The 109,042-nt window shown below is 48.9% G+C and overlaps 3 protein-coding genes, 1 long non-coding RNA gene and 1 pseudogene across 7 annotated transcripts; 2 read left to right on the forward strand and 3 right to left on the reverse strand.

Moving 5' to 3' along the window:
• Positions 1 to 2,475: 2,475 nt before the first annotated feature.
• Positions 2,476 to 20,072, reverse strand: BSND (barttin CLCNK type accessory subunit beta). Of its 2 annotated transcripts, none has more exons than XM_010951734.3 (4): positions 13,032 to 20,072; positions 7,692 to 7,783; positions 5,395 to 5,598; positions 2,476 to 4,508 (listed from the first exon to the last, which is right to left on the reverse strand). In XM_010951734.3, the coding sequence occupies exons 1-4, from the start codon at positions 13,206 to 13,208 to the stop codon at positions 4,094 to 4,096; spliced, it is 888 nt and encodes a 295-aa protein (XP_010950036.2). In that variant the 5' UTR covers positions 13,209 to 20,072; the 3' UTR covers positions 2,476 to 4,093. The 2 variants fall into 2 exon arrangements, with proteins under 2 accessions (XP_010950036.2, XP_010950035.2); XM_010951733.3 differs by having other exon boundaries at positions 5,395 to 5,664.
• Positions 20,073 to 20,216: 144 nt separating this feature from the next.
• TMEM61 (transmembrane protein 61) lies at positions 20,217 to 31,069 on the reverse strand. 2 transcript variants are annotated; one of them, XM_074376406.1, is made up of 4 exons: positions 30,412 to 31,069; positions 29,494 to 29,570; positions 26,052 to 26,401; positions 20,217 to 20,650 (listed from the first exon to the last, which is right to left on the reverse strand). In XM_074376406.1, the coding sequence occupies exons 3-4, from the start codon at positions 26,399 to 26,401 to the stop codon at positions 20,392 to 20,394; spliced, it is 609 nt and encodes a 202-aa protein (XP_074232507.1). In that variant the 5' UTR covers positions 29,494 to 29,570; positions 30,412 to 31,069; the 3' UTR covers positions 20,217 to 20,391. The 2 variants fall into 2 exon arrangements, with proteins under 2 accessions (XP_074232507.1, XP_010950038.2); XM_010951736.3 differs by lacking the exon at positions 29,494 to 29,570 and having other exon boundaries at positions 30,412 to 31,060.
• A 17,888-nt stretch (positions 31,070 to 48,957) lies between these two features.
• Positions 48,958 to 53,534, forward strand: LOC141579700 (uncharacterized). Of its 2 annotated transcripts, XR_012511555.1 has the most exons (3): positions 48,958 to 49,192; positions 49,450 to 50,013; positions 52,112 to 53,534. It is a non-coding gene; the product is annotated as an uncharacterized LOC141579700 (long non-coding RNA). The 2 variants fall into 2 exon arrangements; XR_012511554.1 differs by having other exon boundaries at positions 48,958 to 50,013.
• Positions 53,535 to 71,399: 17,865 nt separating this feature from the next.
• DHCR24 (24-dehydrocholesterol reductase) lies at positions 71,400 to 103,661 on the forward strand. The gene is made up of 9 exons (XM_010951737.3): positions 71,400 to 71,766; positions 75,001 to 75,156; positions 80,887 to 80,992; positions 81,849 to 81,967; positions 83,777 to 84,040; positions 88,659 to 88,802; positions 98,447 to 98,644; positions 98,814 to 98,992; positions 100,072 to 103,661. The coding sequence occupies exons 1-9, from the start codon at positions 71,536 to 71,538 to the stop codon at positions 100,223 to 100,225; spliced, it is 1,551 nt and encodes a 516-aa protein (XP_010950039.1). The 5' UTR covers positions 71,400 to 71,535; the 3' UTR covers positions 100,226 to 103,661.
• On the reverse strand, positions 75,189 to 80,851 carry LOC141579585 (large ribosomal subunit protein eL34-like; annotated as a pseudogene).
• Positions 103,662 to 109,042: the final 5,381 nt, after the last annotated feature.

Genomic DNA, 109,042 nt, shown 5'->3' on the forward strand with positions numbered 1-109,042 from the left:
TGCGGACCGGCAGCACTGCAGAATGAGCGCGGGCTCGAGGCCCCACGCCAGAATCCCATCCCCGGAGCCTGGAACGCGCACCTCTCAGTGCTGGTGCGAGGGGTGGGTTCAGGGAGTTGATACCGGCAGAGCACCTGATACTTTGCAGATGCTCAGTAACTTTGCTCCTTGTCTGGCTAGGTGCAAGCAGTCCTGCTCCTCCTGTTCCTCCTGTTTGCTCCTGGGACGCTGCCACTCAGCACATTGCTCCCCTGCCCGTCCCTTAGGAAGGATTTTAGACTTGCCTTAGCTCCCTGTCACTTGCTGTCAGCTCCCCTGCCCCTCAGGGCCTGGCACATGGTAGATGTTCTGTACCCTTTGCAGCAAGCTCTCACATGCATCTTCTCCCCGGTGAATCCACTCACCTACTGTGCCATTTATAAGCGGGACAGAGTTAATCCCCACTGTGCAGATGAGGAACCAGGACCCCGAGCGGGAAGGAAGCATACTGACACTGTTCAATCACCTACGATGTGTCTGAAGCATCATACCCATTAGTTCTTCATGACATCCTGAGAGGCAGGTATCCTCCCCACTGCATAAATGTGGCTGTGGAGGCTCAGAGAGGGACAGTGCCTTGTCTAAGGTTACACAGCAAGGAACTGGAAGATGCTGAGTACAAACCCAAGTTTTCCTGACTCCAGGGTCTGGGATTTAGAGTGGATATTTGCAATGTGGAGTCAACAGGTCTGTCCTCTAGGGCTGTTGCAAGGACCAGTGAGGTACTCTGTGAGGGAACCTGGCACTGTGCTTAAGGACCAGGAGTAGAAGTGGAATCTTGTTCATCTAATCATACAGAGAACAAGGACAGAAGTTCAGGGAGGGTCGCCACATGCCAAGGTCACAGCAAGCAATCACAGAGCTGGCGCTCACTGCCCCCAGGATCACTCTTTCCCAGTAAAGGGCAGGGGCCATCCCTCCCCAGAGAGTGGAAACTTCCAAAAGCCCCTCTGGCCTGATGGGAGGGTAGACAGAGCAGGTATTTCCGCCATGGTACACCAGTCTGGAGCCTGGGGCGGAGAGCTGGAGTCCCAGGGTTTGCCAAGGCCATTCCACCAGGTCCTTTCAGCACGGCATCCATCCCCTGGGGACCTTCCCAGTTAATCAGCCAACAAGACGCCATCTCAGAGGTCAAGGGAACAGAGCACAACGGTGGTGGTAAATCTCAGAGCTCGGGATGGTCAGAGCTAAACAGAAGAGCCCCTTGCTCCTCTGTGCTTCAAACTTTTACAAAGTGGCAGACTCTTCAGATGAAATCCACAGCACATTCTGCTCCCACCCCAACCTCCCCACAGTCACCAGCAGCCTCCAGAGGAGCAGCCTGATGGCCGGGAGCTAGCCCGGCCCTCACAGCTGGGCCCTGGCGTTCTTCTGATGGATATGAACAGTTTCATAGGATGTCAGCTTCAGACAAGGCACCCTGTGACCGTGATGGGTCAAGACCAATCCAGACAACTCTATCGCCATGGCTGAGCAAACATGACCATTGTCCTAATGACATCAGTGACCAAATAACCCTCTCCTGGCTAGAGCATGACTGCTGCTTCTTTGCCAATTGCATCCTTAGCTTGGTCTCCTATATAGGATTGATTAAGATGTGCCATCATGGAATTAGCCCTGCTTCTTGACAGCATCTAATTTGCAGCTGAGCCCCGCTCCCACAGACCCTCCCCCAATCACATTATACAAGCCTAAATCCCATAATAGTCCTTTCTCCGCCCTCTTACAGAGACACCAATCCCATGGGGTTTCTCCCTCACTGCGATGAGTAACAAACCCAACTAGTCACTACAGGTGAGCTCCTGGTGGTCCTCATGGGCAGGGCACCAGCAGATGGATTCCATCAAATCCCACCCCTGCCCCCCACCTAACCCTGTGAGAGGCAAAGACCGGAATCCACCATCTCCCTCTAAGGGGAGAGGAAACTGAGGTACGTGCCCAAGGTCACAGAGTAGAGTGAACATGTAATTTGTCATCCAGATGGAACACTTTTGAGGGTAAAAGGACACACTACTAACTAGGTGGGGACAGTGGCATAAACCAGGACTGTCCTGGACAGGCTATGCGTGTGGTCTCGCAACCAAGCAGAAAGATTGTGGAGGAGCCGGATGGGAGCCAAAGCCTGGCCTGGCCAACACTGTCCCTGCCCCAGCCACCAGAGCCCTCCCTGGGACAGGGTTAGCATCTCTTAGGGCTGGCGGGCCTGGCAGCTAGAGGCTCCTGGCTTTCTGCTGAGGTCTGAGGGTGCCCTACAGGGTGACTCAGGGTGAGGACCCCTCCTGAGGCTCCATCCACACAGCTGTCCCACACGGCCACACAGCTGTGTTCACATGCACGTTCCAGAGAGTGCCCACAGTGAAGCCTCATTTATCCTGCCCGGAAGGGGACGGGTGGCTTTACATAAAAGAATTTGCAGGTGAGTGAAGGTGACCGCTCTGAGCATTGAAAACGTTTTATTTGCGCCTTTCCCACTGGTGCTCGTTCTGATGCAGGTCACCCCTCCCATGTGCGAGGGAGCAGAGCCCAGGACCAAGCTGCACCTCACCCTGTCCATGACTCCACGACTCAGGCCTGGAGCAGGAACACCTGTTACAGCAGAGGCTTTCCTACGGGAGCTAGCAATAACCCAGAAAGAAGGGGGAGGGGGTGCCAGGGGCTTGCCCTTCCCTTGGCTGCAACTCCAACCCCGACCCAGAGGCCCAGCCCAGGTGAAGGTCAGCCCTTCCAGAGGGCCCAGGGTTCAAGCTCTGAGTGTGGGGACCTGGGGTGAGGTAGTGCTACCGTGCCTGTGCTGGGGCCCAGAGGGGCTGTGCAGAGATCAGCCTGAGAAAAGCGTTCCTCTGTGATGCTGCCACATGGTGATACCTTCAGGGGCTGCTCAGGCAGCCAGAGCTATGCGTCCCTGTGCTCGATGGCCCCAGACAGTTGTGTAGGGGTCACTCCACTGCCTCTGGTGTGTCAGCTTTTAACTCCTCTGCCCCCTCCTAGGCTTCTGCTCTGCACTCTGTGCCTAACTTACAAGACACTAGGCTTAGTGGATTGTGAGCCCTTTGAGGGCAAGAACTGTCATGAGTTCACATTTCTTTCCCCTAAAGTTCCCGGCTTAGTGTCTGGCGCACAGTAGATGCTCAGTAAATGCCACTGAACCAAATTAGGTGTCAGGAGTTTGAGAGTCAGGGGAGCGGGTATTCTCTGCAAAAGGCTCCTGGGTTCTGGTCACTTCTGTACACCCTCAGTGACCACTGACCGAGCACGGGAGATACAGGGGTGAGCAAAGCAAAGGAGCAGGCCTTGAGCAGACCACCACGCTCCACAATAAACGTGCAGGACCAGACCCACAGGTGGCACACAGGAGCCAGGACCAGAGGCGGTGACATCAGGAAAAGCTTTCAGAGGAGGGATGTCTATGCAGGGGTTTGAAGGATGAGCCTGAATTTGCCAGGCAGACAGGGGACCAAGGGCATCCTGGTGGAGGAGACAGCTTGGCAAGGGCAGGGCAGCAGGGTAGAGTTGGGTGGGGCTGACCAGGGAGAAAGTTGGGAGGTCAGCAATGGTCAGTCATAGAAGGTTTGGGATCCCAGAGCAGCAGGAGCCACAGGAAGGATGCGGGCCAGAGATGCTAGCTGAGTGAAGATGGATCATGCCATCCACTGGGTGGACTAAAAGACTCTCCAGGAACGGGAACCCTAAGAGGCCTTCACAGAGAGTCAGGGACCCAGGGGGCAGCACCAAGGTGGGTTCCTGTTCAGAGGGCAGCTTTCGAGAAAGGCAGAAAAGGCTCTTGAGGGCCCTGGCTGCTGCAAATCTTCTCAATGAATCCTATTTTACCTTCAAAGCTTTACAAAAAAAAAAAAAAAAAATCCGAACAGCAATGGCCCATTGATATAACCATCCCCTCCCTGTGCATTTCTGTGCAGTTCTCAAAATGCTCTCAGGTCCGCTGTCTCCTATGAACCTCCACCTAAACCCATTTTGCAGATAGGGAAATCAAGGCCCCGTGAGATTACACGGGGTTAGCAGTGGTGCCAGGCTAGCACCCAGGGAGCATTCCATCTCAGCCCTGGGTGTCGGGCTCAAAGCCCAGTTCCTTGTCTGGGAGGGGATCCCCGGGGCTGTCCGGAAGCCCGTAGTACAAGTCTTCCTCTTCCTGCTCCCACTCCTCGGCACCTCTGTTCGAAGCCTCCTCCTCCTGCTTCTTTGTCCTTGGAGACCGCTGCCAGGAGCTGGGCGCGGCTGCCTCCTGCTGCTGCTTCTCTGGCGGCACGTCCTCCGATGTGGGGGCATCAATCAGGGCAAAGTCATGGAAGTGGTCCAGCTGGTGCCTGCAGGTCCCGGGCTCCGGGGGCAGGGGCTGAGGCTCTGCCTCCTCTGGTGGAACCAGGTTGGGGCTGCTGCCCTCACTGGAACCCACATCCAGGTCATCTTGGAAGGAAGCAAGGGGTGCAGGGCCCTGGGGACAGGTCGGGGGGCTGCAGGGGCAAAGGTGGAAAGGGCGAGGGAAGCCCTGAGTCAGACTGCCTAGATCCAAATCCCATCGCTGCAAGGCCCAGGGTAGGTGAGTTCACCTGTCTGGGCCTCACTTTCCTCCCCTGTAAAATGGGGGAAATAAAAGTATTCACTCCCATGGTTGTCGCTGAGGTTCAGAGCAGACAATGAGTGCAAAACACATTGTGCAATGCCTGGCACACAGTAGGTGCTCAAGAAATGGGCCATTACTATGTTACTATCCAAACCAGGTCACTCCTCTGTCTCTCCAATCACTAAGGGGTCTCTTCTGGGCCCACAACCCCTGTCACACTGAGTGTCACCTTCTGTTCCCTGGTTTGTCTCCCCTGCTGGATGTGGAAGCTCCTGCAGGGTGGGGGGCCATGAAGGCCTGGCAGGGAGTAGGTGCCCACTACAGTAATGTTGGTGGTTGAGTGACCACATGGATGAATGAGGAACCAGTCTATGAACATCTGGGGACAGGGTGGGGTGGGGAGCCACCTGCCCAAGGTCACAGAGCACGTAAGCAGCAGAGCCTGGACTGGGGCTCTGGTCCTCTGGCTCCTCGTCCTCTGGCTCCCCATCCTGGCTCATCCTGGCTCCTCGTGGTGAGCATTCAGAGAACTCTGAAGTGGGAGTGAGCATTCCTACGGGCGGAAACTGAGGCTCAGGAAGGTAAAAAAACTTTCAAATGTTACCCCGGAGAGGATCTGGGATTTGAACCCAGGCGTCTGCTACACCTGCTGCTTCTCTGGGTGTCCCAAACATCCTATCCAAATTCCACCCCACCCCCGACCCTACAGTGGCCCACAGCCCTCCTCCTTCACCCCAGTCCTGGGCAGCAGCCCCACTGCTGCTCAGAACACTTGCCTGGGACTGTCTTGTCTCAGGTTTCCTTCTGCCCCGTCCTGGTCCGAGCCCCTGTGGATGACCACAGCGGCTTCCAACCAGGCCTGAGGGTTGTGAGGGCCACCTTCTCTTCCATCACTGGCTCCCAGCTGTGGCTGTCCCTGCTCAGGGGCCAGTAGCGGGCGGGGGTCCTCACTGTAGCCCATGACCTTCATCTGGATGTGGCTGAAGTCAGGCAGGCTCTGGTCATAGGCGGCTTCCTCCCACAGCCTGACATAAGGGGGCTGGGGGCTGGGGGAATGGTGCACAGCAGACAGCAGGAGAGAGAACAGGCAGGTGGGCAAAGATTCGCTCAGCAGACAGCAGTGTTGTCCCCTGGCCCAGCTGCTCTGGGCATCCCGCTGGGGGTCGTTACTGTACCCAGTTCATGGATGAGGAGGCTGAGACCCAGTAAGGTAAAGTAAGTGGCAAAGTCAGACCCTCAATCCCATGTTCCTTTCACCCAAAATCTCCAAAGTTAGCCCCAGGGGTGCGGCTGCAAAATGAAGACCAGTTCACATTGACTGCGAGTTTGCTGGTCCAGACGCGAGCCTGAGGCTTTATGCTTATCATCCCATTTTTTCTGAACAACCTTGAAGCAGAACGGTTGTTCCCACTTTTTAGCAGTAACAGCCCAGCCACTGAGTGCTCCTTGCTGGCCAGGCTGTGTCAGTGAGCTCCTCTAACCCTCACCGTAGCTCTGGGGGACAACTGAGGCACAGACACTTGAGCTGGCTTGCCCAAGTGACTCAGACCTAGGCGGTGGTACTGGTGCTCCGAGTGCCACATTCCTCTACCACTCTCTATGGTCCAGAGCTGGGGAGTGACAGGGAGGAGCACAGACTCGGGGCAGCCTGAGCCCCAGCCCTGGTGCAGCAGCTCGTCCCGTGTGACCAGTCCTGAGGCTGATCCCACGCCCAGCCATCCATAGTCTATCTGCCTCATTCCCCCGGGACATCTGGTCACCTGTGTACCAGAAACAGAAAATACCATCACCACCTCCTTCCCCAAGCAAAGCAGAGTCCCAGAGCCCCGGCCACGGACCCTGGACCTGCAACCTGGCCCTCTGAGCACAGAGTCACAGCTTCCAGGGCCAGAGTGCTCTCTGCCGGGTCCTGGGCAGACAGTGCTTGGCACCTCTAGGGACCAAGGAAGGTCTGGTCTGGTGTTAACTGACTCCCCGTGAGGTTTGGGGCTTGTGATTGCACATCTTGGGCCTCAGTTTCTGCATCTGTATAAAGGGCCCGACATGCCCCACTTCTCAGGATTTCTATGAGAACTGAAGGAAGTGGTAGGTGCAAAATGCCTGACTTGGTCTCTGGTGCTTTGGAAGCACCTCCTACCAATGATGACAAGCTTACTTGTCACCAGAGGGCCTACTGTGCTCCGGGTTCTGTTCTGAGCATTTGGCTTATACAGTCAGCCATCTGTATTGCGAGTTCTGCATTTTCAGATTCAACCAACCATGGATTAAAAATATATTTTTTTAAAGTTCCAGAAAGTTCCAAAAAGCAAAACTTGAATTTACTATACACTGGCAACTATTTACATAGCATTTACATTGTATTTATAACTACTGACGTAGCATTTATGTTGTATTAGGTATTAGAAGTAATCTAGAGATGATTTAAAGTATATAGGAGATTATGCATAAATTATAAGCAAATATTATACCATTTTATATCAGGGACTTGAGCATCTGTGGATTTAGGTATCGGAGGGGAGTTCTGGAATCATCCCCCACAGGTACCAAGGGATGACTGTATTATCTCACTGAAGCCTCACTGAAGCCTAGGAGGAAAGAACTATCAATATCTCTGTTTCACAGATGGGGCAAAGAGAGGCAGGTCGCTTTCCCAAAGTCACCCAGCCCCAAAGTGGCAGAGCCCCAGGTCTGTGCCTTGGCCATCATCATGCCTCTTGTTTTTTGCTATAGAGTAGTAGTCACAGGTGTTTGGGACTTAGGGTCACACCTATCTTTGATTTCTGGCCTGCTGCTAATTCACTGTAAGACAGGACAAAGTCCCTGAGCCTCAGTTTCCTCATCTGTAAAATGGGGACAACAATGCCTAACTCAGGATTGAAAGTTCTAAACAATCCATGATTTCTAGTAGTGTGTTCTCATTACATGGGAATGCAAAGCCAGAGTCTGGAGCAAGGGGGTGAGATACCACCCCCCTCCCACCCCCTCTCACTCTCCTCTGCAGGGAGAGAGCGGCCTGAGGGGCTCACTGCCCTCCTCTCCCCTCCATGCCCTTGCTGGAGGGCCCGGCACCCACCTCTTCTCAGCGGCGAGCCCGTTCTCCAGCAGGCCCAGCGCCTTCGGGGACAGGATGCCGTGGAAGTCAGAGTCGGCAGGTATGAAGGTGATCTGCAGGACAAAGCGGAGAAGGCATCTCTGCAGATGCCCACACACACGCTCCCCCACAGCATGGGCCTAACCTCTCCACATACCCTGGGAGAGAGGCCTAGCCAGGGAGGCCCCCGACCCCGTTCGACAGGAGGGGACCTGCTCAGGGCCCAGCACCAGTGGGTGGCTGGATCTCTGGGCTCCAGCTCTCACCAGGCTCTCTCTTCACCCAACAAATTCTTACTGAGCGTCTGCTTTGTGCCAGGCACACTTCCAGGCACTAGGGGGCAGCAGTGAGTAAATGAGACAAACACCCCTTGGGGGGGGGCGGGAGATCAAATCTTATCATTTCTTGAGGTTCTCCTCCAGTGCCCAGCAGGTGCCTGACATGGAGTAGACACTTTATCCATATCTGGTGAACAAGTGGGAAGCAGGTCATGTCGTGTTTCTTCACACAGAGGTTGCGACGGGGAACAGAGAAGTGGATGGCTAAGGCTATGCCCACCACCAGTCCTGATCCCTGAACTTTCAGGGATCAAGAGGTCTCTGCAAGTGCAGTACCATGGGTGGGCACCAGGCGGCAGAGGGGAGGCAGGTCATAAAGGAGGCAGTGGATGGGGCAGAAGGAGCCCTGCCTTTGGGGTCTCCGAGTTTGGGTGAGAGTCCCTCCTTAGGAAGGTCACCTGTGCTCCTCTGTACAGTGGGGCTCGCCTTGAAGAGATATTTGCAGCACTGGTCACAGTAGCCAAAAGGTGGAAGCACCCCCAAGTACTCATCAATGGATGAGGAGATAAACAAAATGTGGTATACACACACAAAGGAACATTATTCATCCTTAAAAAAAAAATGAAGTTCTGACACATGCTACAGCATGGATGAACCTTGAGGAAATAAGCCATCACAAAAAGATAAATTCCACAGGATTCCTCTTATATGAAGTACCTGGAATAGCCCAATTCATAGAGACAGAGATGGTGGTTGCCGCAGACTGGAGGGAGAGGGGATAAGGAGTTATTGTTTAAGGGTATAGAGTTTCCATTTTACAAGATGAAAAGTGTTCTGGAAATTGGCAGCACAACAATGCAAGTGTAATTAATGCTACTGAACTATGCACTTAAAAATGGTTAAGATGGGAAATTCTATGTTATGTGTATTTTACAATGAAAAAAACAGGGCTAGTCATGCTTGATCCTGGCATTGCTGTGAGGATTCCATGAGATAATCTGTAAGGAGTTCCTAGCATGGTGCCTGGCACATAGTAAACAGTAAACAGTAGTTTGATGCTACTGAAGATGAAGTTATCTGACTTCTCTGAGTCTTCTTCTCCTCAATTGAAAATTTGTTCAACAAATACTTGAAAAGACCCTACTGTATTATAACATGTTAATAAATAGCAGTTCCTTTTCCCCTTTCCCACAGGGTGAAGTGAGTAAAAGACACTTGCCTGCCTGAGAAAAGGGGAGGGGCTTCCCCTAAAAGTCTGGAAACAAGGCAAGGAGGGGTCTGGGTATCTTCCACACCTGCTAAGTATACTCTGTACTTGCCAGCTGGCTCTGTATTTCCTAGAAGCTGCCCCTTCCTCTGCCTCATTACCTCGTGGCCCAGTCGTCGTCCTCCTCCTCCTCATCAACATCATCACCACCACCATCATCTCCATCAGCATCATCACCACCACCATCATCTCCATCAGCATCATCACCACCACCATCATCTCCATCAACATCATCACTATCACCATCATCATCACTATACAGCATCGTTATCAATGTCACTGTGTAAAGCCTGGAGGAAAGAAAAGGCCTGAACATCTTAGAACACAAGTTCGTTTAAGAGAAAGGGGACAGGTAGAGCTGAAGCTGGGGAGGGGCAATCAGACCATGAAGACCCCAGAACATCAGTCTAAGAAGTTCAGACTTTACCCAGAAGCAGTGGGAGTTAACAGCAGGAGAGTGCACAGCCAGATTTGTGTTGAGGCAAAGATGTGAGCAGTCCCCAAATGGAGGGAACAGAAGGATGGAAGGAGGCTCACAGAGAACAAATCCATCATTAGGGGCCTGGTCCTGGGTTCCAGCAGAGCAGGCAGGAGTGGGGAGTGGTGGACCTGCAGGCAGAGGCAGAGGCAGAGGCAGAGGCAGAAGCCAGACAGGGAGAGGCTCTGCCTTCCTAGACAATGTTTCCCCTTCTCCCAGCCCCCTGCCCCATCTCCGCTAATGAGCACCGCATCCCTGACTGTCCAACCTACCAGATTTGCCTGGCTTCTTCCTCCTCTCTTAAGCCCGAGGCCCAGCTGACCACCAAATCTGACTGAGTCTACTTCAGAAATTCATTTGCATATTTGTTTCCATTAATACATATATGTATATGCATGACTGGGACATTGTGCTGTCCACCAGAGATTGACATATTGTAATTGACTGTACTTCAATAAAAAGTAAATAAATAAAATGATCTAAAAAAAAAAGAAATTCAGTAAAATAAGCCAGATGGCAGTGCCCGTGCCACCCCAGCCGCAGCAAGTACTGCACATTTGATGACCCGGAAATGTCTTCTCAGCTCCTACAGCCTTGGGGTCAAATTCTGCCTTAGTCTAGGAGACCATCATCTCTCACCTGGAGCAGAGAAGGAGCCTCCCCACTGGCCTGGTCACTCTTGAACTTCCCCCTCCCTTACGTCAGCCTGATCACTTTCTTGAACTGCAAAGCTGCTCATGTCCCTCTCTTGTCCCACCAACTAAAAGGAAAGGTCCAGATTCCCCAGCATGGCATCCCAGGCCCCAGGCCCCAAGCCCCACTCCCCCCCCCCACCTCACCTTCCTCCCCACACCCTCCAGCAGCCGGGCTGACCCTCTGGTCTTGCTCTTTCACCTGATGCCTTCGATCATGCTATTCCTTCTGCCTGGAATGCTTTCCCCCATCTTTTCTGCTCGGTGAACTTCTACTTAACCTACAAAACCCAGCTCATCATCTCTGTGAAGCCCACTCCCTCCCCATCAGGCAGAAAACTGTCTCCTCCGCGAGACCCCCAGCCCCCCAAAGACAGGGACAGCTTAATTCAGGCTGGTATTGGCTACCCCTTACCTCCATACATTAATTGGCTAATTCTATTCCTTTATATTTCTTTCAATCCAGAAAATTCCCATTTGTCAGGCACTGAGGCAGGGGAGGACCTGGAGGGGAGCTCGGGCACCAGCACTTGCTGGGGGCTCAGCCGAGACAATGTGGAGGATGGGGAGCCCTCGCCTGGCATACCTCCCTGGCTGATGACACACCTTCCTCCCCTGACTTAGTGTGCCGGCCCTAACAGCCTGCGTCCCAGAAATACACACCCGCATCAGCGCACACACCCCTGCACACACACACAGACCCGCCCAAAGCCATGAATACAGATCCTGAGAGCAGTGCCTCTGAATCGGCTCCAGGCCAGGCGTGATGCCAGGTCCCCTACATACAAGACCCCACTGGTTCCTCCCATTTGACTGTGCAGGCCTCAGGGTGGTGGGGACTCCCTCCGCCAAGGTCATAGGAGTGGGGCACAGGAGGAGGGATTTAAATCTGGGCCTGGTAGACACTGAAACATATGCCGTTTCTACCCTGCCATGTGGCCTCCATGGCACAGGAACACGTGAATCCATCAACAGTTACTCATTAATACCCAGCAATATTCCGTCTCCCCTCCCTCTCCCTCATCCCCACTGCCACCCGCTCACTCTGCTCACCACCCCAGCCACCTCTGTAAAGGGGGCGAGGGCAGGAGGGACTTTCCCCTCCACAGCTCCCACTGGCTGTCGCCCTGCTGTCCCCCAGGGTCCAGCCTCCTCACTGGGAGGAGGATGGCGATGGAAGTGGTGGTGATGTGGGTGGCTCGGGCCTCAAGGTCCTCTTCTTCTGGTGACCTCTGCTCAGGGCATTGCACAGGCAGAGGCCAGTTGACTGTAAACTGCTCAGTAAATGACTGCAAACCAGCCCAGACCGCCCTGGTGCCGAATGCACATGCTGACTGCCCAGGGCTGCCCATGGAGGGAGCAGGGCTGGGGACAGCTGGACCTGGGCCCCTGGAGCCCCCTCCCTCCTCCCCGAGCCCCCAGCACAGCCTCCCGGGCAGGAGGTGAGGAGGGAGCCACAGGTGGTGGGGGCTGCCTGGGGCCTGGGCCCCTAGATGTCAGGACCAGCAGGGCCCTTAGGATGCACCTCCTTTCCCACCCCCTCTTTCTCACCCACACATTGTACACATGAGGAAACTGAGGCTCAGAGAGGGAAGGGGCTTGACAAAAGTCTCCCAGGCAGTTACAGGCAGAGCCCAAGTTAGAATCCATGCTTGTTTCCTTGTTTCCATGGGTCTGTCTGACCAGCTGTGTGACCTTGGAAAAGTCACTCAATCTCTCTGGGCACTGAAGGATTACAACTCCTGACATGCCCATTCCACAGGGTTGTTGGGAAGATTAATAACAGTAAGGGTGGCAGCCCTTCGCCTAAATATAGCACTCTACAGTTTACATTTCTACATCCCATCTCTCCTCTGTTCTTCAGTATAACTCCGGAGGCTGGGAGAAATAGAAGCTCCGGGCCTCATCTTGCAGATGAAAGAAACAGGCTCAGAAAGACAAAGGGCACACAGAGAGTTTGGGACAGAACTCGGGACTCCCAAACAAGTTCTGTTCTCATCACAGAGTCACTCAAAAGGCTAGGAGTCCGTTAATACTCTGCCCAGCCCATGCCATCAAGGTGACAGCTGACCCACCCAGAACTCCCAGCTGCCTTGGGACACAGGGAAAGCCTTCCGAGGTGGAGGATTATGCTTTAGATGACATATATCTGAGCTCTGATCCCAACTCGGACACTTCAGAGCTGTGGGACCTCACTTTTCTGAGCCTTGGGCTTCTCCACTATAAAACAGAACCTCAGAGGTACCAAAAAGCTCAAGATGAGGACTGAACTGCACCAGAGATGCAGGTGTGCCTGGCAGGTGGCAAGAACCCATGAACTCTGGTTTCAGGCACCTGGACTGTGTGTTGGGTTTCACTGTGCCTAGTTCAGGGCTCCAGGTCCAGGGGGCTTCTGATCAATCTTTATGATAAGGGATGGATGGATGATGGATGGATGGATGGGTGGGTGGGTGGATGGATGCCCAGGAGAATGGAGATAAGAAAAGGTGTAACGGAGGAGGATGGAAAGATGATTGAAAGATGGGGGACTGATGCCTGGAATAGAGGCACAGCTCCAGGCCCTCCTGGGCTCTGGCCCTCAACCCGCCTGTCCCCACGGCCACCTACCTTGGGGTAGCACTGGCACATGTTCCAGATGACGCCCCCAATCACCATGATGCTGCCCATGGCGTAGAAGGTGCCGTAGACCTGGGGCCGGTCATGGCTCATGAGGAACGTGCCAAGGGCCAGCAGGAAGAACCCCAGCACGATGAAGCCGATGCGGAAGGTCTTCTCATCAGCCATGGCTGCCGGGCCAGGCCTGGCTGGGGCACCACCGCAGAGGGGCACCAGGTGAACCAGCCAGACACCGACACACACTCACTCACACTGCAGGAATGACGCTCCAGGATCACTGCAAATCGGGGCCTGAGGCGAGAGGGAGGAGACGGAGGGCAGGCTCCCTTCAGGTCCAGCTGCAACCCCTGGGCACCCGCTCACCAGGCTGAAGGAGCTACGCCTGGATGGCCGCGTGCCCCCACCTTCACTCCCTCTCACCTTCTCTCTGGGAGCTTGTGAGAGTCTGAGTGAGGGAGACATGAGGGAGGGAGGGAGGGGGAGGTTCCAGGGGCTGGGCCCCAGCCAAGGCTTTGACATCACCTCATTTGCCTGTGTGGGGCCGAGCTGAGTGGACAGGCGGCCCCGCACCTTCCAGCCAGGGGAAGCAAGGTACAGGGCTGCAGCCCAAAGACATCAGGATGCCGCTGGAGGGTTCCAGGATCCCGCGGGCTGGCATTTGAGAATCCTGAAGAAGTTTAGACTCTTCAAGGTCATGTGTCCATCTGGGGTTCAGGAAGAACAGCTCCTATTGACTGGATGGTGGCTGCACACATGTAGTTCTAAATACGTGACAGGTTTTAACTCATTAAAGGAAACCCAGGAAGTAGGTACTATCCCCACTTTACAAATGAAGACACAGACAAGTAAGTTGCCCAAGGTCACACAGCTAGAAATGGCAGAGCAGCTGGGATTTGAACCCAGAAGCTGTCCATGGGTCTACAGTATCACCAGTCGGTGATACTGCCTAACTGTAGCGCAAGGGTTAAAAGTGCGGGCTCTGGTGGCCAGACAGCCTGGGCTTGGGTTCTGGCTCCTCTACTATGGGGCAGTGTGATCTTGACCAAGTTACCTCCCTGTGCCTCAGTTTTCCTCTTCTGTACAATGGGAATAATACCAGCAACTCAGAGAACAAGGGCCTCCCCAGGCCTGGCCTCCCTGGGTCTCTCTCCCTTCTCATACTCTGTGTCCCACCCGGGCCTGCTGGCCACAAGATGGCCGTGAAACTCTGGTGCGGTTATGTCGCTGTAGGGTGTGAGTGGTTGTCAGCAATTTCCTTGCCTCCTAACCCAGGAAAATGCCTTAATCCTAAGGATGACACTTTAAAGATGGAATTTCAGTCCTAGGGACAGGCTGATAGGAAAAACCAGATTCCCTTACAGGATTATAGGAAAATGAGGGACAACAATATGTCTAAAAGAAAACGTTAACTTGTCATCTGTACAGGGTTGAATTGTTACTGTGGATTAAAAGGCTTCGTTTCACATCCTGACTCCGTAGGTTTGGGGATTTTCCTGTTTGTCATTGTCACCCTCTCCCTCCTCCCCAACACAAGCTGTGCTGGTTCCCAACACCACACCTGTGCTCACACCCTTTGCCTGGTGTTGCTGCATACAGTGCTTTGGGGTTTTGTCATGAAGGACTTCTCCTTCACCAGCCCTCTGGTGAAGACCCAGCACTTTACAGTTTGCAGAGGAGGTCTCCTGTAACAGCCCAGGGGATCTTCCCACTAGGAGGCTGCTGAGGGGTCAGAAAAGGGCTCAGAGGTCCAGCGTGACATCCAGGTCGGCTTCCCTGGTGAACGTGCGTTGGTGGCTCTGCTTTGCTCTTGACTTTTGTCATTGGTGGACTGAAGGTGGAATCAGGCCACCTCCCAGGGGTAGTGAGGGAAGTGACATGATGGAGGGGAGAATGCTTTGTAATCTGTAATTATTAACAGGGCAAGACCCTCGAGGGAACCACTATTATCATCTTATACAGGCTCAGAGAAGGGAAGAGAAGAGTGCTCCTTCCAGAAAAGGAGACCAGGGCCCAAAGGGGCCTCAGCCTGCCCTTTCCGGAGCCCCCGACGGCCCGCGGCGGGAATAGATCTCCAGCAGGAGCCTCTCGCGCCCCCTGGTGGCCATCGTAGCACGGGCGATGCTCTCACACCGTGTTGGTCTTGCCTCAGCCCTGCAGCCCAGGGAGGGGTGCAGGGGAGGGGTTATCCTGCCTAATTCACAGGCGAGGAAACTGAGCCCGAGGAGTGGCAAGGACTGACCAAGTTCTCCCTAGACTGAGCTGGGGGCTGACGCAGCCCCAGGCAGCCCCAGCCCCATTGTAGATGGATCTGGTCCTTAGCCCTTCTTGAGAGGCTTCTCTGTTTCCCCACCATTCCTTTCCTCTCCTTTCCCCCATTTCTTTCCTTAAGAAGGGGAATGGAGGAGGAGGGGAGTGACAATGAGTAAGAAGCTCTGGGACAAGTAGGTGTCGGTAAAATGGGTCTACTCTAACCTCTTCCACAGAGCCGCGGTGAGGACTAAGTGGGGACACGTGTGTAGGGCGCATTGTTAGTGTTCCCACTCCCCTCCCACCTGCCTCTGATTTCTACCTTCCTCCCGCACAAAGCAGGGTGAGCGGGAGGAGTGGTTGCGGAGTCGGCCATTTTCCAGCAGAGGGCGCGCTAACCACTGTTTTCTTCTGTCTACAGACTTCAAAGTCATGCAAAGATCCCCCGAGCTGCAGCTGTGGTGAGAAAGACTACATCCATTTGACAGATGCAGAAACTGAGGCTTATGGACGCAAAGAAAGTGGCTCAATATTGCAGAACCTGTAAATAACAGAGCCAGGGCTGAAAGCGGGCCCCCAGTCAGTCTCTTGTTGAGTACCTACTATGTGGAGGACACTATGAAGTGTGAGGCATCTGATAAACATGGGTTTTGATGGCACTTGGTCCGACCTTCTGGGGCACAATATGATAAAGGCTGTGAGATATGTCTGAGGTCCTGCATGTGCACAAGGCAGAGAGAGGGATAGACTAGGGGGAGGGAGAAATGAAGGGAGATTCACAGGAGGGATTCTTGAGAAGCCAGTTGGAGTTCTTCCATCAGGGCAGGAAAAGCAGTTCAGGCAAAGATACCAGCGTATGCAAAGGCCCAGAGGCAAGTAAACACTGACACATAGCTGGAGGTAAAACTCTAAATACTATGCATGCACTCACCCTTGCCCAGCATACTCCTCCCCTTGCTCCCCAACCTGCGCCTCCATGTAAACTCCCTCCTTCCAGTGTGACCCAGGCCACCACCTGGATATCCTGGCTAACATTCTTACCTCCTCTCTCACACCCACATCCTATTGGCTCTACCTTGGAGATATAAGTATCCGATCACTTCTCACCTACTACTACTGCTGATCACCCCGGTCTGAGCCTCATCATCTCTGTCCCCCTAAGTGGTCTCTGCTTCTACCTTTTTGGCTAAAGTCTCATTCCAACCCAAATGCTAGGTCAGACCATGTTACTCCTCTGCTCAGAACCCTAGAATGGCTCCCTGTCTTATCAGAGTAAAAGCCAAGACTTAAGGGACAGACAGGGATTTCAAAATGTAGACTAGATAAACAAGATCATACTGTATAGCACAGGGAAATATATACAAGATCTTGTGGTAGCTCACAGTGAAAAAAAAATGTGACGATGAATATATGTATGTTCATGTATAACTGAAAAATTGTGCTCTACACTGGAATTTGACACAACATTGTAAAATGACTATAACTCAATAAAAAAAGTTGAAAAGAAAAAAAAAAGCCAGACTTAAAATGGCCTACAGAGCCCTAGATAATTTGCCCACGCTGCCCACCCCATGACCCCTCTGAGATAGTCTCCTGCCACACCTCCCCTCACTCACTCCACCCTAGGCACCCTGGCTCCATGCTGTTCTGGGAACACACAGGCAACCCAGGCCCTTTGCACCTACTCTTCCTTCTGCCTGAGAAGCAGTTCCTCCAGATATCTGCACAGCTTCCTCCCTTACCTCCTTCAAGTCTCTGTCCAAATGTCAGCTTCACAATGAGGCCTTCTCTGGTGTGATATCTAAAACTGCAGAACCCCCTCCCCCAGGTGTTCCCTGTCCCTCTTTCCCAACTGATTTTCCTCCAAAGTGCTGGTCACCACCTATCATTCTGTACATATCATTTATTTATCTTGTCTCTTGTCTGTCTTCCCCGACTAGAACTCAGGCTCCCGCAGCCTGGGGAGTTGGTTTTGTTCACTGCTGTACCCCCAGGGCCCAGAACTGCTCGGCTCATATTTGGGAATGGAGGGGTGGCGCTCAGTTCCAGAGGAGAGGGAGGCCGGAGAAGAGGCACAGACAAGACACCTCTTGGCTTTAGGCTAAGATAGACAGCCAACATCTTTCAGAGGCCAATGCGGAGCCTCCAAGGGAGTGATGGATTGGATTTTAATTTTATATTGATCCTCTGGTTCTGAGATCAGGTTGGAAGAAGCAAGAGGAGATGGTGGAAGTGAGGGGCAGTTGCCACAGCTGTAGTAGAAACCTGCGCAGGGAAAGATTAAAGTTTACACTTTTTAAAGAGTAATTCATTACTGGGGGGTAGAAAGAAGGGTAAGGGAGTTCCTGGTTGGGAAATTTCCAACGGATGTGGGTGGAGCGACCCTGGGGGCGGGGTCACCAGCTCACTCAGAGGTAAACAGGCGAAGGAGGGGCCTAGGGAAAGCGTGGGAGAAGCCTGAGCTCAGAGGGTCCCTGATGTCCCAGGCCTGGTGGCGGGCACCAGCGGTGAGCTCTGAGTGGTGGGTGAAGAGACAGGTCAGCAGGGCCCAGGAGGAAAGAGACCAGGAAGCAGACCAGCATCTACGGGGGGCCGGAGTGACAGAACCAGCCTCATATGAGAGGCTGCTCCACCTGGAGCCTTCCCCACCCACGGCGAGGCCGCTGTGGCTCAGAAGGGCCCTTGGCTGGTCAGGAGACTGGCTCTAAGGCCCTGGCTCGGCCTCCAACGAGCTGGTGACCTTGAGCAAGTCACTGTCCCTTCTGGGGGCTTTCAGCTGGGGCACAAATGAGCTGACTAGAGAGGAAAGCAGGAAAGGTTTTCCCAGTCTTCCAGCCCTCCCTGGCCCCGACCCCTTCCAGCGCCCCCTCCAGATCACACCTGCAACTCATTAACCCACCTGCCTGGGGGGAATTCCTCAGTTTGGGGGTAGGAGGGAGCTGGGCTTGGCTTCCCAGCCTGGGACCCCATTAACCCCTGAGGAACTGCAGAGGACCTGATAAACCCCCTTACTTCCCCCAACCAAATCCCCCTGATATATGTAGGAAGCTGGTGTGTGTGTTTGTGTGTGTGTGTGTGTATGTGTGTGTGTGTGTGTGTGTTTGTGTGTGAGAGAGAGAGAGAGAGAGAGCATCTCAGGGTCACATAAGGCCAAGGCCAAGGCAGGATTCGAATCTGCATCTCCATCAGAGCGGGAAGTGCAAGGCTCACACAGGGGAGATGGAGAGGAAGGGAAGGAGGCAGGGAAAGGATGGAGGGTTTGTTGATGGGGGCAAGAGAGGATGACAGCAGGTCCACAGGATATGGCTCAGGTGCTGGGAGAGGGTCCGGGAATGATAAAGAGAGATGACAAGTATTGATTCATTCATTCAGTCAACAGGTATCTGTGGAGCATCTTCCATGGGCCAGGCACCATTCCTAGGCTGGCTTTAGGGATGTAAACGTAAAGGAAAGAAAAAAAAAATCCCTGCTCTCAGAGAGCTTACTGGTGGGGAGAAACATACAATGAACAAAGAAACAAAATTTTAAAAGGTAAGATGTTAAATGGTGACAGGTGTTACTGAAAAAGCAGAGGAGGAAGGAGGCTGGGAGTGCAGGGGGCTGGGTGGGATAATAGTTTTAACAGAAGGGTCCTGGGGGCTTCGTGAAGATAGGGACAGACAAAAATGCCATGGGGCAGTGAGGGGTGAGCCTGGGAAAGAGCCTTGGAGAGAGAGGAGACAAGAGCAAAGGTCCACAGGGGACGGACCGCAGCAGCGGGCAAGGTGGGTACCAGACCCAGCCACACCAGCCCCGCTCACACTGTTAGCATTTAGGGCTTTCATTATTCAAGGTGAGCTGGGAAGCACTCAGGCCCAGAGGGATGTCACGGATCTGGGTTTGATAAGGCTCATTCTGTCTGCTGAGCTTTGAAGAGACTGCAGGGAACCCTGACAGAAGCAGGGAGACCAGATGGGCAGCTACTGAGTTGGTCCAGTTCTAAGTGGGAGGCTCTGAATCCTGGAGCCCAACCAGGCCAGAATGAAAATACTTTTACTGATATGAAAAACCTTTATTCTCTGTGATTTTACTGCTCTGAGGCTGTTTCCACACCTGGTAAATGGGGCCACCGCTTGTAGCAGAGAGGCCTTGAGGATGTGAAGCCACGGCAGGGAGCCTGGCCCAGTAAAGGCTAGGCCCTCGGGGAACACTGCCTCTACACAGCTGACTGAGCCACAGGGCTTTGAACCCCCGCTTGCTGAGTGACCCTAGGAAGATTACTTAACCTCTCTGGGCTGATTTCCTATCTGTGAATGGGGTATGACATTCTGAGAGCAGACATTTCTGCCATATCTGGAATATAAGAAGAGGTAGCGAGCTCCCTGTCACAGGAGGTATGGGAGCAGAGGCACCTGATGGAAGCGGGGTTACCTCTACTAACAAAATCTAACAATCACAGCATACTTAAGAGACATCTGCCATGGGCTAAGAAATCTACATTTATTGTTTGACCCATTAGCACTGAACCTGCAGGGTCAATGTGCTCTCATAATGTCAGCTGCTCTCATCTGATTTAATTCTGGCAACTCAGCTGTCTAAGGTAGAGGCTGGTGCCACTATATTTCCCAATTCCCATTTTACAGATGAGGAAATTGAGGCAGAGAGAGGTTAAAGTTACTTGTCCAAGTTCACTCAGATGGTACCTGGTGGGACCCATGCACAGGTGATCTGAATTCAGAGCCCATGTTCTTTTGGTTATAAACTCAGCATGTTACTTTGGGCCAGTCCTGGCTCTGCCTCTGGGCCCGTTTTCTCATCTCGCAGCTGACAGCCAGGTGAGTGTGCCATCTTGGGCGCGCTGGCCCTGCTGGGCGTGGATGACTTCAGCCCAGCCAACATCACATGGGGCAGGAGAACCACCCAGCTGGGCCCAGGCAACCCACAGAATCATGAGAGATAATAAAATGGATTATTTTAAGCTATTTGTTACACAGCAATAGATAAATAAAACAGTATTCAGCAACAAATATTTGCTGAGTGCCTGGTGTGTACCAGACACTGTACTAGACACTAGAAGAAGCCCATCATTGTTTTTGTTTCCAGCTTCCGGGCCTGCTAGGAGCCTTTAACTTCCTCCCACCGCAGACTGAACCGGTCCCAGGCAGGAGCATGCAGCCTCAGGTGTTGTCTCTCCAGAGATGCCATCAGCACCGAGGATGCTGTCGTAGCTGGGTGGAGGCAAGGGGGGCTGGGCCCCAAGCAGGGCATCCCCAGAGGCACCCAGGTTTTCCTCCATGGGGTATGTAGGTGGTATCAGGGGACCCTCAGCCAGTGGGCAGCACACGGCCTCCTCATCACTGGGGAAGGCAACCACCTTTGGGGACCTACAGGGATGGAAGAGGAGAGGCTGTGAGCAGGGGTTGGGGCAAAACTCTACCACACACCAGGGAAATAGCAAGGAAGGCAGTGACAGGGGCAGCTTCATGCCCTGGTCCAAGCCCTCTGCGAGTTCTCCAGCGCCCCATATACACAGCTGAAGCTTGGCATCAGCTGGCCCCCTGCCACCCTCAGCTCCCCGACTCCACACTCCCTTCCCTATAGTTAGTTCTCCATAGAGTTAGTTCCTCAGTTCTCTCTGCAGGGAAAGTCCTTCTCACCTCCTTCACCCCTTCCTGCTGGTCAGTCCCCACTTGCCCTTCTAGTCTCCTCTGGGGACCTCTCCTGACCTCCCCCAGCAAAGCCCCTACTCCCTGCTCTGGGCTCCCAAAGGGCTCCCCTCTCTGTCACTGCACTGATCCCACCTAGGTGTCACCAAGGGCAGGGACTTTGAGTGTCCAGGGACTGATGCTTGGGGATGTTTGTTGAAAGACTGAGTGATGATCCATGGTGAGAAAGGCTCCCAGCTTACTGTAATCTCCCTTATAAGATCTGGAGTTGTGGATGCTCAGGGCAGTATGGGAGACCTCAACTCCCCTGCCCACTTGGATGCTTGAGGCCCTGGTAAGTCCACCAAATGTCTACCTCTGCTTGCATACCTCCAGAAATGGAGAGCTCACCACTTACCAAGTCAACTGCATCTGCCTCTGAACAGTTTGGTTTTCCTGTGATTTGCCCCCACACCTCCCCCAAATGAACCACCCTGCAGGGTCTTGAGGCAGAGATCAGATCCTCTGACCATGTTCTGCAGGCTAGATTCTAAGAATAGGTCATTTGCATCCCAGCCACAGCAATGCTGACAGGAATAAGGCTGGCCCTCAGTCCTCTCAGGACCTTGGTAGGTCACCTCTCGGGAGTCAGTGCCCCTTCCCCTCCCAGGACCCTGGAGGTGGGAGTGTCACTGATCCAGTGTCTGGGCTGGTCCTTCTTTGGGAAGATACTGCCAGATACAAGGGCTGACTAGGTGACCTTGAAGGTCTTTTCCCACCCCAGGTGGCTGAGGGGTGGCTGTGAGTCAGCATTTGCTGAGTCAGCTCCCTGCTATGCCACAATCATGGGTCAGTAACTCTATTGATCTGGGCCCCAGTTTCCCCATCTGTAAAGTGGAACAATAACAGCACCTGACTCACAGGACTGTGTGACGATTAAATGAGATAATACAGTGGGCACCTTGCACGTGCTCTATAAATGGGAGCTGGAAACAAAATCTCAAAGGTGTCCATGAGGAAGGGTCACAGATCTCCTGCTGGCAGGTGCCACACAGGCTCAGACAGGCTGTCACTTGCTGAAGGTCATCAGTTTGAGCCAGGAGGGAAGAAGATAAATCTATACCAGCGGGCCTGCCTGTCTAGACAGGGGAGGGGCCAATGGCAGGAGGCTGGCTGGAGGACAGAAGAGGTAGTGGAGGAGGCTTTGCTCTAGGGATGGTGGAGGGGCTGTGCCAGGAATGTGCTGCCCCTCAGGTCAGCACCCACTGCCCACCGGGGACATGGCCCTTCTCTGAGCAATGTGTCTTCTCAGCCCATGCCCACTGCCACCCTCAGAATAGCTCACTGGGAGGCAGGTTCACTGCTCCAGTCACAGGCCAGGGTTGTGGTGCAGGCTATGTGCCAATCTGATGGAGGACACCAGCCAGGAGCCAAATTTGGGCCCCCCAGCCGGTGCTTTTGCAAAGTTCTCTCACAGACCCTCCTTCTCTGGAGGCCAGGAGCTGAGGAAGCTGATAAGAGGTCTCACTCTCCTGACTCCCAGCATCCTTGGCAGGTGAGGGCAGGCAAAGAATTTTGCATCTGCTTTGCAGGTGAGCCAGGCAAGCTAGGTTCAATTGCTGTGTGATGTAGACCATGTTCACACCCTCTCTGAGCCTCTTTATCCTCATCTGTAAATTGAGGATAACAATTCCCATTTTATAGATTCAGGGAAAATGGAAAAGGCTTCAACAACACTCAGAAAAAATGTGGGTGATGACTTCAAGAGCCGCACACCTCCTAGCCTGCTCATCTCCCAGCCATGCCTTGGCCGCTCCCACTTTTCCAGCCCCAGAGACAGGCAGGCTCTGGGTATGCCTGGGGCCACCCCAGCAGGCAACAGCTGGCAGGGCAGGGCACAGCTGCGGGTGAGCTCAGCCCACAGCAGGAAGTTTGCTTAGAGGGCAGACATGGAGTGGCCCTCATGCCACCTCACCTAGCCAACCGGGCCCATCCAGCCCCAGGTCATCACGGTCGTGCGGTCGTGGTTCAGAGGTCTGGGAACTTGGGAAACACGAGGCCCCAGGCAGGGCGGCCACATCACACACTTCAGGGGCAGGCCTGTTCATGGTGCATTCTGGACATGCTCCCTGTAGCTGTGTGGGCCGGGCCCACACACAGGAAGCTCCACCAAGGCTAGGGTTTGCCTCTCTGGAGCCTGGTGGGGATAGGAGATCTGGGCCTGGCACCAGCTCCTCCATCCTCCACCCTTCAGCTGAGTCAAGCAGACACAGAAGGGAAAGGGGAAGGAACAAGGGTGAAACACTACTTGCCCAACACTCAAGCTCTCTAATCTCATTTCACATTCAGGACAAGCCTGGGGCTGGCGGCCTTCAGCCAGGTAAGGGAAGGCCGTGCGTCCACTAAGCAGCAAAGCCCCAGCTCTGTCTACTTGCAAGGCCCAAGCCAACTGCACCTATCACACCTCTCCCGAGCCAGCCCCTAATGTGTCCACACCTCAACCTTCTCGTCCATAAAATGGGCCCAGTCCTTACACTGCCTCATAAGCAGTGAGGCTCAAATCAGTGGACACGAGAGAGGATCATGAAATGAAAGCACAGTCAGAGCAGTGAACTTTGCAGTGTATACGCCTCCCATCCGTCATCTCATCTGAGCCTAACAGCAATCCTAGGGAAAATTCCAGGTTTACGTAGGAAGAACTAGACATAGCTCAGAGTCTAAGTAACAGGCTCAAGGACACAGCTTAGAAAAGAGCAGACACTGAAAGCCCCATGTCTGACTAGAGCCATGCTTTATCTGCTGTACTCACTGAGGGCGGGGGCCCTGGGAAGACCCTCATCCAGCCACATCATTTAGGGGCTCACACTTTAGATGGGGGCCCCAAGGGCAGGGTTCTGCCTGTTTTGTCCATTGCTGCATTGTCAGTGCCCTGCCTAGGACCAAGTACACAGCAGGCACTCAGTAAATGGTGAAACGCATGCAAGGATAAGTAGATGAATAAATGGGGAAACTGAGGCCCCAAGAGGGAAATGGACCTGCCCAAGCCATCAGCCTAAAAGGCCTCTGTCTCTGACCTGAATTTACCCGCAGACAGCAAGATGCCTGCAGGCAGGGACGGCTGACTGGCCTCCCCATGGGGGCCAGATGCTGGGCTCTCAGAAGCACGGCCGCGCTGGATCAGCCCCACGGGCAAGAAAGAGCCATTAGCAGAAGCAGCCTCCCCAACATCCACCACCCCAGTTTCGGATCTAAGACTTGGGTCTCCAAACCTGATGGGCCATGAGCACCCTGTAGCCTCCTAGACGGGTTCCTCCTTGGCCTGGCTGGGAATGAAGGCCCAGTGGCTCCAACTGACAGATGCAGCTGTGGCCCAGGCCCTGTTGAGTCAACACGGCTGTGTGTACAGACAACACCCACCCTCTGTGCTCAGGCCAGGCCAGGCAGGGAGGGACAGGCTCCAGTCCAGAGTGCCCTGAGGCCTGGCCTGGTTCCAACTGATCATTAACTCACTGTGTTACCAGGTAGGTCACTGGTCTCTCTGAGACCCAGGCTTCTCATCTGAGAAGTGAAAGGTTTGGCTGGAGAGTCCCCCAACCCTGCCCTTCCCTCTAACAGTCAGGTCAAACCAAAGCATGACCATTGGACTAAGGGGCCTCTGTTGAATACTCTGTTGTCTGTGACCTCGGTGAGTCACAGGCCAGGAGCCAGGACTAACCTGTCACATTCTTTAACTCAGAATGCATTTTCCCTCTAACCATGGGAAGAAGGGTGCCTTGGTCCCAGATCGGCCCACAGATGTCTGGTTTAGCCCCCAAGACAAGCAAATCCAGTGCGTACAGAGTGGTGTGGGGGAACGCACCTTCACAGCCAGCAGGCTCTGCCACTTTCTAGCTGTCTAACCCTCACCCTCTTTTTCTGTAAAAGGCAACAGGAATTCTTCCCTTGCAAGTGGACAGGACTGGAGAAGATGTATGCAGGCCCCTGATATGTAGGCACTGCCAATACTTGGCCAATGAGTAAGTGTAAAATAAGAGCACTAAAATCCATGCATTCTCAGCAGGGCAGAAATTGGTTCTTGGAATCTTGCTGATACCGTTTATGTATAAAGCACAGATATACATACAGATATACAGACTCAATATACAGTGTATCTGTGGTATTAACATTTCATGGGGGGATTAAGAAAAAATGGCTAAAAAGTCTCCTTAGAGAGAGCAATAATGAAAAAAAAAAAGGTTGAGAAATATTAACTAAATGCAAGATTTTGTCTCTATGCCCCATATTAAGCCCGGGCCTTTGTATATGCTCTCTGCCTAAAACACCTCTCTCCACCTTATCCACCTGAGGAAAAGTTGACATTTGTTGGCACGGTAGGTACTGTGTGCCAGGCACTGGGCTGAGTTCTTGATTCACAACATCTCATTTAATTTTCCCCTAACTTCAGGGTTAAGGAATGTGTGGGAGCAAAGACTCTGGGCTCGAGTCCTGGCTCTGACACACACTGGCTGGGTGCCCCAGGGTGAGTTACTTAACATCACTGTGCCCCAGTTTTCTCATCTATAAATGGCATTCATAACAGTACCTACTTCAGAGGGCTGCCGTAGGGACTAAATGATTAGACATACGCAAAACACTTCGAGCAGAGTCAGGCTCCTGGTAAGTACTAAACAGGTGTTTGCTATTATTTCTGTTCTTATTATTCTTATTTTATTTCAGATGAAGAAGCTCAGTGGGGTTGCATGATCTATTTGAAGTCCCACAGCTAGTTAGTGACAGAACCAGGCAGGAGACGATCCCAGTGGGTCCGACTCCTGTGTGTGAGCACTTAACCCCTACATTACTCTGCCCCATACCATGTTGCACTCAGCTGCCGCCTCCTCCAGGAAGCTTTCCTGGACTTCTCCCCATCTCCACAAGACCATGTCTGTCCCTCTTTCATAGCTTTAACTACTCTGATTTATCAAAGTCTGCCTCTGTCTGGAGGCTTTAAACACCTCCAGGAGTGCTGATCAGATCAGCCTCCAAGACCCCAGGGCATAGGCAAGGCCTGGTCCAGACAAGAAACCCCATGAGAGTTTGCTGAGTAAATGCCTGATGGTATGATGGTGCCCCACCTGAGGCCCCCACTGGCCCTGCTGACCTGCTGCTCTCCTTCTCCAAGGGCTCCACAGTGAGGTAGTACAGGTCTCTGGAGACGTGATACGGGTCCCATCGAGGCGGCCCCTGGGTGCTGGCCTTGAGGGACCACAGCAGGCCGAAAAGCAGCAGCAGGCCGCCTGCACCACAGCAGAAGAAGCTGACCGACCTGAGCAGGGGACCGGGGGCCTCAGGCTTGGGGCGTCCAGTGGGCGGGGCTGGCTGGCTGGGCTGGGCACCTGCATCTCCTTCACTCCACCAGGCGAAGCAGAGTGTCCCGGCCACCAGAACCACTGTGCCGCTGACCGTCATGCAGTAGCGGAGGGTGGAGGCCACGCGGCCCCTGTCACACATCTGGACACAGAGAAGGAGAGAGAAGAGGAGATGGGCCACATGAGAGGCCTGCTGGGTACTCGAGACCAGGTTTTAGTCCTCCTCCGCCCGAGGTCACTGGGCAGCCTCAGAAAGGTCGTTTGACTCCTCTGTACCTCAGGTTCCTCATCTCTGAAATGGGGATGATGCTCCCAACTTTGCAGAATGTCACAAATTTCTAGCACATGCCTGGGACCGGGTAGGAGCTCAGTAAGTGGCTAGGTTCACTCCCGGCCTCCTTCCAGGAGTCAGGCCTCATCTGCCTGGTGGGTATAAGACTCCCCACTGTGTCTACCACAGGCTGGAAGGGAGGAGAGTGAAGGCTGTGGGGTCCACCAGGCCTGCCAGGAGCGGGGCTTGCTCGTTAACTCGTTGCCTCACTTCACCCCAGTCAAAACCCCGTGAGGTCGACACTCATCTCTATTGACAGAGGATGACACTGAAACCCTGGGGCAGGTAAAGGGGCAAGTGGGAGAGGGGCACTGAGAAGCCTGAAGTTGAAATTCACACCATGAAGCAAAACTTCATGTGAAAAGATGGTCACCATGGCCTTATTTATAATAGTCATAATTTGGAAAGAGCCGAAATGTCCAGGGTAAGTAGACCACAGCATAACCTCTAGACGGACTTCTCATGACATTTAACAAAATCAAGCTTAGCACAAATGTTTAACAACAGGGGGAAAATGCTTATGACATCTGATTTTTTTCAACTTAGTATGCCAAAATGTGCAAACAGTGTTATTTCAATTAGGCAAAGACAAAATGCCCAGAGTGGGGAAAAAAATACTGGGAGGAATCCTGGCCCCAGATTATACAGACAGGAAGGGGTTGTCCCCAAAGCCAACCTCTAGGCTGTTGTACATGCTGTTCCCTCTGCTTGGCAAGGAGCTATTATTTCTCCTCCAGGCTCAGCTCAGCCCTCACCTGAGAAATCTTCACGGGTGACACTTTAAACTCGAAGTCCCCTGGGCCTTCTTGGACCAAGCTTTTATTTATCTGTTTGACTCTTCCTTTGCTTTTTGTCCTCACCAGGCAGCAAACTCCCTGAGGGCAGGTCTGTACTGGCCCTGTTCACTGCTGTCTCCCCCAGTGCTTAGCACAGAGTAGCTGCTCTGGAAACATCTGTTGAAGAAATTCTCCTCAGTGAGAAACAGTGTTGCTGAATAAACCTTGTTGTGTGACAAGGCTCTCTCGCGGCTGGGAGGGGTTGGGAGAGGGGAGGGAACAGAGGATCCCAGCTGCTACAGCCCCGAGCCATGAAGCCTGGCTTTATCCCAACACTGTGGTTCACCAGCTGTGTCTTGGGGTAAGGCTCTCAACTGCTTGGGGTCTGTCTCCTCACCCATATAGAGGGCAGGCTCTCCACCAGGCTGCTAGGAGAACTTACAGAGACACCCTTTCCTCTTCCAAAAACTGAGTCAGTGAAGGAGGGGACCGGGGAACTCGGAGACCTTAGGGAGATTTCCATGGCCAGACTTACCCAGCCTAAGGTGGTGTATCCGAATGATGCCCCACTGCACAGCCAAAGGCACACTCCTTGGGGGCTGAGGGGCAGGGCAAGTGTTCAAGATCTAGTAGGTAAGACTTTAGTTTTCAAAGGGGCATGTTCCCAGATGTGTTTCAAAACTTTTGTGTATGTGTGAGAAAGAGAGAATGTATACATGTAGCAAGGATGCTCAAGAAGTGAACCCCAATCTTTCTGAGCCCCCAGACCACCAGAAGCCTACAGAAAATGCCATTTGTTTTTTCCTTAACAGAGGCACTGAGTATTGAACCCAGGACCTCGTGCATGCCAAGCATGGGCTCTACCACTAAGCTATACCCCCGACCCCTGAAAATGCTATTTGTAAATTACCTGCAGTTCTCTTCCTGTGAATCTGTCTATGGGGCAAGTGCCTCCTGTCCCCAGCTCAAGACATTTTCATGGTGGGTAGAAAAAGAACCTGGCTACTCCCTCTCCAGAGTCAGACAGCAAAGAGAGGCTGTCAAAAGGAAAAGCTGGAGAGATCAGCTTGGGGGAAAAGAAACCCACAGCAAATCAACGACAGTAACCCCTTGCCTATGTATTATGGCACTTGACAGTCCTCCTTCACACGCAGCATCTCATCTGACTCACCACAACTGAGATGCATGGTCAGGGCAGGAAAAGAAATTCCTGTTTTGCAAATAAGGAGACTGAGCCCAGAAAGGTGAAGGACTTTGCCCAAAGCTGGACACAGCTGTGTGTCTCGACACTTAACAGAACTCACTTCTGCATAGGGTAACTTACCAGGCTTTAAAATTTCTATAAAAGCAATAGTTGCTCATTGTGGACAAAAGGAGAAAACCACAGAAGAGAATAAAAATACAAAATACGAATCATCATTCATGCTGCCCCTCGGAGATGAGCATGACCTGCATGGGGATGTGGCCCTCCCTTGGCCTGCATTCCTGATGATGGTGGCAGCAGATGTGTACTGGGCATTGGCGGGGGCTGGGAACCACACCCAGCACTTTACAGGTGTCCCCTGACTTAATCCTTACAACAGCATTATGTCCCGAGGACACTGGAGCTGTGATGGTGACAGCTTATCAGAAGTCGGTGCCAAATTTGAACCCAGGTGTGACTCAAATCTCTGTATGTGTGCACACACAGATGGATTGGGCTCTTTATTTTTGGATCTACATTTTTCAGTATATAAAGGTGAGACCATGCTGCGAATAGAGTAAGTCTTCAGCTCAGGCAGTTCCCACTTTCTAGGACGCCCTGCCCTTCTTCCTGACTCAACTGTTCCTGGGCCTCAGACAGGTTCCTACAATTGCCCTTAGCCTGTTCTCACTGGAGGCTGTGTCTTCGCCTCCTGTGTGTCTCCCCCACTCCATGTGGACTCCCCCAGAGGCAGGCAGAGCACATGATAATCTGCCAACCCCAGGAGGTGGGGGGTGTCAATGTCCACTAAAGGACAGTCTGTTCTGTTGTGTGGTGGTTTGTGTTATTATTACAGATCAGGGCTCTGACTGATTAGCAGCAGGGTGTCCTGGCCCAAGATTCCCCTGACCCATTTCAGAGTGGTCTTCAGGCAGTTCACTCACCCCGCACACTGGTGTACTGTGGACTCTGATAGAGGAGGAAGAAAGGACTCCCTGTCCTGGAGGGCATAACCCCAGCCCTGGGAAGAGAGGAAAATTCAATCCCAGAGAAGTCCCACTCCCAATCTAACACTCTTCATGCTGCCAGGCTGCCCCCTCCTTCTTAGTTCCCGTATATCCCCCACACCCCATGCACCCAAACTCCTGCCACCTGGGGTCCTATACACGGGCTGCTCCCTCTGCCTGGGGAGCCCGAAGTCCCCATCCAGGGCCCTCAGTTCACACCTTCCTTCAAGACTCAGGCCAAACACCACCTCCTCCCAGAAGTTTTCTGCTGCTGTGCCCACCACCTACCAGCTGGAGGAGGCCTTTCCCTGCAACAGAGTTATCACTCCCTCTGACTATGGCCACTCTGTTAGCTCTGTGACCTTGATCAGGCTGCTCCACATCTCTGAGCTCAAATTCCTGCCTCCTAGGGAGGAGCAAGTTGTGAAGATGAGATGTCAAGAGGGCAAGTGCTAATTGAAGCATGGTGACATAACTGGATGGAAAGGTGGACCCTGGCTCTGATAAATTACCTAGCTGCTCCATGCCTCAGTTCCTTTCTCTGTAAAATGGGCACAATAATATCATAACGTCCGTGCTATCAACAGGGGAACTTTAGGTGCCAGTTTTCTATAAAGAACTAACCTATCTCAACAAGAAGTATTCCAAACCATCTCCATGTAACCACTGGGTAAACTGAGGCTCTGAGTGCCCCAACGCCACCCAGCGACTTAGAACAGAGGAGGAGACTTCGGTGTCTGGACTCTGCCCACCAAGCCACCGCGGTCAAGGTGAAGGGTAGGGGTCCAGGAGGGGTCGGGTTAGGAGGACCTGAGATGTTCCGGAAGATGAGGAGAGAAGGAAGCTTATACCCACCTTGGGCGCAGTCATCCCGCCGCAGGGTCAGGCGTGGTCCCCGCGCGGGGAGCCGGGGGAGCCCGGCGAGGGTAAAAGCATGCTGGCTGAGGGCAGCTCAAACCTGGGAATAGCTGTTTCTCGGGTCTGCGGGGGCGCCAGGAGTTAGGAGTGGCGACCGTCCCCCAGCCCTGCTCTCCGCGCCCCCAGAAGCGCTAAGGTCCGACTCCAGGTCTTATCCAGGGGTCTCGCTCGCCGCCGTCCGTCCGGTCCGCAGCCGCCGGGACCCGGTGCGGAGCCGTCTTCACCGCACAGAGTCTCTGCCACCCGGGGCGCGGGGCGCTAACGCGGGGCGCCGAGGGGCAGGCGGAGCTGGGCTTCGCCCTCTACTCCGTGGTGACCACCCCCGGGCCCCCGCCTCCACTTCGGGCTTGGCCGACTGCGCCCGGGACCCTGGGCTCAGGCTCGCGCTCGGGGGCGCGGCTCGCCCCACCTCTCGTCGGATCCGCGCCTTCGCAGCCACAGAGACTCCCGGGTGGCGGCTCCAGGCGGCTTCAGGTGCCGCGCCCGTCCTTAAAGCGACAGCGCGAACCGGGCCGGCAAGGGTTGGGGTTTCCCAGCGTGCAGGGAGCGGCAAGACCGCTGTTAACCGGAACCTCCGTGGAACTGTCGGGAACCGGCTGACTTTGAGGCCGTCCAGCCCCCTGCTACGCCACTGGGGCGAGCTCAGTCTGAGAAGGTTCTGGAGTCCTGAGCTCATGTCTCCTCAATCCCATTTTACAGGAAGGGAAACTGAGGCCCAAGTAGGGAAGGTCCCTTGCCAGTTTACCGCATATTCCTTGACAACTGGCTTTTTCTTGTCATAACATTTAATCTGAGAGCAAGCTCTCCCCGGCCCTCCAGACCCTCACACCCTGAGGAGGAAGGCATTCTCAGAAGTAAAGGCCAGCATTTAAGTACTTCCCCAGCCTCTGCAGGAGGGAGGTCACTGCCCCAGACAGCAAGAGGCCTGGAGAGCAGGGCTTGAGAGCAGGGCCTCCCAGCCTACCTGCTGTGTGACCTAACTTCTCTGAATCTTCTTCCTCCAGTGTCAGAGGAGGGTTGAGGATCCCAACTCACAAGTCTTCTGGGATTGAATGAGTTAAGCAGTGCAGGTTAAGAGTTCAGCCTTTCACAAGTGCAGGCTGGAGGCAGATTTTGTGGACAGGGCATTTAGGAGCCTGGAGGAAGGGTCAGCATGTGTGTACATGTGCGTTCTCTGTGGGAAGACACCTGAGTTGTAGAAGGTAGGAATGGATAGGGCGGCAGCATCCACGGAGCAGCTTGTGCAAAGGCCAGACAAAGTCCAGTGGGTTAACCTTGACAAATTCATGTGAGTCAAAGGGAGCCAGTTCCAGACCAGCTGGAGTCTGGGTTTTGTTTATGTCTCTTCTTGCTGCTCCAGCAAACCGTTGCACTGGGCCAGATTCCCCTTAGCCATGGCCAAGGATTCTTCACCAAACTGGTGACCAACTCCCCACTCAGCCTAGGGACACAGAGGGTTAGAGCAACCTGTCCAGTGGAGATCTGAAGCTCAGAGAGGGAAAACCATTGTCTCAGAGTCACAGAGCAGGTCAGTGGCAGGGCCCAGGCTCCTACTTCTTAAATTCCTTGTCTCTGAGGTTATATGCCACCCCTAGTGTTCTCTGAGCACTGACTCCCATGACCCCGCTGACTGGTGAGGTCTTTTATGTTATCTCATTTCATCTTCACCGTGTTTGGGGTCTGTGTAGGTGTTCCCATTTTACAGACAGGACACAGGCTCAGAGAGAGGCAAGTCTAAAGAATTCACAAGTGGTTGAGCTGAGACAGGGACCAGGTAGACCTCAAGCCAGAGTTTTGCTCTGCTCAATCCGGAGGTGGGGACAAGCAGCCCTCTTGGGGGCCTTGTGGGTCTGCTCAGGGGAAATGTGAGTGGGGAGCAGAGGGCCATGGAGCTGGAGCTGTCAGCCCTGCTCATTTCTGCAGGGGCCAGCCCCCATGTGGACATGGGCCCCTCAATGATCCAGACTCCCCTTCTGCTCCCTACCAGTAGGCCCAGGGTCACAGGTCACAGAATGGTGAAGTTGAGGTCCAGGCCTGGCCACACACCAACCCTGCTTGAATCCGAGTCCCCTGGCCCAGGCTAAACACTCAGGCCCTGTAATTGGCTAGTTGTGACTTCTGTCCTGACTCAGCCTCTTCCAGGCCAGAAGACTCTAGCCATATCCTTCTCAAGCTGCCGTTTCCTTATCTATAAAATGGAGGCCATGGTGCCATGCTCCCAGGGTAGCTATGGAGGCTTAATAGTTTAATAAGACCTTATCCATGAGGAGCTGGCGTGAGTATGCTCTTGCAATACACAGTGGCTCCATTTGTGAATCTCCCCAAAGATGGTGTCCTCTTTGAGGTCAGGGACCAATGTGACTTGGCTCAAGACCCAGCCAGATCTAACAGGGCCAGGACTAGAGGGAGCTGGGACTGAGTGCTGATCAGAACCCAGGGATCTAGCCCAGTTTTTCTGGTTCTGTCCTCTTCTTCCCCACTTTTGAGGGCTCTGGCCCCAGCCCCCAGGTCTGCCACAATGCCCATGCACCATGGGCACCCTGCAGGCTTGGGAATATTTGCAGACCCTTTCTGAACAAGCAGCCTCAGGTTTCCCAGCACCACTGGGCAAATGAGAAGAAAATCCATCACTAGCTTCTGCGTCCAGGTGTGGGGGAGGGGACTGCCACCTGCATCCATTTTTTAGATGTCACCAGTCCATGCTTTTCCCATTTAATTGTCACCTCAGGTACTTTATCAAGGCTGAGAGAAGTGCCTGGCTCGGGGTCACACAGCTAATAAGTGGGGGACTGGGAGTAGGGGATGGGAGAGGAATTGCTAAAATCCATGTGGATTTTCCAGACCCATATGCACTTTTCCTTTTTTTGCCACATTGTTCCCTCTTCAACTATGACCTGAGCTGCTGCCCAGGCCCACTTCTCACTGGCCTCTCTGCTCCAGGCTGTCTGCCCTTCATGAGCCACCAGTGTGAGGTTACAGACCAGCTCCCCATCAGTTCCCCACCTGCCTAAACCTTTCAGTGCCCCCATTGTGCTCTGAATAATGACCCCAGCTTCATTTCCTGCACTCCTTCCACACCACTCCCCAACCACTGTCCACTGTGTCCCAAGCACAATGCCCCGCCTTCACTACAAAGGCCTCCCTTCTCACCAGCTTCCCCTGCTGAGCTCAGACACTTCCCTTAAGACTCAGGTTACCTTTCTGAGTGGCTCCTCCTCGGTGGCCCAAAGCAGAATTATCTGGTCCCTCTCCCAAGCTCCCACAGAACTTTACCGGTTCATCCTTCATAGCTCTGAGCATGCTTACAAAAGTAAAACCATTTGCCTTCCCTTTCTCTTGTCCAAAAATAAGAAATAGCTGGACATAGCAGAAAATTTAGAAACTGTCAATAAGTTAAAAGAAATCAGGATTAAAAAACCAGTCTCTAACCCTTAAAGGAAGAAAAACATTTCCCTAATGCAGAAACCATATTGCCCCTAAAGCCTAAAATACTGTCTGGATATTTGTAGATAATATTTGCTGGCCCCTGCCCAAGCCTCTGGCTCAGCCCTGCCACTAATGTGCTGTGTATTCCTGGGCAAGTGACAGCACCTCTCTGTGCCTCCTCACTTATAAAATGGAAATCAAATGCCCCTCCACAGATGGGTGCTATATTGTTTTCTATTTTTGCATAATAAATTACCACAAACTTAGCAATTTAAAATAATACCTGTTTATTCTCTGTAGGTCAGAAGTCCAGGTGGGTTCAACTGAGTTCTCTGCTTAGGGTTTCACAAGGTCAGAGTCAAGTCAAAGATGTGTGCTGGGCTGGGCTTTTATCTGACAGCTCTTAGGAAGATTCCTGCCTCCAAACTCATTCAGGTTGTTGGCAGAATCCCTCTGTTTTCTCCCTGGTAGGGACTGCTCTCCACTCCTAGAGGCTGCTTTGAATCTCTCTGCCTCTTTTGCTACCAAGGAAGAAAATTCTACCTTTAAAGGGCTCCTGTGATTAGGTTAGGTCCATCCATCATTCTGTCTTAAGGTCAGCTGATTAGTAACCTTAATTACATCTACAAAATTCCTCTTGCCATATAACCAGAGGGCAAAGGTCATGAGGGCGATCGGAGAATTCTGCCCACTGCATGTGCTGTGCCAGGGGAAACAGAGCATGTGAGCTATAAACCCACTCATTACAGGATTATACCCTCTGCCAGATGCAGGGCACATGGAGAGACAATGTTCACAAAGAATTCCAAAACAAGCTTGACTGGTGAGAGCCGGCCTCTGAATGCCCCAGGATTTCTAGGTGGACTGAAACGGAGGTGGCACCTGAGCTGAGCTGTGATACAGGTAGGATTTCAACAGGCAAAGGAAGGACTGGGACTGGGAGTAGGGAAGGACCACCAGCTCAAGGCACAAAGGTTACCAAAGGTTATGGCATTCTTGTGTTGACAACAGACATATTTGTAAACTTTTGTATAAACCAATCTATTAAGGATTACCAATGAAATGAAAGTTAGCATCCATTGACTATCCACCAAATACCAGATACTATGTTTGGTATATTGTATACTTAGGTCATTTAATCCTCCAAGACCCTTATGTGGTAGGGATTTTTTTTTAAAGCTTTATTGAGATACAATTCCTATATCATAAAACTCACCCATTTAAAGTGTGCAATTCAGTGGCTTTTTATATATTCACAGAGTTCTATATCCATCACCACAATCAATTGTAGAAAATTTTCACCCCCCCAAAAAGAAACCCTGCACCCTTTAACCATCATACTCTTATTTACTCCATTTCCCCCAGCCTTAGGCAACCACTAACCTACTTTCTGTCTCTATGGATTTGCCTTTTCAGGACATTTCATATGAATAGAAACATACAACGTGTGATCTTTAGTGTCTGGCTTCTTTCACTTGCATAATGTTTTCAAGGTTTATTCATGTTGTAACGTATAGCACTATTTCATTCCTGTTTATGGTGAAATAATATTCCATTGTATGGATAGAGTACACTCTGTTTACCTATTCATCAGTGATGGGCATTCGAGATGTTTCTACTTTTTGGCTATTATGAATACCGCTGCTGTGAACACTCATGTACAAGTTTTTGTGTGAACATATGTTTTCCTTTCCCTGGGTGTACAACCTAGGAGCCGACTTGCTGGATCGTATGGTCACTCAATATTTAACTGACTGAGGAATAGAAATTGTCATCTCCACTTTAGCATTGAGGGAACTGAGGCTCAGAGAAGTTAAAACAGCCACCCAAGATCAGAGAACAGAGCAGGTTTAAACTCAGGTCCATCCAACACCAAAGTTCTCTATCTCCTGCCTCTGGATAAATATATAAAATAGTACGGAGGTCTCTTTTAAACATTCCCCTCTGATAATATTGATTTTTGATCAACAGTTTCACGGAGAAACAAAAGCGAAAAGAATTCAGCACCACCAAACCAGCTTTACAACAAATGTTAAAGGAACTTCTGTAGTCATCAAACCATAAGAAAAGAGAACAAAAAGAAGAAAGAAAGAAAGAAAAAAGACCTACAAAAGATTGCTTTGGCAATTCGGGGTCTTTTATGGTTCCATATAAATTTTGGAATTGTTTGTTCTAGTTCTGTGAAAAATGTCACTAGTATTTTGACAGGTGTTGCATTGGATCTGTGGGTTGCTTTGGGCAGGACGGCCATTTTGATAATGTTGATTCTTCCAATCTGAGAGCACAAGGTATCTTTCCATTTCTTTGTATCAGTGTTTTCAATTTCCTTCATCAGTGTTTTACAGTTTTCAGAGTATAGGTAACCTCCTTGGTTAAGTTTATTTCTAGGTATTTTGTTGTTTTTGATGCAATGGAAATGTTTATGCCAGTTATAAAATTCTAGTTTTTGAAGTGAAAAAAAAGAAGTGAATGAAAATACTGATTTTTGGAAAGCAGGGATCTTTGTCAATTTTCTCTGATATGTCCCAAAAGTTCTAGTGCCTCAAAGAGGCTAGACACATAGTAGGCACTCAGCACACAGTTGTTAAATGAAGGGGAGAATGAATGAGTGTGGGTGACTTGAAGGGGGGTGAGTGAGGTTGTGGGAAACCATCAAGATTCCTGTTGGGTCCAGAGTTGCGCCAGACTTGATGCCAGGATGAATTTTTCAGCCTCTTGGCTCTAGCCAGCCTGCAAGGGACATGCTCGTCCTCTGCAGTCAACCTTGAAAGGCTGGTGTCTCTAGTGGCCCCGCGGGTTCCTGGAATTCTGCCCCAGGAGACGGTCTATTCATGGAGAGGCAAGGAGCTTTGTCCTGAGTTCATGTTCTAAAAAAAGAAACTGCTGTCTGTGGGGAAGAAAAGGATTAGAACCTCAAGGGCTTGGCTTCCTTGGAAGGCATTTTCTGCCTCAGTGAGACCATCCTGGGCTATTCTGGGGCCTCTGTTCTGGGCGGGCTGAGCCTGGGACCGCAGCCCTGCAGCGTAGGGGAGATGCTCACCAGTCAGGGGAGGAAATCTCGTGTGGGAACCGAAACAAAGGTCTATGGATAGAGGCTGGCGACAGCCTTGACTCCAGGGGTGACCTCTGGGAGCTCGGGCAGACACATGAAAGGGCTCAGATTCTGGGAAAGAGCCAGCTGTTTCCAGAGATCCAGAGAAAGATATAGCACTCCTGTCTCAGGGAGGGGCGGGGGTAAATGATTCTCAACTGCTGAAATGGGGCAAGAGGGAAGAGAGCTGCCCTAGCAGGCAGGAGGGGCTGGTTTGGGTCCTGACGGGGACTTGTGGCCTTGGCCAAGTCTCTGTCCCTTCTCAGCCTCTGTTTCACTACCTATAAGAAGTTGGGGGTCCTTTCAAGCTCTGGGGCTTTATTCTTTCTTCTCCTCCCTCCTCTTCTGAATTGGACTCACTAATCCCATCCAGATCCGCTAGAAATCCCGGAATCCGTTCGTTGAGTCAGTGCTTTCTCTGCAGGTGTGCAGAGGCTTTCTGGAATCATCTCCCTCTAGCTTGGGATTTCTAAAGAGCCCAGTTTCCTGCCTCAACTCCTGCCTCGGGTGCCAACCCAGCCCCACTCACCTGATGCCTGATGTGCCATAAGAACCTCCCACTCAGCTGGCTCAAACCAAATCACCACTGCCCCCAACATGCCCTGTCTTCCGTGGTCAGTAAATTCACCCAAGTGAGGACACCAGCATCAGCAAAGCCAGATCCTGGGAGAGATGCAATCACCCACTACCTTTCTGGGCCTGGTTTATCAACGGGTAAATGAGGGGTGACACTTGGCAGTACTTGAGGCTGCTGGTGGCCCTGAGTGTTGTGATTTTACTCCAAATTTGCTGTCAATCTGTGAAGTGACCCTAGCCAAGTTCCCCTCTGTGGCCTCAGTTTCCCCATCAGTAACTGAGGTGGTTGGACTGGATGAGTTTTGGACTAGGGGACATGGAAGAGGCACTGACAGTGGAGGCAGGAGATCTGGCTTTAGTTAATCATCCATTCTTCTTACCGCCCGGGCTGGTCCCTTCCCAGTTTGGGCCACCGTTTCCCCTTATGTCAGATAGGGAAGGTGGCCTACCTGCTCGCCAGCGCCCCTCTCTCCCTGCTCCTGACCTTCTGGGACCCTGGGATCAAGTCCCTTAGGTCGTGTAGCTTAACAACTCCCAGAAGTGTTTGTCTCTTCTCATCACTCTGGAAGCTTCCAGATTGTTCTTCAGAACAATTGAAGGCCCTTTAATCACCCTGGCTTCCCTGGCAGCTGGAGAAAACTTGGCAAGCAGGAACTTATATTCCATTATTTTAAGTAGAAAAAATAATATTGTGTTCAGAGCCCACCTAAAAAGCCCAGTTTGCTGAATATCACAAAAACACTCTTGGGGATCCATTTAACAAATCATTAAGGATTTCTACATAATATGAAGTGTATAACCTCAACATAACATCAAGTATTGACTTCATTGGATGTTATTAACACAAGGATACTGTACAGTATCGGATACACATTTTAGTTTCTTTCAGTGAACAGGTACTGTAATGTAAATTATAGTGAAATAATATATTAAAAGTGTATCCAATATGAGAACCACTTAGCATAATAAAATGAATAAGCCAATTTGAATAATCACACCCGTGGGTAGGAGAGCTGTCTGAGTGAGGTGAGTGAGGTGAGAGGAGCAGTAAGTAGGCGGCTGTAAGTGGCAGGTGAGGTTGCCTGAGGTCAGGCTTTGTTCACATCCAAGGAGCCGGTGGACTCCCTTCTTTTCTTGACACTTACAGCTCAGGAAGTGAATGGCTGTGACCCAGCGCCTGCAGCCCTAGATGAATCGTTGAGATAAAATAAATCAAAGGGGACATCTGTTTGCTTTTCCTTAGTTTGCAGTTGTCCAGCTCTCGGAATCACACTCTCTTCAATGGAATTTTTAAGTGTGATACAGCTGCTTATGTCACGACCACACTCACTTGTAATCACAATCACTGCCTGCCCGACACAGGCATGGGTGAGGGGTGCATGGCCATGGCCCAGCTCACAGCATTTATGTGCCCCTACTCAACACCTGTTGTCACATCTGCTCTTTCTGTTAATAAAGGCTTCATTCATCCAGATTTTTCAGTTTTCTAGAAAGTATTCTCACTTTAAAAAAAAAATGAGGAAGGTGGGGAGGGTATAGCTCAAGTGGTAGAGTGCATGCTTAGCATATGTGAGGTCCTGGGTTCAATCCCCAGCACTTCTTCTAAAAATAAACAAACCTAATTACCTCCCCAACCCTCCGCCAAAATAAAATAATTAAATAGTGTGGTAATAAATAAAATATTTGTTTAAAATGAGGACGATGCTAGCAATAACGCCCAGCACGTGTGAACAATGAACTCCAGGGGTGTGATCTGAGGAGTAAAGACTGAAGCCAAGCTTCGGTGCCACCACATGCTCTCACTGGGGCTCACGCATGATTTAAATGGTTTCACTGGTGCACAAGCCAACTTAGCAGGCAAGTGTTCGGTTAGGGCCATGCGTCTTGGGTAGCAATTCTACAGGTCATCATCATGAGTATTCAGAGAATGAGAGTTCAGATGGCAGGGGACACCTGAACTCTAAGTGGTTAATTGTAATTCCCACAACTGTGCGGCAAGGAAAGTAATAGTTACTCCTGCTTCATAGAGGGGGCAACTCAGAGTGCTGAATTAACCAGGGTGAAGTCATGACCTGTCATGCCCTCAGCCCCTGTTCTTTTCACCCACATGTGGCCCCATGCACACCGGGCCCTGCTCTTCCCTTCCCCATCCCCTTTGGGCTGGGTGGGGATACTCTGTTACCCTCGCTCTCTCCTTTGGCTCTCTTCTTCCACCCCCTCACTAGTCCCATGTCCCCTAGTCGTCCCCTTTCCCCTCCCAACAAGTACAGATCACTACTACATGCCTAGTCCCATGCTCCTCTCCAAGTGCGCCCCAACTTCCTCTTCTCCAGTACCTGCAGAGGAGGGCACTGCCGCCCTGGAGAAGGACTATATGGCCTGGCCCCACCCCCAACAATCCCTGGGCAGAGGCATGTGACCCCAATCCCCTCCTCTGACCATGCTGGATTGAGCAGAGCATGCTTTGGCCCTTCCTCTGTTGTCCTAGACAACCTGGTTCACTACCACGGCTTCAGTTACTACTTCCAAGCAGATAAATCTCCATGTACAGCATAACGCTTCAGTCATAATGAACATAGATATATTCATTTTCAAATTCTTTTTCACCATAAGTTACTACAAGATATTGAATACATTTCCCTGTGCTATACAGTATAAATTTGTTGTTTATCTATTTTATATATATTAATTAGTATCTGCAAATCTCGAACTCCTAATTTATTCCTCCCCTCATAACTGCAAGTTTGTTTTCTATGTCTGTGAGTCTGTTTCCGTTTTGTAAATAAGTTCATTTGTATTTTTTTTTTTTTAGATTACACATACAAGTGATATCATATGGTATTTTTCTTTCTCTTTCTGGCTTACTTTACTTAGAATGACAATCTCCGTATTTATTTGACAGTAAAATGTCATCAATCGTATGACACCACTTGTTTATTATCACCAAGAAAGAGATGCTGTCAATCAGATCTTGACAATTAATCCTTATATCAGAGATGTGAAATTCCGGAGGGAAATGCTTCTTGGAATTGACTAAATAAATTGTTCCTGAATGCTTCTTATGTGTCAGACAATATGCTAGTTATTTGATATTCATTCTCCTAAGTAATAATTCCTAATTATTGATTATCCCTAATGAAATGCTTCCCAAGAAGAAAGAACTATTATCTCTTTGTTATGGAAGAGGAAAGTAGCTCAGAGAGGTTAAGTAACTTGCTGAAGGCCACACAGAGGTGTCAGAGCAGTCAGACTCCAAGCCTGACCTTTTCTATTCCACCAGGCTGCACTCTAAGCCAATGCCTATCCAGATCCTCGATCCTTTCCCCCTGAACTCTGCTTCAGCCAGAATCAAGAGGGAACTGAATGCCCCGAGGCTTTGCAAATGCTGTTCCCTCTCCTGACACACCCTTTGCCCATTTTACCCTTCCTGTTCCAGCCAATGCATCACTTTCCAGAGGAAACCTTTTCAGAATGGATGAGTACTCTGTTTGGGGCTCCTAACAGAGTGCCAGCTTCTCTCTAGATTTCTACATGACTCTGAGACTGTGTTCCTCAGAGACAGGAACTTTCCAACCCTATAACCCATACCTGGCACAGTGCTTCATGCAGAGTGGGTATCCAGTGGGTATGGACTGCATGAGTAAATGAGGGATGGATGGACGCCTACACCAAGCACAGAGGATAAACATCTTAAACTATACCGCAATGGTCCCCTTAGTCCCAGGTCTTCAAGCCAGCCTCACCCCCCATGTCCCCCCAACTTTGCAGACCCTTAAGGTCTGGACACAGCTGTTGCTCCAGACAATCATTCTGAGCCGTCATTTCTCCCTGAGCCACCTCACTTGAATGTCATCTCCCCAAAAGTGCTCCCTGGTCCCTGGGCCCCAGCTCTGTTCTCCACTTTTTCTGTCTTTTGTCTGCCTTCCCAGCAGCACCTCACTTTGTCTCAGTCAGACAATGTTGCCGTTATCCCGGGAGCCAATCACAATGATGCTGCTAAACATCTCCTCTAATTCTCAGTCGTGCTCTCAGAGATCCCCATCCTCCAGACCCATCTGCCCTCCAGAGGCCTGGGGTCTTCTCCACTGACCCCTTGACTGGGTTCTGAGGATTCGGTGTCACAGGCATCTCCTGCTCACACCACCAGCCCCTCCCCCCAGGATCCTGGGAAGGTCCCTTCCCACCCCAGCAACAGGCAGCACCTGAGTGGTTTTTAATATTACATCACAACCAAGTTGGATTTATTTCCAAAATGCAAGGTTAGTTTAACATTCAAAAATTAATCAGTGTAAATCAGGATTCCTCCCTCTTGGCACTATTGACATTTTTGGTTGGATAATTCTTTGTTGTGAAAGGCATTCCTGTGCATTGTAGTTTCTACCTACTAGATGCCAGTAACACACACACACACACACACACACACACACACACACACACACACACCAGTTGAGTCAATCAAAAATGTCTCCAGATATTGTCAAATGTTCCCTAGGGAGCAAAATTGCCCTCAGTTGAGAACCACTCAATAAAATCCTCTCATTAACAAAATAAAGTAGAAAATCTATAAAATTATTTTGAGAAGTATAAAAAAATTGATAAAATTCAATGCCAATTCATGGTTTTTAATAAGTACTTGGCAAACTAGAATGGAAGGAAATAACCTGATAAAAGGTATCTACTAAAAAATATCTACAGTAAACATTATACTTGCTATGGATGGAACTGTGTTCCCCAGAAGTTCGCATCTTGAAACCCTAACCCCCAAAACGGCTGTATGTGGAGATGGAGCCTTTGGTAGGCAATTAAGGTTCAATGAGATCATGAAGGTAGGAGCCTAATCCAATAGGACCGGTGGCCTTGTAAGAAGAGACCTCTGTCTCTCTAGTCGTGTGAAAATAGAGCAAGATGGCAACACCTACAAGCCAAGAGAAGAGGCCTCAGAATGAAACCGACCTCACCAGCACCTTGACCTTGGACTTCCAGCCTCCAGAACTGAGAAACAAAATTCTCTTATTTAAACTATCCAGTCTATAGTATTTTGTCAGAGTGGCCCAAGCTGACCAATAGAATACTTAATGGCAAAATTTTGAAAGTTGTCCCCCTGAGATCAGGAAGGAGACAAGGATGTCTCTTATCACTGATGCAATTCCATTTTATTGGCAATCCTAGCCAGTGCAATAAGGTAAGGGGAAAAAAACATAAAGATTATACAGGAAGAAATAAAACACATTATATGCACATCATATGATTTTGGTGCAAGTCCAAAAGAATCTACGTGTGAACTGAGCAATTCAACAAGTTCAATAAATAAAAGTCAAAAAAATTTCAGACTAGCAATAAACAGTTAGACAATAAAAGTAATGGGGACCATAATTCCATATACTCTTCCTCCCTCACTGGGCTGCTGTCAGGGTCAAGTTGACTCATTCCAAGCTAAAATGGCCTGAACATCAGTGTTTCCAAGGACAGAAGGAGGCTCTCCATGTCCTAGAGTCCTAGGGAGGAGGCCTGGGGCTGGCACTTAAGGGATAGAAAACAATGAGGAACAAGAACCTTCCGATTCTAGCCTTGGTTACCTCTCTAGCCCCAACTCCCCTTACCCCACTTCCCACTCTGTGATCCTACCAGGCTGGCCCTTTATCTTCCTAGCCCATGTGTCTTTGCACATGCTATTCCACCCTGCCAGAATACCCTTCCCCTCTACCTTATCCAGAAAACTCCTATTTATCCTTCACTATCCAACTCAGATGTGCCCTTTTTGGTGAACACTTCTCCACCTTTCCCTGGGAAGGGTTCGGTATCCTCTGAGCACCCCCATGATGAGCCCCTCAGCTGAGCAAGCACATATTTCCTGTGTGCTAGGTTGGATGAGATTCAGATGACGCAGACATGGTTTCTACCTGTAAAGCCCCTTTACACAATCCTCCGTGTTCTTGCTCTTCCTTTGTTGACTGGCCAAACGCAGGGGATCCAGGGGGGACTCTGAGCCCCTGGAGGGTGGCAAGGTCACTAGATGAGAGAACCCTGGGTCCTTCAGTGACTGTGTGGAGCAGACCCCCTCACCATACCTGACCTGCATTAAACTGTGATGTGAATAAGAACCTTCCAGAGTGGTAAGTGTTGAGATTTGAGGGCTCTTTGTTAGAGCAGTCAGCGTTACTTACTCTAACACTGCCAGGATCTGTTCTGACTCTCAGGTCAGACAGATTAGACTGACAGGGGACCAAGAGGCACCTGAAGGCCGAGGGGGCTGGGGCAAGAAGATAAGGACAGAAGAGAATGGCCCCGCCTGGGGGCTGAGGACTTGGTCACTTCTCTGCTGCAGAGGTGACATAGTATTAGGCACTTCCCCACATAAACCTCTATTTCCTCATCAATCAAATGAGGATGAGAGCTCCTACCTCTCATGGCTATTCAGAGCATCACCAGTGACATACCTAAAGTGCTTCAGCTATAATGTTGCCTTACAAATGTTTGTGTCCCTTGCTCTCTATTGCATCCCCATCAACAGAGGGCATAGCAAGGCAAGGAGCACTCACACTTACACAGCACTTATTATGGGACAGACCTGGTTCTAAGAGCTTTACAAAAGGAACTCATTTGATTCTCACAGCAGCCCATTTCACAGATGGAGAAATTGAGCCCCAGTAAAGTTAAGTCCCCTGACCAAGTTAGTAAGCAGCAGAGCTGAGATTTGAACCCACACAGTCTGCACGGCCTGTGCTTCTAACCACAGTGCTATACTTCTGAGTGAGCAGAGCCTGTTGACAAGGGACCGAAAGAACCACTCATACCAGGCATCTGCAAAGAGCTGATGTCAGCCAAATCCTCCTTCCTGTCATTCCCTGGCTGAGCAGACATCAGGGAAAAGTCAGGCTTACTTGGTGTCTCTTTCCTAAGAAAAGAAAGCAAACCAAACTGTCTGCACAGAGGGGAGTCCTTCCTGGGAACTTTATTCAAGGAGAAGTGCACCACGTGCTCCACCGTCTGGAGGCGCTGAGTCACCGAGTGGACAATGACTCCTATTATGGTTTTGTAAAGGCCCAGGCCTGCAGGAAACCATGTCATTTCTGGAAGCAATCTGACTCTGCTGCCTTGTAAATCCCTACACTGGAGGGCGAACGGGAGCCTCACTGACGAGGACTAGCCCACCTCATGCCGATGTGTTAACAGGCACGGGGCAGGTAGCACAGGGAATCTTGTTCCACCTGGAAGAGCTGAGGTCACTGTTATGAACTCCTGTCACCTGGGGCTGGCTGTTAGGATACTCGGGGTCCAGCACTGGATGGGCCACACTCTGGTTGGGAGACCCTAGGGATGTCACTCACAATCTGGGGCCTGAGGAGGACCCATCCTTAAGGGATACTCCCCCCGGCTGGGGGCAGCAAAGGGCAGGCACTGCCTCACATTCATCTCTGCTTCCCCAGCAGCAGTGGCCAGGGACCACTGGTTGCGAGAATCCAACAGAGGTGGTAGAGCAGGGCTGGGTTTGAGGGGCTCTGATAAACATAATACAGTAGTGCTTCTGTTTTTCCTCGCTTCCCCCAACAGCTGCATGTGAAAGAGATGATGATTATATCATTTTCCATCTTAGGAAAGCTGAGGTGCCCAGGAGTCAAATGACTTGCCCAGGGTCACACAGCCGTTCAGAGTGTTGCATTATTTTGTTATTGGTGGCTGCCATTCAAACTGAGTTGTTGAACGAGGACCTTCATTTTGGTCTTGGAATCCTAGCTTGTTATTTCCCAGGCTGGGGGTAGTTGCAACATGGTAGACTAGGAAGTACGACAGCACTTGCAGTCGGCCTTATAACTTCCGAAGACTAAGTCGAGGTTCTCTTTGTTCAGCCACACAAGAATCCCAAACTTGTCACAGGAGCTGGAAATTAAAACTAAGGAGAACTCATGAGCGCCACCTTGTGGTGAGCTCCGCCATCACGCGTCTAATTTCGGCCCTACCGACAATTAAAGATAGAGGGCACTGTGGTTCGCAGGCCACGTGAGCCACATGCAATCTTCGGGCTCCACTGACCTCTACACGGCCACGCTCCCGGAGCCAGGAGCCCAAGCTGCCATCCCCAGAGGATTCACAAATGGTCTTTAATGTCTCAGGACCTCCCAGGTGCAATGGGGTCAATTGCCCATCTGGTGGTCCCAGCTGTGCCATCTCTGAGGGCCCAGAACTTTAGTTTTCACTCTTTCCACATGTACTCACTGAGGCACTGTGCCAGGCTGTATGCTCCGGGCCGGCTGCCTGGTCATCTCCCAAGCCTGACCATTTCTTCTCTCCAGAAACAGGGCAGAGGTTGAACCCTTGGTGCATCACTCCCTACCAAGACCCCTCCTCAACCTCCGGGGTCATTTCTCTACTTTGCTTTGGCATTGGGGCAGGGCTTGTTTCACAGTTAAATGCACACAAAGTTCTTAATGACAATTGTCTTTAAAATCAAGAAATTGTGTTACTTGAGTGGGACATCTGGAGATCAGGGTGGGAGAACAGAGCTTAGCTGGCCACTGGCCCTCCCTGGGCCTTGGTTAACTTTACAGTAAAATGCGGGCAAACAACCAGGGTGGGTGGACTCCTCTTCCTCTCGGAGGTCCCTGATTCTGAGCAGCCTGGCCCTGTGGTTTTTCTGTGGCTCTAGGCCAGGTGGGCAATAGAAGAAACAAAGGCACTGGGGTCAGACAGATGTGCATTTCCATGTGATTCCCCCACTTTCCAGCTGGGCTGCCCTGCCAGCTGTGTGCCCTAACCTCTCTGTACCTCAATTTCCTCTTCTAAATTGGGCTTTAACAGAATCCAATTCTTAGGGTTGTGGGAGGTTCTCCAGGTGTCTTTTTTACTGCAGCCCCTGCTCCTGGGAGCCCAGAGTTTGCTTTCTTCGCCTTTTGTTTTCCTAAAATGAACACTGAAGGTAGCTTTGAAAATAAGTCACTGAAGGCTCTTGGGGACCTGGGGTGTGTGCAGAGCCCAGCCCAGACTCACGGAAGGCTGAAGCTCAAACCTCCCCACCAGCCCAGTGAGGGAGGGAGGGACAGTCTGTGGACTGATTTGTACATGAAGGAGACATGGGCTGCAGGTACTTCAGCTGAGACACCACCAGCCGGCTGCCAGCATCCTTGGAGTGGGCGGGCGTTGGGGAGGATGAAGGAGTGAACAGAGTCAGAACTACCCGCACTTAGGTATCCATGGTGGGCTGGATGCTTCACGGGCTGCACTTAGCATCACAGCAATCACATGATGTAGACACCATCTTCTTGCTTTACAGGAGAGGGAACGGAGGCCCAGAGGCATTAAGGGAGCTGCCCAAGGTCTCTGAGCCAGTTCTAGGTGAAGTGGGGTTGGACTCGGGTCTGACCCCAAGGCTCAGCTCTGCTTCTTTGCCAGCACAGTAAGTACATTTGTTCATCCTCCTGGGTTCCAGGAATGTGGACCTTACTCACCCCATTTTTCAAGCCTGGGGCAGCTCTCCTGAGCAAGAGGAGAAGAGTTTTGCTCTGCTTTGCTCTGCTCTTCCCTGGATAGTGCTGGGGCAGCGCAGGAGCTAGGAGAGGAAGAATGGGGTCAACCCACCCAGAATTCACGCACGCGCACACACAGGCGTCACCGTTTGATGTTGCCCAGGTCGCCTCTTCGCTGCAGGAAACCCCCAGGAGGGTTCTGGTTTCTCTCTAGAACTTTTGATTCCAGCCCCAGCTCCTCAACCTGGGACTGACAATGTGTAACCTCATTGCTTTCTTGCTGGTCTCTCCATCTGATGCTGGGGGTCTGTCACCATTCCTCCTCCACAAAGCCCTCCTTATAACTCAGAAACCTCTCACAGGTAACAGTCCAGGCACCTTACCCGGAGGGTTTCCAGGACCTGGCTTCTCCCATCACCCCTCACACTGCACCAAGTCTTCCTTCCTGAACCCCATGGCTTCTCTTTCTCTTCCGTTTGCATGGGCAGTTTCTTTTGCCCAGACCACCTCCACCCACCCGCTCTCTGTGATGTTCCACTGACTACCGCCCACCCCGCCACTCCCAGCTACTCCTGCCCTACGGCGTGCCTTTTGCCCCTTGCACATGGTCAGCCAGAACACTTCTCACACTGTGTGGAGAAGGCAGGCTGGTCTTGTTCACCTGGGGCCCAGCCAGAGACATCTTGCGGGGGTGGTCTCTGGATGTTGGCTCAGAGACGAATGAATGAACAGGTGGATGAATGATGAATGGGGAGATAGGCGGCTTGGAAGGCAGCCATCTGCAGGCCAGGAAGAGAGCCCTCACCAGAACCTGACTGTGCTGGTGCCTTGATCTCGGACTTGAAGCCTCCAGAAACGTGGGAAATTAATTTGTGTTGTCCCATCCCACTCAGTCTATGGGATTTTGTTATGGCAGCTCAAGCAGACCAAGACTCACTGCATCTTAAACAGCCCTGGAGCTGGAGGCCTGTGGCAAGCAATTTATTTGCTGGGTTATTTCCGTTTCCTGCTCTCTCTGGTCGAAGTCCATCCCACAGGCCTTAGCCCCCTGCACTGCCAGCTTGCATTACTTGGCCCCCTGGGAAGCGCCTGGGAAAGCCAGGGTCTCTGAAGGTTTGGTCCAGGCCGGACAGTGGGCAGGAGCACTGGTCTCTCTTTGTCAGCTGGCTTCTCAGGCTGTGATGACATTGTCAGGCTTTAGGACCACTGTGAGGTGGGAATCGTCACTAAGACCCCTCTGGCCAAAGCAAAGCAAGTGGGCTGAGCAGGTAGGGGCAGGGGTGCTAAACCTGGGTCTGGAACAATGTCTCCTCCCTCTGGAGCTGTGTGCTCCTTGAAGGCAGGGGCCATGGCTTACTGCTTGCCCGGCCCTAGTGTCCCACACAGAGCCTGGCACAACATGGGTGTTAGTGAATGTTTCTGGCTGTGGCAAACCTCTGTCACTTTGGTTGCTGTGAAGCCTAGGGAAGACATTTCCGTGTTTCTGCACAGCTGGGGCTTTCTGAATAAATTTTCCTGAAAGCTGGGCCGCATCTGAGAGTGCACTTTAAAGTTATTTACAGATGGGTAGGTGATGAGAGAACTCCAGAGAGATGTACCTAATTGTGGAGGAATGTGTTTACATTTCCAGGGCAGAATGGAGACTCTCAGCGCTCAGCCCCTGGACAGGCTGACTTACACACCACGAGGCCTTGGTTGAAAGGTTGAGGTCTCTATTTCTCTTTCTCTCTCCAGTGGAGATAAACAAGAGCATCAACCTTGGTGTGCGCTGGCCTTGAGATGAGTTAAGGCTGTGGGACCCAAGGCCATGGTCAGAGCATGTTTGTAGTATGCAGTAAGTAATTGCTGTACACATGCATCAATTCTATAAGATTTAGAACAAAGAAAATAGAAGTACGCATGTGCTAGAAATATTCTGTAAGCCTAATGAACAAAGAAACTCAGATTGCGCATGTGCTGGCAGAGAACGAGTAAAAAGCAGGACAGGTGCATCATAGGTACGCACCTCCCCGTGGCAATAAAGTGTTGTTAACCCCATGGTGTCTCCGGCTAAAGTCTGTCCGGCGGTATGGCAACTCCTCGTGCATTTTTTCGTTTGGGCTGCTCACCTAGAACCCCACGTCAGCCTCCCTCGGCTGCCACTTGGCACTGTGATCAGGATGAGGTGAGTGCCCCCTCTGAACCCCTTGCCCCTGATGGGGATGCTCTGATGGAAGCAAAATGGCCCCCTACCTCTGTATGGTACCCGGTGGCAGCCTATTTGCTGATGTGGGCTCAGCCTGAGGATTGGGACACAGTGGCGTCCCAGCCAGATAATGTCCAGAGGGTGTTGGAGTTGTTAAAAAATAACGTCCCATTAGCCCACCAAGAGGCAGCCGGGACAGTGGCCTGGATGTTCTTATCTGTTTTACGGCATGCTAGCCAAGACATGAGAGATTTATAGATGCAAGTGGAGGAGTTGCAGTGCAGAGAAGAGGAGCTCAAGCAGAGACCCAGCACGGCAAAAAGGTGTCTGCATGGTCCTAGCTCCACCGCCTCCGAGAGCAGCTATGCCTGCGTAGCTCCGGTCCCACCGTCTCCGAGAGTGGTAAGCCCAGCCCCTAGCCCCGTTCCACTGCGTCTACGGCCGTGGTGAGGCAGCAGGTGGAACTGGAGGAGCCCATGGCTCAGGGGGGATCTCCTGCAGGACCACAATGAGTGACACGTGAGTAAATGGACCATGTATTTGGACTTAGTTCAAGTTGTCTGAGAAATGGGTGCACCAGATGATGTTTGCTTTGTATTTCCATAGTCTAAATAATAAGCTCCTTACAGCTCAAATGAAAGATTTGATTTTGGCTAATGGCCCATCGGGAACATTTGGGACTATGGCGGCACTACTAGCACCGTATGTAGACCGCCCTATACATGAAGTAACTGAGGCTCTGGCTCGTCTGGGGGACATAAAGATGTGCTGAAAGGAGCTGCATACTGCCAAGACTCAAGGTGAGTCCAGGACCCCCTCCTCCCATGCAGTGACTCAGAAAGGGAAGTCCACAGGAGAAAAAGGGGAATGCTTCAATTTTAGGAGGGCCCCAAAAGCTAGATCGCCGGCAGATATGATATGATTTACTGACAGCTGGCTTGGACTGTGTAAAATTAAATGGCCAGCCATTGGAGGTGCTGATGGCCTTATGGAGAAAATTACGGCCTAAGCAACAATGTACTTCATTTCCAACCTCCCATCAGGCCCGAAAGGTAGCCTTTGCTGATTTCCTCCTAGACTAGTAGGAAGGCCAAGGCGTTTGGGACATGGGGCACCCCCACAACCGGAGACCACATGTTGAGCTGACTATCCACTGGTCCCCCATAAATAAACAGCGAGTACTGGCACTAGTAGACACAGGAGTTGAAGTCACATTGGTGCATGGAAACAGGCATATTCCTGCCCCAAGACGGTTAAACAGTTACAGACTTATTTAGGTCTTCTGGGATACTGGCGGGTGTTTATTTCTCATTTGGCCCAGATAGCCAAACCCCTATATAAATGATTAAAAAGGGAGACCAAATGTGCATTTGTTAAAACTAAGAAGGCGATGGCCCAAGCGCAAGCACTGCGCACTATAGACCCAGACCTCCCTTTCTGGTTAACAGTCCATGTGGACCACGATATATATGGCTGGGGCTCATGGCAAAAACATGGGCAACGGAAAGTGCCCATAGGATTCTGGTCTCAGTTGTGGAAAGGGGCTAAATGTTGTTGTTCTTTGATTGAAAAACAATTGCTAACAACCTATGCCACTGAACCCCTGACGGGGAGGCAAGAGGTCCAAGTGCAGACCACGTACCCTATTGTAGGATGGGTACAGACATGGGCAAAGCAGCCCCGATCGGGAACTGCCCAGACCCCAGCTCTGACGAAGCGGGGTGCTTATTTGGAACAGAGAGCCCAGAACACCGCTAGTCGCTTGGCTGCAGAGTTGCAGCAGGTGTTAGGGCCTACGAGATTTGTTGCGCCTGACGTACAGATGCTCCCACAACAAGGAGTGGACCCTGTGCCCAGTCCCTTTCGTGAAGGGAAAGGGCCACCCCCAGGAACAGCTTGGTATACAGATGGATCTTATAAGGGCAGTCCACCCACTTGGGTTGCAGTAGCACTGCACCCTGCCACTGAAGCCTTCTGGTATGAGAACGGAGAGGGCCAATCCAGCCAATGGGCTAAGTTATGGGCAATATAAATGGTGCTAATGTATAAACCCACACCCTGACTCTGTAACAGTACAGAAAAGGCAGGGGAACCTGCTCCATGGCAGTACTTGGAAGGCAGGGTATCCTGTCTCGCTCTATAATAGAGGGACCCCTTTTACTGCCCAACAGACCCAGGAAAGGGCCAAAAAAAATAATGTTAACTGGATATTGCATATGCCTTACCGTCCTCAAGCAGCAGGAATGATTAAACGGTACAATGGCCTATTAAAGGACAAACTGAGGGCTCTCAAACCACAAGGGCGAGGCTGGAACAGTGTCTTGCTGCAGGCGGTACATCTTTTAAATGAACAATCTTGCTGTACAGGTATGTGCCCCCTGGAAAAGTTATTGCAAGGGACTATTTGGAGGCTCAGAGTTGGGCCCATGCAGAATGCCTCCGATGTCTCAATAGTGGGGCACGCATTAATATTACATGCCCCCAGGGTGTTGAACTCAGGACAACAGGACACCTGGACATGGAAGAATCAGGTCCAGACTGAAGGCCCCTGGCTAGCCCTTTTGGAACCATGGGGCGACGGGCTAGAGAAAGCCCTGCAGGTAACCCCACGAGTGGGGGAATGGCCTTTTGATTTACAGGTCACCCTAGGGAAAACAGGAGTGTCCCTACTTAAAGGAGCAGAAGCCCTACGGCTTTGGGCAATTCCACTGAGAGCTCCTGAAGCTCTCCCAGAGTGTAACCAACCCAGTGTGGGCCGGCTGGTGTGGTACCACCGCCCAGGGCAAACAGCCCTTCCTGCCACTGTACTCTCACAGGATGAGAAAGTGACTAGCATCCTCCCAGAAGGGAGAAATTTGCCAATCATGGTGTCCACCTCTGCTCTGTCCTTCTGTCCAGGGTAACAGCAAATACCATGTTCTCCTGGGCACACACATTTGTGCATCTCTCACTGTTGGGTCTGTACTGAACTTCCCGTAGACGAAGGAGATGGACTGCCGTGGCACCTCCACCCCGCGTCCGAAGCTAATTGGAGCACCTTGGTTCAATAAAATACCAACAGGACAGCGAGATTGCCCTGGGACTTGTGGCAGCAGACTATTAAAGATATACTCCAACGTGAACGGGGCAATGCCCCCCCCCCAATTGAAAGGACTGTAAAAAATGGGTGGGGATGGATAAATTGTGTTCATGTAAAAATGAAAAATTTAAGCCCTCTTTGTATTGAGCAGCAGTTTGAACACGAGGCTCCAAACCGCACAATGGGGCGGCTCCCAGAAGAGCCATGTGCCAAAATTACTTATAATGTAAATGCCTCCACCTGGTGGGATGGATGACCTCTAACTGGCACAAAACCCACCAATTTCTTGCCACCAGGGTACCTGTGGGTATGTGGCACCCACGGATGATCTTATCTCCTGGCTAAATGGACAGGGCACTATACTTGGGGTAAAACTTACTTGCCCGGAAATATCCGGCCCACTTTAACAGAGTGCCCCACAAACTGGGACCCATTGCACACCCAGTGGCACCAGGGAAAGCGTGCAACTTGGTTTTATCCCATGGCCCTGTTCCTGCCTGGTGCTGGGACCATCAGTGTCAAATTGCAGGTAAAAGCTTTGGCTCAGCACATATCAGCTGTACTGAATTTTACTAGAAGAGCTATAGAGGAATTGTTAGATGAGACTATGCAGATGTGAAAGGTGGGCTTACAAAATAGAACGGCATCAGATATTCTCACTGCAAGCCAGGGTGGCACATGTGCTATGTCACATATTAAATGTTGTATCTATATACCAGATCACCAGAAGGAAGTAGCTAAGGCACTGCATAAAATAGATCAAAAATTGGTTTTAATAAATCATGTAACTCAAGACCCCCTTAAAAATTGGTGGTCATCCTTGACGTCCTCCTGGAGATGGAGACTAACTGTCCTGGCTATTGTCGCTGCCTGTGTATTGGCAGGATGCTGTACTCTGTATTGTTGTGGTCTTTGGGCACAATGTTCCGCCCTGTGGGCCAAGGTCCCCACGACCTAGGGGGTGGAATGTGAACTGGCCTTGAGATGAGTTAAGGCCGTGGGACCCAAGGCCACGATCAGAGCGTGTTTGTAGTATGCAGTAAATAATTGCTATACACATGCGTCAATTATATAAGATTTAGAACAAAGAAAATAGAAGTACGCATGTGCTAGAAATATTCTGTAAGCCTAATAAACAAAGAAACTCAGATTGCTCAAGTGCTGGCAGAGAACAGATAAAAAGCAGGACAGGTGCATCTTAGGCGTACACCTCCCTGTGGCAATAAAGTGTTGTTAACCCCATGGTGTCTCCGGCTAAAGTCTGTCCGGCGGTATGGCAACTCCTTGTGCATTTTTTCATTGGAGCCGCTCACCTCTTAGAACCCCACGTCAACCTCCCTCGGCTGACACTTAGACATGTCCTGACCTTTGGCCATCATTCCTTTCTGGAATGCTGGAATGTCCAGCTGTGTTATCTGATAGAAACATTCTCTCCACCTTCAGAAGCAAACTGTATTTATGCCTGCAGGACCTCCACTGCCTGAGATTAACAACATCATAGGTGGTTAACCATGAAAAAGCACTGAAATCTATTATTTGGGGCCAATCAAGATTTGACCTACCTCCTTCCCCCTCCCTTCATCAGTCTGGAGAGCTCCCCCGCACCCCTGAACCTTTGCTCAGGTAGGGGTCCCTGGAAGCCTTCCCTCCTCTGCCTAGTGGGATTATGCCCACCTAAACGGCCAAGGTGGTCATCTCTATGAAACATCGCCCACTCCCAACTCCAGAACTAACACTTCTCACTCACTGTTCTACGTTCTCCTTCAGGGCTTTCGTACAGACTATGCACATAGTTGGGTCTATGTCCTCTGATAACTTTATCGAACTAGAGGTTTGTTGAATCCCTAGCAACTATGCGATGCTTGTCACCTATTGATGCTCAATAAATGTTTAATGACAGAATAAGTGAATGGATTCAGTTCAGTCCTCTCAGGAAATTGGGACTCAAAGAAAGAATGAATTAACTTGCTCCAGGTAATTAGAGCAAGTAAGTGGTGGAGCTGGGATTTGAACTCAAGCCAGGCTGAATCCTGGGTCCTACATTCTTTCCATTTCTATGTCTTCACTATGATCATCATCATCACTGTGATCATTATTGACGTTATCACCAGCTCCACCACCATGACCTTAGGGCTACGTAAGCCTCCAACGGCTATGAGTTAGCAGGATGGATTGGAGAGGGAGACAGGGCTACACAACCATTTAAGGAGCAGGGTGTCCTCCGAGGTTTACATGCCTTGTATCCTTTGATCTCACCTGCCCCTTATTAAATTCTGAATTCCTCGGGTCAGAGACTACTTTAATTCACCTTTGCAGCCCCAGCCCCTGGCTCAGGGGCCTGGCACCCAGCAGACCCCCTATGATGCAAGTTGAATGAATTGATTGGATGTGCTGTGTGTTTCCAAGACAATAAGCCTGTCCCATTCACCTCTGCACCCCTAGTGCCTGGCACTGCGTCCAGCACATGGAATACTCTGAATGGCCTCTCTGTGGTCACCAAACTCCTCATAAACCCAAAACCTTCTCTGGGGAGACTCTGGGCCTCAACTTCCTCCCTGTCTTTACTTCATCAGAAAATCACCTCCCATTTATCTCATCTTCATGGCAATTTAGCCTTCCTGGGTCACCACGTGCTTCTTGTTCTTCTCTGCTGGAACCTGATTAGAACAGCGACTTGATCCCCTTTTAACAGCTTGTGCCCTGGCCGCTCTCCAAAGCGTGCTCCAAGCCCGTGTCAGCCTTCTATCTGCATCCTTTCTAATCCCAACAACCCAGAGGTGGGTATTAGCGCCACTTTCCAGAGGAGGAAATGGAGAAGTGCAAGCAATTTGCCTAATAAGTGGAAGAAGTCGGATTAGAAGCACAAGTCCTGTTGATTCTTAAATCTGGACTTTTTTTTTTGTTCCTCACCACCCCTAGAAATCCAAGAATTTATTTTCAATTCAACCAGCACTTTATAAACAAGGCCCTTCTATGGATCTAGCCTTAAGAGAAAAATATGTAACAACTTCATCCATTCTGCTTCTGTGTGCGTGTGTGTGTGTGTGAGCGCGCGTGTGCATGTGTGTATTTGCTGCCATGCGCCAAGCACTCACACTGATAGAGGCCAGACTCATCATAATGACCCAGCAGCCACTCTTCAAGAATTCAGAGTCTAGAGGGAATGTTTTATTTTTAAATTAACATATCACTGAGTGTATCAGTCAAGGTCCAGTTATTTTAACAGAGAGAAGTTAGTATAAAGACACGCAAGCTGGGTTAAAGTTGTTGACTCGGTGGCTGAAGAGTCAAGAAGAAAACACTTAGGAGGAGTGAGCAGGTGCCGGAGGCTGCTGCTGCCCAGGGCTGGAGGACAAAGGGCCGAGGTTGGATTATTCACAGTAAACACTTGGAGGAGGGCACCGTGGGCTGGGCGCTCAGCCCCTGGGGAAGGGATGCTGGTTGCTGGGGCCAGTGCCTGTGAGGATGTTCTGCAGGGACTGAGAAGCCTGCAAACTGGATCCAGCTGCTGCTCCAGGAAGGAGCTGCTACTGCAATAGAAGTTCGGCTGGGTGATCTCACACCCTGTAGACGAAGGCCTTGGGAGCAAACAGGAAGGAGCAAGTCTCTTCTGCCCTCCCAGCCCCACTCCTGCTGATGGCTGAGCAGCCTCCATCTCTGTCTTCTTTCTGTCTCCCTCTTTCTCTCACTTTTCAAGCATGTGCACAGACCCTAACACGGGGCCAATGGGCAAAGCAGCACAGTGTAGTGTGTAGAGTCCCAGCTCCAGTGTCCAAAGCTGAGAGCAGAAAGGCAGGCTTGGAGCTGAGAGGTGACACACAGGGTAGGAAAGGCTCTGCACTGGAAATCAGGGCTCCTGAATCCTCATCCCACTGCCCCTGCTAATTCGCCCCGTGGCTTGAAGTAAGTACATTACTTGACTTCTCTGCTGCAGAATGAGAGGGGTGCTCTGAACTCCTGCTTCTCAAACTGCGGTTCTCAGACCAAAAGGTTTAGAATCCCTTGGGAGTGTGTTAGAAACGTGCAGGCTCAGCTCCCACCCTGATCCCCTCCCTCCAGCACCTGACTCGGAATCTGCATCATTGCCAGACTCTCAGTGCACAGGCCGGCTTGAGAAGGGGTGCTCTGATTGTCCCTCCCAGTGAGCACAGGTCCGGCTCCAATCCTCATTCTGCCGTGGGAGCTGGCAAGATGCCTAACTTCTCTCATCTTCAAGTTCCTCATCTGAAAAAAAAAAAAAAGGAGAGAGATTCCATGAAACTCACAGGACCATAGTAAGGATGAAAAGAGACATGCAGAGGGTCCCAGCACCGGAAGGGCCTCAAGATTATTTTGTAGCATCTGTTGTAGAGTCAGTGTATCAGTATGGGTAAGGACATCAGGGCAGGCTTCCTGCCAGCAATACTGAAACTGGGCCTCAGTGAATTAACAGCCTCACCACACTCCAAGGAAACTGGCATCAGAGGAAACTTTTTTTTTTAGCTGGAAATGTCAAACATTTGTTCCCTTCTCTAGAACAGACAGTGTGAACCTAGGACTGCTTTGTATTGGTTTTGTGACCTTGAAGTCATGATGACTCTCCTCCCGGGCTCAGTTCTCACATCTCTAAAATGGGATCATTTTGGAGGGAGGGTATATCTCAAACGGTAGAGCACATGCTTAGCAAGCATGAGGTCCTGGGTTCAATCCTAAGTACCTCCGTTTAAAAAAAAACTAATAATACATAAATAGACCTAATGACCTCCCCCCCCAATAAATAAATAAGTAAAATGGGATCATTTTGCAATTTTCCCATAGTAGACACTACTAATACAAGGAAAAGATATTTGTGTAGTCATTTATTTCTTAAAGAATGACTCCAATGCTTCTGGCCTGCAGGACTGTACTGGTGTCCCACAGTTCAGGATAGGACCTTTGGGAGGATGAACAGCCAGAACTTTGGCTTGAGTTGGAGTTTCCTGTAGGACTCCAGGCGGAGACAGCCAGTAGCAGTAGCGTTGTCTGTATCGGATGAGAATGGGGTATGTTTGTATACGCGTGCCCAGCATGTCTCTCTCGCTCGTTCAGTGTACAAATGTGATCACATCTTTGCTTTTCAAATTAACTGCTCAAGCCTCCACCTACCCTTCTTAACAAAAAGTCCAGTATCCCTCTGTTAAGAGACCTGTTTCCTTCCCAGCCAGCTAAGAACTCCCTGAGGACTCCGGGTCTCCCGGGATTGTCCGTACTTCACTGTTGTAATGACTCACCACAATCAGAAGTTGTCACTGTTCAACATCACTCCAGCCAGTGAATGAAGGCCCTTCATTTCCCCAGACAGAACCAGACGGCTAAACACTGCTCTGGAACCAGCCCTCCCCTTCCCTCAGTGGATGGTCCACCAGGCCCCTGTGTCCTGCTACCCTTCTAGGTTTTGCCCTTTCCAGCTCCAGGACCAGGGAAAAGATCATAGGGTCCACCTGCTGGGTATCTCTATGTTCAGATCTAAAGGAGAAGGGGTTGGACAGGGGGGATGTTAAAGGCCCTCCTCTCCCCAGGGGGGCTGGATTCCCATGTAAATTGGCCCATGCTCCCCTCAAATCCTCTGCTTATCAAGGGAGAGGCAGCTCTGCCTAAGACCCTCTTTTCCCAGAACAGTGTAGCCATGGGTGATTCTCAGTCCAGAGACCCTGCACGAAACCAAGAAGGTCAATGCCAAGGCGTCTTGCTCAGGAACTGCATTTCTGTCTTGTGAGACTTCTGCTGCCTAAAGGGTTTGGAAGCCTCTGCATGTGGGTGATGAGTGACGTCACAGAAGCTCTCTCTCAGGTGTTAAGCGTCAGGAGAGCCATGGGCCAAGGAGAGGGCCCTGAGCCCCACCAAGGCTGGGGACAGCACCAGGCTGGAGGCTGAGCAGTCAGACTAGTGGAAGGAGGGCATGGGTCACAGCCAGAGGAACAGGGTTTCAAGGATAGAGGACCAAGAGGGCAGGAAAGAGGCCTGAAAGGGCTCCCTGGGCCAGGCAATTCTAAAGTCACTGGCGGTCTCCACGCAAGTGTGAGGTGGGGTACACAGGGGCCTAAGTGAGGTTGCAGTGGAACTAGGAGTGAGGAAATGAGGCAGGAGGGTGGGTAATTCACCCAAGGAGCGTGTCTGTAGAAACAAGTGAGAGAGAGGTGGGGAGGGGAGGGAGGGAGGATCAGCTGTGAAGGTGGCACAGTGAAGGGGTAATTGACTTGAGCGAGGGTGGAAGGAGAGGGATTGAGGGCAAATGTGGGGGAATAACGGGAGGAGAAGGAGAGGAAAGGGAAGGGTAGGTTGGCCCCATCTTGGGTTGTCCTGTGATGCCTGCTTAGCCAGCAGGAAGCCCTGGAGTTGCTGGTTGCTAAACACTGATGCTCGGAGCAGGGGCTGTGCTTGGAGAAGATCCTGGGACTGGGTATTTACATGTAACAGAGCTAGAGATCTCTGGGGCTGATGGTATATCTTAAGCCATCTTAGCAAATGAATACCCATGATCTCATCAAGATATGTATTTCCACCCTCTGACTTCTCAACTCTGTCATCTCCACAACAAGCTGAGCCGTCTTCCTGTGCTGAAGAAAGGTAGGACTTGCCTTGGGTGAAGGTATTCATTAACTTGGCCTGCGCTACAAAGATAAAGGTGCCAGTTTCTTTTGGGGAATCAAAATGTTCCAGATAGATTAGATATGGTGATAATTGCACAACTCTGTAAATACACTAAAAAATCATTGAGTTGTACACTTTTTAAACAGGCGAATTTTATCAGATGTAAATTCTATCTCATGGGGGCTGTTAAAAAAAAATCTCACGCCCAACTAATGTGCAGCCTTCTATGAAGCATCAAGCCAAGGGGAGCAATTGGTTTTCCCACCTATGATGAAAGAGGTCTGTCTTCCTGCAGAATCCAGCTCTCCCAAGCTGCCTACACACATTGCTCTCTAATGTTGACACCCTCAGCCCAGCTCTGCTAGCCCATGCTCCACCAGTCCACTAGGCCAGTGCTGGGCTGAGTTTTTATTACTATGGAACAGAGTTCTGATTACAGAACACCTGACATTCACCGTGGCATCCTCACCATCCAGCAAACTGCCTAACACATGGTAGGTGCCCAGCAGATATTTATTGGATGAATGAAAGAATGACATAGCTGGAAGGAACATAAAGATTTGTGGGTTTTTTCCTCATTAAAAGTTTATTTTTAGTTTTTTTATTGACGTATAGTTAGTTTACAATGTGTCGATTTCTGATGTACAGTATAACATTTTAGTCATATATGTACATACCTATATTTCTTTTCATATTCTTTTTTCATTATAGGTGACTACAGATATTGAATATAGTTCTCTGTGCTATACAGTAGGAACTTGTTTTTAATCATTTTATATATATTAGTTAGTATCTGCAAATCCTGAACTCCCAATTTATCCCTTCCCACCCCTCTTCCTCCACTGGTAACCATAAGTTTTCTATGTCTGTGAATCTGTTTCTGTTTTGTAAATAAGTTCATTTGTATCTTTTTTTAAGATTCCACATATGAGTGATATCATATGGTATTTTTCATGAAGATTTGTTTTTAATGTCACTAACTCTAAGAAAACTGATGCTCAGAGAGGTTCATTGAACTGAGATCACTTAGCTGAAGAGTCAGTGAGTTCAGTCCATCATGTACTTGGTGAGCACCTATATAAAGATTTATTCCGAGCACTGTGAGCAAGACCAACATGATAAAGATGAAGTCCTTGCTCTCAACAAATACAGGATCTAAACCACGCTGTGCACATATTGGAGAAGGGAAGACACACTGGAAACTGTTGAATCAGGCTCTGAGCAGGAGCGTTATATTTCCCCAGTTTCTTTAGTCTTCTTAATTTTATCCCCAATTTACAGCTGAGGACATTTCATCTCAGGGACATGATACACTATGAGATGAAGATTAAGAATTTGAACCCAGATCTATCTGGTGGCAAAAATCTAAGCTCTTTTTCTGACACTATTATAACTCAAGAAATAAAGGCCAAATGAGTTCAAAGGATGTTGCCTGCATCTCTTGGGGAGTTGTTGAAAGTGTTTCATGAGAGAAGTAGGACTGGATCAAAACCTTCGGTTTTTTTTAAATTGAAGTATAGTCCGTTCACAATGTTGTGTCAATTTCTGGTGTACAGCATAATGTTTCAGTCATACTTATACATACATATATTCATTTTCACATTCTTTTTCATTATAGGTTACTACAAGATATTGAATGTAGTTCCCTGTGCTATACAGAAGGAATTTGTTTTTTTATCTATTTTGTATATAGTAGTTAATATTTGCAAATCTCAAACTGCCAATTTATCCATTCCTACCCTTGACTCCTGGTTTATTATAAGCTTATTTACTCTGCCTGTCTGTTCCTATTTTGCAGATAAGTTCATTAATGTTTTCTTGTTTTCTCTCTCTCTCTTTTTTTTTTTTTTTTAGATTCCACATATGAGAAATATCATATGGTATTTTTCTTTCTCTTTCAGGCTTACTTCACTTAGAATGACAGTCTCCAGGTGCATTCATTTTGCTACAAGTGGCATTATTTTACTCTTTTTTATGGCTAAGTAGTATTCAATTTGTGTGTGTGTGTGTGTGTGTGTGTGTGTGTGTGTGTGTGTGTGTGTGTACGTACACTGCAGCTTCTTTATCCAGTCTTGTCGAAGAACATAGATCAAAAGCTTTTACAGAAAGCCACAGGAAGGAGGGAGAGTAAGGAGATGAGCTTTGGGAAGGTTAACCTATCAGCATATGTATGTAGGCTAGCTTACAAAAATGAGACCCTGGAGGGAGGGAATCAGGAAGTTAGTTGCTGAAATAATGCAGGACCAGAAATGAATGAGTGTTCGGTGGAGTTGGAAAGGAGACAGTGGTTTATATTTCTACCATGTACGTGTGTGGACTGGCTCCATCTGTGCTGTAATTATAAAATTGCTGAGCACATCTATTCAGTAATAACAACAGAAATATTGGCAGAGTCCTTACTACTGAGCACTTTGCTAAGTGTTTTATAAGCACAAATTCATTTACTACTCTTGGCAGCCTTATGCTATTATTATCCCCATTGTACAGGTGAAGAAATTGAGGCTTAGAGCGACTAGGAAACACATATCAGGTCATATAATTAGCAATTACAGAAAATGGGACTCAACCCAGACTGGTTGACTCCACATGCTGTTACACACGTTACATATTCAGCCCTCACAGCCATCTCTTCCTCGCTCAGCCTTCCCTAAAATAACAAGATTTTGATGGAAATTTAAGGGCAGCCTGGTACAGTGGCAAGAGCATGAGACCTGGAGTGACACAGGCCTGAATGTGGAATCCTGGCTTAGCCACTTTCAAGCTGAGTGATTTGGGGCAGGTTACTTGACCTCTCTGAACTTATTCTTTCTGTAAAATGGAGATAAACGGCCAACTTTCCATGGTTGTTGAGAAGACTGAAAACGGGGACATATAGAATACTCTGAGGCAGCGTGTGACACGTAGTAACGTGTTCAATAAATGGTGGTTGTTAAGAATAAGACTAAAGGGACATTCACCTAAGGGCCACGAGGCTGACAATAGGACTAGAGATCAAGCCATGTGAGGGCCAGTGAGGAGCAGTGGCTGGGCTCACTTGGAGAAGGAGCTGTAATTGTCTCCTTCAAATGTAGACAGTGTTGTCAAGTGGCAAAAGGCAGGGAAGACTCAATCTGGGACCAACGAGGGTCGTCTAGGAGTTGCTAACCTTGGAACAGGCTTCTTTGCCAGGTGGTGGGATCTTGTGGTTGGAGGGTTTCCAAAGAAAATCTGTGCCACCCATCCAGAAGGGATGCTTGACACCTGTGGTTCCCAAACTCAGGTGTGTCAGAATCACCTGGGCTGCTGTTAAAGTACAGGTTGCTGGGCCCGCTTCCAGAATTTTTGCTTCATTAGGCCTGGGGTGGGGCCTGAGCACTTGCACCCGAGATCAGTTCCCAGGTGCTGCTGCTGCTGCTGTCGGTCCGAGTCCACCTTGGAGAACCACTGCTCTGGAATGCAGTAGTTTCTAAATTCCGGCCCCATTTGGTTGACCCGTAACAATGCTTCCAGAAGTTGCAGTAAAGTCAGAAAAGTTGTGAAGTGAATCAGGTGTGTCACAATGCTAAATGTGTTCAGTTTGAAAGATCCTCCTTCTTTCCGAGACGGTGACCTTCCCACTTTTCTCTGACATTAAAATTTCCTTCCTTTCATGGAAAGGTAATGACAACAGATGGCAGTTCTTCGGTTAATTTATTTCCTGGTTTCTTTACATGTCAAAATAACAAGTTGGCAGCCCTGTAATGGTCTTCAATTTTTAAAAAATCTTTTTGGCCCGTGTACTTCTAAAATCGAGGACATGCTGCTCCTGGGCATGTCAGAGGTCAGACTGAGGGGTTTCTCTAGGAGATCCCGTCCAGAGTTAAGCTCAGGAGTCTTTTATAAAGGAATTACACACCTCTTTACCTGGCTGAACAGCTGACTCGGAACATATTTGACCTTTTATTGATGCTTCAAGCGATTATGATGCCCATCTATTACTATTAAGAGTTGTCAAACCCACAACCATGCCCTCAGGGAGGCTACTTAGGAAAGGGCTGTTTGTCCCACATTAAACCATCCAGATTGCTTCTCTGTTGTGTGTCGCAATCTGACCGCCTCTGCAATTCACTGTCACTCCATCAGCGGTTGTTGTTTTTTTCCTCTACTCATTGTCCACAAAATGGCAGGCCACCAAGCTTATTAAATCAGTGATTTCACTTTACCCGTTAATTTAAGTCAGTCACCTCTGACTTTGGGACCGCTTATGTCTGCCAAGGAATGAGGGCATAGCCTCAGTACATGATCAAAGAGACTTGCCTTCTTCTGTTGGGAAATGGTAATGACAGATAATATTTAGTGGGAACTAAGCACAGGCCAGAACTTACCTAGAGCCGTTAAGTAACTTGGCCAAGGTTAATGCATGGAGGACTGGCTCAAACCAGATTCTGATTCAAACCAGAACCAAGGGAATGAAATTGTACTTCTAAGCTTTACACCGCCTGCCCCCAGGGGTGTTTCTGGTGAGCGGCTGGAGGTCAGAGCCCAGAATAAATGAAAATTCATAGATGTTATTGTTTGTACGTGACACTTACTTAAATGTTTTTCAAGGAATGTCTCTGATTTTGTTAGAAGAAACTGAAATTATTCTGATTCAAGAATCAAGCTGGGAAGGAGCTGACTTCTGGACACGGGCCCTGTGCTGGGCCCTGGGCACTAGGAGATCCGCAGACAGCTCTTTCGCCCCCGAGGAGCTTACAGCCCGGCTGCAAGAGCAGGAAGCAGGCCTTGGGGGGTTGGGTGGGGAGCAGGAGAACGCTGTTAAAACCTTTTACTGCGCTTTGGCCTGTTGAACTACATGCTTGTGGACTTCGCCAAGGTTGAACAAAGCCCAGACTCATACCAGCTGTGTGTTCCTGGTTCACGATAGCTTTCTTAGGAGGTCAAGTGCACTTTATTCTCCTTGTCCAGCTCCCTGACCTCTCCAAACCCTGACATATCGAGGGGACATCAGTGCCTACTTTACAGAGTTGCTTTGAGGGTTGTATTAAGATGATGGGCAGACAAGTCATGCCTGATCCAACAAGTGCTCAATTCTTCTTCTTCTTCTTGTTATTATTAAGCCAGAAAAAATTTCCCTCCCTTTTAAGTATTCTGCAGAACTGGACCACTCATGAGGTATTTGTCCTGTTCTACTTTGGACTGTTATGTAATATTTAATTGTATTATTGTATTGTATTTAAATGCAAAGCATTGAGAATTGTGCCTGACAAAGAATCACTGATAAACTGTCATCGTTATGACTGCCGTTGCTTCTTCTGCGTAAATATCTTACCGACTACACTATGATCCATGGGATGGAGGTCCTATTGGACATTCCATCTTTCCTCTCCCAACCTGTGCCCGGCAGGGTTGGGTGCATAGCAGGCATTTGACAAATATTTTTGGAAAGCACTATTACTTATCTCATATATTTATGAAAATGCTTATGATATTCCCAGCATTTCAGTAACAGTTGTGTTTGTCCCTTTCTAAAGTACTCACCTTCTGCCTTGCTCTATAGTTAGTTTCTTTCATGTTCCTGTATTAATCTAAGACCTTCCCATGGCCAAGGACTGTGTCTGTATCACCTAAGACCCAGTGCAGTTTATTGTCTTGAGTTGAAGGTGGATACACAGAAAATAAGCTTCAGGGCCCCCTCACGTACACGAGTACCTCCCGAAGCCCTGGTTAATGAGTGTCCTCAATTCAAAAAGTAGAGCTTATTCACTGCAGGAGAAAGTCTGAAATGCTTTGAAACCTTACTACTCATAATTGAAAGAACCATAATAGAGGTTTTTCTGAATTTGATAACGATCTGAAAAAATTTACATTGGCATTGACACTATCTACTTATATACCTAAAACATTTCCAAACTATCAATAATAAAAAAAGCAAATGCTGATCAGCCATGTTGGAAGAAGGACTGAATTATCATTTTATTCTGTATAAAATGATGTTATAAAGTTGCTTTCACGTAAAGAAATGACAACAGAGAATATGGCCCAAAAATATTAGAAAGGTGTCTCCAGAAGTTTAAAAAAGATACTATTTTTCTAGATTTTGTGGTATTTGTGGTACCTGTCAGCGTCTCAAAATGTATAACTTGTGATTTTTTTTCTCACTCTAAGTAATCATGTTGATGCTTTATAATTTTGTCTTCTTTTCCTTAAAAAGAGCATCTTGATAGGTGCTACAAAACCTGGAAATATCCTTGTTGATAAGACTGCTTTTAAAAATAAAAATCTGATTATATTACTCTGAAAATTATAATGGTTTTTCTGGCCCCCAGATGAAGTCCAGAATCAGTACCATGGCCTGGCCCTGCCTGTCTCTCCTCCGCTCTTCTTGTTCCTTAAGCTCCAGCCACACAGGACTTCTTCCTGTGGTTCTATGGCCCAAGACCTTCCTCCTAGTAGGCTGTTTCCTCCATCTGGGCCAAGTCTCATCCCCAGTTGTTGCCTGGGTGATGTCTTTTCACTTTTCAGGTTTCAGATCAAATGCAGTTTGCTTAGGCAAACTATCCCTCCTCCCCTAGAGAAGATTTTGTTAAAATGAAGATTCTGATTCTGTAGGTCTAGGGTGGGCCCAAGAGTCTGCATTTCTGCCAAGCTCCCAGGTGATTCAGGTGCTGCCTGTCTCGGGCCCACATTTTGAGTAAGGGGCTCTGGACCTCGTGAAGGCCCTTGCTTTACTACCCTATGTTGTGTACCATGTATTGTGAAGAAAATTCACTGGAACTTTGCTCATCATAACAAAAGTCTGGAAGCAACTTAAATGTCCTTCAACAGAACTGACACACGCACACACACACACCCCTATACACGTATGTGCAAACATACACATTGGATACAAGGAAACCATTACAAATGTCTGTACATATGGTTCAGGTTTGTTTTTTTTTCAATGGTTCAGTTTTTATAAAGCAAATTGTAAAGCTAATGCTGAGTTGATCCTGTTTGGGGAAATTATATATGTATGTGGTTGTGGGTCTAGAGGTATGTCTCAGAGGCTGTTCATGCATATGTGAACTTTAGTTGTCTCTGGATGATGTAAAATTTGAGATGATTTTTTAGTTTCTTTTCTATGCTTTTCTGTATAGTTTGAATTGTTTAGAACATATATAGACCCCATATTTACAAAACAACAATGCTATTTTCACATAAAATATAACAAGTTATATTGTTATTAATCTCCTTTCAAGAAATATTGCTCCTGGAACAGCCATGCCTTAGTAAGGGCTAATTTGTCAGATCAATTCATGGTTTGGAAAGAAGACAACAGTGCCAAAAGGCAAAGGGTCAGGAAATGGACTCTGATGGCTTGTCCACTACACACCCCAATGATGTCCAGTCATCATTTCTTTGCACCAGGCCCGGTGACCTCTGGCTCATTGTCTCAGTCAGTTCCAGCTTCAGTAACAGAATACTGTAGACTGGGTGGCTTAAGTGACAGATACCTGTTTATCACAGCCTGGAGGCTGAAAGTCTGAGATTAGTGTGCCAACACAGGTTCTTAGTGAAGGCCTCCCTCTTGGCTCACAGATGGCTGCCTTCCCACTGCATCCTCACATGGCAGTGGGAAAAAGCTCTGGTCCCTTCATCTCCTGATGGGGACATTAATCCCACTATGATTAGCTCCACTCTCATGACCTCATCTAACCCTGGTTACATCCAAAAGACTCTATCCGCTAACACCATCACACTGGGAATTAGGGTTGTGACATAAGAATGTGAGGAACACAAATATGCAGGCCATGGCACTCATCTTTCCTCCTACTCTGTCCCCAGCCTGTAACTTTACAGTTGGCCCTCCATGTGTGCAGTTCTGAATCCGCAGATTCAACCTGCTGGAGATCATGCAGACTATCGTGTGTATTTAGTGAAAGAAATCCACGTATAAGTGGACCTATGCAGTTCAAACTCACGTTGTTCAGAGGTCAACTGTATGTATGTGTGTATGTGTATATATATATATATATATATATATAAAACTGTATGTACATATATATATATATATATATATATATAATGTATGCATCTCTTATGTGCTTCCATAGTACCCTATAATTCCTTATCATAGGAGTTATAGATACTTAACACATTGATTTAAAATTGCCTATTGATTTGTCCAGATCCCCCACGATGATCTGTCAGGACAACGACTATATCTGGTTCACTACTGTAGCCCCAGTACCTTGCATGATTCCTGCACAACAATAATCACTGAAGACTGCAAACGCAGTTAATTTCCGTCTAAAATTGATTTCTCTCCTTCAACTGGATGTTGCTGTATCTGAGGGAGCACCTGGAACTGTGGCCACTCCAGCCATCATCAGGGAAGCTAACCTGAGAAAGAGAGAGTAGGCAGAAGACAGGAAGGACCAGATCTTTCAAGATGTCATTGAACCAAGTTTGAGTCAACCTACACTCAGACTTCTTGCTATATGAGAAAATAAACAACATTGTTATCATAACAAAGCCAAATAGACCAGAGTTAAAATCTCAACTTGGAGACTACAAAAACTGCTTACTGATCTTAAGAAACTCAAGGTGATAAGACAACAAAACCTTGACCATCTAAAAGTTAGCTTATAGTTTTCTAGATAAACTTGGCTTTTAGGTGAAAGCTGCACTTTCCAAGGGAAAAGAATCTCTTATTAGGGCTTTCATTAAAAACAAAGATAATATTCTTAGAGAAGTTTCAGAGTCAATACACATTCAATCCAATCTCCTAAATGTTAGCCCCACAAGCATAACTTGGAGACCCTTTTTAAAGGCCGACACATTGGCCTCACCTGGAGAGATTTAGATTCAGTGGGATGTGATGGGGTCCAGGAATTGGCATTTTAGGCAGCCTTCTGATGTGGACAGTCTCAGACCACTTCAAGAAACCCTATGCTATAACTTCTACTTTATATCTCTGGAACTGAACCACAGGAAATGGTGTTTCATACAATAACCAAGTGAGCAGATTTAAATGATGGAAAGATCCAGAAGATGGGAGCCACATCTGGGTTTCTCTATTCACCAGAATAAGACCATTGATCAGGCAAGTCCCTCAAGCTCTGTATGCCTGAATGTTCCCATTTATTAAAAACAACTCGGATTAATGGTTCTCTGCATTGTCACCCCACAGACTGGTTGTAAAGACAAGATGATCTCAGAAGCTGTAGTACATAGATAAGAAAATGCTCTTTGTTGGGACTCTGGTGTTCATTGAGCTCCTTTTAATAAGAAAAATTATTTGTGTTCATTAGGCTCTATTCGTTAAGAAATGAGGACTCACATTTTAGAAAGATCACTACATAGTCATACTGTAAAAGGGCTTTTGTTTAATTTCCATTTAACCTGAGAACTTGTTAACCAGAACATACTATTCCTAAGCATTCTAACTAAGTTTTCATGTAAATAATATACATTTATTAACAATAATTAATAGTGAGCAGACTCCCTATCAAAGGGAGCTTCCTTGGCTTGGGCAAAAATTAATGAGCCCAACAACCCCAGAACTGGGGAACATATTTGCAAATCGTATCTCTGATAAGGGATTAATATCCAGACTATACAGAGAACTCCCTAAAACTCAACAACAAAAAACCATACAACCCAATTCAAAAATAGGCAAAGAATTTCAATATACATTTCTCCCAAGAAGATAGAGGAATGGCCAAAAAGCACATGAAAAGATGTTCAACATCACTAATCACTAGGGAAATGCAAATCAAAACTACAGCGAGATACCATCTCAAACCATTAGGAGGGCTACTGTCAAAAAAACTAAATAGAAGGCAACAGGTGTTGACAAGGATGTGGAGAAATGGGAGTAGAGTAGTCAAAATCATAGGCACAGAAAGTAGGATGGTGGTTCCCAGGGGCTGGGGAAAGGAGAGAATGGGGGATTATTGTATAATGAGTATAGAGTTTCATTTTTACAAGATGAAAAGAGTTATGGGGCTGGATGGTGGTGATGGCTGCATGACAACATAAATGTATTTAATACCACTGAACTGCACACTTAAAAATGGTTAAGATAGTCATTGTTTTGTTATGTGTATTTTACCATAATAAAAATCTATTTTAAAAAGAATTCATAGGTCCAAAATTACACATTGTGTGATTTCATTCATGTGACCTTCAGGAAAAGACAAAACTATAGTACCAAGAACAGAGCGGTGCTTTCCAGAGCTAGGGGAGGAGGAAAGGTGTGACTACAAAGGGGTCCAGGAGGGAGTTTTTTAGGGCGACGGAACTATTCTATATCCTCATTGTGTTGGCTGTTACAAGAACACTTACCTGCACTAAAATTCACAAACTGTACACAAAAATACACAATTTTTACTGTATGTTGAGTTAAAAATGAAATAAATTAATCAGCCTAACTCAAGGTAACTGTTTTCCTTGCCTAGATAATAGCAACCCAAAGGGTTGAAGTTTGTAGAGAGGGAAACAAAGAATGAGAAATACAGAAGAGCAGGCAGGAGGGTAGAATGAGAACACGCACCTGGGGTAAACAATCGTCCTCAGTACCTTGTCATTCCTTGCCCTTTTGGAGAGTTATCCCCTAAAGATTAGTCTTATTTACTTCTTGGGGCTTCCTCTTCCTCTTCCCACGTGTAAAACTATTCTGACTACCAGTCATTTCCATTGTTCCTCCTGCCAGGCACTGAACACTTCAGTCCAATGTTAACTTTAAGTTGAACTGTATTTTCTAGACTACCCAACACCCCAACAATACCCAGAATGGTTCAGTGTTAAGCAAAGCCCTCTCCAATAGTTCCAACATCTGAATTCAGACAGAACCAGGGAAAAGGCATTTTCCGTAGTGTTCTCTTTGCATTTCAATTGCCGCCTCTTGATTGAAGCTTCTGGAGATACTTTGTAAGACAAACCTCTAATTTTTAATTTTTAGTGGCCACATTTTAGAAAGTAAATAAAGCAAGTGAAATCTATTTTAATCCTATATTTTATTTAACTCAGTATATCAACATATTATTTCAACATGTGATCAGTGTCAAAATAATTAATGAGATATTTTGCATTCTATTTTTCGTACTAAGTCTTTGAAATCCAGTTTGTGTTTTACACTCTAAGTACATCTCAGTTTGGACTAGCCAAACCAGCAGCTAGTAGCTACTGGATAAGAGAGTACAGGCCTATCTAGATGACTCATTTTTGAAGCCCAGTGCAAACAGCCTATCACTATTTGAGCTTTGATCATTACTGACTGTTTGATCTTCTGCCTACATTCTTCATTCTTTCATTGGTCAGCAAAGTGCCATACATGTAGTTTTAGAGGGGGCCTGGAGCTGGCTTCAAGGACCTGCAATGTTGGCTCTAGGAAAGGAATGAGAAACGACATTCTGGAGGGGTCACCTTGGGCAAAGGCCTGAAATGAGGGATAGTGGGGTCAGCTTGGGCAAAGGCCTGAAATGAGGAAAACAGTGCCTGTTAGGGCAAAGAAGACAGACAGGAAAGGGGGGAGGTAGGCAAGGCCAGTGAAGGGCCTGGCAAGTCACGTTTGGCTTCTAAAATAAGTCTTCTACACTTGCTAAAATTCCATAAAAGGCAACCGTATCTCTACCTTATTGAGATAGAATCCAAACGACGCTGCATTTAAGCTTTCGCTGGTAACAGTCGTGCTCCTCTGGACTGACTGCTCCGTGAAGGCAGCGCCATCTGCTTTGTGCACCACCTGTCCCAGGTCCTGCAACATTGCCTGGCAGTGGGCTCTAGAGGTTTGCGGAGTTCCTTCAGCCCTTCCCCCAGACCTCCTCTCCCCCTCGGCAGGGCGGGAGAGAGGGAAAGGCGCCAGCCCTAGCCTAGCTAGGCAGCCTGGTCCTAGCCTAGCCTAGCTTCAAAAACCCTCTGGAGTTCAGAGGCAGGTCTTCACCTTCTGGGATGTTTCCTCACCTATAAATTGGGGCTCACAACACTCACTACCCGCCGCCCTGGACTGCTGTGTAACTCAAATGAATTTACAAAAAGCTCCTCAAAAAATGAAAAGGTGCACTTTGTGGACTTGAGGGCAGAATGACATAACTTGCCGAGGTCAAGGACGGGTTTCCATCCTTCCTGGCCAAGATGGGTATCCTCGGCCAAGCTGCAGGGTGATTGACGCAGGGAGTAGGGTGCCCCAACTCGACCCCTCGGGACGTAACCGAAAATGTGACTGCTTAACGGGCCTCTGGAGGAGGTGCCACTTAAGGATATGGAGAGAAGGTGGCAGAGCGGCCGTTGGCGGAGGGGCGACTCCTCAGTCCCAAAGGCCATGACACCCGAATCCCGCAGCCGCGCGCGCAGCAGAGCGCGGTACACCCCGCCAACCCCCAAGTCCCAGGCCACCCCCACCCCGCGCGCTGGCGAGGAGAAGAGGGTGGAGCGGCCTGACTCCCACAGCCAATAAAAGCAGCGGGTTCCTGGTCCGATCCCTGGCGAGGCTCGCCATTGGTCGCCACCCGGGTCTCGGCCCACCGAACCTTTGCGACCCGAGCCAATCGCGAGGAGGCGAAGCATTCCTCTGGCTCCCGGGGAGCGGGCAGCTGGCGGCAGTGAGCTCAGGCCAGTGCAGAGCGGGTGGCCGTGACAGGCGACGCAAGCTGACATCCCCTCCCCTGTGCGGCGCGCCGCCGGCTCCACTATGGAACCCGCCGTGTCGCTGGCCGTGTGCGCGCTCCTCTTCCTGCTCTGGATCCGCGTGAAGGGGCTGGAGTTCGTGCTCATCCACCAGCGCTGGGTGTTCGTGTGCCTCTTCCTCCTGCCGCTCTCGCTCATCTTCGACATCTACTACTATGTGCGCGCCTGGGTGGTGTTCAAGCTCAGCAGCGCGCCGCGGCTGCACGAGCAGCGTGTGCGGGACATCCAGAAGCAGGTGAGCGGCGCTGGGTGGGGCGAGAGCCAGGAGCAAAGTGGTGCACCGCGCGGGGGAGCCAGGGCTTCACCGAGGAGGTCTGGTGTGGACGGGATTTGAAGTAAACATGTGGTAGTGGGGGCTTCCGGAGAGGGAACAGAGTAAGCAAAGGGGTTGAACAGAACCTTGCTCCGACGTTTATGGAGTGCCTACTATGTGCAGAGTACGTGCGGGTACCTGGAGGCATGTAAAGAATCGTAAGATGGGGTAGGTAAGCCATGCCCAGGTAGCTCTCACCGGGCCCAAGCAATTTCAAGGGGAGGGGTGGCTTCAAGGAGGTGCAGCTGGCACTAGAGACTGGGAAGTAGGGAGAATGACTGGGGGAAGGTGTGAGCGGAAGAGACGAGGAGGAAGGTCGGAAAGTCAGTTTGAAGCTAGATTGGGAGGGGCCTTCAATTTAAAGTTTACTCTGTAGCAACAAGCAGCTTTCCACGTGTTGAGAATAGAGGACTAAAGTGGGAAGGCAGCACCAGGCCAGGGTGGGCAGCCTCGCAGATCCTGAGCTAGGCGCTCGCTCTTGACAAGGCAGTGTCCACCTCCCAGGAACTCTGTATGTCTTCCCTGTGTCAGTGCCCACAGAGCCAGCACCTCTGCTGCTACTCACAGTGAGCCTTCTACTCCACCGCTGGCTTGGGCATCAGGTCTAGGCAGTTTCTTGGCTCCCTCTGCCTCTCCTTATATTCCTCGCTTACTGGCATCATATTGCAAAGAGCTTCTGTTTCTTGCAGCCACGCTTGCCCCATATGTGGCAGCCTCCATTCTGTTTGTTGCTGGCCAGGTGCTGCAGGCAAGATCATGAAGATGGATGTGGAGAAACATCCCTGTGAGGGGTAGACCTTTGGCCAGAAGGGAGTAGGCAGCGTCTGAAAGTGCTTTACTCTGGCTTTCGTGGGCTTTGCTGGTCACAGTCACAGATCCAGAGGCCTGCCTACCTTCCCTCCTAAATGCACCCTCTTTCCCAACTCTTTCCATGTGTTCAGATTCTCCGTTACCTGCTTGTCTCTCAAGAGTGTGAGCTCCTTGAAGGCAGAGACTGTTGTCTGACTCAATTCTGCCCCAGAGGGCCTGGGTCAGAGCAGCTCAGTGAGCACTTAGGAACCTAAGCTAAACCTGAGGGCTCACTATGGACAGGAAGATGGGGGCTCTGCCAGTCCAGCCCACTGCCCCAGACCTTCCACATGCCTCACCCCAGGCCACTGATGTCCATTATTTCTAATCCTCACAGCAACCCTGGTAGGTCTTATACCTGCGGTACAGATGGGAAATATTGAGGCTCAAACTGTAAGTCACACGCCCAAGATGACAGAGCTAGTCGATGGGGCTGGAACCCAGATCAGCTTGATTTCAGAGCCAGAACGCTCATGTTTCTTCTTTCCCAACCTTTTCCATTCCACCCTGGAGGTCTGTTTCTGTTGCCTCACTTCTGGGGTGTTGTAAGAGCTACCTGACCAGTTGCCCATTTCCTGGCCCCTCCCCATCTCTTTTCTGCCTGCACTTAGTCCTAAGGATGACTCCCCACAGGATTGCCTCGATGTCTAGAATCTTGGCTGGCTCCTGTCAGGATCCAGCTGAACCAATGCTTCAGGCTTGATGGCATCCACATTCACTTCACATGCCCCCTACCTTCCGGGCTGCATGCAGCTCTCCCAATCCATTCCCCATACCTCTGCACTTGTTTTAAGCCATGGGACTGCAGAGCTGGGCAGGGGCAAGGTCTGCTTGGTCATGGAATTCCACCTGCCATCCCTTCACCCCCTACTCACAGGAATCCCTTCCTCAACATCTCCCCTCTGCTTGAATGCCTCTACTTCATATGGCACCCTGGCCTCTCCAGAAGGCGGGAGGTTCTTCCCCTTGTTCCACTGTTTGCCTGACCAGCTTCAGTGCATCCTCTTCCAGGACTCTTGCTTGCAAGTGATAGAAACTCAACTCAAACTGGCTTGAGCAAAAAGGGACTTTATTGACCCAGGTCATTTACTCAGGCATGCCTGGATCCAGGATCTGTCTCCATCTTTCCACCATCTGCCATCTCTTGGCTCTGCTTTCCTCTGAGTTGACTTCATTCTCAGGGAGGCTGTCTCCCTACAGAGGCCCCAGCAGTTTCTGGCTTACATCCAGTGAGCCTAGCAACTCCAGTAAAGTGAGAGGGCCTCTCCTGGAATCAGTCTTATTGGCTTGACTTGGATCAGAGGCCCATACCTGAACCGGTCACTGTGGCCAGGAGGATGGAGTCAGACCTCAGTCATATGTCCACCTCCTGAGGCAGAGGGAGAATCAGCGTCACCCGGACCAAAGGAAGATGGGAGTGTCAGAGCAGAGGCAGAGGAAATTGGTGGTCGTAGGTCACAGGAACAGATACTCACCTCCTTGCCCTTGTCCATCTCACGCCTCCTCCCATGTTCCTTGTCATCTCCTGGGCCATTTGTTCTCTGTGCTTTGTGCTCTGGTCACTTACAGCGGAGGTTTTGCAAAAGTTCCTTCTTCCATTGGCTTGGTGGGCCTCCTCTGCCCATTCTCTCCCCGCTCCGAGTGATACGAGTTAACACACACAAACGCTTAGCACAGGGTTTGGGACATCATAAGCCTCAATAAGTGTTAGCTGTTATTCTGCTGACTATTTATATGTGCCCACTTACCCTTCCAGGCCTGAGGTCGGATAGCCCTGGATGTGAATCTGGGCTCTACCCTTCCCTGGTTATTTGACTCTGAGTTATTTTGCCTTTAAGATTCTTCACCTGCAAAAGGAGGCTGGTCATCCCAACCCTCTGGAGTTGTGAGCATGAAATAAGACAATGTTTAACAGGTGCCTGGCACAGTGGATGCAGCTAGTAAATGCTTATCATTTGTATGGTTGCTGTTATTACCATTACATAACCTATTCTAAAATTTCCAGTTAGAATTAATGTTTCCCAAGTACTTTGATCCTGTCTTCTTGCTCTTCCTTTCTTCTGCTTCATGATGTGGCATCACCTTGGCTCTTCTGTCAGCTTCACTAGCCAGGGAGAATCCAGAGGATAAGGCCAGTGGGCCTTTCATCATCTTGCTCCTCCCAGTGCCTGGATGGACTCAGGGCCTTGGTAAATGTCTGCTGACAAGCAAAGGCATCATTCCTAGCTCCCTCGCCTGAGACCAGGGCTGTGAGCTGCTGCGGGGATCCCTGGCGGGGCTAGCTCAGTCTCTGTCTCGTGGCTGCAGGTACGGGAATGGAAGGAGCAGGGCAGCAAGACCTTCATGTGCACAGGACGCCCTGGCTGGCTCACTGTCTCACTGCGGGTTGGAAAGTACAAGAAGACACACAAAAACATCATGATCAACCTGATGGACATTCTAGAGGTGGACACCAAGAAACAGGTGAGAGTGGCATGGTTCCCTGGCTCTGGGAGTACATGGGGGCACTGCCCCTACTGCAGATGGCTCACCAGGAGATGATTTTACCCAAGGGCATCCCAGGGTGGGCAGGACCAAGGCCCCTGGTCATCAAAGAAGGCTTTGCCCACCATTGCCTTCCTCTAGAGCCTCACAGCTTTGGAAGAGATTGGTCATAGCCCCATCTCACAGGTGGACAAACCGAGAGCTCAGGGATTCTTTGATTGTCTGCAGTTCCACAGGAAGACAGGTGGGGAAATGATGGACAAAAATGAGAGACAAAAGGGAACCTATTTACCCCTTCCCAGTAAGGAGGTATGCTGGTAAAAATAGGGCTGTGGAGGTGGCTCAGAGTGTGGGCCTTGTTCCAAGTTTTCTGGGGACCCACTTGTTAATAGCCTTAGATGTGTGCATACTCTTTGGCCTGTCTGATAATTCTACTTCTTGAAACCTGGCTCAAAAAAAAGGAAGCAAACTTAAATCAAAGAAAGCAAACTTAAATCAAAGAAAGAATACAGAGGGGTTGTATCACAGATTTACTTTTAGTCAGAGACAAAACAATATGCAATAATAGGGAGTTGTTAAATATGGTCTATCCACATGATGGCATTTTGTTTTGAAGTCTTGGCCAAGTTACTTAATTTCCCTGTGCCTTTTTTTTTTTTCTTAACCATGTTATTAACATATTCTTGACATACAGTAAACTGCACATAAAGTGTATAATTGATAATAAATTTTGATACATATCTGCACCTGTAAAACCATTACCACTGTCAAGATAACCATCACCCCAGAAGTTTCTTCATGCCATTTTTTAATCCCTCCCTCAGGCTCCTCCCTGCCTCTTCCCCCCACATTCCTAATTTGATTCAGTTGTTGTCAGAAAGCATAATTCATATGATTAGAATGCTTTTCAACTTATTGAGGCTTACTTTATAGCCCAGAATATGGTTGACTTGGTAAATGTTCCTTGTGCTTTAAAAAAAAAAGTGTGTATTTTGCTGTCTTGGGGTGATGTGTACTATAAGCATCAATTAAGGCAAGTTGGTTGATGGTGTTGTTCAAGCCTTCTGTATCCTTATGAATTTTCTCTCTGCTTATTCTATCAGTTATTGAAAGAATATTGAAATCTCTGCCTGTCACTGGATTTGTTTATATCTCTTGCACTTCCTTCAGTTTTTGCTTTGTACCATTCGAAGCTCTGTTATTAGGTATATAAACGTTTAGGGGTTTTATGTTCTCTTGATTAATTGATCCCTTTATCATTATAAAATGACCTTTTTTATTCCTAGTTACAGTCTTTGCTGGGAAATCTACTTTGATATTAATACAGGCACTCTTTCGACTAAGTGGCAGCATGGTGTATCTTTCTCCATCCTTTTCCTTTTAAACTATTTGTATCTTTATATTTGAAGTGTGTTCCTTGTAGGCAGCATATAATTAGGTCTTGTTTTCTTATCCTATCTGACAATTTCTGCCTTTTAATTCGGATTTAAGACCACTTACCTTGAATGTTATTATTGACAAGTTTCAATTTAAATCTGTTCTCCTTGCTCTTTATTTTCTATTTGTCCCATTTGTTCTTTGTTCCTTTTTTTTTTTTTTATGTCTTCTTTTGGACTACTGAATAATTTTGGAGTCTATTTTAGCTTGTTTATTGACTGATTAAAGTCCTTTGCTGTTTTAGCAGTTGTTTAAAGATTTATGACGTACACTTATAACAGTCTACCTTCAAGTCATAGTATCCCATTTCAGGTATAGGATAAGACTCTTACAATAACATGCTTCCATTTCTCTCCTCCCCACCTTTGTGCTATTGTTGTCATCCCTTCACTTTTATATATGTTATAAATCCCACACTACATTATTATTATTAATAGTTATCTTTTAAAGACATTTAATAAGAAAAACCTCATGTACTTACCCATGCAATTACCATTTCTTCATTCCGCTGTGTAGATCTGTATTTCCATCTGTTTCATATTCCTTCTGCCTGAAGAACCTCCTTTGACATTTCTTGTATGGTGATTTTGCTGGTGATGAATCTTTCAGCCGTTGTATGTCAGAAAACATTTATTTTGCCTTCATGTCTTTTCCAATTTGTGTTGTGGTAAGATACGTGTAACAATTACCATCTTACCCACCTTTAAGTGTGCAGCTCAGTGGTATTAAATACATGCGTATTGTCATTCAGCAATTACCATCACCATATAACTCTTGTTATCTTATAAAACTGAAACTATCCCATTAAATGATAACTCCCCATTCTCCCCTCCACCGAGACCCTGGCAACCACTTTTTGTTTCTATGATTTTTCACTACTCCAAGTACGTCATACGGGTAGAATCATACAGCATTTGTCTTTCTGTGACTGATTTATTCCACTTAGCATAATGTCCTCAAGGTTCATCCATGTTGTAGCATGTGTCAGAATTTCCTTCCTTTTTAAGGCTGAATAATATTCCTTTGTATGTATGTACCACATTTGCTTATTCATTAATTCATCCATGGACACTTGGGTTACTTCTATGTTTTAGCTATTGTGAACAATGCTGCTATGAACACAGTGTACAAATATCTTTTCGAGACCTTCCTTTCAGTTATTTTGGGTATATACCCAGAATTGGAATTGTTAGATCACATGTTACTTCCATTTTTAATTTTTTGAGGAACAGCCATATTGGCTTCTAAGTGGCTATACCATTTTAGATCCCCACCAACAGTGCACAGGGGTTTTAATTTCTCCACATTCTCACCAACACTTGTTATTTTCTGGATTTAAAAAAAAATTTTTTTTTAATAAACCATTCTAGTGGGTATGAGGTTGCCTTCAGTTTTGAAAGATACTTTCAACGGGTATGGAATCCCCAGTTGACAGTTTTTTTTCCTTCCTTCGGTGCTTTAAAGATGCTTCACTATCTTGCTTGCATTATTTCTAATAAGAAATCTCTCATCCTTATCTTTGTTCCTCTGTGTGTAACATGTCTTTTTTCTTGAGGTGCTTTTAAGATTTTCTCCTTTTAACTAGTTTTGAGCAATTATGATGATATGCTGTGGTATAGTGTTCTGTATAATTCTTGTTCTTGGGAGTCATATAATTTTTCATCAAATTTGAAAATTTGGGATCATTATTTCTTCAAATATTTTTTCTGTTCCCCTCCTCTCTCTCCTTTGAGGACTGCTGTTACACATGCATTAGGCCACTTGAAATTGTTCCACACCTCAGCTCACTGATACACTGATCATTAATTTTTTTTCTACGTATGCTTCATTTTGAATAGTTTCTTTGCTGTGTATTTAAATTCACTACACTTTTTCCACAGTGTCTAATGTGCCGTCAATCCCAACCAGTGTGTTTTTCATCTCCGACGTAGTGATTTTCATTTCTAGAAGTTTGATTTGGATCTTTTTAGTGTCTTTTAAATGTCTTTGCCTAACTTTTTGAACATAGGGAATACAGTAACAATTATTTTAATGTCCTTGTGCGCTGAGTTTAATATCTATGTCTATGGGTCTGTTTTATCAAAACAGATTGATTGACTTTTTTCTCCACGTTATGGGTTGAATCTTCCCGCCTCTATTCATGCCTGGTAAACTTTGATTGGATTCTAGACATCAGGAATTTTACCTTGTTGGGTGCTGGATATTTTTTCTTAAGAGGGAGAGGTAATTAGGTTTATTTATTTATTTACTTTTTTTTTTTAATGGAGGTACTGGGAATTGAACCCAGGACCTCCTGCATGCTAAGCATGCGCTCTACCACTAAGCCATATCCTCCCCCTGGTTGCTGCATATTTTTGTATCCCTGTAAATCTTCCTGCAGTTTCTTCTGACGTAGAGCTGAGTTAATGGAAAATAGTTTGATCCTGTTAGGTCTTTTTTTTTCAGCCCTGTAAGAATAAGCTTTTATTAAAATCTTTACATACTTTTGCATTATGAAGGGGTGTCAGGAAAAATACAACATAGTTCCTAAGAGAAAATGTATTAAGGACCCTATTTTACTGTTGTCTAGAGCTGCCATCCAAAAATTCTCCAATCACTGACCTCCAATTACTTAAGAAAAAGTAATCAACTAAAGTCACGGGGGTCTCTAGTTACCCCAGAAACCAAACCTGTACACTAACAGATCACAACAGAAATTAACAGAACAAGGCTTTTCACTTTTTTACTCAACAATGCTTCCTTTTTTTTATTTAGCTTTCTGAGTCTGGGCTTGTGCTTTCAACAAATTGGCAATGATTTTCTGTTCCTCAATCAGGAAAGCACGCTTGATCCTGTCACCGACACATGCAGCACACAAGGAGCCACCATGAGCCCGGCCGACGTGTTTTTTGTTTTAGACAGTCTCTTAAGAACTTTAGGTGTCACAGCACGAACTCCTCGAAGTCGGCCTGGGCACACGCCACATCCGGATTTTCGTGCTTTCCCAACTTTCTTGTTATAAAAGTTACACAATTCTATTACCAGGGGTTCGGGACAGCCTAGTTTTGTTAAGAGGCTGTATTGCAAGACAGCCTATGAAAGTATGTCAAACGCTGGATCATTCTGAATGTCTCTAGATACTGTCATTGGAAGAGGAAAAAGGAAGGGAGGAGCGGTCATGATTTTTCAAGTGGGGCCAGGGCAGCGTGTGATCTAGGCACAATTATTCCCTGCTACTGCAGCAGGACCATTCTGAGTCATTACATTACCCAGTGCCCTGTGAATCATGAGCTTTTCCCAGCTGGCTTGTTCCCTGCCCTGTTTGAGCCCCTGGCGCTGTTACCTGTTATCCTTTCCAGGGGCTCTTCCCGTCACCCCAGCCTCAGGTAGTTTCCTCATGTGTAGACACTGAGCAGTACTCAGTTGAATACTCAACAGACACCCTTTGCAGCACTTCAGAGTTTTCTCTCTGGGAAGTTCTCCCCTCGCCAGTACTTTGTCCTGCAAAGTCTATTCACCTTGATCTTCTGGGATCTCAACTCAGAGTCCACTGGGCTCCCCTTCCCTGCACTGCCTAACTCCAGGCAGTTAGCCGGGGCGTCCAAAGAGCTCACCTTGCTTATTTCCTGTCTCTCAGTAATCATTAACTTCGTTGCCTGAGGTCCACTGTATTGAAAACTCCTGTCTCATATATTTTGTCTTTTTTTTTCCTCCAGGTAGCAGGGTAAATCTGATTCTTTTTACTCCATCTTGGCTAGAAGCAAAGTCCACATATCCATTAAAAATCATATTTTCCAAGAACATTTAATGGCAACGGATGATGATCATAGCACAGTGTTAAATTCTAAAAAGAGAGAAAAGTGTGTGTTATGTGTGTGTTGTATTAAAACATAAAAAATTGCAATATAGGTCTGCATAGAAAAACACTGAAAGTAGATATACTCCGGTATTAATATTGGTAACTTGGGAAAACTTGGATGGATGATTTTTGTCTTCTTCATATGCGGTTTCTTCCAAATAAATGAGTATTTCTTCTTCCAGAAAAAAAATAAACTAAGTATTAAGTGTAAAGATATTTGAAAGGACAAGATTAAATACTAGCAAACCCAGTGCCAGAAACCCCAGTCACTGTAATTAAAGGCGGTGGAATGTTCTAGAAAGAGTCTATAATGTAGGAATCCATGTGTTGATTTTTTTGGGAAGCTTTGGGGCAACACCTTCTGCAGAGAGAAGCCCCCTGGCAGCCTCCTTACAGCCTCCTGTGACCCAGGGTCTCTCTTCTTGTGTCAACAGATTGTCCGCGTGGAGCCCTTGGTGACCATGGGTCAGGTGACCGCTCTGCTGACCTCCATTGGCTGGACTCTGCCTGTGTTGCCGGAACTGGATGACCTTACAGTGGGTGAGGACTCAGACAGTCCTAACATCAGAGCTGAGGGCCCACCTTCCGTCAGGCTCAGGAGTTGCCACTGTTCCATCTGTGACAGAAGTCACCCTGAGTCTGCTCACCCAGCTCCAAAGCCAGGGTGCTCATTGCCTGCCAGTCCATTTCTAAATGTTTTCAGACAGCGTTTTTCTTTTCTTTTTTTTGAGGAGGTGGGTGGGTAATTAGGTTTATTTATTATTTTTTAGAGGAGGTACTGGGAATTGAACCCAGAACCTCATCCGTGCTAAGCATGCGGGGTACCACTTGAGCTATACCCTCCCCGACGGGGCAGCACTTTTCAATCTCTGGTTTGAACCTGCTTCCCTGTAATTTTGTACCCATTGCTCCAGGTCAGCCTCATGAAACACACAGAATAAGTCTAGTCTCTCTCTCCTTCTACAAGGTTCCAGGTCCCCAAGCCTTTTCTTCTTTAGGGGAGAAACCTACAGGTCCTTTAACTGTTCCCATGGGCCACAGCTTCTCCCCCCCACACACAACCCCACCCAACCCCCTTTCATCAAGGTCCCTGTGAATATACACAGGTTTCTATGTTGGATCTGGCCAGAGGTGATGGAGTGAGTGCCCTTGCTGGGGTCTCGTATCCTTCCCCCACCTCTGTGGAAGCCCTCATGCTCATATCTGAGCCCCTCCTCTTCTCTCCTGCTCTCCACATCCACAGAGATGGGAAATCTCCCCTAAGTTCTGCCCACCTGTCATGCCTCCCGCATGCTCTGAGCTTCCCCAGCTCCTGCAAGGTGCCCTTTACCCAGCCCTCCCCTGACTCTTCCCCTCTACCCCCAGCTCTGCCTGGCTAATGCACATGTCTCTGCAGGGGGGTTGATCATGGGCACGGGCATCGAGTCTTCATCGCACAAGTATGGCCTGTTCCAACACATCTGCACAGCCTACGAGCTGGTCCTGGCCGATGGCAGCTTTGTCCGATGCACACCGGTGAGTTCAGAGATTGGGGAATGTCCCCACCAGCCTGCCCTGGACATTAAGGACCCCGAGAGGTGGCTCCCCTGGGGGTGCTTCATTTCAAATACATCTGTCCAGTCTGGATCTGTATCCATAACAATAACAAAGATTTTTATAGCCTCTGATATGTGCTCAGACACTGTTACAAATGCTTCATATATATTAAGGCATTTAATCCTTCAACAGCTTTGTGAGGTGAACACTATTCTTAGCCATATTTTACAGAGCTAGGAAACTAAAGTACAGAGAGGTTAATAAACTTGCCCAAGATCACACACACAGCTGGGATTCAACGACCTTAGCCATTCATGACACCACACTGCCTCAAAGCCAGGCCCAAGCATCAACGCTCTGTGTCAGATGTTGTGAGGTGTAACCAAAAGCAATAAGAGAGGCTGGTTTGGAGAAATAAAAGGCAGTTCCACTGCCTAAAGTGAGATATAGACAGTTAAGAAGCAGGACAGGGTTGAAACTTCAAATAAACTCACATCTTTCTGAGTGTATCTAAGGGGCCTCTAGGGTAGGAGGGACAGTGTGACCCTTAAAAGTGAATGTTTTAGAGAGCCACCAGAGTTGGCTGGCTTCACAGAATAGAGTCCAGGGCAGGACTCCAAGCTTAAGAGCTCTGGTCTGGACAAGACAGACCTCTTCCAGGATTCACACTAATTCAGCACGTTTCTTTAAACACTCGCCTGGGCCCTGCCATCTAACCTACTCATTACCAGCAGAGAAAGGAGGCAAACGATCATGAATTAGTCCAATTTCCTTATCGTCAGGACGAGAAAGTAGATGCCATGTGTTAAGCTCCTAGCACAGATTTGGGCATGTGGCAGATGCCCGGTTTTTACTGCTACTGGCTGACAATGTGATTAGGTGGTGGCCCAGAAGGGGATTGGTTGGCCCACTTCTGCTGTTCCAGACTTCTGCCAGTCTATTCCCGGCCCCCTGCCCCGCTGCACCCCACCACACCCACACCAAAGGCATTCAGCATGAGCAGAGACCACACAGGCCTGTCCTCTCCGTGCAGCCCGGACAAGGCTGGACTTCTTCACAAGGAGCTCTATTAGAATCAAAGAAGCTGAGTTAGAATAGCTGGATGAAAAGCTGTCCGTCTCCAAGACAAATGCCAAAACAAGAAATGACGTGGTTAGGAGCAGAGTCGCAGAACCAGATGAGGTGTGGCAGGAGGAACGCAGGACTGGGCATTAGGGAATCTTGCCCGAGCCCCAGCATCGCTGCACTGACTTGGGGGAACCATGGGTGGGCCACGTCACCTCTAGGAGTCTCACTTTCTTTACAAGTGCGAATGTTAATGCTCTCCCTGGTCTGGGGGATGGGGTGGAATTTCATAGCTAATCGACCAGGAAAGGCTTTATAAATTTGAGTAGTAGCCCATTTTAAGGTCCCCTGGCCACCTTTATCCTCTTTAGCCTGGCCTGGGACCCCTGGCCCTTAGTCCCTCATTTTGGAACTCTAGGAAGTGCTGGTCCTGGCCTCTTCCTGGATAGCCTGTGGTCCAGGGACTGTGCCCAGGTGGAGGAAAGATGCCCTCTCTGTGATCATCCCTGATACAGAGGGCAGTGTAAGGTCAAATCTCACACTGAAGCTGCAGAGGGAGGACTGAGACCCAAAAAGTAGAGTCTTGAAGGTCCTTGTTGAGGCTGACACAGATAGTGCCAGGACAAGGATTTAGCCCAGGCCCCGGGTTCAGTGCCTTGTTGACAGCGTGCTGCAGTGTAGGGTCTGGGTTCAAACTCAGCATGTGTCCACTCTGCTTCTCAGTCAGAAAACTCAGACCTGTTCTACGCTGTGCCCTGGTCCTGTGGGACTCTGGGCTTCCTGGTGGCCGCCGAGATCCGTATCATCCCTGCCAAGAAGTATGTCAAGTTGCGGTTTGAGCCGGTGTACGGCCTGGAGGCCATCTGTGACAAGTTCACCCGCGAGTCCCAGCGGCTGGAGAACCACTTTGTGGAAGGGCTGCTCTATTCCCTGGATGAGGCTGTCATCATGACGGGAGTCATGACGGACGATATAGAGCCCAGCAAGGTAGGCCAGGAAGGAGGGCCTGGGTGGGCTGGGACTGAGCCTGACCCCTGATCTGCGAGGCTGCAACCAGGGTCAGCCCACCTGGAGTTTGGACAACAGGATCAATAGTCAGTGGTCTTAGGCAGTGACAAAAACATCCATTTACTCTGCCCCTACCACCTGCCAGGTACATGGGCATCTCTCAATAGGCATAGTCTTTGATCCTCCAGCAACCCCATTTTATAGATAAGAAAACCAAGATTCCAAGAAGTCATGTAAACTTCCATGAGATGACAAAACCAAGATTTGAGGAATTGATTTGATGCCTCAGAATCCAGATTGACACCCCTTCAATGTACACTATGTAATTTTTAATAGCCATTTTTTCTCTATTGAGAAAGGATTTGTGTTTATTATGAGAAACTTGGAAAGGGTACAGAAGTAAAAGGGAAAAGACTCCACCTGTATACATGACCCAAGCCAGCACTTGCTAACATGTTTGATAGATTTATTTCCTCTTTTCGATGCATAGATTTTTTTTAAAGCTTTTTTAAAAAGAGTATATACAACAATGTTGAGATACATAGAGAAAAAGTTAAAGTGAATCCTTTCACCCAGACTTGCTCCCAGGATGACCACTTGTAACACAGTCTTTGAGGCCTGTGTGTACATATGTGTGTGAGTGAGTGTGTGCATATGCACACACATACACATGCCTTCATTTTATCCCATGGTATCCCGTTGTGGCTGGTAAATAATTGACCTAACTCATTGCTTCCCGATGAGCATTTATGTTGCTTAAAATGTTTTACTCTCACAAATAAGATTGCATTGCAGATTCTCCCACATCTATCCTTGACCTCTTGTAAAAGCATTTCTGTAGGAATGAGTCCCCAAAAAAGAATTTCTGACCCAAGGGTTTGAGCACATTAAATATCAGTAGGTATGGCCAAACGGCCCTCGAGAAATGGGTGCTCTGTCCCCTTCCAGCAACACGACGCCATGTAAGAATGCCTTTCCCCAGACTTCTTGCCAATGCTGGATAGCATCACTCTTTCATTTTTGCCCATCTGATAGGGTTAAAAATAGTAGCTTGTTTTATTTTGCAGTTCTTAGTCACTTTCGAGGTTGAGCATCTCTGCACAATTTTTCGGTTTTTCTGTCTTCAGCTGTGATCACCAGTTCAAATTGGTAATTTCTGGTTTAGTGTAATAAGCATTTCCCCATGTTGTTACATTGCCTTCATATTTAATGACTGCAGAAACGTTGCAGGGAGCAAATGCCCTGTCATCTGCTGCCCCAGAGTTGTAAATTACAGTTGCATCCAGTTTTTCATTATTTTGATTAATGTAGCAACGGACATCTTTTTGTTTGTAATTTGAATAATACCTTAAAGTAGAATTAGTACATCAAAGAATAGGCACTCTTAAGGCTCTTGATCTATCTCTATATACTTAAAACGTTTTAAAATTGGAAGGGACTCTAAAATCATCTGGTACAATTACCTCTCTAAATAAGGAAATAAATACGAGGCCTCTGGGGGAAAGAGACTCCTCTGAGGACACACAGCAAGCATGGGCAATTTAAATTTGGGTCTCTGACTCCTAGTTCGGTGTTCGTTCCCCTCCACTTCCGCTTCTAGAATTTAGCATCATCTGCAAACATTGATTGAACACCATTCCTTGTGGGCCACCAGTGAGCCCTGGATAGTCGGGGTCCTGGAGCAGGAGTGGGACTGCGGACATCCAGCCCAAATGCCCTGATGCCCCCCTGGCCCTCCCTCCTAGGTCGGGCCAGGTCAGTCAGCATGTCACCCTGCATCTCATCACCTGGCAAGGAATGTCTAGTCCAGAGGTTTTCTGACTTCTCAGAAACATTCCCCTAGATGAAGCCCGTGGCAATAAGCTGAGGGCAGCAAAAGTCATCTCTCTGATGTATTAGGTTCTGCCTAAGGTTATAATTGGGCAGAGGGGGTTGTACAGCTCTTAAAATGTTTGAACACTCTGACCAATTCCCTTATTTCTGAAGAAGATATGGTCTTACACAGAGCACACCTGGTATCCATGGCAGACGGGCCAGGCCTCCGGCCACAGACTCTTGCAGACTCTCCATGAGCAAGACCCTGATGCCGGGCAGGAGCAGGGCTGGGAGGAGAATGGTAGATGTTTTAGACGTGTTCATATTTCATCTGAGGAGTGTTTTGTCTAAACATTCCTGTTGAGCAGGCTGCTCAGGAATTTGTCTCTGCACGTCAGCCACTGTCTGGTGGGAGGCTCACTGTGCCCCTGGGAGGAGGCAGCCCACCTGCATTTTACAGGGGAGGCCCAGAGACAGGAATTGGCTTACTATCTCAGTGCTAGGGCTGGAACTGGAACTCATGCCACTGCCTGGCCGCCCTGGCTGACATGTGCCCCAAGAGAGATGCACCACCTTGGGTTCTTTATCGTATCTTGGGCTTCTCTGGCACAGAGTTCCTGATGAGTCAATGAGCACCATGTGCCTCCAAACCTCGGTCTCATCATGCAGCTGGTGCCACTGCCAGGTGTGTGGCCAGGCCCACCTGGGGAAAGGGCAGGTTGCTCTGCTCCCATTGGGCCTGACTTTCCTGTGCATGAGCAGGTGGTGACTTTTGCCCTGCCCCACACTATCTACACTCAGACTGACTTGGACAAACAGACTCTCTAGCCTGTTTCCTGGCACTCTGTGGCCCTGGTTTCCTCCCTGCAGAATGGCCTTCCAGCAGAGTGGGACTGCACAAGGGGGTAACACCCAGATAAGCTGCCAGAGATGAGGTGCAGAGGTTGCCTTGCTCCAGGGTGGAGGGGGCAGGCAAGGGGCTGGGGGTGCAGAGGACCAGTGAGCGGGCCGGGAACTGAATACTATCCCCCCCACTTGGGGCAGGCACCATGCTTGGTACTTTCTACATTATCTTTTTATTTAGTTTTTCCTCCCCTCTGAATGGGGGAATAATGTCTCCATTTTGCCTGTACTGAAAACAAGGCTCAGAGAGGCTACATAACCTGCCAGGATCAGCCTGGTGCGTTAAAAGTGGAAAAAGCAAATTGCCAATTTCAGCAAACCATTGGCACAGGTAGTCCTACTGTTATAAACCAGTGTGTGTGCGTGTGCGTGTGCGTGTGCGTGTGTGTGTACGCCTCTGGCATGAGGCTACAGGACCTCACTATTTCAGGTACATATCTCTGCAGTGTCTAACATTTTCACAAGTTGTGTATGTTGCTTTTGGAATCAGGGGAAGAAATTTATGGATTTTTTCCTAATAACGCCCACATTCCAGAGCGTGCCATTCAGGGCTCTCTGCCACCTGGCCCTGCCCTTGGTTTGCAGCAGGGGATGGGCTTGAGTCCTCACCCTGCCTCTCGCCAGCCCTGGGGCCTCTGACAGTCTCTTTCACCTTGATGATTCTTTCTCCTTGTCAGTGAATCAGGGACAGCCCTGCCGTGCAAAGGCATGGAGGGGATAAAGAAAGGACACCTCGGGTGCTGGTGACGCCCGCCTGGAGCATGGGCACTCAGCCTGTTCTCCAGCTACCCTGGGCTTGCTTGCTTCTTGCCTCTGCTCCTGTCCTTCCCTCCCTGATGGTCCCCTGGCAACATTCTGCCTCTCCCACGTGGCTTCCACTCTCTGCTTCCTTATATCCTTTTGCTGAGCCCTAGCTGAGTGTGATCGCACCTGCTCCCCAGAGAAGCTGCTTGGCCTAACATGGGCCTGTGAATGTATGCTGTTTCCAATAGGCATGAAAAACTCCCACAAAGTTTCTGTTTCTATTGCCATTTTATATGTGGAGAAACAAGCTCAGAGTGACCTGCCCGGGGTCACATAGCTAGTGGGTGACCGGGCCAGGGTCCGGCCCCAGCTGCCCCATTTAGAGCCTGTGATCCTTCCAGGCTGCTGCCCTGCCTCCCTCCGAAAGAATCTGCCCACTAGTCCTTGCATGGATGGGGAAGCTGGGGCCCAGAGAAGCTGAGTCATCCTAGGGCACACAGTAGGTAAAGTCCTGAACCATTTAGGACTGAAGGAGACACTAGCTAAATGCAAGATTTAGGCTTGGAGACCGTGGGGGACCAGCGCCGGGGAAGCACATAGCTTTGCTCTGTGAGCTTTCTCTGCTGATGATGGTTACCTAGGGGGACTGCTGTACCCAGAAGGTGTGGAGCATGGTCCAGGGTGGTGGGGAGAGCTGTCAGCTGTGGGACCAACACGGCCCCACGGGGAGAGGAGGATGACCCCACTCAGTGTTTATGCCAACACTGGCCTCATGGGAGGGAGCAGGGAAGGGCACGTCTGTGTAGAGCACTGTCTTGTGGCCGTCACTGCTAAACACTGGCACTTCCGTTCTCTGGCTGAGAAGGACCATGAGCTAAGCTCTCGAGACTGTCAAAAGCTAGCTATTGGGCCCTGGGCACATCACTTAACCTCTTTGAGCCTCTGCTCTCTCTGCAAGAGAATATCCTCTGTGCTTCACCTCACCAGGCTTTCAAGAGCCTCAAAGGTGGTAACAGACAGCGGAAAGAGCTCTGGAAAGGCCAGACATGCTGAACAGAAGCTGGGTATCACTGTTACGCCCTGGTGGCATCTGGTGCTTGTCTGTGGCCTGACACAGTGCCCTCTGTCATTTCAGCTGAATAGCATTGGCAACTACTACAAGCCGTGGTTCTTCAAGCACGTGGAGAACTACCTGAAGACGCACCGAGAGGGCCTGGAGTACGTCCCCCTGAGACACTACTACCACCGCCACACACGCAGCATCTTCTGGGAGCTCCAGGTGAGGCTCGGGTTTCCCAGGAGTCGCGGCTCCTCCCGGCCTCCGGGCAGGGAACCAGGGTGGTTAACATTGTAGCCACACTTCTGTCTCTAGAGGGAGAGAGTGCCTTTGTCCGAGGGAACTGGAACAGCCTCTTACCCGGCAGCACGGTGTCTCCTTCTGCAGGAGCGGCCACCTTCACATAAAGCAGCAGGCTCTCACCAAGCACCTGCCTGGTGCCGGAGAGTGGGGCGCAGGGCCAGGGGCTTTGGGGAACACAGACCTGTTCCATCCTTGAGCACCTGTAGCCTCGCCAAGCAGACAGACTCTGGCCCTGTGAAGGGCCACAGGGACAAGACAAGGAAGTGGCTAGTCCGACCAAGGGTTAGAGGTAGCTGTCAAGCGTGGCCTAGACATGTGAGTGAGAATTTGCTGTTGTGGGTGAAGGGAGGGGAAGCAGTGACATTGTAAATAGGGGGTCAGGGACAATCTCTAGGAGATGCCTTCTGAGCAGGGACCTAAACATAGTGGGGACAAGCCAGGCAGAGCTCAGGGGGAGAACACTCCAGGCAGAGGAGGAGCCAGAGCATGGGTCCTCAAATGGGCTGGGTGGGTTGCTTTTCTTTCCTCTTTTTTTAATTGAAGTGAAATCATGCAACATAAAATTAACCATTTTAAATTATACAATGCAGTGGTATTTGGTACATTCATGGTACTGTGCAGTATCTAGTTCCAAAACATTGTCATCACCCTAAAAGGAAGCCTTGTACCTATTAAGCAGTTGCTCCCCATTCCCTTTCCCCAGACTCTGGCAACCAGCAGTCTGTGTTCTGTCTCTGGGGGTTTATGTATTCTAGACTTTTTTTTTTTAATTTTGGGGGAGGGGAGATAATTAGGTTTATTTATTTGTTTGTTTATATGGCAGTACTGGGGACTGAACCCAAGATCTTGTGTGTGCTAAGCATGCACTCTGCCATTGAGCTATACCTTCCCCCCATTCTAGACACTTTATATAAATAGAATCATACAGTATGTGGCCTTTTGTGCCTGGCTTCTTTCATGAAGCATGTTTTCAAGGTTCATCCATGTTGTATCATTTGTCAGTACAACATCATTCCTTTTTGTGGCTGAGTGTGGATAGACCATGGTTTGTTTTTCAACTCATCTACTGGTAAACATTTGGGTTGTTTCCACCCATTGACACTGTGAATAATGCTGCTGTAAATATTCATGTATAGGAATTTGAGTACTAGTTTTCAGTTTGTGGGGGTGATACGTGCCTAGGAGTGGAACTGCTGGGTAGTGTGGTAATTCTATGTCTAACTTGTTGAGGAACCACCAAACTATTTTCTATGGTGGCTGAGTCATTTGACATTCCCACCAGCAGTGCATGAAGCTTCCATTTCTCTGCATTCTCACCTATGCATGTTATTTTCTGGGTTTTGATTACAGCCATCCTAGTGGGTGAGAGGTGGAATCTCATGGTGATTTTGACTTGTATTTTTCCTAATGACTAATGATGTATCCTTTCACATGCCTGTTGGCCATGTGTCTATTTTTGGAGAAGTGTCTATTCAGATCCTTTGCCCAGTTTTAATTGGATTGTTCATCTTTGTTGTTGAGTTGTAAGAGTTCCATATATATTCTGGATACCAGACCTGTATCAAATACATGATCTGCAAATATTTCCTCCCATTCTGTAGACTGTCTTTCACTTTCTTGATAATGTCTTTTGCTGCAAAAGAGGCTTTAGTTTTGATGAGTCCAGTTTATTTTTTCTTTTGTTACCGGTGCTTTTAGTGTCGTATCTGAGAATCCATTGCTAAATGCAAAGTCATGAAGATTTACCCCTATGTCTTCTACTAAAAGCTTTATGGTTTTAGTTCTTGTATTTAGGTTCTTGATCCATTTTAAGTTGAGTTTTGCATGTGGTGTAACGTGGGGGTCCAACTCCATGTTTTGTGTGTGTTTAGTTACCCAGTTGTCACAGCAAGGCTGCATGGTTTTGAAAAAAGCAGGAATTGCCCGTGAGCTAGACCGGTGGTGGGGAATGAGGTCAAACAGCAGCCAGAGCCCAGATCGTGTGGGTCCTTGTAGGTCAAAGGAGGACTTTATATTTTACTTTGTGATAAAGAAGCCAGTGGAGGGCTTTGTGCAGAAAAGTGACATGACCTGATTTTTGTTTTAAAAGAATAATTTTGACAACTAGATGGAGAGTAGATGGGGCAAGAGTGGAAGCATACACGGGGTCCTGGGTTCAATCCCCAGTCCCTCCTCCAAATATAAATAAATCTAATTACCTCCCCCTCATAAAACAAACAAACAAACAAACAAACAAACAAACAAAAAGAGTGCAGGACTAGAAGAAAGAAGATTTCTACTGTCCAGAGTGGGAGCCATGGAGGAGGAAAGAAGTCTCCGATCTGGGAGATACTGTGAGGGTTGAATCAACCAACAGGATTTCTGAACAGATTGGCCATGGATATGACTCGCCAGGTTAGGGGCCTGAGCAACTGGGTGACCCGAGGTGCCATTGATTGCCATGGGCAGCATGGGGGAGGGGTCTGGGAAGGAAAATCAGAAGTTTGGTCTGGGACCTGTCAGCATGAGATGCTTTTCAGGCATCCAGGTGGGATGTCAGGTAGGCAGCTGACTCACTGATATGTCAGGACTTTGGGGCAAAGGTGGAGGGAACACATACCACTGCGGGTATCATCAGCAGAAAAATGTTAACTAAGGCCTTGGGACTAGACGAGGGATAGAGGTTGGAGAAGAGATGTCCCTGAGCCAAGCCCTGCGGATCAGGAAAGGAGAAACCAGCCCAGGAGATGAAAAGGCCTCCATCAGTCAGAGGGGAGAGGAAACCCAGGAGAGCTGTCATCCCAGGAGCCACGTGAGGACAGTGTGTCAAGAAGGAAGATGAACAACTGTGTCCAGTGCCCCTGAGTGAGAACCGACCACTAGTCTTGGTTGTGGGAGGGTTACTGATGACCTGGAGCCATGGGGCTGAAAGCCTGATCAGTGGACTCAAGAGAGAACGTAGATGCCGGAGTGGAGACAGTGGAGATGAAAATCTGAGAAGGCTCTGTATAAAGGACAGCAGAGAAATAGGGTGGTAGCTGGAGGGGGAGATAGGATGGAGAGAAGATATTTTGGGTGACTTTTAAGAAGGGAGAGATGACAGCATATGGATGTACGATGATGCAGGAGAGAGGGGTGCACGGGGGGTGCACTTGAGGAACATGAGTGCATCCTGCGCTAGGGTGGAGAGGACACCTGCAGGTGAGAGCATGGAAATTCACCCGCTGGACGGGAGGGAGGAAGTGTTCATGGTACAGTTGCTACAAACAGGAGGACCATTTGGTGGTGGGAGTGTGTGGGAGTTCTCTTCAATTGCTTCTATTTTCTCAATGAAGTAGGAAGTGAGGGTTTCAGCCGAGATGAGGAGGTGAGGGGTTGTTGAAGGACGGAGGAGAGAGGAGATATGAATAGTCTCTTGAGAGCGGGAAGCAGATTAACTAGGGAAACACTGCGGGATTGCTGGGCAACACCGGGCCCCCTGAGGGTTCATGGTCAAGAATTTACATTGAGCCTGGCCTTGGTGGTTGTGTGGGTTTTCACACATTCAGCTGTATGGACGGGGCACAGAATAGGGAGAAGGTTAGATTTAACCACGGTGGAGGTTTTTCAGATGAGTATGACAAGTGGGGCAGGGTGGGAGAAGCTGGGACATGATCGTGAGGAAATCTGAGCCAGATTGGGTGGGCAGTGAGGCTGTGTGAGGCTCTCGGGGCTGAAGGAACTGATATGGTGACTTGGGTGCCCCTTGGGGTGAAGAATTGAAGTCAGAGCACCGGAGGGCCTGAGCAGCAGGAGAGTTGGTGGTGGTCAGAGGCAAATGCTCAGAATTGAAACTATAGAGATTCCAACTGAAGCATGTGTCCCAGCATCCAGTTCTGCAAGGCTGAAGTCATCAGCCACCGCAGTACCTGATCTCCCACACTCCCTGAGAGGAATTCCGGTCAACAGTGAGGAAGGAGGCGCCCTGTGCTCTGGGAAAGCTGGCAGAACAGGCCTTCAGATACTTAGATATTTTTAGGAGAATATTTTATGAACCCAAATCCTTGCACATTCCCCACTTAGGAAAGCACTAAAACCATTAAGTGAGACATCTGTTCCTCATAATTAGCAGCAACCTTCGACCGAGCTGTGTGCCTGACTACATGTGCCCTTCACCAAAGTCAGGTGGGAAAGATCATCTCTGTGGATGTTAAATCACATCAGTGATAAGGTCTGTGTTGAAGGTGGCAGTGATCTGAGAATGCGGGGAGGTAATGGGGTGTGTGCTGCAGAGTTGCTGGAGGTTTTCAGAGAAAGAGAGGAGCAGAGATCTAGAAGCAGGAATGAGGGGCCAGGAGGAGCCCACTTCCCCTCCACTGACCCCAGAGGGGCACGGATAGAAAGTGATACCACCTCAGAGGGCTGCAGGGGCCAGCTAGGAGCAAGGCTAAGAGAGAGGAGAGCTTGAGGATGGAGGGGCTTTGTTGGACCATGAGAGAGCACAGGGGAGAGGTCTGGGAGATTGGAGGACAGCAGTCAGAGGGGTCAGATTAAAGGATGTTGCATTGCTGGAGCATTAAGGGTGCTAGTAGCAGGCACCTAGAAGTCCGTGGTGATTAAGATAAATAGGGATGTCAGACATGAAGCAGTTACCCCCAGTGGTCTCCTAGGAGGAGGTGTCGGGTCAGTTCTAATCATGTGCTAGGTCTCTCAGGCAGAGCGTGAGAGGACAATGGTAAGGGGTGGAGGAGGAGGGAGTGGAGGGTTCATCAAGGTCCGGGGAGCTCTGAGGTTCCACCATCCCCGTTACTGCTACTTTGGGCAATTTTCAGGCGCAGAGAAGTTGACGGAAAGTTTCACCAAAGGACCCCAAGTCCTTCTTCGTCCCTGCCAAGAGTAGTGTTAAGGTTTTGGGAGGTGTGGTTTTGTCACGAAGAGAGATATTTAGGAGACAGGAAAAGAAAGAGGAGACCACAGAGTACGCTGAGTGCGCATCAGAAAGATAACCCCAGTAGTTAACATTAATCCTTCCTTACGTGCTAGTTGGTACGTGAACACTTTACATGCATTCTCTCAGTCTTCCTAACAACCCTCTGAGGGTAGGTCCTAGTGTCATCTCCGTCTCACAGATTAAGAAACTGGTTTAGGTTATCCAGAGTAACACAACTCAGTAAGAAGTAGAGTGTGTTAACTATCTTTTGCTGTATAATGAATTAAACCCACGTTTAGAGGATTAGAACAACTGACGCCTGTTATTTCACAATTTCGAGGGTCAGGTTGAAGAGTGATACTGTGGGCAGCTCTGGTTCAAAGTTGCAGTCAAGGTGTCAGCTGGGGCTGGTCTTGGGGCGGCTTTCTTGGGACTGGAGGGTCTGCCTCCTGGAAGGCTCCCTCACACGGCTTTTTACACAAGGCCTTAGTCCCTTGCCACATGGGCTGCTCAACTGTCCTCACCACAGGCAGCTGGCTTTCCCCAGAACAGGTGATCCAAGAGAGAGACCAAGGGGGAGTCCTCACTGCACTTCTCACGGGGGAGACTGACCCCGTCTCCTCTCCCCGCCACTCCCGCCGTATGCTCTGTGTTAGAACAGAGTCACCAAGTCTGGCCCAAGTCCAGCCCAAGGTGGGAGAAGAAAGAAATAGCAAGGAACTGGGCAGTTTTTAAAACCACAGAGCTGGGTTTCAAAACGAGGTTCACTTTATATTTTTGTGCTGTTAAACACCAGCCTGTACTGCCTGAAGTTAAAGGAAGAATCTGGAAGGTTAGGTGTTCTGTGCCCAAGATTTGCACACAGGAAGTTTATTTGGGAGAACTCTGGTGATCTTCAGCTGCAAGGAAAGGAGAAGCAGGGTCCAGCAGAGGGAAAAATTGAGGTGTGAGGCAGTCACAGCAAAGACTTCAGCCAACCCATAGGGAGCTCTGGCATTGGGTGGCCCCTCCCGCCTTGAGGCCAGGGGGCTGGGACTTTATACCCCCATCCCATGGACCAGCTGTTGGACTGCCCTTGGAGAAGTGGCCTCACCTTGGAGGTGAAGCTCCCTTTCCGCCAAGGGCAATGCCCCAGAGAGAGGCTTAGCTGTGTGTCAGCAGCCAACATCCTACAGCTGGAGGGGATGGGTGTCTCCCTCAACGGGGCATCTGGGTGCAGCAGCACAGCATCTGCTATATAGAATTGCAGAAGCCAAGACGCTTCTAGAAAGGAGTAATCATTTCAAGTGCATGCCTTTTTCAAGTGCTTTTTCAAGTGCTGGGGTCAAAGCCTTCTCCTTTCATTGGCAGCCCTCTCCCGGGTCCCTCTGCTCCACTGGACCCTTCAATGAACCAGTGTGACATGGCCTGGATGCTGAACCTCTTAAAAAGCCACGTTCTGGTCCATAGTCCATCCCATCCTCATTCTACATGGGCCAAGCCTTACTGCTGCAGTCCTGCCCCCAAGCCCAGCTTGGTCAGTCAGCAGGACTCGGGGCCAGGGCCAAGGCCAGCTGGCTGTATAACTTGCAGGGCCCAGGGAAAAAAGCAGGAAAAAAATTGCTGTCAGAGATACTAAATCCTAAAGGTTTTTCCTTTCTTCATGGTCCCTCCTATCAAAAATATTTGCTACTAAATTTTGTTCTAAGTAAAGAAAAATTTTGAATTTAAATTATTAGCAAGAGTTTTACTGTCATCTTTTAAACTCAGTATTAGAGTGTTTAACTCTTTTTTGGTTGGGGCTGGTGGTAATTAGGTTTGTTTATTTACTACCGGAGGTACTGGGACTTGAACCCAGTACCTTGTGCATGCGAAGCATGTACCCTACCGCTGAGCTATACCCTTATCCCCTAGGGTGTTTAACTCTTCATGCATATGTAGTCATTCTTAACGGGCCACTGGAAATGCTGCACAGAACTAACTCACCTGTTTTTACTTCCCTTCCTGATAACATTCACATTTTACACACACTCTGCCTGGGCTTACTGGTGAAGAAGGAAGGACTTTCTAGAAAAGGGACTCCAGGCGGCCCTGTCTTCCCCTTCCCTGTTATGTCACCGTCTTCTGCCTGTATAAGTGGTTGGCTAACACAGGGCAGTAATACTAGTAAGAAAGGAGAGATAGGTCCTTGGTTGTTCATGTTTCTTAGAATGCTTTTGTCCCAGGGCCTGCCTCTGGGGTTGGGGGTCCTGGCTCAGGCTGAACCCCTTGGACCTGAAGGAGGCCCTGCAGCCCAGCAGAGCAGAGGAGGCTGGCAGCAGGCTGGACACAGGTAGAGGCCAAGGGCAGCCAGAGAGCAGGGGCCCGAAGAGCGGAGGGGTTGCCATGATGATCCCTAGAGTAACTGACCTTAGCGCGCTGCCCGGGAGGACCAGAAGTGAAGCCAGGGACGTGGGACCCGAGGTCACTCAGCAGCAGAAGGGTGAATAATGGGGTCGACAAAGACAGGAAAGCAGAAGGGCAGGGCGGTGTTTAAAACTTTTTGAGGTTGACACTTTGGAAAAAGAATGGTTCCAGCTGATACTTGTGGCTAATAGTGGACTGTTTTTAGGGGACAAAAAATGCAAGTGGCTTTTAAACATAAGGAAATGCAGTCTCATTTAGAACCAACAACAGGTGAAATAAAACTACACAAGTCTCATTTTTCACTTCTTAGAGTGACAGAGATGCAGAAGTTTGATACACACTGTGCTGACTGGTGAGGGTTGGGGAAACGGTGTTGTCCTGTGTTGTTTGCGAGAATATAAAATGGTATAAGCACTTGAAATAATATCCATTAAAATTGCACACACTGTTTAAGCCAGAATTTTCCACTTCTAGAAATTTATCTTATAGATAAATGTAGGCATAAATGGTCAAAGACATGTATGCAAAAGACAGTCTTTGAAATGAATAGTATGGAAATAATCTAAATGCCCATCCGTGCAGAACACTAAATTAATTAGGGTATATCCATACAGCAGAGCAGAGGTCAGCAAACATTGTCTGTAAAGGGTCATGTGATAGTTGAGGTTTTGTGGACCATGAGGCCTCACTAGGAACTCCTCTGCCCTTGAAGCCTGAAAACAGCCATAGGCACTATGTAAATGAATGGGCATGGATGTGTTCCAATAAAACTTTTATTTACAAAACCAGAGTGTGGGCCAGGAGCCCTAGTTGGTGGATCCCTGCAGTACAGGCAGACCTGAGAGATATAGCGCGTTGGGTTCCAAACCCACGACAATAAAGTGAATATCACAACAAACTGAGTCACACAAGTTTGTATTGTTGGGATTTCCGCTATGGGCATATGTGGCTTTTCCAAAGACAACCAAAGGAACAATAAAAGCCAAGCTATTTACTGAGCTCCTGTTGTGTGCCAGGCATTGATGTAGGAGCCAGGATCTAACAGAAGAGACAGCAGACAGACCCCGACCTGCCTCCCTCATGGAGTGGGCTGGCAATCAGAGGAGGCAATTTCAGGGGAGTGGAATGGAGGAGCACGCAGCCTCCGAAGCTTAGCATGGTGGCTTCTTTGAGAAGCCACTCCTGACCCTAGTCTGATGTGGCCCCTCTTAGGAGCTGCCTCTGCATCTCTGTCTCAGCTCTTCCCACACAGTGGTCCTGTGGCCCCACTCTTCCACACCTGAGGCTGGGGACCACATCTCAGTTATGTGGGTATCCCCAGCACAGAACCTGGCTCCTGAGCTCACAGGCAGCTTGTAATTGTCTAATGAATGAAGGAATGTCCTTGACTTTTGAGGGCCCAGGAGCTGTGAGGATGGGGTATCAGGTGGACACTGGTACCCCTCAGGAAGATGGCAGACTAGGAGCAGGGAGGAAGATCGAGAGTGGGGGCTCCTCCCTCCTGGCAGTGGGAGGCGTGGAAGAGGAAGCCCTGCTCACAGCCCTGCTCACGGGGTTTCCCAGGAGGCTGACTTGGGCAGGGTGGCCCTGTGAAGGACCACAGGAACAAGAAGAGGAAGTGGCTAGTTCAACCTACGGTTGGAGGTAGCATCAAACTTGGCCTTAACAGATAGGCAAGAATTTTCTGCTCTGTGTATAGAGGGATAGGGAGCAGTGACATTTTAAATAGGAGCATCAGAGAAGGCCTCTCAGCAGATGCTGTAAACCAAAGGGCTCATTGTTGAACCTGAGCCAGACCTTCCCCACCTCAGTGGAGCCATCCTTGGCTGTGTGACCTTTGGGGAATTGCTTACGCTCTCTGAGTATCCCTCTTCTCATTCAGCAGCATTTATTTCTCAAACATTTATGGAATGCCTGCTCTGTGCCAGCCCCACTGACCTCAACAACTAGACCACAAGGATAGCTACCTTGTTATTTTGCTCCAAGCACTGGGTTGAGTGCCTTCTTTTTGGTATCTCACCATTCCCACAAGTCCCATTTTACAGATAAGGAAACTGAGCTCAGAGAGGTTAAGTCACTAGCCCAAGGACATCACAGTTGGTATATGCCAGAGCTGAGAATCAAACCCAGAGCTGACTGGGTAAAGTCTTGGGTACCCCCACACCCCTCCAGATGGGAGTGGACCCCGTCGTACTTCTGTCAAACACCGAAGGAGGCCCCTGTCCCTGGCACGTGGGGACACTCGGCCCTGCTGGGTTCCTTCTCTCAATCCCCAGCCTTTGTCTTTCAGGACATCATCCCCTTTGGCAACAATCCCATCTTTCGCTACCTCTTTGGTTGGATGGTGCCTCCCAAGATCTCCCTCCTGAAGCTGACCCAGGGCGAGACGCTGCGCAAGCTGTACGAGCAGCACCACGTGGTGCAGGACATGCTGGTGCCCATGAAGTGCCTGCCTCAGGCTCTGCAGACCTTCCACAGCGACATCCACGTGAGCCGGGAGGGCACTCAGCCAGGGCTTGGGGGTGGGGTGACTGAGCAGCAGCGCGTGGGCCAGGAGAGCACTGCAGAGCCTGCCTTGGGGTGGGTGCTGATGGACCAGCCACGAGCCTGCCACCTGCTGGAGGAAAAGCACCAACGCAGCTTCTCTGGTCCTTCAGGTCTACCCCATATGGCTGTGCCCGTTCATCCTTCCCAGCCAGCCCGGCCTGGTGCACCCCAAGGGAGACGAGACCGAGCTCTATGTCGACATTGGTGCCTACGGTGAGCCGCGTGTGAAACACTTTGAAGCCAGGTCCTGCATGAGGCAGTTGGAGAAATTCGTCCGAAGTGTGCATGGGTGAGTGAGAACCCAGGGTGGGGCCGCAGGCCCCCAAGCACTGCTCTGGGGGTGATGTGGGGAAGGCCAGGGCGGCTAGCTCCACAGCCAGACCTGCGGGCACTGAGCGACAACACTGATTCAGGAGGGAGTTGGGAGAGATTCTGTGGAGGTGGAATTGCAGGAATCCTCGCCCGTCCTCTTCCCACACCCTGCTGTTCCTCCTCCAGGGAGCGCATTCACAGTCCCCCAGCTGCCTGAGCCAGAAACCCAGGGTCAGCCCACTCCCCACCCCAGGGCAGGCGATAGGGGTGGTTTAGACTTGTTCAGGAGCTCCCACTGCAGGTGGGAGACCAAAGCTGAGGAGGGAGGGATTCACGACCACAAAAGCCACACAGACGCCCTGGACAGAGCATTGCTGAGAAAGTGTCCTGGAAAAAACTGGATGTGCATAACGTGGGCAAATCTCAAAATAATTATGCTGACAGAAAGAAGCCAGGAAAAAAAGAGTACTGTATGATTATATATATGTATGTATTCCATTTACATAAAATTCTGGAAAATGCAGATGAATCTGTGGTGGCAGAAGGCAGGTCTACCTGGGATGGCAGAGGGTGATGGATAACACAGGGGAGTTAAGGGCATTAGGAAAGTTTGGGGGTGATGGATATGGCTGTTATTACATCGAGGTAACTGTTTCAAGGTTTTATATGTATGTCAAACTTAGGAAGTTGTACATTTTCCATATGTGCAGTTTACTGAATGTCAAAAAAGGGAAAGAAAGCAGCCTGGTGACCCCATCAGGGAGGCAGGCATGTCGTGCACCACGTTGTCCTCCTGACTCTGCCTCTGCCGCCACTCGGCACCCCAAGCCCAGATTCCCCATCTGCAAATGGGAATAAGAATTCCTGCGCCAACCTCAGCCACTCGCTAGTTAGGGGGACTAAGTGAGAGAAGTCTTCCAAAAGCGCGTCCTGCCCTGCAGAGCGTGCAGCGCTTTAGGGCTGTGTTAGGGACAGTTGGGGTTCTCTGTGTCCCTTTCGCCTCTCTGCCCCTCTGACCCCCACCCCCGAGTCCTCACCCCTGTGTCTCCTCCGCAGGTTCCAGATGCTGTACGCCGACTGCTACATGGACCGGGAGGAGTTCTGGGAGATGTTCGACGGCTCCCTATACCACAGGCTGCGGAAGCAGCTCGGCTGCCAAGACGCCTTCCCCGAGGTGTACGACAAGATCTGCAAGGCGGCCAGGCACTGAGCCGAGCCCGCCCGGAAGGGGGCGGGCCTGCGGGCGCACCTGGTCCCCAGGGCCAGGAGGCATCCTCCCTGCTCTCAAGCTTAGCTGCTCTGTCAGATCCACACTTTCAGAAAGAAACCCCTCCAGGAATCCCGCCCAGACAGCCCCACTGGCTTGCTCCCAGCTTCCGGGGCAGCCAGGTGTGGTGGGAAGGACATGGGATTTAGAGTCAGAGAAACCTGAGTCCACTTCCCAGTTCAGCCACTCATTAGCTCTGTGACTGTGGGCGGTCACTCAACCCCTCTGAGCCCGGCTCCTCTTCTGTTGAAAGAGGAGTAATGCTATCTGCCTGTTGGCTGTCATCACGGCTTCCTGCTCAGCAACACATCTGACCACGGTGCTTGGGATTCAGCAGTTGAGTCCAGGAAGGCTCTGTGTTAGGTCAGCTGGACTCAGGTTTGGCTGGAATGAAGAGGGTGCCCTGGGCTTGCGCTGCCATTGCCCGACAGCCAGAAGAGCTCCTCATGGAGAGAAGGAAGGAAGGTTCCTCTTCAACCCTGGGGTCTCGGGAGGGCAGCAGATGGGGTGGGCGGGCCCAAGATATGCTGTGCCAAAGCCAGGTCCGATTCCAAAGTTCTCTCTGTCGTCCTTGGTGGCGTCCTACCCCTTCCTCCTTCACACTCAGGCCTGCAGGCTCCCCGCGGCCATTGCCTGAGTCTATCAGAGAGGATCAAGTCCTTGGAGAGGACACTTCAGGGTTGACTTCTGTCCCCGCCTAGGTCTGGGACACCTGCCCAGGTAGAGTGAGTGGTTTCTGCTCTGAATTGAATCCAGAAGACCTGGGCTCCTTGGCTCTTCACCCTCGATGCCTCTTGTCCCTAGGACCTGCCTTGTTGTGTGTGGTTGGGTGTGTCCTCTGCTCCGCAGTGGGGGTGGGAGTCGGGGGGTGGACCACACCAAGCAGGGAAATGGAGCCCACCGTTCTTAAAGGTTTCGGGAGGATCCTCACTGCTGACCGCGGGGCTGAAGAAAAGAACATTGACTTGATTTCTCCAACCACTCATCCCTGTTTTTTCTTTCTCCCCCCACCCTCAGCTGTAGTTAATTTTAGTGCCTTATAAATCCTAAACTCAGAGAAAAGTTCCCTCCATTTCCGTTCCAAAGGGAAGGGAAGCTTCCTAGGTCCCTGCCCACCCGTTAAAGCTTGGCTGTTTATGCAACTCCATCTCAAGAACTGCCCAGCCTCAGCTGAGAACCCAGAATCAGAACTGTGTAAGGAAGCTGGGATTAAGTGAGTTAAGTGAGCTGTGACAGGCAGTGACATTCAGAAAGAGAGAGGGATCCCTGCCCTGGGAGCCAGGAGGCCTGGGTTTCAGTCCCTGCTGTATTGTCCACCCATGGGCAAGTCATTTGTCCGTCTGAACTACAGTCTCCTCATCTGTCACATCAGTGTAAACAGGGCAATCCAAGGCCCTTCTGCTTTAGAAGTGCACGGCTGTCTTAGACACCAGGGTTGCAAAACCCATGAAAAGCCTGGTTTGTGTGGAAAGTCAGAGGGAACGTAAATGATGCCAGTGGACACTTGGGCGTTGTTTGTCATTTAAGGTCAAGCCAGGGCCAGCTCTCATCTCATTTTCAGAAAGGCGCACCTGTGGTCTGGAACGAGGCATCAGACTTGGCACTGCAGGTTGCTACAGCCCTTACAGAGTCCCGCTCTGGCTGACGAGGCTTCCCATCCCCGCCCTGGGCTTGGCCCACTGTGGTGTCTCCCTGTGAGCCTAGGCAGCCTGGCACATTCAGGGCACTCAGAAGGCAGAGGAACCACTCTTACCCATTTGGCCTCTGGAGGGGGCATAAGAAAAAATAAGAAACCTCATTCTCTCCCTTGTATGCAAAGCATGTGAATTCTGGCGTAAGCTCTCCTAGTGGGCCCATATGCTTCTCGCTCGGCACTAAGCTGATGATCCTGCTTGCTGTAGAGGAACGGTTAACCCGAGCTAGGCTAGCCCAACAGATAAGGCCCGTGGTGTCACCAGTGGGGCCTCCATCCCTGGGCCTCCAGGAGTGTGGCCAGAGATGCCAGCAGCCTCTGTTGTCCTCAGTCCCAGAAACCAAAATCCTGCCCTTCACAGACCTCACCTGGAACCTGGGGCTTGGAAGGGAGGGTCTTGGTGTCACACTAGCCTCAGGTTAGTCTTTTGCTTCAGTAATATCTTGCCTGGAAAGGGACAGTCTTCCAAGCATGCTGAGCTGAGTTACCTGCTCTTTCCTGTAGCCAGTCCTGTCACTCTCCGTCCAAGTGGTGGTTTCAGGTGAAATTAAACTTAGCACATGGTGTGGGGAGTGGGGATACGGAGAGGCCAGTGCGTGTGGAAAGTACAGGAAGAGGCCTGTCCCCTCCAGAGCCCCGAGTTTCTTGGCTGCATGGTTTTCTGTGAAATTGGGATTGTAGCCAGTTTCTCTGGCTGGAAGGATGCGTAATTTAATTGGCTATTACTAAAAGGGAAGGGAGTTGGGGAGGGAGTGGGTGTGGCAGTGTACGGTGTGTGATTTTTTACTTTTTCCTTAATCAAAGGGACCATGGAGAAAGGCATGGTTCCCCAAGCAGGCTGTTGCAGCTGCAGGCGCTGTGCCTACTGTCTGGAATACTTTGTATCCCTGTGGCTGTGTGGCCGCTGCTTCTGTAAAAATTAAAGTGTGACCTGGAAAGTAGCCTCTGTCGTTTCTTGCTCTGGGGACCACAATGTAGAGGCAGACCTGGCTCAAGTGCTGGCTCTGCCACTTAACAGGCCAGCTTCTCCCTGAACCTGTGTGCCCAGGAGCGAGCTCTGAAACATGGTGTGGGATAGGCAGGTGACAGGTGTATTAGGGCAGCGGGGCTGGGGGTGATTTTCTGCCCAGTTTTTTAATTTCTCTCATCGTCACAATGATCTGGCGTAGGTGTTCATAATATTCCTCTATCTGCAAGGTGGAGAGCAGTAGAAGAGCTCAGGTGAGAGGTGGTGGTGTCAGGTCAGGGTGGGTCTGTGCTCCTTAAGGCACCAGACATGACTGTTGGAAGCTCTGGGCTGCAGGTCTGGCTTTGTCACTTGGATGACCTAGCTTTTGGCAAATGAGTTAATCCTATTGAGCTATTTTCCCACCACTGACTGTCCAGTAAAACCCATTCCTCCCTTCTTTGAGCACACTGCTGGACTACGTTTCCCAGGCTCCCTGACCATCCAAGTGTATCTTTGTGTCAGAGTTCTCCATGTGAACAGAAGTGGTAAAAATCTCCTGTGTGGCTCTTTCCCCTTCTATTATTTCGATGCAGATGATAACCAGGCCATAGATGGTGGCAGAATCACAAATTGGAAGGAGGCTGGATCCCTGAATCACTGTATAGAGAACTGCCTATCAACCTGAACTTTGGCTTGGTCTGTTAAGGGAACAAGAAATAAACCTTTACTGTAGCTGAGTCATTGCATATCTGGGATGATTTGTTAGAGCAGTTTAACTCACCCTAATTGCTACAGGTTGTCAGGCTTACATGAGCAGAGATAGGACTTGAGTTTAGTGCAATAAAGTTTTATGCAAATACATAGCTATACATGATGGACATTTCCCTAAAATGTGTGTGATGTAGGGGTTCCGTCCTAAAGTCATTTGAGAGGAACCCTTTAGGAAATTCCTTTTCCAGTTCAGTTTCCCCAATCAGGACTTCTTCATGTTCCTTGAAACTGATTTTGTAGTTTAAGCCTTAAATATCACCTTACATTTGAATAGCACACAACAGTATCTTCTTGAATCCTCAGTCCTATAACAAAAGCAGGTCAGTTTTTATCCCCATTTTACAGATGAGGAAAGTGAAGCTCGAGAAACATCGAGTACCTGCCTGAAGGGCACACTGAAATGACTAATGGTTTAAACAAAGATGCAGGCTATCATCTAGTCTTAAGACACCAAAATGCTTCTAGATTCTTGGCTGGAGCCAGCTGAGATGGGAGCTCCCGATACAGAAACAGTGAAACGAGACCCTTGGCTGAGCCCCACATGTAGTGGGGGGTGAGGGTTCTCTATATGAACGCAGCTCAGGAAGGAAGACGTCGGGGGTCAGCAGAGGGTTCTGCTTTGACCCAGAGCAGTTTGTTCAGCAGCCCATCTTGCCCAATCAGACCCTCAGCCCGGGTGGGTGGTGTCTAGACACCAACACTCATGCCAGAGTTCAACAACTGGTTTTCCAAATTTGGCTTATATAAGAAAAATCACACACACAGCCACTGCATAAGTTAATTGTAGATGTATTTCAAAAATACACTTTTTAGTTATGTCCTGGTGTTAAGATGGCCCACAGGTTTCATCCTGCAGGACCACTCTAATCATTGCAGGTGACTGCCTGGCATGCTACCTGGAGAAAGATAGGGAGGCTTTGTTGAGGTCTAGGGGATGGTATTTTGATGGTGCTATGGACTGAATATTTGTGTCCTGTCCCCTCCCAAATTTGTATGTTGATGTCCTAATGTTGTGGTATTGGGAGACAGGGCCATTGGAGGTACTTAGGTCATGAGGGTGGAGCCCTTGTGATGGAAGTAGTGTCCTGAGAAGAGACATGAGACAGCCAGCCCTCTCTGTGTGAGGGTACAAGATGTCCATCTGCCCACCAAGATGAAGGCTCTCATTAGATCTTCCCATACCTTGATCTTGGACTTCCCAGCCTCCAGAAGCATGTGAAATGAATGTTTGTTGTATAAGGCACCCAATCTATGGTAATTTATTATAGCAGTCTGAACTGCTGATGACAGATGGTTTGAAGATAGTTGAACCAAGGAACCCAGAAATAGCTGAATCCTGCTCTGCCCATCACCCCTCCTCCCCATAGAGTTCTCTAGGGGACAGATCCAAGGAATGACAAAGGGGAAAACTGGGGCATTGAGAGGTAATAGAATATATATATATATATATATATATATATGTATGTGTGTATGTGTGTGTGTGTGTGTGTATATATATATATATATATATATATATATATATATATATATATATATATATATATATCTTGTTCTAGTGAGGCGACTCTGGCTCTTGGATGGGGCCGGTCACCAGAAAGACCAAGCCATGATTAGAAGCTGGGAAATTTCAGCCGCCACATTACCCCCATCCTCCAGGGAGGGGAGAGGGGCTGGAAATGAAATAAATAATTGATCATACCTACATGAAGAAGCTGCCATAAAAATCCCAATATTATGGGGTTTGGAGAGCTTTTGGGTTGGTGAATACAACCACATACTTGGAGGGGGACACATTACAACTCCACAGGAACAGAAGTCCTGCGCTCAGAACCCTCCCAGACCATGCCCTGTTTATCTCTTCATCTGGTTGTTCATCTGTATCCTTTATCATATCCTTTAATAAACTGGTAAATGTGTTTCCCTGAGTTCTGTGAGCCACTCTAGCAAGTAATGGGATCCAAGGGGGAGTAGGTCATGGGAACCTCCAATTAATTGCCAAGTTGTATAGAAGCTGTGGGTAACTTGGGGGCCTACTACTTGCAATCAGCATTTGAAGTCAGGGGCAGCCTTGTGGGACTGAGTCCTTAACCTGTGGGATCTGACGCTATCTCCAGGTGGATAGTGTCAGAACTGAGTTAAATTATAGGACACCCAGCACGTGTTGCAGAGAATTGCTTGGTATAGGAAAAATCTCACATACATCTGGTGTCAGAAGTATGAGGGTTCTGTGTGACAGTAAAGGAGATATAGACGAGGAAAGATTGGGTTTTTCTAATACAAGCACCTACTATCTGGGCTGGCGCCTGAAAGCTCCCTGGTAAGTTGGGGCTTGAGCTCTAAACTGCATAATCTATCAGTGCTGAAGGTGTGCAGGGAGAGGCTGGACAGACATGGAGTTATTGGCGTGGGATAGAGCAGTGGTCCCCAAAGTGAGATGTCCACACCAGGGGTGGGCAAGTTGACACACTGGGTTGCTGGAAAAATATTAGTGTTTGTTTTGGTTTGGGTTTCCCTAGAAGCGGACCCTGAGACAAGGATTTGAGTGCAAGTAGATTATTTGGGAGGTGAAGAAAATACCAGTAGGGGGCTGGAGAAGGGGTAATAGCCAATGAAGTCTGCATTATCAACAGGTTATCACTGTGGGCAACTGGAGTTTAACTGCACTGGGAAAACTAGAAGCCAGTGTAAAACTACACCTAAAGTTATATTCCACAAGGGTGAGGGAGCTAAGGGTCTACACTCCAACTTCCATTAGTCAAAGCTCAGGGCATCTCCTGAAGGGGATTAAGTCCATGGCCCATCCAACCTTCCATGGAAGGAAGCCTTCCATGGTGGCTGGAGAACCTTCCACTATTACAGGTGGATGTCCCCTCTCAGCATGCATGACTTTTGTAACATGCAGAAGTTCACTGGGACCTCACGGCAAAGTACTTAAAAGAACTGCCTGATTTAAAGTTGTTTCACAGGTTTTTCTTACAAAAGGCAAGCATTCCTAGTTTGCTGGCTTCCTCTATGTGACATGGCTGTGAGTAATGTGATAGACAATAGATATCTTTGAAAATGTATTTACCCTATATGGTAAAGCAGGTTTTTCAAGTAGTTTTATTGCATACATTTTTAACTTGTTATTTTGAACTAATTTTAGACTTACAGAAAGTTGCAATGATAGTGCAGAGTTTCTACATCCCTCTGCCCCAGCTTCCTCTGATGTTAACATCTTCTGTATGACCATAGTAAAATTATCAAAAACAAGAAATTAACATTGGCATAATAGTAACTAAAGCACAGACTTTATTTGAATTTCACCAGTTTTAACACTAATGTTTCTGTTCTTTCCAGAATCCCACCTAGAGTCCTACATTGCATTTAGTTGTTATTTTTCATTAGTTTCTTCCAAACTGTAACAGTTTATCAGGATGTAATTAACATACAGTAAACTGCACATATTTAAAGTGCTCAGTTTGGTTAGTCTTGACTTTTGTATGGGTATACCACAGCTGTTTGTTTATTTGCCTGTTGATGGACATTTGGGCTACCACGAAAAAAGTGGCAAGGAGTATTTCTGTACAGCCTTTGCATGGACACGTGCTCACCTTTCTCTTGGGTAAATAGGAGAGGAATGGCTGCATTTTATGGTAGGTGTATGGTTAAATTTTTAACCTGCCAAACTATTTTCCAAAGTGATTGTACCATTTTACATTTTCACCATCAGTGTATGAGAGTTCCAATTGTTTCATATCCTCACCAGCACTGGGTATGGTCAGTCTTTGTAATTTAGCCATCTTAATAGCTGGATAGTGGTATCTCATTGTGGTTTTAATGTGCAGTTCCTTAATGACTTACACACACACACACACACACACACACACAGTCATCATATACATATATATGGATATAAGTCCTTTGTCAGATATATGATTGGCAAATATTTTCTCTCAGTCTTCAGCTTGTGTTTCTATTCTCTTAATAGTGTCTTTGACAGAATAAACAAATTTAAATTTTATTTAGTCCAGTTTAACAATTTGTTCATACCATTCCAAAGTATGCTCTATAAAAGAACAAATATAGTTGACCCTTGAACAACACAGGGTTAGGGGTACTGACCCTCTGTGCAGTTTAAAATCAGTGTATAACTTTACAGGTGGCCCTCGGTATCTGCAGATCGTGTAGTACTGCAGCACATATTTAGTGAAAAAAATCCACATGTAAGTGGACTCACACAGTTCAAACCCGTGTTGTTCAAGGGTCAACTGTAATTAAATTTGTATCTAGGAAATTTCTGCCTCATTCAAAGGCCAAAGATTTCCTTCCTATATGTTTTTAATCTAGAAGTTTTATAGTTTAGGGTTTACATTTAGGCCTATGATTCATTTTGAGTTCATTTTTTTGTGATGTGAATCATTGATCACAGCTCATTTTTTTGCATATTGACATTTGATAGTTTCAGCATCATTTATTGAAAAAACTATTCTTCTTCCAAATGAATTGTCTTTGCACCTTTGTTGAGAATCAATTGTCCATAGAAATGTGGGTCTGTTTCTGGATTCTCCATCCCATTCCTTTAATTTATCTGTCTATCCTGACACCAAATCCACATCATAGAATAAGGTAATGTTAATCCTCCAGCTTTGCTCCTCTTTTTCAAAGTTGTCTTAGCTATTTTATGTTTTTGTATTTCCATGTAAGTTTTAGGATCAGCTTGTCACTTTAAAAATGTTTGCTGGGGGTTTGATTGATACTGCGTTGAATCTATAGATCAACTTTGGGGAACTGACATCTTAACAATATTCTTTTGATCCATGATCATGGTATATCTCTCCCTTTATAGGTCTTTATTAATTTATCTCTGCAATATTTTACAGTTTTCAGTACACAGATCTTTCACATCTTTTGTCAAATTTATACCTAAGTATTTCATAGTTTTTGATGCTATTATAAATGGCATTTTAAATTTTAAATTTTTGATTTTTTATTGCTAGTATATACAAATAGTTGATTTGGTTATATTGATCTTATTTCCTGAAACCTTGCTGACTTATTAGATCTAGTTTGCCCCTAGTTTGGCTTATCAACTAGGTGAGAATTTGATAGGATTTTTTTTCAATTGACAACATGCTTGTGAATAAAGACAGCTTTCTTCCAAAGCATCATTTCAACATGAATGAGGAAGTAACTGCTTTCTGCAAGGCACTAATACTCTGACGACTGTTGAAGTATTTTTGTCTCAGTTTCTTTTTCTATAGGGACGACACACTCCTCCATCCCACCCAATCTCTTATTGTCCATAAACAGTGAGGGAAGCTCAGGGCATTGAGACCAACCCCCACAGACCCACATCTGGGCTAGA

This window comes from Camelus bactrianus, chromosome 13, assembly GCF_048773025.1.
Source record: "Camelus bactrianus isolate YW-2024 breed Bactrian camel chromosome 13, ASM4877302v1, whole genome shotgun sequence".
In the NCBI taxonomy this organism is placed as follows: Eukaryota; Metazoa; Chordata; class Mammalia; order Artiodactyla; family Camelidae; genus Camelus; species Camelus bactrianus.

Bases quoted from the DNA above. Each gene is read 5' to 3' on its own strand.
- TMEM61 (XM_010951736.3), bottom strand. The intron at 20,651-26,051 runs GTCAGCAGGGCC...CCATCCCTGTAG, and splicing joins TTGGAGAAGGAGAGCAGCAG to GTCCCCAAAGGTGGTTGCCT.
- DHCR24 (XM_010951737.3), top strand. From the start codon at position 71,536: ATGGAACCCGCCGTGTCGCTGGCCGTGTGCGCGCTCCTCTTCCTGCTC. The intron at 80,993-81,848 runs GTGAGGACTCAG...ATGTCTCTGCAG, and splicing joins ACTGGATGACCTTACAGTGG to GGGGGTTGATCATGGGCACG. The intron at 98,645-98,813 runs GTGAGCCGGGAG...CTGGTCCTTCAG, and splicing joins CCTTCCACAGCGACATCCAC to GTCTACCCCATATGGCTGTG.
- BSND (XM_010951733.3), bottom strand. From the start codon at position 13,208: ATGGCTGATGAGAAGACCTTCCGCATCGGCTTCATCGTGCTGGGGTTC. The intron at 7,784-13,031 runs GTAGGTGGCCGT...TTTGTCCTGCAG, and splicing joins TGTGCCAGTGCTACCCCAAG to ATCACCTTCATACCTGCCGA. The intron at 4,509-5,394 runs GCAAGTGTTCTG...TTGCCCCTGCAG, and splicing joins CTGAGACAAGACAGTCCCAG to CCCCCCGACCTGTCCCCAGG.